This window comes from Scaptodrosophila lebanonensis, unplaced genomic scaffold, assembly GCF_003285725.1.
Source record: "Scaptodrosophila lebanonensis strain 11010-0011.00,11010-0021.00 unplaced genomic scaffold, SlebRS2 tig00001412-arrow-pilon, whole genome shotgun sequence".
Classification (NCBI taxonomy): Eukaryota; Metazoa; Arthropoda; class Insecta; order Diptera; family Drosophilidae; genus Scaptodrosophila; species Scaptodrosophila lebanonensis.
In genome coordinates, this window is record NW_022060739.1 from 2820405 (window position 1) to 2964583 (window position 144179).

At 37.3% G+C, this 144179-nt stretch overlaps 9 protein-coding genes and 1 pseudogene across 11 annotated transcripts; 6 read left to right on the forward strand and 4 right to left on the reverse strand.

Moving 5' to 3' along the window:
* Nucleotides 1-27517: 27517 nt before the first annotated feature.
* Nucleotides 27518-33858, reverse strand: LOC115631776. Of its 3 annotated transcripts, XR_003996234.1 has the most exons (7): nt 33567-33858; nt 33348-33446; nt 31005-32259; nt 30837-30928; nt 30588-30597; nt 30463-30525; nt 27518-27985 (listed from the first exon to the last, which is right to left on the reverse strand). XR_003996234.1 is itself a non-coding variant. In XM_030528611.1 (6 exons), the coding sequence occupies exons 1-5, from the start codon at nt 33792-33794 to the stop codon at nt 30498-30500; spliced, it is 1620 nt and encodes a 539-aa protein (XP_030384471.1). In that variant the 5' UTR covers nt 33795-33858; the 3' UTR covers nt 27518-27985; nt 30463-30497. The 3 variants fall into 3 exon arrangements, 1 of the variants encoding a protein (XP_030384471.1); XR_003996233.1 differs by having other exon boundaries at nt 30837-32259; XM_030528611.1 differs by lacking the exon at nt 30837-30928.
* Nucleotides 33859-45129: 11271 nt separating this feature from the next.
* LOC115631609 (lysosomal aspartic protease-like) lies at nt 45130-46357 on the forward strand. The gene is given in 2 exon segments (XM_030528413.1): nt 45130-45279; nt 45281-46357. Coding segments are annotated over 2 exon segments (1146 nt in total). The 3' UTR covers nt 46277-46357.
* Nucleotides 46358-47454: 1097 nt separating this feature from the next.
* LOC115631652 (lysosomal aspartic protease-like) lies at nt 47455-48713 on the forward strand. Its single transcript, XM_030528464.1, has one exon. It carries the CDS (start codon nt 47455-47457, stop codon nt 48658-48660), a length of 1206 nt encoding a protein of 401 aa, XP_030384324.1. The 3' UTR covers nt 48661-48713.
* A 1985-nt stretch (nt 48714-50698) lies between these two features.
* LOC115631118 (lysosomal aspartic protease-like) lies at nt 50699-51928 on the forward strand. Its single transcript, XM_030527779.1, has one exon. It carries the CDS (start codon nt 50701-50703, stop codon nt 51838-51840), a length of 1140 nt encoding a protein of 379 aa, XP_030383639.1. The 5' UTR covers nt 50699-50700; the 3' UTR covers nt 51841-51928.
* Nucleotides 51929-53385: 1457 nt separating this feature from the next.
* On the reverse strand, nt 53386-56415 carry LOC115631223 (protein grainyhead). Its single transcript, XM_030527932.1, has 5 exons — nt 56360-56415; nt 56107-56203; nt 55471-56036; nt 53860-54221; nt 53386-53398 (listed from the first exon to the last, which is right to left on the reverse strand). Exons 2-5 carry the CDS (start codon nt 56177-56179, stop codon nt 53386-53388), a joined length of 1014 nt encoding a protein of 337 aa, XP_030383792.1. The 5' UTR covers nt 56180-56203; nt 56360-56415.
* Nucleotides 56416-57496: 1081 nt separating this feature from the next.
* Nucleotides 57497-59422, reverse strand: LOC115631631 (secretion-regulating guanine nucleotide exchange factor). The gene is made up of 4 exons (XM_030528440.1): nt 58906-59422; nt 58582-58833; nt 57761-58524; nt 57497-57697 (listed from the first exon to the last, which is right to left on the reverse strand). The coding sequence occupies exons 1-4, from the start codon at nt 58921-58923 to the stop codon at nt 57604-57606; spliced, it is 1128 nt and encodes a 375-aa protein (XP_030384300.1). The 5' UTR covers nt 58924-59422; the 3' UTR covers nt 57497-57603.
* A 6562-nt stretch (nt 59423-65984) lies between these two features.
* On the reverse strand, nt 65985-68710 carry LOC115631799 (rutC family protein UK114). Its single transcript, XM_030528637.1, has 4 exons — nt 68581-68710; nt 66690-66944; nt 66380-66609; nt 65985-66168 (listed from the first exon to the last, which is right to left on the reverse strand). Exons 2-4 carry the CDS (start codon nt 66752-66754, stop codon nt 66047-66049), a joined length of 417 nt encoding a protein of 138 aa, XP_030384497.1. The 5' UTR covers nt 66755-66944; nt 68581-68710; the 3' UTR covers nt 65985-66046.
* An 8404-nt stretch (nt 68711-77114) lies between these two features.
* LOC115631225 lies at nt 77115-78188 on the forward strand (annotated as a pseudogene).
* A 15877-nt stretch (nt 78189-94065) lies between these two features.
* On the forward strand, nt 94066-94955 carry LOC115631853. The gene has a single exon (XM_030528699.1). It carries the CDS (start codon nt 94067-94069, stop codon nt 94853-94855), a length of 789 nt encoding a protein of 262 aa, XP_030384559.1. The 5' UTR covers nt 94066; the 3' UTR covers nt 94856-94955.
* Nucleotides 94956-120060: 25105 nt separating this feature from the next.
* Nucleotides 120061-122141, forward strand: LOC115631785. Its single transcript, XM_030528619.1, has 2 exons — nt 120061-121638; nt 121873-122141. Exons 1-2 carry the CDS (start codon nt 120116-120118, stop codon nt 121877-121879), a joined length of 1530 nt encoding a protein of 509 aa, XP_030384479.1. The 5' UTR covers nt 120061-120115; the 3' UTR covers nt 121880-122141.
* The last annotated feature ends 22038 nt before the right edge of the window (nt 122142-144179 follow it).

Here is a 144179-nt window from a genome sequence, read left to right on the forward strand (position 1 = left end):
TTAATTTTAAGGATTCGTAAAAACTAGTATTTAGCTTGTTATAAGCCTGCTCTGTTTATTTGGTGCCTTTCATTTCATCTAAAAATATTAGCTGTGAGAATTTAATTTCCATTCAGTTGCTATATCCACTAAGTGAATACTGCAATGGAATAGGTTATTCGATTAATTGGAGTCATTCATAAACTACAATTCATTAACTTAGGCTTTTTTAAAAGTTGTCAGGAGTGGCGCATTTGTACACCTGGCTCTTAAGAACCAATGCACAAATGCAATTTCCAGGCAACTGATGCGCCAGCTAAAGACTTTGTGAGATAGTGAGTCTACGCAAAATAGATCAAGTCACAATCTTAATAGTGTTGAGTTCATTAAATTGCCATAAATTGTGGCAACATAATTGCCATTGTGGAGATTTTTGCATTGAGTGTTAATATGCAAATGCTTTGAGATAACTTGAAGATGCCTCAAATGCGATGACACTCTCGGCTAGGTGTGCAGAAGTGGCCCTCGAGGAGCTGTTAATATTTGTGCAGCATTTTGCTGAATGCCTCAAGTGTGCCTCAACTTAAGCGCTTGTGTGTATGGAAATGCAAATGAAAATAAAATAAAATGCGAGAAAAGCAACTCGCCTGCCTAGTCGTGCAATGCTCCAGAGATAAATGTTTGTATGTATGTAAGTACATTCTCCTACACACACACACACACACACACATACATCCATACAAACATACTTACAAGTATACATATGTATTGAGAAATTTGTATGCATTTATACCATAGGTGAGCGTAAAAGTCTTTGTCTTACGAGTACGAGCAGCTTTAAACAGTCAGCGAGACAGCCATTTCATAAAAATATGATTCATTGTAAACACTCAGAAATATTTCCGCTACGCTGAACAGCGCATGAAATATTTATAAACGCATAAATGCAACCCATTGAATGATAAAGAGATGGTGTGGCAAGGCGAGGGGAGAGACGACAAGGCGGAGCGATGAACATGTGAAGGTATCACTTGGCTGTCCAACGTCGCTGAAAGAAGTGGCACTGGCAGTGGCAGCGACAGAAGCCAACGGCAACTCATCATCATCAACATCGACAACTTCAAACGAAAACGAAACGTGTTGCCACTTTAACTGCCATTTAAATACATTTGCAGTGTTGCTGCCACATTCACATCTCAGACAAAGTCAAAGGAAGAGATGAAAGGGCAGCAGGGCCGGCAAAGGAGAAACATAAACTGAACCTTTAACGTCGAAACGTTGCAACGACATTTATTGGCCGCATTATTTCAGCGCCAAGTTGCCGTGAAATGAGTGGCAGACGTCCGCACTTAAGCCGCTCATGTGACGTGCAACAACAATAATGAGAGAACGCGCGATGCATTTGTTTGCTGTTGCAGCAACATATTTCAACGATTTCTGCATAAAATATGATAGATGCGTCTTTAAATCTGCGCTGCACTTCAAATCGCCGGCAATTGCATGTCAATGCACCGGCAATTTATCAACGCCGGCAGCTATAGCAGCCAGAGATGGATGCGTGAGCTGAACGTGAGGGCCTGGCACGAAATTAAATAGCCACTATCCGGGCTATGAATAAATTGAAAACTTAAAAAGCCATAGGTGTGATTATACAGAATTACTCTAAAATGAATTCTGAGAATTACGGATAACTTAGGAAAAACAATTATGGAATGGGAATATCCTATACCCACCTGCACCCGCAATATACTTTAAATTCACACTAAACTAGTATGTATACCATTTGACCCTTTGGGTGTATGGATTAAAAATCTATTTTATCATACATATATGCAAAACGTTCATATACTTACATTGGACTTACATTGGTTACTATTCTCTCCGCTCAGAAGGTATAAAAAGCCCACCTTCACAGTGGAGAGGATCCCTTATAGAGTAAGGAATATCAAAAAAAAAAAAAAAAAACTATGTTCCCGATAACCATATCTTATATATTATGACTATTAACTCTTTCAGTGTTCTATATTTACACTAAACTAGTATACTTTTTTAACCTTTGGGTACATGGATTTAAAATTTATTTTTACATACCTATATGCAAAACGTTCATTCTGATTTTAAATGAAGACAATTGTGTACCTACGAATATCCAAAATAAAAAACATCTGGGTGTTTTCGATAATTGTATGTATTATGACTATTAAATCGTTTTCGGAATTTACGAGAACAGTTTTCAACTACTAACTACTCTCTTCTAAATTGCATCTATGTATATATAATTGTTCTTCATTTGTCTTCTTTATAAATGTTAAACAAAAATTGATTTTAACCCTATTTCTGCAAGTAAAAATACAAACTTTACACACAAATGTTGATCAACCATTACTAGCAGTCATTAATCAAAAGCGTAGAATCCTCAACTTTTTAAGCAAATTTATAATCTATGATATCGATATTGATTGAATATATTTATATGTTTCAATGATATCGGAATTGATTGAATATATAGTATAAGTAGAATGCAAAATGTCCAAGCTGTGTCGACCATTAACGCATGCTTTTCATTTATTTCATTCATAGAATGCAACCAATAAACTTGATTTCGGGAGCGATGACAGTATTGTTCGCTCGTCCATCTCTAAGTAGTCGCAAGCTTGTGCAGCGCTGACTGCTTGATCTAAAACTTTTGGCCTGGCCACGTAGTGGATAAAAGTTTTCGACTGCCGCCGGCAATCCACCTTTTGCCACGCAAATGTCAGGCTCGGGAACATGACGCGGCGCTAACGAGGACAAGCGTTTATGTCAAAATCCGATACGTGATGCATTTAGTGCTCGGTTGGCTCTGGGTTGCTAGCTTGCGGGCTTGCCTGGATTTTGGGTTAGCAGTAGCAATGGCAGTTGCCAAGATGCAGGAACACTTGCTCCACTCCACTCAGCCGGCATTGTGCCTGACAATGTGCTTTTCATGGGCCAGCTTAACTCGTTACTGCCGGCGCTATTTAAAATGCATTTCGGCGCTGCACTGGCACAGGATTTAGGCGATACGCCATTCCTAGCCTAATTGGATGGGCGCAAAATTTCAATGTCTTTGTACTTAAAGTGGAGAGAATGGCGTTGCCTTCAAGCAATGTCTTTAGTTAGTAAATAACTATTTTAATTTTAATAGGCAGAGTAATCTAAAATCTGATTACCATGCGAGACTAAAATTGATTCGAAAGCTATCAATTTTTCTAATCCTTTATGATTTAAAAGGTTGCCAAAGAATAGATTTATCTTTTGGCTAATTGAAGTCTTAGCTCAGAAATAAAGACAATCTGTTATTATAAATCTCTGAAGAATTTATTACTATAACTCATTACTGTTTCTCCTTTCAAATAAAATTCATTCTTTTCTTTTCCTGTCGTACTGATTCGGTAGATCGTCAATTCGGAATATCGGCTGAATATTTAACTGGCCATATGTGTCTTGAGAACGTTTTAGATGCCCTAAAGGCAAATTTAGTTATGCAAGTTTAACTTCATTTTCTTTGAACTTTTTACAATTTAAGAGAGAAGGAATTTCTCATAAATTATCCTTTCTTCATCATAGAATCGTATAATTTCCAGTTATATTCAGAGTTCGTCAATTTGTTTCCTCCCTTAGTTCCACATTTAATGTGGCTTTTAAGCATACTACTTGTATACTTGTATAGATTTTTACATCCCCCCAAGGACATAAACTTATTCACTTCTTCGATTCATACAGTTACATATTCCGTTATCTTCTTCCGCTCTGTATTATCCCATTCCCATAGCACTTGCCTAAGCTCTTATTTTCCCACCCTTCATCAGGGAACAGCCGCACCCGCCCCTCGTCCTCCCACACTCCACACAGTAGCCAATCACATGTTGTGCCACCATTTATCTTGATTTGCAGCAACCTAATGACGTTTAAATGCTTGTTTCAAGCATTTGCTTCATTCTGACCATCACGTTCTACGTTTGCCACTTTGCTCGTCACCGTGGTTGGGGCCAAGTTTATGCTTGAATAATGTTGACAAAATCGTTTGCAGCGGCGTGACTGTGCAATGGACGGACGAACAAAGCCAGAGGGGTGGGCAACAAAAAAAGGAAAAACATCACAGAACAGAAAGATGTGCAAAGATACAACCAGTTACATGCCATAGACATGCAACACTTCCAGCAGGAGAAGCAACAGGGCCCAGTTCAGTCATGAGGCCTCGTGGCCGTGCGAATTCGCAGACAAATTGTCGTTGCTGGTATTGCTGCTGTTGCTGCTTGGGTGTGAAAATGTTGGCAAAGTGGCAATGACAATGCCAGGCAATGTTGCTGTTGTTGCTGTTACCATTGCTGTTGCAGTTCCCTTTCTTTCTGCCACTTTTGCTGCCACTGTAAACGCTTTAGTAACGGTAACTCGCCGTTCGTTGTTATGACAAGTGGCTGCTGCGCCAACGTTGCGCCATGAAAACCATAAAGCAAATTGATGATGATAAAAAGTTGCCGCCACACGGCCAACCTTCGTGTCATAGCTGGTTAAATGTTGGCAATAAAAAGTGAAAATTTCTGTCATCTTCTGGCTTAGTGGGGCGCCGTTAGTGGCATGGGTGTGGGTGTGGCCGGCAAACTAAACGATTAGCGCTCACGGGCGTTGAGTTTTTAAAGCTCTTATCTAAATTCAGACTTCTCAAATATAGCTAATAGATTTCTAAGCCAGATAGCAAATAGATTCAAAAACTAACTAAAAATAACAGTCCTTTATTTAGATCAAATACAAGTAGATTAATAATGATAAATATAAACTAAAACATTTCAAAGTTGATTTTAATAAGAACCCAAGAAAATATGTGAAATAAACATTTAAAATTAATATAAATTGCAGAACTAATGAAGAGTATTTTAAACAAAATTAATAAAACTCAATGTAAAAACATGATACATTTTAAAACTTACATTTTTTAATAAATGTTCTTAATCATTTGTTAAAATTTCTCAAAATAATCAAAAATATTTGTAACAAAAAATGTACTCCTATTAATAAAACAAATACAAATAATTAGGAGTACAAATACTCGATATAAAACTATGATACATTTTTAAAACTTAAATTTGTTTATAAATGATTAATATAATGTCTCAAAATAACCAAAAATGTTTAAAACAAAAAATGTAGTCTTTTAAATAAAACACATGAAAAGTTTAAAATGTTTAGCAAATGATTATGAAAACGTCTCAAAAAATAGATGAGCCTATGTGAATTAATAAATAGTAAATTATATCTTTAGATGTTGGTACTAGGCTTTTTTTCTTCACTAATAAAAACTTACAACAACCAGATTTGCTTAATATAAATTATTATTATTATTTATTCTAATAAGAGTTATATTTTCATATGAACACTCATAGTTTGGAGTTATACCGATATATAAAAATCTTTTTTAATACGATAGCTCAAATAGATTCACGTAATCGTTGCATCCTTTTCATGTGCTATTTTCACATTTTCCTCACTTACAAATTCATTTCACATTACACGTTTTCAAATCATTCGCCATGAGCCTGTTTTACCCCAGTCCCAATCTTATCTCTTCAGTCTGAACGCAGAGACATTACGCAACATATGTCGCACCTGTGACATTGTCATAATCATAAGAAATGTTTCGATTTAGGCCGCCATGTACGTCGACGCACATAACGTCAATTTTTATTGTCTCAACTCATTGGCTATAAAATAAAATTAAACAAATGCACGCAAGTGCTAACCGCAGCGCCTCCTAATGATGAATTGCCAGTCCAAAGTTGCGTAATTGAAGGTTGGGGCCAAAACACACAAATAATAAAATCAACCGCGAAGCCACGCGTTTGTCACATTAAGCGAATTGCGCTGCTGATTGAAAAAAGCTGTAAATATTTTTTAACAGCAAATAAAAAAGAGAATAAGAACAACAGCTACGACAGGAGTGGCTCGCCAGGATCGCATTGGGATTGGGCTGTAAGGTTGAGAAATTGATAAATTTAATGGCGTTACGGATGTCAAACTCACAAAATCCTTAAAAATGTCAAATTGGCAGGGCGGCGAGTTCAGCGCCCAAGAAAATAAATAAATAAAAAACACAAACCAACAAAAACAACCAAGAAAAATGAGCAAAAGTTTCGCCAAAAAATGTAATGAAAACAACAAAAGTGCCGTGAACTAATGGAAAGATATGCAAAGCAAGGTGGGGGTGACATTCAGGTGACGAAAATAAATTGTGAGCACTAAGAGGACTATGATAGATGTCTGAAAAGGCATACAGTGGGCGCACTCAATGGAGGAACATACTTGTATATAGCAAGTTTATTTTTTAACAAGAGAATCGGGAATGGATAAAATTAAATGTTTTCGAAACTCTGATGTAAAACGAGAAAATGATAGAAAAAGCTTAAGTACAAATATTAAGTATGCAATTTGAACTGAGAAAAATATCTTATTTTGAGATAATACAATAATAAAGACAGTGCTCTACGCTTTCCTACTCTTCGTCCCAGATGTAAATTCTGCCTTCTAGGCAGTGGCCCCTACTTGTTTTCAATTTAAAGAACGTCGTAGTTCTATATGTGCCCTTCTTTGCCAGTTCATCTACATTCCAGCTTTCCTCAATGTTTTACAATTCGAAACAGTTCATTAAACATCTTAAAAGCTGAGTAAATACAATTAGGAATTAATAAATTTTTCAGTATTTGTAGTAAGTTCACATTATCGAGAGTATCCTATAAATTCACATTAAAATGTGTGCCTTACATTTGTGAATTCTGCGGATTCTGGCTCGAACATTTCTAGCCAATTTGAGAAAATAAACGAAACTTGCTCAAGAGCCCAAAATTCCCCAAAATCCGAAGCTAAGCGTATGAAACTTTTTACCAGCAATCATTAATTTTATCCTGGCCAGAAAAGGACGTTGACAAAATAAAATTAATTGATTCGGAACATTTGCTCATGCATTATAGAAATGTCAGGTGAAAAAATGGCATTAGCTTTAATGGATCCATCACTTTTTAAAGATACTTACATATATTCAATACGTTACTTCATCACGAGTCGCTTCTACTACTTGCAACTTGCGCAAACACACAGCGGAGAGATAGAGAGAGGGAGAGAGAGAGGGAGATAGAGGAACATCAACAAGTTTATAGCTAAACAATTTCCGCTCGTGCGTTTACATTAGCATATTGATGTGGGAGATGCGGGAGTTTTGTGGCTGCCGAACTGTCTAGTCATAAAAGTTTTTCTAAGCTTATTTTGCCGTCATACAGCGGCAAACATCGAGGCATGATTTTTGGGCAAACAGCAAACTTTCCGTCAAAACACATTATCAACGTCAGCGTCAAGGCAAAGGCAAGTTACGTTGAGTCCTCGACAGACATCAGATGTGCGTTGGGGGTCTACAAACACACAGACTCGCACACACCGACATACATACTCGTACACACAAGCACGCATTTGCAGCTCATCAGCTCTTACACATGAGGCTGCCATTTTGTTAAGCGCTGCAGCTCGACGCAGGAAACGTAAAATGAAATTAAGTCACAGCTGAATAAACACACTTTGCCATGCTTTAAAAAGCCACTTTTCTGCACGAGAGAGCCGCACACACACACACACTCCCGCACACTCACATACACACACACACACACAAACACACTTCAATAAGCCAAACATTATGCTCCGGCACTCGAGTCATTGCTGGCGCATCCTTTGGCACTTTAAGCGCTTCCGCTTTGTGCAGTTTCCTCTTGCTCAAAGGCAACTTTTTGCCCGCATTGATGTCATGCAGTCTATATACGGAATAGCTTTGCAATTGATACACGAAGAAAAAAACGAGATCAATATTAAATTGAAATTTTCTCTTAATCTCATACGAATAGGTTTTGGATCTAACTTAAAGAAATGTTTTTTTCTGATTTCCTGTTGATGTCATGCAGTCTATATACGGAATTGCTTTGCAATTGATACACGAAGAAAAAAACGAGATCAATATTAAATTGAAATTTTCTCTTAATATCATACGAGTTTTGGAACTAACTTAAGGAAATAGTTTGTACTGATTTCCTGATGATACAAATTTAATAAGCGAGCTTGAGTTAAAAATGTAGATGGATAAGAGCCTATGCAGCAGCTCTGACAATCCAGCTTCTTACTTCATCTCGGGAGCAGATTCGGTCCTAATCGAGGGATTGAATAAAGATGACGCACTCTTTTGGTCGTGACTCGAGATTAATTGCTGGTCACATTTGTGTTCGATGGAAAACTAACTTTATTGCCAGATAGAATTGTTTTTGTTGTTGTGCCTTCACAATTATCATTTTCTTTAAACTAAAACCATGCTACTTTGTGGTTGAATCTGGATTCCGTCGACAATTCTGTGCACCAACAAGTGGCACGTTTAGCAATTTGTAATCTTCATTGTTTGTCAAATTGTATTCATTTTAGAGCTGCATCAGTATTTAACCAAACCAAGTACGGGTTTAGTTTCTAAGACATCAATATCACATTCTTTAGTGGCTTTCTTCTCACAGAACCGGAGACTGTTCTATAGAAAGAGTCGTTCCATCGAAGAGTGTCCCACAATCACTTGAACGTCTCGAACGTCAGGAAAACCAAAGGGAACTGGCAAATATAAATCCAAATATGACACGCATAGCCATAGAACACAGAAACGCCTCAGACAGCATGCAGAGAGAGAGAGAGTTGCATATTAATCCCATGAAATCACCTGATTACGCCAAGCTCCCAATCAAGCCAATGTCTGAGCAATGCCAATTGATGTCAACATCGTACGATATACATACTAGATTCAGGCAAAATAAATGATGGGTAAAATATACCAACTAAATAAAAAAAGTTCACAGATTAAACAAAACAAATTTAAAATCCAAAAGGGTAGAAAAATCAAATACATTTCTCATGGTGTCCATGAGATTTTCATACCTCCTTGGCTATAGTGTTCAACAGCAAAAGTTTTGTTGGCATCATGTAAGCTTTAATGAAAGCCAACTTTACAAAAAAAAGGTTCAATATTTAAAAAACTAAAAACTAAACAGAAACTTTAAGTAACTTAAACCACAAGCTTTATCTTTAAATGCACCGAAAAGTCTTTTTTTATTTATGTGCAAAAAACGAGAATATATAAATAAACTGGAGAAATGTTCTCTTATTTGAAAAAGTAATTATGTCCTTTATGCAGCGCAGCAAAGCCAAATGAAATGTAAGACAACTTCCCAAAATTGCGGTAATTATGGCATAGAACGTCATCATTTATAGGAGCCATGCGCACCATTTAGCATAGCTCATATCAAAGGCAAAGCGCATGCCTCATTTGCAACATTAAACGCATAATTTGCAGTTGAAATAAATGTAAATGTTTGCATTGCCACAAGTCCACTTGAAGGCAAGACAAACAAGTCAACCCAACAACTTACTGACAGACTGCCGCTCTTCCATCATCGTCATCGCCAGCTTCATCATCATCATCCTCATGCACACGCACATGGCCAGCCAAACATGCTAAAAGCGTAATTAATATTTATATATGTATATCTGTATATCTGTATATATGCTTATATGAATCTAGCATCAAATGCGGAAAAGAAGGCGCCGCAAATGTAAACATAATCAGCCATAAAGCCGCCACTCGAGAGTTCAATGCAGACGATGGCCCCGGGCCGAATGCATTTCCACAACTGACTTTGGAGCGTATTTGACGAGCAGACAAACATATAGTAGACTCGAATACAAATGCAATTAAGGCAATGATTTGCAACGTTTGGCTCAATTAGATCAAATGGAAATTGCTTTAAGGCCGATGAGCGGCAAATTAGTGGAAAAACTTTAGTTTTGTAATTGTTTCTTATTTTCGTTGTTTATTTGCTGTAATTGGAAAGTTGCATTGTCAATGGCAAAGACTTTCCTTATAAATCTCAATAAGCAAGTCAGCCTACTACTTGTATATATGCATACGAGTATGTGTGTCTGAATATTGTGCATATGCCTTTATCTTGCAATGACCTATTTCTAAACAAAAACTTCAAGCGCATGCTGACCAAAGAATCCACACAATACAAGTCCACATACACATATCCATTCTGGGTCGATAGCCGAACAATATGCAAAAGACTTGACACAGCAAAATGCCATACAACATTTTCTATTCCATAGATATTCCTTTGCATTGTTCAACAAAAAAGCAGACTCAAGGCAAGGAACTCCTTTAGTGTCTCTGGAGTTTTTATTAAAGATGCAAGCCGGGTTAAGCCAAACCAAAGAACTCAAAGTGGAGCAAAGTGTCAAGCGATAAGATGCCATGAAATATACATATACGACTATGTATACAATGTTACGTATACGCTACGTGTGACAGCTTCAGAATATGTGATTAGGTAAACAAATATTTATATATATTTATATTTTTGGCACAATCTCAACTGTCAACAATTTAATGGTCGGGCGATAACGAACTCGTATTCTGATTGCCACAAACATAAATATGTAAAGTGCTTGTTCATACACCGAGATAACACGTCCAGCAATTTGTAATTAATTGCCATTTATTTCAATTTCTGTCTGCAGCAACAAATTGTTTCAACATCTACGTCACACATTTCAAATACTATGATTCATACTCGCTCATTCATTATCGCCAGTTTGCGAATGGGGAATACATACTACTATGTATATAGTTATAAAAATATAAAACAACCTGATAACAAGAAAACACATGTTTTGCAAGGCCATCATTCATCGGCACTAATGGACGACGACATTTAGTTATTTTATTTATAAACGTTTTGTTATTTATTTGAGATTTCGGGCAGGTCAGTGTGTAAGCAAAACGAGTGTGAATAAACAAATGATTTGCAAAAGAATTGTAACAAATTTGTCGGTAATACTAATACTAAATACTAATATTTAAGGTATATATAATAATATAATATATAATGTATTTCAAGGATGTGATATTATCCTATTAATTTATTGACAATAAAAACTAACGATTTGGCGTATATTGGTTCAAAAAAGGTGTGAAAATTTTGAATTAATCAAGCATTTCAAGATTATCCGATGAATGCGTCCCTACATCATCTCACAAATAAAACTTCATGTAGAGCCATATAAGAAACACGACTGGTAAAATTTGGTGCAATTGAATGGTAAAGTTGAATGAAGAAATTGGATGGTTGTGTTATGAAAAGGCTCTAATACTGGCTTATCCAAAATAACATAAGATTGTACTATATACTTTGATTTTGACTAATATAATTTTGATTAATATAGTTGCTTAAATTTTTCTTTCTCGATCTTACAAGCATTCTCGCTAAACGTATGCCCTTTATAAATACACAATTTAATTGTTTATCTACCATTATAATTATGTATATGATTTTATAGCTAAACTACTATTGTAACTATTTTGATGAATATAGTTGCTTCAATTTTCTTTTCACTATGTTACAAACATTCTCACTAAACTTATTCCCTTTATAAATATACATTTCAATGGTTTATCTTATGTTAGCTTTTACATACGCATTTATTAAATTATTGTGCAAAAATTATATATTACTTTTAATGACAAAAATTTTATTTTAATCATAAAAAAACAAGATCATATAAATTATGTATATTTCAGTACTTATTCTTATTGAAATATTACATTGATTTTCAAAAACCTCAGAAGTTATACTGGCAGCAAAGACTTTCCTTATAAACTTTTTAAAATTCCTGTAATTTGTCATCGAAATGAAAACAAGCTTTTCATTTCCATGATAAAGATAGAATTATGATTCATCCAAACTAAACATTGTTATTACTGTTAGATAGTCTTATTCACTTCAAAATTTAAATAATTTTTAAGACCAAGCTTCAAAACAAATAGAAAATCACCCCGCCCAACCTTTTAGCTGACTGGCTTTCAGACGTTCGCCAAACGGCAAGACTTATGGCATTATTACATTAACATTTGCACAAACTTGAATACAAACCCTGCCCATCAGTTCCACAACCGCCGTCACTGTATTATCCTCTTAGGCACGCTCAAATGAAGCCGAATAGCATACAACTAACAATAAGACGCTAATATTGCAATCGATAACAAATTAATTAATTGAAATGCATTCTGAAATGAGCGGCCGTAATACCACCGCGTCGCCTCGGCTTAGACTGCATTAATTTCACATTTTACGCTTGATAGCTAAACCGTTATGGGGGCCTAGCTATGTACTGCCCTGTTTTGCTTAAAGTGCAGCTGAAAGCCGCAGACAATTAAAATGAACTGTGAATTATGCCGCTTTTGTCAGTTTAAAATAATCCGTTTCAAACTCTTTGAATCGAATTACTCGTAGATGCACTCGTGTGTTGATTTAACTTAATGTACTTTGCAATGCCACATTATGATATTATGCCGCCCAGCATGCCAGACACGCATCGATAATATTTCCAACAGCAATCCAAAGCCCATTTGAAGCCAGTCGAAGCCCACGAGTTCACATGGCTTTTGCATAAAATAAACATTCCATCTTACTGGACCTGCACATAAATTACAATTTAACAAAGTCAACATGCACACTTACGATTTCCGTTCTGCTCAGCAAACAACAAAAGCAATGCCGCACAGACGCAAATCCCCCAAAACTGCCTCAGAGCCAGCACTTTCGGAAGGGCAGCATGTTGCAAGCCACTAAACAGCAATTGCGCCGCTTCTTAGGTGACGAAATGCGACTTGAAGCGCGGCTACGTGCGCTGCTTTACAAATCAACCATGGCAGCAGAGGAACTTGTGATAAAAAAAAACACATTTTCAAATACCTAGCGAAAGGCACTAGCAACGCCAACAACAACAACAAAAGCATCCGCAAAAGAGACTCAGATTAAGGCACACCCTCGCCAACTCTCATTCACTTTCTTTTATTTAGCTCTCGACACCCCTGGTGGGGAGACTGTGGAGCAGCAAACAAAAGCTAGAAAAAGCGACAGAAAAAAGTGCTTGTTCAAGGCTCAAAATAACTCTAATAATTTTATTTGTTCTATTTATTTCTCATATACATATATCTCGATTCCATTCATATTAATCGAATCGCCACTACTACTGTGTTTAAAATACGTCTAAAAAATTCGTCGTTTAGTTTTGTTTTAGTTTTTTAACAAAAGTAAATGTTCTGTAGTAGAAAAAAACCTGCAACTTTTTCATACAACAATACCTATATTAAAAAAAAATTTTTTAAAAATCAGTCGAACTAAGAACTTCCTCCTTATTTGAAGTAGTTTAAAAAGTGTTTTTCATTTACCTCATTTCTAATACTTTTTCGAGCTAAATACTATATTTGTCTAAATATGCAAACTCTTAAATAATCAAAGATTCCGGGGGAAACTAATTACACATCTGTGTTATTCGCATTGTGGAATATACTAGAATACTTCCTCTATTCAATACTTCTTTGTTACCATTTCGACTGTTTAACACCTTCGGATTCCCAAAAAAGCCAGATTTAGCGGAAAATAATCGCACCGGCAACACTATCCGTCCTATTGATGCCAACCAGAAAGTACATACTGGCAGCTACACATAAATGCAATCAATACGCATAGACGGCGTATAACACAGGTATTATGTATTATGTATGATGTGCCTTCGTCTCACATGGAAAAAAATCAACGCCAAACGTAATCTATTAAATTATCCTAATTTCATCACGAACCAAATCCCTTTGGCCGTGAGTCTGCACAGCTTTTGCCTCCGTTGTCTGTCTGGGGCAGACCTTCCCCTCTCGAAAACAATAAAAATTTGCATAATATCGGTATAATATTTTAGCATTATGTGCATGACAAAGCTGGTGCAGAGGTGTTGGCATTACAAGACATTGCTCGGCAGGTTTCCTTTCGCCTTTCATCCCGACAGCGCAGACAGGGAAGATTTTCGCTCGTTTTAAGTCATGATAATGGCATAAATGTGGCCACATATGTTGCCGACATTTGAAAAGGCATTTTTTTATGATATTCCTTGCAGTAACATGCGTGTGCGAACGTGTATGTGTGTAATGGCGCAGGACAAAGTTGGTCCTCAAGCTTCGTAAAGTAGTGGCAGTAAGGCGAAAAAGAATTTTTATGTACTCACATAAACAATAGTATTAAATTTTTAGTGCTAAACCCAAAACTAGAAATGGGTTTGAGGTAGATTTTGAAAGAGTGCCTAACATGGCTTACAATATTTAGGTCCAAATAATTTTTAAAACTAGCTTCACCGAGGAGTTCTGCTGACATTATGCTGAATATTATAGTTATAGTTTCTAATTCTATCGCTAAAATCGACTATGTAATTGTTTCCAAGACTAGTGAATTTGTATGGTGATTTAAAAGGTTGCACAGGAATAATCACAATTTTATCAAATATTTGATAACTATTCCGTAAATTAAAGACAAATTTAAATTTATTTAATAAAGCGTATTGCAACTTTTTACTCGAGGGTTGACCTGCAAACTATCCTTGAAAATCGTCTGTATATTTGTAACTGGAATAGAAAGCATTTCTTCTGGGCAGCTAAGTGCCAATAGATTTATATAAAGTATAAATAATTAAATAACACTAAACTCCTAGTTTAAGCTGTATTTGTATTTTTCTATAAGTTTAATTTATTGTAAGTAATAACAGTATAATAAAAGTTTTACATTTATAAGAAAAAAAGTGGCAGCTAAGTTCGCGCTCAAATATTTTAGCCGAATTCTCTTCTATCCCATAAACAGTAAACATAAATGTAGCAGAAAATTATGAATCCAACCATAAGAAGAGTACTTGAAAGGCAAATACTTGTAGTAGCAGTTATTTTGACAACTCAAACATACTATATTTATTAATTGGAAAATGGAGATAAGTCTGGTCTGCCAAACTGTTGCAAGACTTTGATGTAGCTTTAGATGAAGAGTTCAAGTTATATGTACTATATTATCATAATTAAATTATCTGTCAATTGTGTGGGCAGATTTTGGCTCTGAAATCCATTGCATACATCAAGATAAAACATTTTTCTTATTATTATATTGTGTTTGTCATCAAGTCGAATGCCAACATCGACTGCGTTCACATTTGGCGTGTCCGAGTGGCCAATCAAGCGTACAATGAACCCCCAGTGACAATGGCTGCCAAGAAAGGACGATGCGCAGTTTTTCTTTCTTTATTGCTTAACATACTCCAAGTTTTAGGCAAATTGAGAAAAACAATTGCATTTGGAGACGTAGAGGGGAAGTGAGGGAGCGTTTTTGGCTCATATGGTAGATGCTTGCGGTTAAGGTTGAGCTTTGATGATTGAAGTGGGGCATCCATGAGGATGCTGCAAAGCAAAGCCGCGGGACAGTGTGCGTAAGAGAGCGTAAAATGAAAGGAAATTGGCAAATTGAATTTGACAACGATGGGCTGCAAGGCATTTGCGGACTGCCTTATGCTTCGTTTAACTCACACACACACACACACACGCATACACACGCACATCAACTTTGGTAGCGCCCTGGAGCCCTGAAGTATGCAACAACTTTCACTGACTATACGATTGTACAATCAAATATTCAAAGCGGACTGCGCTCGTTGAAGGATTCAAAGAAGTCAAGCCGGCTGCTTCATGCCTTCGTTTGCCTTCCCATTCAATGCATAATTAAAATCCATTAAGTGAATATTTTCCAACTGTTTCGATACTTTTTGCATTGACGTTGCTTTCTTAGCTGCCGAGCTACATTAATGAAAATGAAAAAAGTTTCTGGCGCAAAAAGTTGCTTTCTTCTTGCCAACTTTGCCATCGACGGGCTGCGCTGAAATTTTGCGCCAATGTCAAACTCCTCTCCTACATATATTTTTATGATGACCAAATCAAGCTCTTTTCCCAGACAATTAATTGCGATTGAATGAACGCTTTGGACATTGGCATTGCCTTACACACACACACACAATCATTCATTCGTTCGCTGTCATGCTTCATAAATTTTGCAGCACGCAAATTTGTTGGCATCATGAATACCAAAGTGCAAAATTCAATCAATTTGAGCCATTTGTGGTCGATGAGTGCTGCCACACGTAACCCGGGCAACCAACCTGGTACAATGGCCATTCAGTGCAGAAATCCAGAGTACAGAGTGCAGCTGCCAACTCTGGTCAGCGTGTGTTAGTTGTGTGTGTGTGTGTGTGTGTGTGTGTGTGTACGCTCGTGTTTCTGACATACCCATATGACCATTGAAATATGCTGTGAAAAGTTCTTCAGTTTGTTGGGTTTTTCAATTAATGCGCTGCCTTTGATTTAGTAATTTGCATTGAACATCGGAAGCATTCAGCGCCACAATTCCAAGCCTGACAGCTTCAACAAGAAAAAGTGCACTCTGCCTCTGCTAAAAGGAAAAGCAATTTCCCATGTTGATTTTCATAATTTTAAATTAAAGCTAAATCAAATACTCCAACAAACTTCAGGAATAGTTATTTTAAAAGGTGTTGTGAAGAACAGAAGCTTGAAAAGAAGAACAGCATTTGAATTCCATAAATCCGTTGCAATGCTCAAGTCTTGCATGTTTTGTAAGTTCCATAGAACCTAAAACATGATTCCTCAATATTGATGAAATGCCTTTAACAATAACCGGACTTTAATATACAAGTATAGTACGTTACAAATTAATAAATTAGTTCAATGTTGAGTTCAGCACTTAGAAGGCAGTCTGCCAGCATTATTTATTCAATATTGTTCCTAAAGCTTGGTGAATATAATATTCTTATCCATCTAATTAATGTATTGTGCGATTTAAAATTTCGAAAAATTGTTTATTTTTCGCATTAAAATGTTTTTAATCCCAATAGGTATTTTGTTTGAGCTCTAATGTGCTTCCAAGCAAATACTCGTATAAGCGCAATTTAATTTTCCATTTGTTAATGACAACGGCGGCGACACATAAAAAATTGATGTGGCTAGGTCTAGCAGCAGCAGCAACAACAACAACAACAACTCTATAATGACAACAACAACTGCTTTTCACACAAACTAAATGCAAATAAATGAGCCAAGCCAGAGGCAACAGCAGCCGCACATCAAATTTTACATTCTTCCCACATGGCTGCAAGTTGAGTTGAGTTGTTGTTGTTTTTGTTGTTGCAAAATATACTATACACTATAGACTCGTAAATATGTATGAACATACATACTAACATATGTACGTGTAGTATGTGTGTCCGCTTGCAGTGTCACTTGAAGTGTTGCAGTTGCATTTGCCACTTCTTGCCACGCACTGACAACCAAAATAAAAATGTTCACCAGCCACGAACAAACAGCGAGACAATAAACACATGTTTAAGTTTGTAATGCTCGGCCGTAAAGTGTGCGAATCTGTGTGCGAGGCAGTGTGTGATTGTGTGTGTGTAAGTTTCTCTCGGCAAAAATACATTAAAAATTTCCAAATGCTGCAAAAAGTGCGCTCTGACAATGCCGGGGGTAGCCGAAAAGTGTCTTCACACATGCCCTACACAGCAAAGTCTGAGGCACTTAAGTTGTGCAACTTCAGCGGTCTTGGCAATAGAAAAGAGTTTACTTCGAGCAGTTTCTCCAAACGGAAAACAAAAAGTTTAAATGCTTAGAAATCGTCTTCTATAATAAGACGTCTTCAATTTGTATTACCGCCATAGGTGAAAGCAACGTAAGAATTCGAATAACACGTACACCTTAGAAAGTTAATTATAGGGAACAAAGCTAAACTTCAGATTTTCTTTAGAAGAATTAATGCTACAGACTCGCTAGTTTAATTAATATTAGCTATACATATATATAGCCTGGAACTGCTTTCCATGGTCTCTCATGGCTCTGTGAGTACAGATATAGTTAAGAGCCTAATTTTGTTTAAGAATTCAACACCTTTAATTCGGATTGTTTTCGTCCTGGTTCCACCACATAAACGACATCCCCTCAGGGGTACTTGTAAATACATCGTCTTCAATTGGATAAAGAGCTTTCAATATATTTTTAATAAATATATTTTAAGTAACACCAATTACCTCAGTTATTGGTTTTATAGAAAATGTTCCACTTATTGCAATGGACGCACTTATCTTAGATAATATGTAATACCAGATGTGGAGCCCTAATCTCTCTTTACGATAAAGTATAGGAAGTTAAAATACTTGAATATATCATTCTATATCTTTCACCTTAATTCGGATTGTTTTCGTCCTGGTTCCACCACATAAACGACATCCCCTCAGGGGTACTTGTAAATACATCGTCTTCAATTCGATAAAGAGCTTTCATTATCTTTATAATAAATATATTTTAAGTAACACCAATTACCTCAGTTATTGGTTTTATAGAAAATGTTCCACTAATTGCAATGAACGAACTTATCTTAGATAATATGTAATACCAGATGTGGAGCCCTATTCTCTCTTTACGATAAAGTATAGGAAGTTAAAAGACTTGAATATATCATTCTATATCTTTCACCTTAATTCGGATTGTTTTCATCCTGGTTGCACCACATAAACGACATCGCCTCAGGGGTACTTGTAAATACATCAAAAATTCGATAAAGAGCTTTCATTATCTTTATAATAAATATATTTTAAGTAACACCAATTACCTCAGTTATTGGTTTTATAGAAAATGTTCCACTTATTGCAATGAACGCACTTATCTTAGATAGTAAGTAATACCTGATGTGGAGCCCTATTCTCTCTTTACGATAAAGTATAGGAAGTTAAAAGACTTGAATAAATTATTCTATATCTTTAATTATCTTTCACCTTTAATTCGGATTGTTTTCATCCTGGTTCTACCACATAAACGACATCCCCTAACGCACTTATCTTATATAATAAGTAATACCAGATGTGGAGCCCTATTCTCTCTTTACGAAAAAGCTTAGCAAATCAAAGACTTCAAAATATCATTCTATATCTTTCATTATCTGATTGATATGCATACTGGAGCTTATTTAGCAAAGTGAATTGGCGAACAACCCTAACCTAGACAGCATCCACGGCTGGGGCCTCTGGAAGAGGCAAACAAAGTGCCAGTGAGTGGTGCTTGCTGTCTGCTGGCCATAAACTGTGCCGGCTAATTATTGCCACTAATGAGCTCGAAATGGCATTTACAAAACACACACAACACTTTGCCGTTGTGTGGCATAAAAATACAAAAGAAAAGTTTTGTTTACTACTCATATAGCACGAGTATACGAGTATACATATGTATATATGTACATATGTATGGGTACGGGCCTTGGTGTGGGTATGGCAGGAATTTATGAGCTACGGCAAGTGTGAAGTAAACGCGTGTTAGCAACTTAAGCATTGCACTTAAAAATTAAAGCATAAATCGTACGACAAAATTAGAACAAAATTTGCCGAGCACAATTACAAATAGTCTGGGCAATGTCAACGAAATTAGCGCACGATTTAATGGGCGCAATAAAAAGGCTAAATTAATGTGTGAGTGGCCAGGAGTGTGAATGCAGATGCAAGCCCTCCACCCTGGGCAAAATGCCAGGAAAATTCCACCATTTCCATACAATAGTACAATATTCTATTAAATATAGTAGAAGCGGATGTAAACTTAATTAAACAAATTTCTAAAATGTAAAACCAAACAAAGTAGTATATATATTAAAAAAAATTTTCATTTATTGTATCTTTTCTTTGACGTTCTTTTCTTTTCTCTTGAAATTTCCCAAAACAGTCTTAGGATTAGATAGTGGACGGGGAAATCATTTCTCCTGGTTTTTGAGTGCGTTGCTTGCAGAGTGAGTTTGGATTATCATTTAATTTATTGTTACTTTTTATCGCTTACGATTACCTAAAGCTTATGCTGAAGCTCCAGTTTTGGGTCTATATTTGGGCTAGGATTGTATTGGAATTATGAGGATATGGATATATCCTTTTTACAGCTAATTTAAACATAGATTTGTTTGAATTAATATAAAATTATTATGTTGGAGCATTAGTTATTTTAATGTGTCAACGTCAAATTTATTTTAAGGATTTCATTTATTCTTATTATTCTCTTATTCTTCTGTTTTACATATCAGGCTATTATCAATTAGATTGGACTTAAAGGCCAATTTTTTAATTGAAACTTGTTTATTAATTTGGCACTAAAACATTGTGTATCGCGTCATTTATCCCATGGGTGAACAAGCACGCTTTTCTCTAAATACATTTTGAATTATTTGCCTTTACCTAACTCGCGTCAACAATGATTTCTATTTTCGAAATTTATATAATGCGAATTCGATATTTTGTATTTCCGCTCATACACAAACTTTAAGTTTTTCACACAAAGTAAATTTTATAAATAATATTATAAATTATAAACTTATCGGATTTTGACTTTAGAATATGCTCAGTTCATTCAGGAATAACATTTAAATGTATCTTCAAAGAAAAGAGTGCGCGAAATGTGTCAGGTACACTATGGAAAAAAATAGGAATATGTATGAACTTTGATCTACCAGATCATGCAATAGCAAAAGCTAAATAAAGCGAAAATAATTATATAAGAAGTAAGTTATATAGTATAACATATGCCAGGAGGAGAAAAAATACACAGCTAGCTTCTATTTATTTATCTTAAATTAGAGTACATATACGAAGATACATACGTCTGCGATTTGGCTATTTCTGGATGACTTCTAAGAAGACAATTTTTTCTTACTTTGATGGTGATATCAATGCCATTGATTTGAATTAATCTTTATTTGAACATTCGATAACATTTTAAGAACCAATGTAGGTTATTTTAAATCATTTTGGAGTTTTAGCACTAAGCTTTATTTCTTCCATTGCTTGAGCAATTATTTCGAATGAGCCCCATGATTCACTCGGTTTGTTCAAAAAGTTTTCGAAGATAGTTATTGTACATTTATAGAACCCTAGGGGTGGCTCCGGCAAATACCTCTCATCCAAATATGCTCCTCTGGCCCGAATATGACCCTTTAAATAAATATGAATATTTAGCACTTATATATGACTTTATAGGCATATTTACATCGTACGGACAGCTGTGATTCACATTAGTGAAATGGGATAGCACACTCTTCATTATTACTCCATATGCTGAATAGTTGCGCTTGGAAAGAACATCACACATATTCACCAAAATATTTACTAAAAAGGGCTGAAACCTATTACTGTGATCCTTTTTGAATATCTGTAAGTTTGCCTGCAATATTCAATATTACCTTTTTTAACCAACACACTCAAACATTTAACATAAACATTCAACTCACAGAAAAATTACGCAATGGCTGAATAAAATCGCAGTCCATGTTAGCAACGCCTCTATTCCAATTTATAGCCTTAATGGAACAAGTTACATTTTCAACAAATTTCGGATTTGGAAAGCACGCAATACTTTTCAGTTTGTATATAACTCTAGAATGCTAAACTCGCATATCGAACATATTTATATCTGAATTGTTAAAGGAATTATTATATTTACCACTAGAACTATCCAAAAAAGGAAGACAAATAATTTCATCGTTTTCAAAACAAAACAGTTTTGCTTTTCCGCTTAAACGACTCTACTCAGTTGACTAAAAAAATTCCAATGATATGATTAAATAAAAATGAATAGCTCAAAATAAACTTTTAATTCATTTGTCATTAAAAATCGCTTTGCATAAAAATCTTTATTACATTAAATAGACAACAGACATTTATTTTCAGCTTCATTTATTTTTAAAAATTTATGTAATTATTCTGCAAATACTCGTATGCATTGTATTCAACTTTTCCACTTGTTTTAATCATTAGAAGTGTCCAAATAAACATCAAACCCATGGGCGTAGCCAGAATCTCAATTAGCGTATGGCATTTTTATCTTGAAATTATACCACAAATCATTATATTGAATGACTAGCATTTTCGGAGCAGGTTCGAGGCAAATGGAGAGCCGCAAACAATATTTGAACCAATGTTCTATTAACTTATTCAGAAATAGAAGGTACCAACAGGTTACGAGCGGAATGGTGTTGTAAAAATGTTATAAAATATTTAAAGTAATATTAGTTAGTTCGTAATAGCAGTTTTCAATTGTCCCTCAATATTATATCCAGAAATTATTTTAAACCTGAATGGGGTTCAATAAATTGTTAACTTTCCATAAAATAAGCTCCTCTGAAATTAATTGGGATCATGAAACAAGTTGTTTTCTAAATCTCATATAACTATACTGATCTCAGTTACTATTCCTTATTCTCGATATTATTGGACAGTTGCTGCTTCAATATACTCGTAATCCACATTCAACAACCGCCAACTTAAAAGGGATCACAGACAATGCCAATTGTCTGCTGTTGTTGTTGCTGTTGTTCTTGTTGCTGTTCTTGATGCCACCGCTGCCCTTTTTTTCCGGTTATTAAAACATTTTCACTGAAAATTAAAATAAGAGATCGAACCTGCTAGCAGTTGTGGCGCCGGACGAGTCGCCTGTAAATTTTAATTATTTGCTACAAATGATGATTAAATTGGCCGCAGGCGAGGCAGATATTAAATCAATAAATACTCAGACTCAATATTTGTATTGAAATAAATGCATGGGCGAGACTCTGTGCGTATGTATGTATGTATATGTAAGTATATAAATAAATGGCGATGAGCGCCCGGCTTAACGATTTACAGTTCATTATGGCATAAATTGACTTTGCAAAAAGTTGAAAGTTTTCTGTGCATAGCAGCAGTAATCAAAATGTAGCCAGGATTTATTATTTATTACTGGCGCTTGGCAAATAAACATAAAGAATTGCAAAAAGTCAACATATCCTGCAAATTCAATTATATCCGGACCTAGTATCAATTTTATTGATTATTAAGTACAAAAAGTAAGGAAAAGTTTCTTTATATTAATAACACTTCAGTATTAGCTCTTTTCTACCTTCAACGTTGAGCGGTGAGCGATAGCTACTGTTATTCAGAAATTATGCATATTGATATTTATTTATAAGATTAATATACTTTGCAAAAAAGGTATACTAGATTAGTGCGAATTTATGTAACACACAGAAGAAGACGTGGCAGATTTTATCTATTTCTTTCTCTAAATGTATTCTGTGGAAACTGTTTGTGTTTTGTATTTTTGATTTTATTAATTTAGTTAGTTGAATTTTAAAAAACATAATCAACTTCAACAAGAGAGAACGCTACAGTCGAGCAAGCCCGACAGTGTAATACCCTGTACCCAGGTAAACTTCCGTCACTGAGTTATATGCGCCCATAGCAGCAGCAAAAAGAGGAAGAAGAAGAGCGAACTTGTTGCTGCAGTTTGTACTGGCGAGAATTTGTTTCGCTAATAACTTTTCACAGAATTGACCGGATAAAATTTTAAACAACAGTAGACAATTATATATAAATTATGTGTGCAAAGTTTGGTTGAGGTAGCATTTGAAATGTGGACGCTATTGACGAAATTCTGTAGCGGGGGAAGGGGGGGAAAATTAAAAAAAAAAAATAAACTCGTCCTTACTCGGACCTAGGAGAATCTGGATGCCAACTTTGGTTATTCTAGCTTTTATAGTTTCTGAGATCCTCGCGTTCATCCAGACGGACAGACGGACGGACAGACGGACGGACAGACGGACGGACATGTCTAGATCGATTTGTCTCGTCATGCTGATTCAGAATATATATACATTATGGGGTCGGAGGTGCTTCCTTCTGCATGTTACATACTTTGCACAAACCTAATATACCCTTTTTACCCTACGGGTACAGGGTATAAAAATTAAGAAAATTTATATTTTTGTAAGAGTGGGTACAGAATATTTAAGGGCATTCCTTTCTTTATTTCTTTTTTATTGATATTTATTTTTCCTAGATATGAATTAGGCAGAAGAGTTGGCCCTAACACATATTTTATTAACAATAAGTAGTATATACGATGTCAGGGGGCTACATCCTTCTAATCGGTTACTAGAAAAGATGGGACTCCGGGTACCAGTATCAATCTCTTTGAATCAGATCTGTAAATTATTGCTTTTCATTGGATGGCCCCTTTTCGGGGTCATTTCGATCTGCTGGATAGCCTCAACTTAGTTCAATCTGGTTCTGGTTCTTAGTTCATCCTGTAAGTGCGATCTTATAGCCTCTTGTCCAGCTTTACGGCCAGATAAATATTTTAAATTATTTCATATTTTATTATTACACATATTAATTAATAATTTATATTTGCGGCTCTTTGTAGACTTCTTCCTAAAAATTTCAAAATTCTGCAATTTTAAACCTGAAAATCGATTAATAAAAACTTCCAATATGGAGAGCACAGACAATTAACTAAAATCATACTTGAAACCAAGCCAGGAGCAGGGCCGGAACACTTGTCGAAATCCTTTATAATAGGCATATTCTAAATAAATGTGATGCAGACATAAATCCGATTTTTATTTATCTTTCAATTCATTTATGAAAATAAAAACGATAGGGGTTTGTTCATTTAAATGGAACAAGATACTGGAATACTTAACGAATTTCATGTTGAAGATACATATTTTGCCGTCTTTGCTTAATGCGCAGTTCACAACTTTAGAGATGATCGCTCAAGTGCACTAGTGATGGACAATTAACAAGCTAATCGATATTTTCAAGACTTAACATATTCGTGACTTTAACATTTCAGCAAACCACTTTTAAAGCTAAAATTGACTTACCAATCCAATTCTGTGCTCAGACAATCATCCTCGACATCGGCTGTTGTGCAACAGTGTTGCATGCGTCGGGCAAAATTCGAAAAGTCACTGCCTGCTAATGCGCTTTTGCAATTTTCGGTTACTATACAATCCCTTCAATACACTGACAGAGCCCGGTGCTGTAAACAATAGCCAAGTTAGCTGGACTCTCTCATTTTCAGCTCCATTGCACGCCAATGCATTCAGCATTGAATGTTATCTGCTTGGTCTAGGTGTGGCAGCTGCTGCTACTCCCTCCTGAATTCAATTAAAAGCAACTTGAACTTTGTAAGCAGTTAATGTTTTAAGCTCGTTAATCCATGCAAATCAACTGTTGCCCCTCGACTGTGCCGGCATTTATCTATTGGCTTCGTTTGGCCATTGTTTTTGTCAACGTTTTGATTTGAGTTCAAGCCCCCTCCACACACTCCATCAATTTGGCCCTGTCTATGCGGCAGACACACCCTCATCAAAAATCTGACAAGCCAAAAACTTTGTGCTTAAAAATAAATCAAAACTTTTCATTCGTGCATTTCCCCAGATAAATACGCTGATAATTTGTATGCGTATGTATTTTATTTTATTTTTTGCATATGTCAACTTTTTGTGAATGGGACCCAAAGTTGAAAGCTGAACAAAGTTTTGGCAATTCGGTTTTTCTTGTCTTATCATTTGCAAGATGTTGGCTTTACTTTTAGCTTTGACTTGACTTTCTATTGGAAATGTGGTAAGTATGTGTGGAAAGCTGTGGCTCATCCATCAGCTTGTGGAGAGCGGAGTGCAAGAAGTAGTTATCTTAGCATCAGTCCAGCAGAACAGTCAGAACAGAAGTTGGCTTCATTTAAGCGAAAGAAAGGCAGCTGCTGGATATTTAGAATTAAATGGATATCAATTTACATTTGCCTATACAACTACATATAACAACTGACTTGTTTTAGCAAATTGCAAAGGATTTCCATTCAAAAATGACGACATAGACAAATTATTAAGTACTTTACATTTGAAAAGACGTACAAGTAAGCTTATTGGTATAAAAACAGAAGAAGGGTACAAATTATGTAATCAGAATAGAAATATAAATGTTAGCGCACATCACTTAATGTCAGGGAAACTATATACAATATGCTATACACCAGAATTACTCCGATATTTATATTTTTCAGAATAAAAAAAGTCCAATATCGTGATAAATTAAAAGAATTGCAATCCCCTGCTGAAGCTGCAGACTCAAAGTAGAATGGAGACTATTCGATATTTCTGTTGAGTGACACACTTACCTTATACTCATAACTAAGAATTATTCCGAAAATGTCTTTCGGAAAACAGTCAATAAAATTTGTTTCATTATATTTTTGAAAAATATCGGGTGATTGTGAAAAATGGCCAAGCTCGACATTTCTAAAAACTGTCAACTTTGAGGCCATTTCATTAATTTTAACTATTATTATTTCTTAGTGCGACAAGAAAGATGTTTATAAATTACTGCACTTGTCACAAAAACATACAATTTTCTTTGAACTAAATTAAAGCCGATTTTATTAACCTACTTAACCTTTTTTATGAAATGTAGGGCTTAACCTTAGTTACTTATTTTTTAAGAACCAATTTAATTTTTCCCTGAATTGCGATGCCAATATAGTTTCAAGTTTCTTTTTGTCGCTGGGTGTACATCGTGTCTAATACGGTGGGTTAAAAGAATTGGATACAGTCAAACTACTCTAAAAACTAAGCTAGTAATCTTCCATAGCAGAAGATAGCTTCAACAAATTGGTATCAGCACTGGTATCCACCAGTAATCGGAGCACTTGTTGCCATCATCAGAACTATAGGGTATCGGTACTTGTGTGTGTCAGCATGTTCAGGCATTGTGGTTGGATTTTGTGGCTGCTTCATGTGGATTTGCAGCGTTCCATCTTAAATGAGCCGATGCCTTAATTGTTCTGTACCGATGTGTGTGACTAGCAGTGTGTGCTAAGCAAATTAGAGCGACCAAGTTAATGCAATGCAATGCCAACAACAATCGCAACCAATTCCAACGTCAATGAGCCGCACTCATTCAACGATGACAGTTGTCTAAATATGGGCACCTCTGTGGCCTGCTTGCTGACTAAGTCCTGGAAATTAGTAAATAAATTATGCACAGCCGACATTTCTACTCCCCTGGCATAAGCACCTACAAGCTGCAGGATGTGAGGATGCAGATTGCAGAGCAAGCAATTATCCTTGAGTCCACAACAAATAAACTACAACATATGCATGTATGACTCAGGAGATTATACGAAGTGACGGAATAGATATTCTGCGTAAATTCCTTATACTACTTTATATATAACTTACAACAGACAAGGCATTTAAAAGTTGTAATAATAGTAAAAATATCAAGAACTGTTATGGTAAGAAGTTTAATTATTATTCCAAACTATTCGTCAATTAATAACATTATTATTATAATTCATTGAAAATGCAATAACTTACGTATAAAAGGGAAAGGTTTGTAATCATTCAGAGTTATGTGTGAATAAGCATTATGCTGATCTTACGATTTATTCGGAATATAAAAAAATATTAGGTGTCTGCTGTTGGTGTCTTCAAAACGTCAGACTTGCATCAAATTTGAATGAATTTGGGACTATAAAAATCCGCCTTTTTTATAAAACTCAGGTTTACAAAATATATGCTTTATTTTTTAAAAGCAGAAAATATTTTCATACTTTCGGAGTTATATGTAGAGTCGAATAAGCATTAATCTAGGCTGTTTTATTGTTTTGCTTTCTTTTTCGAAAACAAAAAACAGTAATTTTTTTTAAGCTTTTTAAAAGTTTTTAAAAACAAACTTGTAATTTTTTTTAAACATTGTAGTATTATTATTTGTTATATTTCAACGCAAATTAATATTTCAGTTCACAATGTTTCATTTAAGAATGGATCCTAATTTTTTTAGTATTTTTCATTGAATGTTTTCCATTCAGAATTATGCATGTATATTCGAATAAGCTTTAATGCTCACCCTACTTAATATTTAAGTAGAATGTTAAAAAAAAAAAAAACTGTTCCTGATTAATGAAAACATCACACCATCATAAGTGAATTGTTTCTGTTTTAAAGAATTTGGTTTTATGGCGCCAGCAGCATTCCATTCTCTCTCCATTTTCATAGAATGGGCGGCAATATATTTCTAGTAAATAAATCAATGTGTTGCAGGAAACGATCTCTCCTCCTTCAGTTCCAAGGATATAGATAATTATCCTGACTTGTTTGCTGAGTGTATGTGTATTCAAGCTGTAATGTGTGAAATGTTCCAGTGTTATCTGAAATTAAAATATATATTAAAAGACCTTCAGATTTTTATACCCTGTACCCGTAGGGTAAAAAGGGTATATTAGGTTTGTGCAAAGTATGTAACATGCAGAAGGAAGCATCTCCGACCCCATAAAGTATATATATTCTGAATCAGCATGACGAGAGAAATCGATCTAGACATGTCCGTCCGTCTGTCCGTCTGGATGAACGCGAGGATCTCAGAAACTATAAAAGCTAGAATAACCAAAGTTGGCATCCAGATTCTCCTAGGTCCGAGTAAGGACGAGTTTATTTTTTTTTTTTTAATTTTCCCCCCCTTCCCCCGCTACAGAATTTCGTCAATAGCGTCCACATTTCAAATGCTACCTCAACCAAACTTTGCTCACATAGTTTATATATAATTGTCTACTGTTGTTTAAAATTTTATCCAATTCGATCAATTCTGAGAAAAGTCATTAGCGAAACAAATTCTCTACAGTACAACCCCCACAAACTGCGGCAACAAGTTCGCTCTTCTTCTTCCTCTTTTTGCTGCTGCTATGGGCGCATATAACTCAGTGACGGAAGTTTACCTGGGTACAGGGTATTACACTGTCGGGCTTGCTCGACTGTAGCGTTCTCTCTTGTTTAATGTAAAGACAACATTTTCTCAAAGAAAAGCTGAAGTAAATCTCAAAAATTAGAAACAAGCAAATTAATTTCTGACGTTATGATTTATCAAGAATATGCTCGTATATACTCAAAATCGATCGATATCATTAAAACCACATGCTAACTGGACCCTCTGCTGCATAATAGCCGCCACCTTAGCTCTTAAAGCCACGTGCCACCAAAGATTCCTGCTCCCGTTGCGGTTCATGGGAAACATGGCCATATGCTTCTACCCCTGCTCCCATACTGTATGGTGCGATATGTTGGTTAGGCTTTTCCTGTGCTCTGCACTTTTGTGGCCTAAAAAGTTTTGCCGCTGCCGCTGCTGCCTAAACTCACCTTGTTAACCCAGTTACCTTGCATATATTAGGCAGCCTCGGTGCGGACCAGTTTTTGCAACTGCCTATTATATGCCAGCCATGCATTTGTGGGCTTGGGCTTTGTATGTGAACTCTTGGGCCGTTGCTGTCAGCTTTTGTGACAAATTACCTGCATTTTGTGTGCATGGGACTACTATATGGGCCCTATTCACATGCAACTTAATAGCCATATTGGCTACATTTAAGGCGTAACGCCCACGTAATCAAAGCAGAAAAGTTCACTTGTCCAATTGGAATTCTCTGGAGTGAAATAACTCTGGCATGAGAACGCCCTTCGATTTGAATTCAAGAGCTCGATGTTCAATTGTGTGCCGTGAAAAGTGCTTCAAGAAATCTCCGAACACATGTTCAGCATGCCAAGCCCCCACACCTCAGCTCAGCACAGCTCAGCTCCCCTTCGCCAACAATTTCCCCAGCAAACAAGCTCAACACCGTTGTTGATGATGTGGGAGCCATGAAGGTGAATGGCAACTGCTAAGAAGTAGAAAGAGGAATAGCGATGGGGAGAGGGGGGGACGCTGTTAGCTAACGTGAATCTATTAAGGTTTGACATTAGCATGAAAAACGCATTTTTCTTCAAGCACAAACCTAGGAACACAATAAAACAAGGATGGACGGGCAAAAGGGAGTTGGTAGCATAAAATGTTTTAAATAACTTTAGAACTTTTTGGCAGTGGCGTTGGCGTAGGTGACAACATTCAATAGCTGGGCGTACTAGAGGGGGCGTGGCAGGGTAGAGCAGGACTGGGACGAACCTTGCGCTTTGTTCGCTCGAACAAGAAAATCTCTACAACCCCACCAACCAACGACCAACGGCATTTGCGCATTTTGATTGAATAAAATTGTGAAATTATTTCTCGCACACATTACTGGCTATAAAATAAAGTGAATAAAAAGTTGGGGAAGTTGAAAAGTAAAATGACAAAAAAAAAAAGAGAACAAATACAAGAAAAAGTTTGCATGCCAGAGCAATTGAATTGTTTACACAAAAATACCGATTTTGAAGGGTTCAGCAGGTTGACAGTTTTAGGCATTTTTGAAGGCTGGCCTGGGTTGCCAAAAAGTTAGCTAACTTCTCTGCCTGCAAGGCTTGTGATGGAGAAGCGCGCAAAAGTGTCGTGTACTTCATCAGTTTGGTTGACAGTTGCCAAGGCAAATCGACTTTGATTGATTCGAGTTGATTGGGAAAGTGAGACAAATTGATGAGAACAATGAGAATCCGTTCAGAATTGACATATTCCGCTGATGCGAAGCGATCCTATCTGGCAATATTAATTATACTTTAAACAAACCGAAAAGCGCGCTGTGTAACCTCCTTTCGGCACCCGATTAGGAGGTGATTTAATTTTGAGATCGTGAATCGAGTAATCTGATAGGCAGCCCTCTGAGATTTATTAGGGAAATGGAACTGAGTCAGCAATCTCTCACTTTTAAACACTCTTTTATATACTTACAGCATTTGTCATCGATGGCTCAAACCAAGAAGCAGCTAAGGCAAGTCCAGTAATAGATAATAGCTGAAAGTGTGAAGTATAATAGTACGAAGACTTTTAGCACTTCCTATGCAAATAGACCTTACCATCCTGAATCTGCAAAATGAAACCGTAAATTATTTTAGACATATGCTTGTTTGATGTGGCAGTTGTATTAGGCGTTTTAAATAGGTCCCTATAGAAAGAAATATCGATTTGTAATACGATTTTTATTTCTGGATGTAAGCAATCCAGATAAATACAATAGAAGTAGGATACTATCAATAGGAACTAAGGTGCGTGACGTGTTTGTTTGTTAGTGTGAAGAAGAAATTAAATGAAAAGAACGCACTTACCACATCTTGCTACCAATGGTTTTCTTAAAATGGTGTTAGGTTTTCAGTAGTTATTGGTTAAAATCGAGAAATAATTTGCTTGGAAGAAATGGCTTATGAAGTTGTTGTTAGTAATGTGAAAAGAATCTGATTACGACATGCAACATAGATTGCCTTCGGACTTAGTACCTTCATCCTCTTGATCGGATTCTCCTTCGTCGGCAGCAGAAGCAATTTCTCCATTGAAATTCTCGAGTTCTGTGTCCTCGTGTAGAGTTATATTTTTAGCTGATTCCAATTCGTATTCAGTGTCTGAAGCGTTCTCGGATTCTTCTTCATAGGCAGCTGAAGCAAGATTGGAGTTAGTTTCTGTGTTCTCATAAGACGGAACAGTCATATTTTTGACTGAAACCAGTTTGTTTTCAGTGTCTGTAGCCTTAGATTTTATATATTTATCGACCGTTTTGGCTACTTTATTCACAACTGAAGATTTCAGAATGGATTGGTTTTCTGCGATCTCGTTAGCCGGAACAATGGTGTCTAAGTTCTTAGCAATGTCTTCGACAGAACTCATTTCATCCTTAGTTCCTATAGTCTTCGAAAAAGAATTAGAACCCTCATTGTTCAGCTTTGGTTCTCCATCTTCTTCTACAGAGATCTGGACCGAGTCGTATTCTGTAATCTCGTAAGAATGTTGACTGTTATCCAAATTCTTAACTAAATTCAGTTCCCATGCAGTAGAAGTAGTTGTTGAGTTTTCCACGTAAATTTTGTCTCTTTCAGTGTCATCTGCACCTGAGTCCTTTGTCGATTGCTCCTCAAATTGATTGTTGACAGCGTTATTGTCGGTGGGAGCCAACACATTTGGCATATTTTGCGATGCTTCGGTTACTGCATTATTGTTCGTACAACCATACATGTCAATAAAACCACGACTAGCCGAAGGACTATCAAAACCAGAGGATTGACCTGAATAGTCCGAAACTTGATAGCTAGGCGTACAAGCACTCACATCAGAGCTAGCCGAACTCATAGGCTTACATATCTTATTACTTTTAGCCAAAGCCATCTGCATAGAAGGCAATTCAATTCCCGAGTTTCCATCGAACTCACCCACAAAACTTAAAAAGGTATTTGTGCTCGCATGGGTTTTCCCAGCTTGTGGTGTTCCTTGGCCATCAGCATTCATAAAATCTGCTGCCTTTTGCTCGAACTGAGCGATAAGGTTGCTTATGGCTATTTTGAAGTCACGAGCCACTGGCAAGTTTTTCTCGGACCAAGCGCGTCCATTGGCTTCAATCAAATTGGCCACAGCATTCCATTCGTCCGATCTGGACTTCTTGTTAACTGGACTTTCAGACAAGTCCGAAATTGTTCTTTTACGGTTTGATAAAGATTTGATTTGTGAACTCAACTCAAACGTAGTAGTCGAAGACGAAACGTTCTTAGAAGCAGAGTAGAAAAATGTAGATAGTTATTGGAATAAGGGTAGTATCAGAACAAACAAATAAAAGTAAATTTTGAAATTTGGATTACAAATTTATTAATATAACTCCATAGTGTTGTTTTCTTTCTTGCCATATACTGTTTTCTTAAATCGCCAAAGTATTTCAAATCATCATCACCCAACGTCTTAACCCCTACATTTTTTCCATCCAAAGGCTGGAGGCAACAAATAATGCAAGAGAGAGAGGCACCAACTGAAACTCTGAGATACGCTTTCCTATTTTTATCCCCATTAAAAAAAACCCATATTATAATAAAATCTTTAAATATTATTGCAAAAATTTCGTTCTACCAGAAGCAATGTTAGCCACATTTATTCCTATGCATATGCGGTTTACAATCAACTTTATCTGCTTACGGATAAGATAAGGCATGTGGAGGTCATGCATCATTATAATATGATAGTAACGATAGAAACGCATTAAACTACGTATATATCTATTTGAGATCTGCCATATTCCACTCCGCACATTACCAATCTTGCTCATTTCTTGGTTAGTTCCATTTCAAGCTCATGGAACACTCTGTAATCTGGATACAAGGCATGTTTAACACCTCAGCACAATGGATACTTTTCTTATTTCCATTGTAATCTTTTTCTTTAAAAACCAATAGTGTTTTAATCTGATTCGATATTTGCCTTTAACATAAATTTCAGTTATGCAGAAAAACAAAATAATTTGTTGTGATGGGGGGACATCTTTAAACTTACTATTCTATACTTTGACGAATGTTTTTAGTTGTTTATATATGTATTTCAATAATCCGGCATTTCGAAATATTCAACAAATGTTTATATATATCTAACAGGTTTGCTATTACTGGGCCATCTATTACAATCATGTATGATAACATTTTTCTAATGAACGAAAAGCAAAAAACAAAAAGAAACAGAAGTCATACTTGCGTATGTATATATGTATGTATATCCGTAGCTACATATACATAAATATACATACATACATATGTACATCTGTCAAAAAAAAGATGGCCGACATTGCAGTTTTTCACACATCGAACACTCACCGAATTTGCCGCATCTTGTGCAGAAAATACGGGTGCCATGAAAGTCATCGAACCATAAATTGGATGCCCTTGCAAGTCCCCTCCATTTAGGAAAAAAACCTGCCAAATAAGCAAACATACATACATATGTACATATTTATAAAATATTAGATATGTAGGTAGTATATATGTACTTGAGAGGAAAGATTAAAATACATTTGCATGTAAAATTGCACTCACCCTGCAGCAGCTACGAATATTTCTCCATTTCTTCATTACGTTTTCTTTTGGAATCGACATTGCAGCGACGACGGCTTTCCAGGCAATTCGTCTTAATTGGACCTTTCTCTTTCGAAAAACAGGCGTCCAAATAACATCTCTTTTCTGAATTTCTCCAATGAGTTTAAGTATCAACTCTTGGGTCCACTGAATACAATCAGAACTATCAGCTCCAACCGCCTCCATCATCAAATAAATAAGCTTTTTAAAAAGTCTACCTCCTAAATAAGTTCACTAATGCGCAGAGAGCACATCTGAAAGTTCGCGTACAAAATCACAAACTAATGATGGAGCTATAGTTTTTATCGATATCGATATCATCTCCTCTTAGACCCGTTGATGCGCCGAAAAAGCTCTGAACAAATAATTCGTGGCATGCCTGATTATTGCCGATAACACACTTGAGCAATTCGTGAGGTACAGCGTTCCATAAAATTAAAGACTATTATGTTATATAATTTATAACATCCCAATTATTATTGCAAATTGATTTTTGCTGCTAAATATTTTTAATATTATTATTTATTATTAATTTACTGATTATTAAATAGTTTACAAATTAAATATTATAGCAAATATATAGAAGACTGCAAAGGTCTTTGGGAAAAACGCCTATTTTAATTGAAAAACATCAGCTCAGTCTTCGAATTTAAATTTTATGTTATGTTTAAGCTCTGTGACTGTATTTCTATACAGCAGCTGCTCACTACTAATCGGTACAATATACAATTATTATAGGTCAAAAAAATCAGTTGCAAGAATACCACTATTAAATAATTAGCCACTGAACTCTTACTTTCCAACATGGTAGCCCCAATTTCCCAGTTTTCGATTAATTTTTACGATTATTAAAAACATATATTATCTTTGCTAGGTCTTCCGTCAACCAACTAAATATTTTGCTAAGATTAAAAGAATAAATGTTGGTTGGATCTTTGTACCAACTTATTTTAAGCAAAATTGTTGTAGAAAATACCACAAATATACTCTATCCTATCAATGCCACTTGAAATACACTTTAAAGGCTATGCACTTAGATACGTGTTATCGACATCATTTTTGTTAAGTTAATCATCAAGATTGCAGTACATTTAACTTAAAATGGCTTCATCTTTTCATTTAATTTTGTCGCAAATCATATTAATTATAAATGAGACAAATAAATTGATCAGTGTGACCAACAATCAATACAATTAACTCTTTTGATACACACTTTTCATCAGTAATTTTGTTGATGTGCGTACCGGCCATTAAGCTCAAAGCAAAACCATATATACCTAATAGGTATCGATAAATGCTCGATGATTGTGGGATTGTAATAAATAAAAAGGCAAATATTTATATAATTATGGTTGAAGTAGTCATAAGACAACAGTATGTTTTATATTAGAGAGGCGATTTCTAGCTAAAATATTGGATCATTTATTTTAGTAATTTAATCACACTTTTGTGGAAAGTTTCTTGTTGTGTCCCTCAGTCTCAGCTGATTTTTATTGAGATTAACAGTGTTTTCTGGTGCTTAGCTTGTAAAACATTTTACGACCTAACTGCTGTTTGTCTAGTATCAAAGAGTAAACTTAATATTATTATTATAATTATTTGTAACTTAGATTTAATCCTAATCACAAAATTTGATACATACGTATTTGAAATACATATGTATGTATGTACATATATGTATAGCCAGAGCAACAAAGGCGTTCAGGCTGGTTTTTTTTTTAATCTATTATTTATATGTTTATTTGTAAAGGAAACTTAATATATTATAGAAAGTTTTAAATTTACATAAATTATTTAAGGAAGGCATGTATGCATATGTACAAGTATGTAGAAAGCGTTATTCACGACTAGGGCTAGTTCATGTTGAAAATATATCGATGTTTTCGTCGATGCATCCCATCCACATGTTTCATCGATGTATTGCGATTTATCAATTAGAAACATCTACATCGAAATATTCAATACATCGGATCTGCTCAGCGCAGGAACAAGCGTGAAATGTTTTTCATTCATTATGATCAGAAATTGTATATGGTGGGCCATCGGTTAATTCAGCTTTTTTTAAACCCGAATTTCTTTCATTAACTTTTTTGCCCGTTTGTCTAATATGTTCTATAACAGATACATGGCTCTAAAGTGTTCGTCCTCGTTGCCTTGTAAGATTTTTGAAGTACAAAGACATGGATCAAAATTGATGAGCTCCACGATAGTCATTTACTTAACGGATATCCAGAACCCGTTAAAGCAATGTTTTATAAATTAAAATGCAATTTTAGAAGCTGAAATGTTTTCAAAAACAAGCTAAAAAAATGCTGGTTTCATTTTGGACCCAAACTCTCTAGCGCTCCAATCCGGCGATAGGTTTTAGACCACATGCTTATGTATATTTATTAAGTCATCAATCTTTTACCCCACTAATCAAGCCACTGTCTTTGGGGCGTTCAGAAAAAGGAATCAAGTGAATGAGTGTTCAACCTTTACTCCTTCATGCCACACCCACTCACCCACTCACTCATTGACTATTGACTGTTGACCATGTCAGACATCGCCTAATCGAATCGAATAGCAATATTAAGCTACGATTTATCAACATGTCAACATATTTAATGAGCAGACACAGAGACAGAGAGACGGCGTAGGAGGGAGAGAGTGTGGGAGAGCCTTTTACTGGGCTCTTGCAAACGGAAGGCTGTCAACTCAATAATATGGCTATAATGCGTATACGCGCTGTTGAACGGGCTGACATTGTCATGGCCATTGTTAGAGCTTCGGTTGTTGTTGCTGATGCTTCGAATGTTTTGTTAGCTGGATTTGTTTGCAGTAAGCGGAAATAGTTGTAGGAATTTGTGTATGTTGTTGAAGTTTATATACGAGATGGCTAAACTGTCTGGCCAACTGACGTCTGCTTGTCGAGCAGGGACGGATAGACAGACAGACATAAAAGCAAATAACTGTCGATATAGTGTGTGTGTGTGTGTGTGTGTGTGTGTGTGTGTGTGTTTGTGTGTGTCTAGGCCAACAATTTGAATGGCTGTCGTACAGAGCAGGCCAAATAGTTGTCTCTATTATTCTATATATGGCTTCGATTTACTTTGTTTGTCAGTCAATTGTTGTACATTGAACTCAAAGTCCCACTCTTTCTCCCTCCCTCTCTCTCTCTCTCTCTCTCTCTCTCTCTCCTTATCACACCCATGAACCGCCAAGTGGAAAGTCCTCGGCAGACAACTTAATCCTTTTCTCCGGCATGTCACTACGCCTTTTCTTTGGCAGCATTGTTAGCTTTTATTAAGCCCATATTTATGAACTGCAGTTAATAAATGATTCAAAAATGTGTATTGCATTGAAAATTTCAATTTAATTGCGAAATATCCAACATGTTTTCGCATTGGATTTCCATTTCTGGTCACCACTTATTGTTGTTCTCTCCTCTCGTTGTTGTTATTGCTCTGCCAGATGTTGCACTTCACAAAATTTAATGAAGTGTACACACAAACCGACCAACAACCGACACTTCACACCCACACCCAATCCCAATCCCACTTCCCCCACTCTCAAGAAATCTACACAAATGTTGTTATTTTATTTGTGTTTTATGTTTATTTGCTTTGCGCCTATATGCAAAATTTCTGTTAACACAAGCAGTCTGTGCCTCAATTTTATTGTTGTTTTTATGGCCGTGGACGGACAGGAATGTGCAAAGCTGACTGGGCATTAAATATAGAGGAAGCAGGATGAGATTTCCAACATAAAGACACGCAGCACCCCTACAAATTAATTAGACAAGTTAAGTGAATACAACATTTCAGGGTGGCAGTCATCAGTGTAAAAATTATTAAGCAACTTTTCTTAATTGACAATTATTTTCATATTACAATTGAAGGTTCACTTTGTAGACTGACACTATTATAGGAATTATAACAGTCTCTGACTAAAAACTATAGAGCATTTGTAAGAAAGTGTATCACAATTACTTACAAACTATCAATTTAGAAGCAAATTATTTTATTCTAAAAGGTAAAGCTATGGAAGAAACGCGAATAGGTTGCTACTCCAAGGGCAGTCCTGCGATTAGCACAAAAAGAAGACATTTTGTGTAAGTCGACTCCAAACTTATTGGTATAGGAGGGTGGGAGTAAATTCTTGGCACTACTAGAAATAAAAACCCGAATTTTTCACTTAAGAAAGATTTCAAAAATATATTTACTAAGCATTTACAAAGAAACTAAAAAACGTCTAATTAAAAATGTTGTTGGGGAATTGCCAATAAAAATAAATAAATATCAACTGCAAAAGGAAATGGCAATATTTTAAAAATGCATTCCTTATTTAAAAATTATTTATTTAATATTATTATTTACGCACAAAAATGTATATTAATATTTCATTTAATATTTAATTAATAAAATGTAATAAATTGTTCGCAATTATGAAAGCTCGTAAGGCACTAAAAAATTTAACTGAAACTTTTTTAAAACTAAAATATTACCTATTGGCATTTCCACATGGACCGCATTGGACCTTGGTGTCGCCGGGTAATTGTAGATCAGTTTAAAGGTCGATTTAATAATCCACTAGCATCTAATTGTTGCGTTTCCAGTGTTGGGCAATCTCAGAGGACGTACTCCAGCGTTTCTTTTACTTCCAGTTAATTGCTTTTCCTGCACAGCTTCTTGGCGTAAGAAGCTAGCATTAGGCCTTTTATAAGTCTGCATCCCTTTCTCTAAAGTTCCAGAAGGAATTGGGTGAGTTTAAGGTCTCCTTTCTTCCACATTGTATGGGTGGAATAACTTAATAATATACATATATCAAATATTTTTGTATTTCTCTTACGGGCTGTTTAACCTTCGCCCTTTAACGAACAGAATTTATCGAAATTTTCTGTGGAAACATTAATAATGTTTACACTATAAATCGAATTATTAATGACATCTAGTTCTTCTAACCTTAAAAAGTATATTATCAAGGAATTTGTAGAACTACTTTCAAAGCACGAACAACTCAGAAACTCGGCGCCTATTTCGCTCGGTGCTCGATTCTGCAGCCTCGCAAACATGTAAAGCTTAAACCAGCGAATAAAACGCATAAAAAATGGCATAAAACATGCCAAATGCGGGCGGCATAGACAAAAAAAAAAAACACAAAAAATCATCACCATCTGTCGATTCCAATCTTAATATTTGATGTCACACGCCAGAACGCAGCGCCAGATGCGACCTGCTCCATTTTTTTTTCGCAGCTTCCGGCCGTCCTCTGACTCGGTTAGTAGTTCGGGGTTCGGGGTTCGGGCCCACTCTGACCTACATCTGTACATCGTGTAGTCATGTGTGTTTGCCAATTTGAAAACCAAATGAATTGTGTTATTAGTTTGCAGCTTTTGATGCATGAAAAATATTAACACACTACAGCCATTAACAATTTAATGCACAGCGATTTTTTTCCTGCATTTTGGTTCAATTTATTTTTGCATAATCATGGCACATCAATTCGAACTGCTAAAGGGTCATTGTGCACGGCCGAGTCTCGTTCTGCATACGAAATGAGCAACAAAAACAACAACAGCAATAGCCACTTGGCATTGTTGTTGTTGATGGGGCGGTGCGGCCAATTTGGAATTGTTGTCCAACTGCCTATGAATGAATATAAATGAGTGTCGTACTCGAGTTGTGCAACAACGCACGGCTGATCAACATGACTGTGATTTTTCTTGGACCTGTTCCCCTTCCCCAGACATTATAAATAGCAGAATTAGTCCAGGATATATGTAAAGCAGGAGACATGCAACACACAACATGTGGCAGCAAAGCCATACAACAACTAATTTATTTAACTGCTCAAGGATAACGAATTGCGGAAAGCTCGAGGCCTACACAAAACTTTTCCAGCACACAAGGCCGCAACCGAAAGAAAGTAAACGCCACTCGCGTTTCGAAACTGTTGGCTCAATCGCAGACAATCGTTCAAATCGTTGAATCGCGCCGCGCCAACTCGAACTCTAAAACGCCAAAACAATTTAATGCTTCATTGATAACCACATGTCGCTGGCAAATGACAAGCAATAAGGCGCTCAACAACAACAACAAGGCTGCCAATGACGACAAGAACAACAACAGCAGGAGGAATAAATGCCCTACCCGGCACAGTGGTTGAAATAGCAGTTTTGAAAAAAAAGTAATTAAATATTCCAAAACAGGAAAGCATTGACTTTTTGTGAATTATAATTGAATCACTTTTTATACAAGTACTTACCTGAAAGAACTGGGCTCACACACAGGAACACATACGCACACATAGCCACAATTCCGATGCAAATTTATAGTCAACACGTCCAACTCCCGAAGAAGGCAAAATCGATGAACCATTTTTTGTTTATTACCTATTTTTTTCAATTTTATTAATTTTTAAAAATTTTTATTCTACACATAGGTAAAGAGTATTTCAAAGTCGGGGCACCAGACTTAAGCTTGTCAACTTGTCTACTAATATACTAATCCGAATCATTCGAAAATAGCCGGAAATTATAAACAAAAGATAGGTCTCTCAATGGGTTGAATGTCTTTATAAATATCGCCTGTTAGTCGGTAATTCCCTTATATAGTATTACGTTAATAAACAAATTAACGAAAACTAGCGAAAAGGCAAAGTTGTATATCTTCGATAAATCAATTGTTTTTTTTTATTTTCTATTTTAATCCAAATAAATAGCTGTATTAGTACAATGAGGAACTATAATAATAATAATAATAATAATATTTGGGTAAAATTTTTCTGCTATGCTTTCTCTAAGTATAATTCACCAATATTGCGTTAAAGGCGAATTCTCTAGTGTGTATTCAAAGTGTCATCTTCTTCTCTTGATGCCTTTGAAAACGTATCCCGGTCTTAATAATTCTATCCACCATTTTCGTATAAATTCTGGTACCTACAATTTCATTTCTTTCCAACAAATGTAGTGTATTTTGTTCTCAAAACATACAAATAGAAAACATCGCAATTAGAGATTTCACTGTACTTTATTGTATTGGAATCAATAGATTCAAAATATTTAGACTTTTTAACAATTTATTTGTATTCCTAAGTCCAATTTGATGCTCCATTTGATTCTCAATAACTTTTAAATCAATATATAAATCATTTAAAACGATAAATCAATAACTGGTTGATATTAGATTTCCAATACTCGTATTCCTTAATTTTTTTATGAATTTTTATTTATTTACTTTTTATAATATTTTGAATACAATCTACACCACGAATTTAATTTTGTATAATTTGATACGATTTTGATAAAATTTTAAAAGGCAAATTTAGCAAGCAACGTCATATTTGCAAACAAAGAACGCATATTCGTTAACAACAAGAACAAATCTTTTTAATTATACATTTCATTTATAAAGCAATTCTTTTGAGAGGCGTTAGGATCACTTTTTGTTAGTTTGCTTCGATATCTAGAGAAATTTTCTCCTAAAGCTATTCATTTCCATCAAGTATAGTTAGAAGAGAAAACATTCTTTTGAAAATCCCCCCTTTTGACACTTTTCCAATTTGTTTTTTAAAATGATGGAAAGCCATTTGCTGGGACAGTGTGCAGGGGCTGGCCACAAGTTGGCCCTTCAGTTGGCGGCCACACAGTACTCGGCAGTCACTTTCATTGCAGACAGTCACAAACAGCCGCCGAGAGAACAAGGCAAACAAACATATTCGTACATACAGACTATATAGTCATACGATAAACATACATATATATTGAACTGCGATAAACATATGAAAAACTCACATGCAATGCGAGGGGTTTCAGCCCCAAACCACAAAGTTGACGCCACTTAATAGAACTTAGCGCCAATTCAATTACAATGTTGGCCCAAGAAGCAATGAGAAAAACTTGAAAAGAAATTTGCGGAAAAACGCTGGGAAACTGTGCGGCGGCGACGTCTTAAGGTAGAAACTTCTTCTGTGCATCGAACTCCGCCGGCTGTTGTATTTTTGTATTTTCGTTCTTTTTTTGCAATTTCTGCAAATGTTGTCACAGCCCTTGGCTCATTGCGACAGTCGTCTGAGGCTCGTCCTTTGTCCTTGTAGGTGTGTATGTGTCTCTGTGTGTGGCTGTGTGTGTGTGTGTGTGTGTGGTATGTGTACGACCACAAGTGAAAAATGGAAGTTTTGTCCTTGTGGCCTCACGCAATTTCGTTGCAATTAGCAAATAAAACTTGGAATATCTTTGGCGTAAATGAGGCGGCCGAAAAACTTTTGCAATCACTTTCATTTCGTTCGTTATTGGCTCGAAGGCGATGATGCCATAGGCCCGCATAGTTCAGCACAAAGAGCGTTTAGGTGGCTGAAAAGCCAAAAGGGTACGCTGTTATGCACGGCTGCGCAGGACGAGAAAGGAGTGAAAAGTTGGGCAAACGCGACAAACTTTTAAGCTGCGGTTCCAACGGAACTTGTAGTTTGTCGTTTTTTTATTTGGGTTAATGGGGTCCCCAAATAGCAGGGATCATATTTATACCCTGTACCCAAAGGGTACAAGGGTATATTAGTTTTGTGCGAGTGCACATGGAACACACAGAAGGAGGCTTGGTAGACCCCACAAAGTATATATATTCTTGATCAGCATGACAAGCCGAGTCGATATAGCCATGTCCGTCTGTCCGTCTGTCCGTCTGACCGTCTGTCCGTCTGTCTGTCCGTCTGTCTGTCCGTCTGTCTGTCTGTATGAACGCAAGGATCTCCGAAAGTATAAGAGCTAGAATAACCAAACTTGGTATACAGATTCTCCTGAGACCGAGAAAGGACGAGTTTGTTCATTTTTTCTGATCCACCCCCCCACTCCCCCCCTATTCAAGATTTTCTATAACTCCCGTAATTCTTGGAATTTTGAACTAAAATTTGGTAGTCACATTAGGTTAGTAATTATATATCCGTATACCAAGTTTCATTATGAAAGAATGATCAGAAAGAAAGTTATAGCCATATAACCAGGCCCAATGCACACATACATACATATGTACAAGTACTCAAACACGCATAAGGCACGATTCTGATGTAAATGTAAATGTATCTATGCATGCATGAAATATTTTATATTTAATTTAGTTAATTAATTAAATTAATTTAGTTAATTAATTAAATTAAATTAATTAATTAATTTAATTTAATTAATTTAATTACTTTTTTGTGGGGTGGTACAGGGTATTTAAGAGTTGAGCCTGCTCGACTTTAGCATTCCTTTCTTGTTTCTATTTAATTACAAACAGAACAGTAGCAGGACCCTATAACTCGTTTTTATACAATTAAAAAAATTATACTCCTCGGTCCTCTCGTTTAACTAAACAACAGTTGCAGGAAAAATGCGATAATTTTTAAAAACCATTAGGCACATTTGTCAAATTGTAATTAATTCGTTTTAAAATTTTGCCATCAAAAAATGATTATTAGAAGTTATAGACAGAATTGGTGTTCTTCCCCCTAGCGGCGAATAAACATTATTAATTCCACTGGTTCTTGTCCTGGCTGGAATGCTTCGAGCTTCACATACTAGCCGCTAGGTGGCATAGGATTGTATTTTAATTATGAGTTTCACAATAAACATTTAAAATTTCTTTTCTATATCTTAGCTATCTTTCGATTTGAATTAACGATACAGCCGAGATTTTAGAGTATTTCTAATTATATAAATAAAGCTCAGCTTTTGAAGTTAGTCGAACGGATATTGTGACTGTACGAGGAATTAAAAGAGAGGAATTAAAAGATAAAGCATACTGTCCTCTTTAGCTATCTCCGGGAAAATCTTAGACCACTTACTGCTGTGAGTTCAAAACTAGCAAAAAACTTTCCCCATCGATTTGGAGATTTTCCTTAATCTTTTTTTTTTCTTATTTATTTCAATGAGCTCGTAATTAGAATTTTGATTTCTCCTCCACTCACTGTTTTTTGTTATGTCTATAACGTCTCTGATTACAATTCGCTGTGAATCGGAGCAATAGTCATAATTGTACAGTTATTTTGTAAGCTTTCTTAGCTTTTTATATAAATATTGTAAATTGTATCAACAGCCTATTTTGTTAATTTAATAAAATAAGTATATCAAGAATATAACAAGAGATAGTTTATTTCCCAAAACGAAACTTAAAGTTGTGCATCCGTCAAATAAAAAATTAGGAACTATGTCTAATCGAAATTGGTGAAGTGTTTAAATCCGAAGAACTATTGAAAATATGTTTCTTGTTTTTTATCAATATTTATATAGTTATGTAACTCAGCTTAAGGCCACGGAGCTATAGCTTATTCATGCCGTTCGTATGTCGATTTCACATCGCATAGGAACATTTAAAAAATAAATAAATAAAAAAATGTTTCTTGAGGCTAATACTCTATACTCTGCTATATGTATTAGACACTTTTGAGTCAAATAACGCAATTTTTTGTTTGCTTATGTAATTATTTTTCAATTCAATTCCTCGATCGGTATTCCACTGACATTTCCTATGTCCCTAGAGTATGGAAAGATCTTAAGATCTTAGATTCTTAAAATTATAATTGTATTTTTAAAAATTAACCTGAAGTAAGCCTCATATTTATTATTTGTATTGATTATTACTTAAAGGAATACCCATTTATAATAATTGTATTAATCATATGCTTTTCTTCTTATACACAATTCTCTAATTTCCTAATAACTTACTATATATTATACCTTATGGTTGCTATTAAACTACTTATATGTACAAGTATGGCTAATATTATCAGTTAATTGTGTAATCTTGAATACATAATTTGCAGTCTTCTGACGACTCTCCTGGTACGCATATATTATGAATTTGTAGAAAGATTAGACACATTGAAAAATATGGAGCGTTGTATAAATTCCTCAAAAATGTCACCCAGTTTGTCGGGTCTTTAATATGCTCGATTGCCTTGACGTAATGCTGATAATATTTACATCTATATCAAGTGATTTAAAAACAGTTTGTGGCATTTTAATTGTGTTTTCCTTTCCAAGCAATTAAGCTTTAAGCTTTATATGTTTTGAATCTAACAAGCCCTATATTTTCTGAAAAGACTTTTAACAATTACTGACCCGCAGGCACTTCAAAGTTAGTCGCGCAACTGATTTGTTTTTGTCTACCGATAAGTTATCAATTCAATCAGAACCTGGCCATTCCGCGTAGCTTAAGATATGCGCTATCGATCGCTTAAGTATAAATTTAAATTTTGAATGTTTGCTTAAACAAACACTGCGTCTTCACGTCACTACGAGGCTAGGGAGATGGCCAATTGGCCCACTAATTGATAGCAAGTATTGGATAGGGGCGCATGCAATTCAAGATATGGCCAGGGCCAATCAAAATGCGCAGCACGATAGCGTCAATCAAAACAATCTCGTGCTTGTCGAGTATAAATATGTGGCTCACTTGGCTCCAGTTTATTATTGCCCTCTGTTTGGCAAACCCAACCCATTCTCAGGTAAGACGCAGCAGGGAACTCGGCTAGCCAAAGGGGTTACAAAAAGACTCTTCTATTCTGCAGCATGTTCAAGTTTCTCGTAGCTCTCACTGTGCTGGCACTGGCCAGTGCCGATCTGGCACGCATGCCTATTAAGGCGCGTGAAAACTTCCAGAAGAAGGTCTCGGACATTCGTGGTGAGAAGAATTTGCTGCGCGCCAAATACAATCTGCAATAAGACGCGTGCTGTGGGCGATGAGGAGTTGACAAACTCCATCAACATGGCCTACTATGGGGAGATCACCATTGGCACTCCCCCGCAATCCTTCGAGGTGTTGTTCGACTCCGGTTCATCGAACCTGTGGGTGCCCTCAAGCCACTGCTGGATCTTCGATGTTGCCTGCCAGAAGCACAACAAGTACGATCACGACAAGTCCAGCACCTATGTGAAGAACGGTGAGACCATCAACATCTCATATGGCTCTGGCAGCATGGGAGGCTTCCTGTCTCAGGACACAGTCAGTGTCGCTGGCCTGGATATTGTCGATCAGGTGTTCGCCGAGGCTCAGAGCGAGGCCAGCAGCTTCATTGACGCCAACTTTGATGGTCTGTTCGGTATGGCTTACCAGCAGTTGGCCGAAGATGATGTTGTGCCACCTTTCTACAACATCGTCTCGCAGAAGCTGGTGGATCAGTCGGTCTTCTCCTTCTACATGACCCGCGCTGGCTCCGCCACTGACGGCGGTGAGCTCATTCTGGGCGGTATCGACGACACCCTGTACACCGGTGAGATCACCTACACTCCCGTCACCACCCAAGGCTACTGGCAATTCGAAATGAACTATGCTGAGGTTAATGGCAACCAGGTGTCCACCAGCACCCAGGCTATTGCTGATACCGGCACCTCCCTCATTGTGGTCACCGCTGATGCTTACGAGACCCTCAACGCAGCCATTGGCGCCGTCGAGGAGGATGATGGCAACTACTATGTAGACTGCTCCAGCGTTGACTCGCTGCCCACAATCACCATTAACATTGCCGGCCGCGACTTCCCTCTGCTGCCCTCGGCTTACATTGTGGACGTCCAGAACGATGATGGCAGCACCCTGTGCATGTCCAGCTTCACCTACATGGGCACTGACTTCTGGATCTTGGGCGATGTCTTCATTGGCCAATACTACACCGTCTTCGACTATGGCAACAACCAGGTTGGCTTCGCCACCGTCGCCTAAGGCGTTCATGAAACCGTTAAACGAAATAAACTCAAATGCGAAAATAAATAATCTGCTGAAGTCCGAAATGACGATCCATCATTTTGTAGACAGTGCTTTATTTAGAAAATTTGTACTCGAGCCTGGAAAATGTATAAAGTTCAAAGAGAAAGAAGGGAGAGAGAATCAAATTTGTTTGAAGATTTAATTTCATTTAAAATTCTAGTTAAACGGATCTAGAATCAAACTCATATTTAAATGCGAATGCGAATAATGTTTAAAGTTCTAAGAAAAAGAAGGGGTCACCATAAGAAGCGAGTTCACAACGAATAGATAATGTAACAATCTTGTTCAAAATTGTAATATGAGTGAGGATCCAATTTGTTTGAAGATTGAACATCAATTCAAATTCTATTTACGATTTATTTAGATCTAGAATCGAACTCATATTTAAACTCAGAAGGTGAAAAATGTTTAAAGTTCTAAGAGAAAGAAGGGGTCACCATAAAAACCGAGTCCACCACTAATAGGTGAATGGGCAACCTTTTTTCAAATTGTATTATTCGCAGTGAGGATCCAATTTGTTTGAAGATCATTGAGAATTCTTTTTATATATAGATAGAAAGTGAAAAATGTTTCGAATTCTAAGAAATAGAAGGGGTAGCCGAATTAACAACCTTGTTCTAAATTGTATTATGCGCAGTGATAATCAAATTGGTTTGAAGATTGAATATCTTTTAAAATTCTATTTAAACACATCTAGCCCCGATGTCATATTGAAATGTACAATATTCAAGTTCTTAGTTGAATATCTGTTGTCCAAAAGCTCTTACCACAAATTATGTTGGTCATGCTTTAAACATTTGCTCTAAGCTTTATAAATCCTTTAATTTTTCGATAGAAAACTTTGCTGCAGACTGCAACACTAGATATGGTATCTTCAATAATGAATCCCTCCTTATCGTATGCATGCGCCAGCTGGGTGTCTTTTACATGAAAACACAACAATTATCCCAATCGATCAAGCAGTCCCTATCTATTTTACGATAAATGTTGCTATCTAATATGTGGTGATCAATCCCCGGGAGCTTTTTTTGCTTTGCCTTATCACAGTCATATAAATAGTGGTTCGCCAAGAAGCCACCGCTAGTGTGGCCCAAACTAAAGGCCCCAAACTGTTTAAAATGTGCGTCTCAAGAATGTTTAAAATTGTGGCTCTACTCGCCATTATCGCGCTGGTGGGTGCTGAGCTCAACTGCATAGCTCTCCACAAACGCGACCACAAACTCAGTCGTCACCATCTGAAGGCGAGGGCTAGTGCTCTGCGTCAGAAGTACGCGAAGTTTGTGGACATCACCTACGATTATGGCCAGGACTACAACAACTATGGCTCTAACCAGCCGGACTACGATAATGATTCCAATGTGGAGACTCTCTCGAACTCTGACAACATGGACTACTATGGCGTGATTAGCATTGGCAATCCACCCCAGAGCTTCGAAGTGGTCTTCGATACCGGCTCTGCCAATTTGTGGGTGCCCTCGGCACAATGCAAGGCCGGGGATGTTGCCTGCCAGCAGCACAATCAATATAACTCGGGAGCATCAAGCACCTATGTGCCAAACGGACAGAACTTCTCGATACAGTATGGCACCGGCAGTGTGTCCGGATTCCTCTCAACCGACACGGTCACCATTGCAGGTCTGTCCATAACGAATCAGACGTTTGGCGAGGCGATTTCGGAGCCAGGCACCAGTTTCACGAACGTCGACTTTGATGGCATTCTCGGCCTGGGTTATCAGCCCCTAGCTGTTGATGATGTAATGCCACCTTTCTACAATCTCTACATGCAGGGACTCATTGACTTGCCCCAATTCGGCTTCTTCCTGGACCGCAATGGCACCGCTCTCGATGGCGGCTTCATGACGCTGGGCAGCTTTGATGCCACCTCCTACAGTGGTGCCATGACCTACGTGCCTGTCTCACAGCCCGCCTACTGGCAGTTCGGCGTGAACAACGTCACCTTTAATGGCAATGTACTGTGCAATAATTGCCAGGCAGTTGCTGATACCGGCACCTCGCTTATCGCCTGTCCCCCTTATGTCTACCAGCTGCTGAACAGCCTGATTGGTGCCACGAACATCGACGGGGACTACTTTGTGGATTGCACCACAGTCTCCAGCCTGCCCGTGCTGAGCTTCTACATTGGTGGCACCCTGTTCGTGCTTCCTCCCTCGGTCTACATCACCCAGTTTTCGGACTCGGCCAACAACACGTACTGCATGTCCAGCTTCACCTACATAGGCACGAACTTCTGGATTCTTGGCGATGTCTTCCTCGGCCAGTTTTACACCGAATTCGATTTGGGCAACAACCGCCTGGGCTTTGCCCAAATCAGTAATTAATATGTGATATAAAAACATATTTACAAGTAATATAACATGTGCTCGATATTTAATCATCCGCCTTTTATTTTTAAACAGCTCTAAAATAATCCAAATCTATATATAAAAATAGCTCGAAAAAATAAACTAAAACAGCTACTAGTAGTTTTTTTGGACGGTACCCTATCTTAAGTACGTAATGAATACATTTATTAAATTATATTGAAAGTGGGGAAGATTAGCTATTTAAGGCACTACGGGTGAGCTCCACCGTAAAGGAAGAAACAAAAGAAGCACTACTATGAAAACATTAATTGGAAGAAAATAGCGCAAAAGATGGGGCGGATGCATCATGAAGAATCAGTTCAGTTTGCTTTTGAAATATCAAACCCAATAAAGACACATCTCGATTAGAGAAGCGATTATTATAGGGAAGGTGTGGAGCTCCTCAAATTTAATGATCGTGTAGTCTAAAACAAACCAGTACCTGTTTTTATATCGAATTTATTCAAAAATGAACCTAGAAACATTCCATTGCAACATCCGAAGTCTGTAAAATTAAATATAAACAGAATTTCAACTCGAATAAAGCTGCGACAAGAATCGTAACGGAATCGACTTCTTCGATGTTTAATACTTTTGTTAAAAATTAATATCTTCTGAAAATCGATTAATCGTTTAAGTTAAATGCGTATTGAATTAGCACATCATTACTTGAAAGTAGGGTTGTAATAAACTACAAAGAATCAATGTTTCACACAATCGATATTTCAAGTGCCATCGATTGTATTCCGATAAGTCGCGACAGATAATCAATGCATCGATTCATTTATTTGTGCTGAAAAAAAACTCTTTATGTTTGGTTTTAAATATTGAGTCTCCAACAATATTTCCTTTACCTTTGAATTCCTTTTAAAATAAGCTTTCGATGTTTTTGCCAAAGCATCGATTATAGTCGATGTATCGCGTACCAAAAAACAACGGAAAACATCGCGTACTCACAATATAAATTTAGTTGAATTCGTTATATTAAGTTTTATAATATAATCGACAGTATTATTGTTGATATTATGAATAAATAAAATAAAATAAACATCGACTATTTAAAAAACAATCGAAGTTTTTTTACAACCCCATCTTGAAAGTATAGCTGATAATGTATGGTCTCTTTGGAAATGACAATTATATGTAATTAATTAATTTGGAGAACATCGGAAAAGAACGATTTAGTCAACATCTGTTATTTAAAGCTCGGAGATCTGCAAAATAGTGTTCTCTGATGGAAGAGTAACTGCAGTGCTTTAAATATCTAGAAAAGAATTAAGTGCTTATATTAAACAGCCATTGAAAAATTTCCTTAGTGGTCTCTTCATTCCCTCCCCTATCTCTTCTAACCATGAGTGTTTTGCAGATACTTGTAGTAGTCCCTTTATTTATGCTACTTATGGTTGTCTTCAAACAAGCTTAGACCACTACTTAGTCCAGTTTAGAAATAGGTGTAAATATTGTTTTTACGTCGAACTATTCTTAAAGATTACAAATGTAAGAGCCTTCAGTTCCATGGAGATACGAGGTTCAAAGCCCCTAAGCAGTACACTTAATAGCAATAATAAAGGAATAATTAAATATCAATAGGGTGTGCAGAAGGCCATCAGGTGTCCCCGCTTATTTGCTACACAATGCGGCCTATCAATCCATCTGACAATCCCTTAAAAAGTAGCTTTCCACTTCGGTCGTTTGACAGACTCGTTTGCCGCCTCAAAGTATTGCAAATCTAATGATTATAATGCACACCTACAAACACTCAACAATGGCCAAGTAGCCGATATTAGGAACGTGCCGCGTTATCTGCTCTGGATTGATTGACTCGGGCACAAGTACCGTTAGTATCTTGGATGATAAGAGCGGGAGGGTTGTGTGCTATAAATGAAAGTGTCTGGCCTATTTACCATTTAGTTTATTTCCAATAAACAAATAGGTAAGTGGCTGCTTCTGGCACAATACATTCATTGTAGGTGCAACTCTAAGCGGTTCCCAACTGTCTTTCTGTTGCAGCAAAAAATGTTTAAGGTTTTGGGAGCTTTGGCAGTGATCGTCGCTTTGGCGAGCGCTGAGTTGCACCGCGTGCCCGTGCACAAGCGTGAGAACTTCGTGAAGACGCGTGAGAATGTGCTGGCCGAGAAGGCCTTCCTCCGCTCCAAATACCGCCTGCCCACCCCACGCGCTCTCAACGAGGAGGAGCTCTCCAACTCCCTGAACATGGCCTACTATGGTGAGATCACCATTGGCACACCCCCCCAGTCCTTCGAGGTGTTGTTCGATTCTGGCTCCTCTAACCTGTGGGTGCCTTCCAACACCTGCCCGAGCACCGGTTGTCTGAATCACAAGCAGTACGACTCGAGCGCCTCCAGCACCTATGTGGCCAATGGTGAGAGCTTCGCCATCCAGTATGGCTCTGGCAGTCTGTCCGGCTTCCTGTCCACCGATACTGTCGATGTCAATGGCCTGACCATCACCAGCCAGACCTTTGCCGAGGCCACCTCTGAGCCAGGCACCAACTTCAACGACGCCAACTTCGATGGTATTCTTGGCATGGCCTACGAATCCCTGGCTGTCGATAGCGTCGTCCCTCCCTTCTACAACATGGTGTCTCAGGGTCTGGTTGATAGCTCTGTGTTCTCCTTCTACTTGGCCCGTGCTGGCTCTGCCACAGATGGTGGTGAGCTGATCTTCGGTGGCTCCGACTCCAGCCTGTACACCGGCTCTCTGACCTATGTGCCCATCTCCGAGCAGGGATATTGGCAATTCACCATGGCCAGCGCCACCATCGATGGATACTCGGTGTGCAGCAGCTGCCAGGCCATCGCCGATACCGGCACTTCCCTCATTGTCGCCCCCGAAGATGCCTATGAGATCATCAGCGAGCTGATTGGTGCTGACACAAGCGATGGCAATCTGGTCGATTGCTCCTCGGTTAGCTCAATGCCGGTTCTCACCCTGAACATTGGCGGCACCGACTTCACTCTGGAACCCTCTGCCTACATCATTCAGTCGACAGACAGCGATGGCACCGTCTCCTGCATGTCCGCTTTCGAATATATGGGCACCGATTTCTGGATCTTGGGTGATGTCTTCATTGGTCAATACTATACTGAGTTCGATTTGGGCAACAACCGCATCGGTTTCGCTCCAGTCGCCTAAGCAGCCTATCCATACTTGTAGTATCTTGTAGTACCAAATAAACAAAGGCAAGTTGCGCCGATGGTTATACTATATCCTTACAAATGTACCTTTCCGCCTTTATATAAATGTAAACGTTTATTTACAAAGACAAAAGTTTTTTGAGTAAAGACTTTTTCAAAACTTAAGAAAACCTGCTAGCTGTCCGAGTTACATGAGAATAAAAGAACATATAGTATATCGAATATGTTTGCAATGGATTTTATTCCCAGAAATTTCAAAAAATTGTTCGTTTCTTCCAACGGCAGGTATTTGATATCAAAGAATCATCGTTTGATAATGAGCTAAATGCGAGTATTCAGTTAGAATCACAACTTCCAACCTTATATATCATAGTGAAGCATTGATCGAACATGATAATTCACAATCTACATTATAAATGATAGAAATGCTCGTTAGAGTTCGGGTTGCTCATGAGGCCCGAACGATGATCCACTCGATCAATACCGACAAACAAAATAGACGTGGACCAGGATAGTTTGTTATTCGTAAACTCGGTTTATAGAAATGGATTTGTTAATCAGAATAAAACATGAATTGTCTTCCTTAAAGATAAATATTTTATAACTTTTTGGGTTTTAGAAATTTTGATACGTTAGTCTCTTTTTTTTAAAACTATCGCTAAAGAAATAATATCTTTGGAAGTACAAGTATTGGTCCTAATTAAATATGGAAAATTGTTCCTTCAACCATCCATTAGGAAGAAAAGTAGACATGTGCGTCAGAATTCTTGCAAATAACGCAAAAGATGGGGCGGATGCTGCAAGAAGAATCTGGGTAAAATTTGTTTAGGGATAACAAATCCAATAGAAATAGAAAATAAATATAGAATATAGAAAATTGTTCCTTCAACCATCCATTAGGAAGAAAAGTCGAAATGGGGCGGATGCCGCAAGAAAAATCTGTTGAAATTCGCTTTAGGGATAACAAATCTAATAAGGCACGTCTCGATTAGTGAAAAGGTGGGATTTCCCGTCAAGGAACATCAAGTTTAATAATCGTGTAGTCTAAAATAAATCACTTCTGTTTTTGTATCGAATTTACTTAAAAATTGAACCTAGAAATGTTATCTTGTAACATCTATGATATATCAAATTAAATGTCAGCAGAATTTCAACTCGAATAGAGCTTTAAAAAGAATCGATTTGGTCGGAGTTTAACATTTTTGCTACAAATCGTTATTTTTTGTGAGAATCGTTTAATCGTTTAAGTTAAGTGCGTATTGAATTAGCAAATCATTACTTAAAAGTGACGCTGACAACATATGATCTTATTGGAAATGTGAATAAAATGTAATTAAATATATCTTTGGAAGTACAATTATTGGTCCTAATTGAATACAGAAAGTTGTTTTATTAATTTTTTGTTGGTATTTCATCATCAGTTCAATAATTCAGCATTAGAGACATTTCCTGTAAAAAAAAAAGCATTTCAACTCCAAATATTTCATTTTTTTAGTAAGATATCGCTGCCATTAACAATTAATATTCGAAAAGTTTATAGCGGCTACACAGAAATACTGAATAATTCAGACAGTTAATTTTTAAAGGAATACTTAATACGGTTTTGGAATACGCAAACATTTTGCGAATGGTGCTCTAAGATGTTGGACAGGCTCCATTCGAGTTGAACAAAGGACTTTCCCTTCCGTGGAGTTCTTTGGAACTTTGCTTAAAGCTGTTCGCGACTGATTTATCAGTTCGCTGGCCTGATTACATATAGCCAGCTGACGGCTCTCTGGCAGCTCCGTTTGGAGTAGATGTTGGCATGCTGGGCGTAATATTTGGACCAGAGCCGTTGCTGCCATGGCCGCTCCCATAGATGGCACGCGGACTCCGGCCAGTTGCATTCTGCTGCTGCTGCTGCATCTGAAGCTGATGCAGATGTTGCTGCTGCTGTTGTTGCTGATGCAGTTGATGGAGCTGACGCAGCTGCACGTGCTGGTGGAGCTCCAGCGTGCTCTGCAACTGGTGCTGGAACAGGAGCAGTTGCTGCTCCGTTTGTGGTGCCGAGACCGAGAACAGAGCGGCCGCTGAAACCGTACTAGGCACGGCACTGGCACGCAAACGGGGCGCGAACAGCTGATAGATCTGCGTTATATCGGCGGCCATCGGGGTGGCTGCCACTTGGGTGACTGTCGACAGATTGGAGCTTGACAAGGGCAAGGACTCTGTCCCGGCGACTTGACGTTGCTGCTGTTGTTGTTGTTGTTGTTGCTGCTGCTGTTGCTGCTGCTGCTGTTGTTGCTGCTGCTGTTGTTGCTGCTGATGGTACAGTTGACAGGCCAGATTGTGGTAGCTGCAGAACTGACTGAAGTTATTGAAGTTAGATGGAGCGACGACCTGAAAACAAAGTCGATTGTCAGAAAAATTGCAAAACTTTTAAAAACTTCAATATTCAAATTGTACATTTAGGTACAGTGAAAGCTCTCTTAATGGACACTCTCTTCGGCGGACACTTTCTAAAACATTCGATCGGTGTATAAAGTATTTATTTTATTTGGGTGTCTGGCCAAGAGCATTTTACCTGTATACCTCATTCCCTCATAACAAATCCTTGTATTTTGCTCTCACCAATATTCAAAAGAGTCTCGGACGAGGGCAGGGGCACAATTTCGCCGACTAGCTACTCTTGTGCGTTTATTATAATCCGATTTACTATGATTTTTTAAATGAATTTTTAAAATCGCATTGGGAAATACCATAAGCAATCCCAGAGGGTCGATTTCTTACAATAATATAATAATATATATGTTTAAACAGTATTTTAAGAAGCAATATTTGATTCTACGCTGATACTGCATTTTTATCATTGAAGAAGTTTCGGATGCAACATTCGAGCCAAGGTCCTAAATTTGTCCCTTGCATTGCCTTTTATTGTGTTTTGAATTATAGCTATTGAAGACCTAATATTTAAGATATTTCTATAAGAAATTTCTGAAAGAAATAGAAGAAATATTTCGCACCTACACATAAGAACTTGCTTTAATAATATCACAAAAAAGTGGAGCACACTCAAAGATCCTGAGAAGAATTACTGGAACTACATTGTATATACGCAATGAAAACTTTCCATCTTAAGAATTGATTAGTAAAAGTTAAAATAGATCAACAATAGTTTAAAGACTCATCTAAATTGTCATTCCAATCTAATCGTCTTCTGAAAGGCAACGTAATTCCGAAATTAAATTAACACCCAGTTCAGTTCTTAATACTTGTGACCGTTAATTGTAATTCAACTAAGTACCTAGATTATGATTTTAATACGTAGCGTCATGTTCTCTAAATAATGCGATATGCTTGATAAATAGTATTGATAGAAACTTATTATATAGTTTGTATTAGTTGCAACATTTATCCCAAACTTTCTTATGAAATCTATTAAAAAATTTTATGTGTATTTTGGGACATCTTATAACTCATGATTAGAGAGTTGGATATAGCCGCATTTTCATACTTGGCTTATCAATCAGATGAGAGTTTACGCTTTTGGGGAATGGATGAAGAATTAGGGAATAAGTGACGAAAAAGGAAACTCTTAATTCCAAATAAATATCTAGTTCTATGCAACACGTACTACCCATAAACTTACACTAGCGTAGTTGGAGTTTGTCACTGGAGGCACAGCACTGGTGGTCTGACGCTCGAATCCAGCATAGGGACCTCCGGCGGTCGATGGCTTGGCGGCAGCTGTTGGGCGCTCAAAGCCGGGCGGCTCGCGCGCAGCCGTTGAAACGGTTGAAGGCGCAGTATTCGTTGTATTAGTGTTGCCAAAACGCACACCGTACACGGGATTTGCGGCGTCGTTGGCATCTGCAGATACTTCATCGCTTTGGGGCACAACTGCTGGCTCCTCGAAGCATAGCGTCAAGTCCTCGGGAAAGTCCAAGAAGCTATCGCCGGCAAGGGCATAATTCTGAGCAGCCTTGTAGTAGCCATCACCATCGGGTTTCGGATGTCCGGTAGTGTCGCCGTAGAGAGCACGCTCTATTTCGGCTTGATACAGAGACTTGGAGCCGAGGCCGCCGGCGGCACCACTGCCAGCTCTGCGTCCACTGCTCGGTGGTGATAACACGATATCGCGCTCATGAACGCCCAGCACTGCGTCGCTGTGGGTGGGACGCCAGATTTTCAAAGCCAGCTGTTCGGCAATGTTGGCTGCAGAGGCAGAGTATACAATTGCCCGATATATTGTAGCTATTGGAGTAGGGATCAGGGTTGGGGTTACCTGTGCCGGTCGCCTTTGTCTGCTTCGCTGCTTGGGCGGCAACGGCCTCGAACATTTCCTTATGGTTTGGCATTTTTCGTTTGCCGTTTGCAAATATCTGAAATTGCAATTGGAAGTATAAACTTTTTATGACAACACTACATTTTCCTGCTACTCCATTCACAAATAATTCTAGCTTTGATCAGAGACGAGTTCAATCCAAACACCGCCCGAACACAAACTAAAAACACCCATGAGGGGGCGATGATCTTACACCAAGCTTTGTAATACGATCCTCACTTTGTTTATAGGCGGACAAGCAATGGAGACAAAGGCTGTTGTGATTGATTTAAACCGAAACTATGCCAGAAAATAGTATAAACAATAATTTACACTTGTATACACATTTTTACGAAGGCAGGAATAAGCGCGTACGTCGTTCCTAGAAGCTTGCGAAAGAAGAAGAATTGCGTACAGGCGCCGGCAAGCTACACATGAGATGGGTAGCACTGGCGCCAGAAATGTTCTTGTACATTTTCAAATTTCGTCATTTCCAAACACTACTTACTAGCAAGGCTGAATGGCTGATTAAAGAACTATTAACGAAAATCGAATATCGAAGCTAAAGGAAAAGAGTTTTAAGGAAAAAGTAATGCTTTTTTTCAGTGACTACGTAAAATATTATTATTACAATAACTTTCCTTAATGTGTTAAAAGTAATGGTAGCATTCGTAAAATTAAAAAAAAATACATACATACGTAGTTTTCTAGCACTATTTCAGGGCAGACAATAACAGCGGGAATGCTTTTAGCGTTCTTTTAAAATTTGAAAAAAAAAACATTGTTTTATACTAAAAAAATAATTCGTCTGAATTTCCTTGAGGTTTTTTTATGGAGATAGGGAGTGCTTTTCATTCTATTCTATACTCAGCGTTCGCGGAGTCCTTTCTCTGATTGAATGAGAAAGAAATCACTGGGGAATATTTAGGAAAAAAAGGGAGTTGATTCTCTCCACCTTCTTGGTTCGATTTTGCAACTTAAACTCTTCCTTGGTTCGCCTTTTGACTCCAATGAAGAGTTCAAATAGGTCGCTTTGTAGGTTGGGGCTGTAAGCCAACAATAGAGTTTGTTAAGGATAAAGGTTTATTTTTATACAAAAGTAATTATGTATAAGGAATTTTTACGTAATGCATAACAATATTTTAGAGTCTAATAAAAATTGGTTGAATAACCAAAACACCCATTCGTTAGTGGAAAACCTTTCATTTCTGAAAGCATTTCTATTTCAAAGTCATTTTCAAATACGTTTAATGATATTAAAAGCTTTAAAGATGCTGCGATACCCAGAGTCTTGAAATAAGTGAACATACAATAAAAAAGCGACCTGTATTTAATAAATTACATCCATCTGTTTCGGTGATAATTCAACCATATAATAGAAAACAACTTTAACAACCTTTGGTATTTTAATTACTTATTCAATTTCAACATTGAAGAATCGAAAATATAATTAACAATTTACTCGTTCTGCGGCTCGCAAACGGCATAACAAAAGCCGGCGCCTGTTCCCGCCAACTTGCAGTTGGGCAACTTAACGAGCGTGGGACTGCATCTGTAAAGGATATGCATCTGGCATAAGCAAATTTAAGGCCTAACTCAATCTCAATACACTCACAAATTCTCTGTAGAATCGTTGCCACAATTGCCATGTTCATTCCAGCCCCAGGTGTAGATCTCGCCAGTTGTCGTCCGCAGCAGTCCATGCTCAGCACCCAGGTGCACAGCCGCTGGCTTCTTATCCTCAGCAATTTTCAACTGCGTTGGCAAAGCCTGTTGTTCGCTAAACTGTCCAACGCCCAGTTGTCCATAGCAGTTGCGCCCCCAGAGCAATATCTCATTGGTCTTCAGCACTGCGGCATTGTGGGTCCAACCCACGGCCAACTTACGCACATCGTTCTCGAAAAGAAAGGCGTTGCATTGTCCAAATTTGTTGTCCCCGAGCGCCACGACACGTTTGGTGCCACCTCCGTACGCCAGATCCAGACACTTGAGCAGCAAGTGATGCTGTCCGCTGGACAGCGATATAATGCGTAGCTCCTTGGGATTATGCGCTTGTATCTTGAGCACCTCGGCGCGATTCAGCGAAGTCGATGTGATAGCCAGCTCAATGGGTGACGGATCCATGATTCGCAAACGACCGAATACGTAGATCTTGTTATCCTCGGTGAGCACGGCACAGTGTCGCAGACCGAAACTTATGCGCAGGGCGTGCTCATCACGCGGCAAGCGCACAGGCATCGGTCGACGCACAGCCATAAAACCGCGCTGGCAAATCCCAAGCTGCTGAAAGGCATTCGAGCCCCACACATAAAGACGTTTGTTTACCGTAATGGCGCCCGAGATGTCCCAGCCACAGCTGATGCTTTCAATGGGCACTTCCTGACAGTATATATCAATATAGTTAATACATGACGGATAACTATTGAAGCTGCTCACCTCGAAGAATTCCGTGGGCACCATTTGGAATTCACAGTGACAGAGTTCGGTCGAGTTCAAGCCCAATTGGCCGCGATTGTTCCAACCACAGGCATGCACACGCCCATTGCTGTCGAGCACCAGAACATGCCCGCCCCCACCCCGTATGGAGCGCACTAGCTGCGGCAGAAACGAGCCCTTGGGCAGGCGTTGTGGGGACGAGCAAAGCTCCGATTCGTAGCCAAGGCCAAGCTGACCGTGAGAATTGGCGCCCTATGTAGGAAGTCAGTCATTAATTTGCATTGCAAATGCCACAATCGTTGGCGTTACATGTTGTGGTCTTACCCAGGCATACACCTCCATATTGTTGTCCACCAGTTGCGCCTACGTCGGAGTTGGCGTCGGCGTCACAGTCACCGTCACCGTCGGCGCTGCACTTCCGGTTTACGTTTCACACTTTGATTTAATGCGCTGCAGTCACGCCAATTGCGCCTGCCTTGCTCTTCCTCTTCCGGGGCTTCCTTGTGGCTCACTTGGCGTTGGTGGCGACGTCGCGTCCTGCACTGTGCGCTGCTCATGTATAACTGAGACTGTGCTTTGGTTCTGAAATACCTTTTATACTTATTATTTCGTGTGCGATTTCGTTGTTGTTCCTGGCTTGGCATGTGAGTTGCGCATTTTCTGTTGGCTCGCTACCTTTACCCTCAATCGGCTTCTGTGCGTGTTTCGATTTCGTGGGTGCGGTTGCACTTTAATTACAACTTGCACTACAGTTGATGGTTTAATTTGCGTTGTGCATTAATAAATTCGTTGTTTTTTCCAATAAATCAGAAAAAGATTGTTTACTTCAATGGTAGTGCTGTCAACTTTTCTTAATCATGCACTTTGTTTACAATTTGCAGAGAATAGAGCCGCTAAGATAGCCGGTTCGATAGGTTGGCAGCATAGGCAGTGACTCATAAAATGAACGTGCACACAATCTGGTTCACAGCATCAATGAGCGGTTCCAGAAGCGCTTAAATCACACATTTAAGTTGGCTTTACAAAACAGTTGAACAACAAAAATAAAAATGGCTGGCATAACGGAAAGAAACTTAATATAGTTTAAAAACATATTGATTTAACTTAAATTACAGTAAAGAAAAACATCGCAGTAGTTTCTAAATGCACGCACCCAAAAGTATGCTACAACAAAATATCTACAGTGATGCGGTTTCATATCAGCCAGCTTTGCGTAGATAGCAGCAGCAAGGTAACGTTCTGTTGAAAATAAAAAATATTTAAAATTTCAAAAATTCAGATTTTTAGGAGCATACGTAGTTTTTTGTTAAACGATTTCCGTCTGTATTTATTTCAATTGTATTAAAAATTATAACTGGGAATTGTTATAATGAACAAATTATTTAGGCAGGTGGAAAAAGTATAAATAATTTAGAAAATGTATAATTTTTGATTAAAATAATGTTTAGTTTTCTCGGTGTTGAAGTGGATTTCCGAATCGGGTTTGATAAATGATATAAAATTGTAGGCAACTCGAAAATCGGTTATCTATAAAACTATTACATTATAAATAAGAAAAATATAGTCAAATGAAAAATAGAAATTGGCAACATAAAAAAAAAAACTAAAATATCCAATTACTAATTAGCTCGTTTTTTGCAAGCTACTACGGGTTATTGATTATTTCCCATTACAATTGTTCTAATTAACGCATAGTCATAATTTTTGCTATCAATTCAATTGTGGAAAATGATTATTTTGGCACACATTTGTTGGCGGGTCCTAAAGGATTTAAGGCGCCATTTATCAGTCTTTCCTTGCTGCTTCGGGTGAAAGCTCTTCCCGGATCCCTCACTGGCCTTGCTTGATTTTAATGCAATAACTAATTGCGGACTGTCGCCCTCGGGACGACCAACTTGACTTAAGCTCCATAATATTTTAATTATGACAACTTGCAAGTTGATAAAATTGTAAATTAATACGCGCATCAGCATCAGCATCGTCATTGGGCTTCGTGCTGCATGCTGCATGCTGCCTGCTGTCTACTTCATGCCTCGTACCACAGCTTCGTGCGGCTACTGGGCCGCATGTGGCTTGCTTAATTGGCGATGGTGAAGCGGAGATAAAAGTTAAGGCCGATCCATTGCAATGTTGATAAGCAAATTGCCAAAAATTTACAACAAAATTGTGAGTTTAATTTGTAAATAAATTCTGCATACCCTTTGCCCGACATCCCATACCCTATAGCCCCGAAGCCCAAAGCCCATAGCCTTTAGGCCGTATCCGATGTCCCCGTGCCCGCAATGTGCGTGTAAATTATGCGCACTTTCACCAACTTGCAAGTTGCTGTTGTTGTTGTTGCTGTTGCTGTTCTGCCTTTTGTGGCACGCCACGAGTTCGCAGTCTTGTCTGCAATCCCTTGCTTGATCTGTCCCCCAGTCTGTCTGTCTGTCTGTCCGTTCGTCCGTCTGTTCGTCTGATTGTGCGTCGAAATTAATTAGTCGTGCTTCATTGTGGTCTGCGTAGGTGGTTTCTTCCTTTCGCAGTTTCTTCGCCAGTTCCCCACTTGTTGTTGCCGCTCCTTGTCATCAATTTATGCATATTTATTACAATTTTTATATATAAATTGTGTGACATTATGAAGCGCTTTAAATGAATTGCACGCCATATGCAAATCAACGTGCATGTTGCGCGCCACGGGTGCGAATACCGCCAGCATTAACCCATTAGGCCCTAGAGACGATTGCTGCTACACTTTTTTTTTAACGCTACAAAGGCTCAAATATTGTAATTTTTGGTTCAAGAAAGCAGAACTATAGTTTCCAAAGACTAACAATTTCACAAAAATAATCACTACTCGCAGTACTCTTGTAATTGTAACAAATTGTTGCGCAGATGAAAGAAAACACTTTCTGGATGTTGCTATTCTAATTGAAATGTCTGCCGATTATCTCGAGCAGTAATTCGACATTTATTAGAGACTGCTTGACAAAAATAGATCGGGGCTAAACAAAACCAAGCGATGATATCTTATATAATCTTTAATTCAAAGTTTCATAATGAGCCATCTTGTCTTACATCGTATTTTATCTTCATATATGCATTAAGTCGTTGGCATATTTGTAGATCGATCAGGAGGTTATGTATTCTGGTATTTTCTCGGCAGTTTCCTCGATTTTTTCCTATCACTTCATAGGTGTCCTTAAATAGCAAAGATCCTAAGAAACCGCCAAATGTATAATGAGAAGAGGAAATTACTTAACCCACATGAATTCAAAGGCTATTCTGGTTAAGTTCTGCAGCTTAGATTCTCTTCAGAAAGAACATGGGAAGGACTAAATGTAAATCTCTCAATAGCTTTGTTTTAAATAAATGAGGTTTACACTCCTCCCATCTCGACACTGTCACTTGATAAAAGGATGATTAAGAATAGTAAGATAATTAGTTATATTATATATAAGTAAAGTGGAAATTTGTTGGTGGCACTAAAAAAAGTTATTCAGATGCTGGCATTCTTCAGTCGATGTGTCCCTATTCCCTCTTTAACTATACAAAAGATTTATTATATGCTTATGGTTTATCTTTCGGGACTGGCTTGCTAGGATTGTGAGTCGAATTGGAGCCATAGTTTTGTGAAATTTTGGAAGCATATTCAAGTCTTGTTAGAACTCGCTTATCTCGATTTTATCGGACAGCATATGAGTGATTAGTACTGAGCACATTTTGAAGCGAATATACTAAATATTTAGGCCTTTCTTGCGTTCTACGAGGCGAGACAAATTTAAGTGTAATTTATTTATTTAAAAAGCGTCGTTTTTAATAACCATTTCCAGTGGATCGTACTTCCACCAATACTTTTAAGAATTTAAATATGATTTTAAACCGCTTCTGCAACTGGCGACAAAGAATATTTAACAAATTTATTAAACTTGTACGATTTTGTGGTGCCGTTAACTAAATTACAGACATATAAATTTCCATACCATCGTTTACTTTGGAGATATTTATCTGTTGGAACCAGCTCAGAAACGATACTTAGTTTAAAACCAACTTTAAGTCTATAGTCTATTCCCAACTGAATAAGTTGCAACTGAACTTTATATTAAATTTGAACAAAATATATATATTTTTTAAATTCAAATAGCTAACAATTCAAGTGAGTCTTTGTCAAGGCTATACAAATAAAAGTAATAGATAAAAAAACAAAATAAGTAGGACAAATTAAAAAATCGCACTTCTTGATATTTATTTCTAAGAGAGCGCCTTTACATAATATGTAGAGTTTAAATTGATTCTCTTTTCTTTTATATAACGGCCAATATTCGTGCTGGCATATAATTTATTAACGATTGAAGGATGGAAATTTCCAATCTTCCCCATTCTTCAATAATGGATTCTTTTAAGTCTTTTAGACAAATTGTATTGCTTACTATTTATTTATTTCTATTTCGCTGAGATAAAGTGCCCCAACGAAAAAGTGTCGACTTCCTCACCATTATAATACCCACCCGTATAACTCAGCAGAAATCCTAAAGAACCCTGAAGTACTTATAATGTTCGATAAAAAAGAGGAAATTATAGTTTTAGGTAGTCAATGCAAAAGGCATCATTCAAGATTGGTTTCCCCACACATCCAGCGCTTTTGCTGCAGCGTTTTATGTTCATATACTCTCATTTCGAGGTGTCTTTACATTCCGCCTCTTAGTCCAACCCCCTGCCCTCCCCAGGGACACTTCTCATTGCCCAATTTTTACAATCAATTTGCGCACCAATGCACTAAACAAGCGATAATCGTGAGTTTGTTTATTTTATGCTCATAGTCGTCATTCAAACCATTCAAATTCACACCAACAAACAACAATAATGACAACAACAACAGTGGCTACAAAAACAAGGACAATAAATCATATGGCAGCTTAGTAAACGAAACTCGGCAGGAAAAAAGTGCAGACAAATTCACAAAATTTAAATAAAAAATCAAAACAAATGCAAGCAAAACGAACAAAAAAGTTGTACGAAGTCTGCACTAAAAAGGCATTGCCTAAAAGGCCTGCCGCATCAATATGGAGCATGCATATGGCAACAACAACAACAACAGCAGCAGCAACAACAATTGCTGCAACTACAAGTTGGCGGCATTATGAATAACTTTTGAATTTGAATGTGAAATAAACGCTTTGTCTAACGGCAGGCAGGCAGGCAGCAGGCAGGCAGCCTCTCCAGGTATTGGTATTGGGCCCGAGCTACCGTTAGCAACATGCTGCTGCAGTTAGCGAATGTTGCCAATGATTTATGCAGCAACATTTGATGAAATATAATACAAAAGGCGCACAGCAGCAGCAACTGCAGCAGCAGCAGCAGCAGCAACAACAACAGTGGCAACTGCAGCGCCAGCAACTTGCAACAAAGATAAATTGCCGCACGCCAAATTGTAAACTATATAAGGTTTAAATGCAAAGTTTTGCCAAGTCGCCTCCCCTGCCCGCAACTCGCTACCTGTGCCGTCACTAGCCGTGGCATAATTTTTTACATAACCTCACATTAACGCCACATGCGCCGCATGCAAGCGAAACCAATTTATAAATGTGCCAAAGCCAGCCACTCACTTGCCACCACCACCACCACCAACAACAACAACAACACTACCAACAACAACAACACCAATAATAATAATACGATAACAACAACAGCGGGCAGCAAACCATTGAACTTTCCATTGACACACGCCTGAGACGCAACCATTCCCTGCTAGGCTAATCCAACAGCAACCTGTTGTTTAGATCGGCATCGGCACTATTTAATGAGCAGCTCATGCTGACTTCCTCTCTCTCTCTCTCTTAGTCCCTCTCTCTTTCTCCCTCTCTATTCCTTGCGCTTATCAGCCAAGTTAAAATTGTAGTCATTATCGTCGTTCGTTGGGCAAATAAAACAAAACTTAGTAAAAATGTAGATTGCTCTCAATACCCTACATCCCCATGGGGGGCATGAAGGGTACTTCGCAAGGTACACGACTATAGCTGATAGAAGTATATATACATACTTGTATATATGCTTGAAGGACGAGTCTAATATTGTTATTATAAAGCATTTTTAGAGAGCTATGCTTTCAAAAATTAAGACTGAACACCTAGTTTAAAATGTATTTGTATTTAACTATAAGTTTAATTTAAGTTATAAATATATAACAGTATAATTAAAAATGTAAAAAAAAATGCTTTCAAATAATCAATGTCAACTCAAATAAGAAACTTTCCTTTAGGGATATTTAATATGAAGTGTCATTGCCTTGAAAATTAGTTTTTTACTGTTTTTATTTATTTAAAACAAATCAAAAAACGACAAGAGCCATATTTATAACTCGACGATTTACCTTAATTTAAATTTAAACATATATTAGCCTTTTTTAAAATGCTATTCTTGCTTTACCTGCCTAATCTGGAAGGAACTTTTAGCCTTTTTTGCCGAACAGACGCATGACTGTTTACATCCTGAAATACAAAAAGACCCCTTTCCAAAATTTGATATTTTAAATATGTACAAAAGATTTCCTTAAATCAAGGTTATACAAGGTTTACAAATATCGGAACAATGTGACCTCTAATTAGTCTTTTAAAATATTATTGTTAAATATTCAACTAATTATATAGACTAGTATTAATCAAGCTCGCAATTAGAAATTAGAAATGTACTAAAGCACAGTATTATAATTCCAATCAGAACTATTTATGTCCCCTTTAAACACTCCTAAAACATCTAGAAGAAGCGCCCCATCAGGCGTCTATAGAGAAGACAGCTGACGGATCTTACAGATTAAGCTATTAAGGTTGCTTCGAACTTTTGGGTTTGGTTTCTTTCTGTAATATAAAAATGTAGTATTATGGCATTTATTGTAGATCGTTTCCCTGCTTCATTAATATTGAAAACAGAATAAAACCTCCTGAAACTACTCCACTGTTATGGGGATACTTACTGTAGGACCGCCAGACTTGGCATCCCTTCAAACGATTTATCCAGATGCTACTGGGATGATGAAGAGGAGGGGAACGTGGATTAGCTTCTGCATTGTTGTCCATAAGGCTCAGGTTTATAACTGAAGATCGTGAAATTAGCTAAATCCACTAGCAATATCGCCCGGTTAAAAATCATGGGTTTTATACATACAAGTACAGCATGACAATGGACCCTTCTCCATCTAACCTAATTAATTTCCCCTTTTTGGTTGACTAAGCTGCTTTAAGACATAAATTCCTTAGTTATCAAGAAATAAACCGTCACACCTTAACTTCTTACTGGCGACTCGTCGACCCCCTATTAACTTGTAAGGTTAATAATGCTGTAGGACATATGCAAGCATACCTGATCGAATCTTAAGTGACCTTGGTCGTGAGCTTCGGGAAAATAATATAGAAAATGAAAAACACAAATTGCAGTTTATTCTACACAATCAACGACTTTATTGAGGCTCGACCGCTCACAACTTTGATTGCTATTGGACGGTCTGGGTGCGGACGGCTCCCGTTATGGCGATGCACTCGATCTCGACCAGGGCGTCCATGGGCAGCTTGGCCACTTGGAAACAGCTGCGCGCGGGGAAATCTTTGTTGAACACTGCAGATGGTGAGGGCGGGAGTGGGAGAGAGGGCGATAGGCGAGATTACAAATGTTTATGTGTAAACAATAAACAAATAAATTGATAAGCCGCAGCAACACTTGATCAACTTATAACCCAAACCGCTGCTTATCAGCGGCAAAGTCAAAAGCCGATATCGTTGCCGAGCCGCTGGCTACGAGGGGGCTACGATTCTGATTGGGAACCCACCTTTTTTGTACACCTCGTTGACCGCCCCAAAGTCGTTCAGATCTTTGAGAAAGACTGTGTTCTTGATGACCTTGTCAATGCCAGAGTCGGCTGCCTTCAGCACTGCCTCCAGATTCTGCAGGGCCGCAACAGTCTGTTCGGAGGCGCCTCCCGGCACCAGCTGCATGGTGTTCTTGTCCAGACCCAAGCAGCCGGACACATACACCGTACGATCGGCCACCACGGCTTGACTGTGGATATCAATCAGAATGTAATTGTTTTTTTTTTCTCAACTCATACATTTATGTGTTTTTGTTAGTGTTTTACTCACTTGTAGGGCGCTACCGGTTTGGCGGCATTGGCTGTGCTTATTAATTTTCTCACAATAGTTGCCATCACACTCGCTCACAATTGCTCGGCTGCACCTGTCAGAGGCTAAGCGTCGACTAAACACTTGTCCCCCACAGTCCACTCACAATCTCCACTCGCAGTCCAAAGTTTCATTCAGCGCGCTCACTCGCTCACACGATGTGGTGAATAAGTTCAAGCTCTGTTATCAGTGTTTGTGGTTGTTGTTGTGCTCCGTCTGTTAATGAAACAGAGATCGTGGGGAAATAGCAAACAGTCTTCACTTGTGCGTGAAAATCTTCCCATCAATTGTCAATAATCTTGTTCTCTTTTCTCAAATATACATACGAGTACATGGATTCTATTTTTAGAAACGGTCTATAGTTTTGTTTGTAAAATGTTTTAGAACTCTTATCTGTATTAAGCCACTCTTTAAACTAAATATGCTCCTTCTGTAACTCAAATATAGATCGTTGGGAAATAGCAAACAGTCTACACTAGTACGAGTAAGTCTTCTCATCAGTTCTCATTTCCTAAATATATGCAACTACAAAGATTATATTTTTAGAAACGGTATTTGTTTTTTGTTTGTTAATTATTTTAAAATTCTTATCTATATTAAACCACTATTTAAGCTAAATATGCTTCGTCTGTTAAGCAAACAGAGATCGTGGGGAAATAGTAAACAGTCTACACTTGTAAGTGCTACGTATTGTGTATGAGAAAGCCTTCCCATCTACTCCCAATAATCTTGTTATATTTTTAGAACCGGTCCTTAGTTTTGTTTGTTTAATGTTTCTTCTTCTTATCTATATTCTTATCTAGATTAAACCACTCTTTAAGCTAAAAAGTTACTAAAACAGAGATCGTGGGGAAATAGCAAACAATCTACACTTGTACCATCTTCTTAGAAACGGTCTTCTGTTTTTGTTTCTGAAATATTTGATAATTCTTATCTATATTAAACCACTCTGTAAGCTAATAGTATGTATTTGTATGGGTGGGTTTATATAGAACTTTTTATCAAATACCCACTGAGAGAAATAGTTTTGAAAACTTCAACTTTTAAATGTGGCGATTTAGAAGATGAATTTAAACGTTTAACTATGTTATATTCACATACTTGTATAAGCAAGCTTTTATATTTCTTGGTTCACAGGCCTTTTTATGCATGACAATTTCTAAAGTTGCAGAGACTTATTATATGCTGCCATAGAATCGTTAACCTCCCAAAAACCCAGGTCTGCCAGATCTGCTGTTTTTTTCAACCTCACTTATATGAGTATGTGCTAAGATTCTACATTTTCAGAAGCGGTCTTTACTTTTGAGATGACAAGCTTTCATTTATGCATCGTTATGTTGAGATTTTGTAGTATTTTGTCTCACAATTATCCTTTTCTTCCAAACGCCAATGATTGCCTATCAGTCAGTCAGGCAAGACAAACTAATTTATATAAGTATATACATATATTCATCTAGACTGAACAATTTCTCATTAAAATAGCATGTTTTGGTGAAAATTCCAAAAAATACGGGAGCTATGAAAAATCCCTAATAGCGGGGGAGTCGGGAGAAGGATAACATTTTTGAAATATATTATATACCAATAGAACGATGATGGATTAAGCAAGAATTCAAAAGCTATGGAAAACTGTCAATTCTTAACTTATTCTGGTGTCTTTTGATCTTTACCAAAATGCTTATACCCTGTCCCCAAAAGGCAAAAGGGTATACTAGTTTGTACCATATTGTTGCAACCCATCGGGAAATAAGTAGAAGCAGCAAAAACCTATAACTGTAGTTTCGCGAGGAAATACAAATTCAAGGACTACAACTTTAAATGTGTGTCGAAATAAAGCTATAATTAAACTTACCCTTTAAATACTTCTTACTTATAATTTGATTGTCCAAATTAGGCCTTCTTAGATGTTTTAGGTGCACTGAAAATGAATTGTGAAAAACTTTTGAGTCCCCATAACTGGACAATTCACTTGCTTATTCAGTAACCCGATCATGTCCGAAATGATTTTCTCGCTCAGCTTCATGCATTTTAATAACTTAATTTCAATGTATTTTTGTTGTTGTTATGTCTACAAAAAGTCAACGCCTGCCTAAAAAAATATCTGGGTCACTGACACTTTCTCTAGCACAAGTTGCGGAGAGCTCGAGAGCAAATATTTGATTTACAGCCAGAAAATACAAAATGCATGCCACGTCAACATCCATGGGCCACGCCCATCCGCCCAAGACAAATCTCCGCCGGGCTGCGTGCAGGGTGCTGAATGCTGCATGCTGCATGCTGCATACAAAGAATATGAAGAAGAAGAAGAAGGACCAGCCAGTGAAAAGCATAAACGCACTAATTATTTATTATTTGGCAATTGTGTCTGTCAGTCGCTGTCAATCCTTTGGCTGAGCCACGGCAGCGAAAAGAAAGCCAAGCCGGCAAGCCGGGCAAGAATTTTTACGCATGCCAAAGCCGAACGGAAAGAAAGGAAGAGAAAAAAGTCAAGCATTATAATTATATGGCTGAAATGTGGTTAGGGGTCTTAATCTCTGTATGCCAAGGTTTGGCTGACAGCCAACCGAAACAAAAAATCAATTTCGAGGAGCCAGCGCCGAGCAAATGTTGTTGCTATAACTTTGATTGTTGTTGCTGTTGTTGCTGATGCTGATGTTGTTGTTGTAGTTGTTGTGGGTAGGCGTAGGTGCAACGCATTGAAGTTGTCTGCAGTGCACACAGAACACGCCTCAATGCGTTGCCTGCCTCCAAAGATTGATAGCCCAGCATTTTGGCCAACCCACGACGCACTTGGTTAGCCCGTCTTGGCTCCAAAGTCTGCTGCAAGGAAACGGCCCTGCAGCACTTTTATGTCGCATTTTAGCGTATTAATTACTTTATGATCCACTTTATGCGCATAAAATATGCCACAAAAAGCAATTCTCTGGCGAGACAACAGCCCAACAAACCAAAAAAAAAAAAAAATGAAAATAAAAAACCAAAATCAAAAATATGAAGAAAGAAAATCAAGCCTCGACTCGAGACAGCAGCAACTGCATGAATGGGTCTCATCAGCAACTCGATCATTCGCATGATCATCGGGGAGCATCAGAAGTACGTTTAAGCATCGTGGGTGTTGGTCCATGCAGCTTAATGTGCAGAAGATGAAAAGCGCAGAAAAGTGGGCGTTCTCAGCAACAAAAAATGTATGTGTACATGTGAGTGTGTGTGTCTGTGAGTTTAACTTGCTGAGTGAAGAACTCATTTGTAAATTTGTTGAAGTCGTTTTCATTTCGTTTCTTTATTTTCATTGGCAAGTTATTTATCCTAATTTTTTAATAACAACAATTTTAACCCATTTGCAGGTCAAATTGTACAAAACCATTTTCTCATATTTAGAAACCGATTTGAATTGGCCAAAGTCTCATTGCAATCAAGTTCATTTCTAGACTTTCATGAAACGCCTAACCAAGTTTACTTTAGGTTTCAATTTCGGAAACTTCCATCGACCTAATCAAAGGCATTCACATATAACAAGCAAAAAATTTATGTGCATGTGTGCGTTTGTGAGTTTAACTTGCTGATTGCGAAATATCTTTTAAATCACTTATAGCCACTAAGTGAAGAACTCATTTGTAAATTTGCTGAAGTCGTCTTCATTTTGTTTCTTCATTTTTTTAATAACAACGATTTTACCCCATTTACAGGTCAAATGGTACAAAACCACTTTCTTATCTTTTGAAACCGATTTGAATAGGCCAAAGTTTTATTGCAATCGAGTTCATTTCTAAATATTTCTGAAACGCCTTACCAAGTTTACTTTAGATTTCAGTTTCGGAAACTACCATCGACCTAATCAAGGGCATTCACATATAACATATAACAAGCAAAAAATGTATGTGCATATGTGTGTGTGTGTGTGTGTGTTTGTGAGTTTAACTTGCTGGTTGCGAAATATCTTTTAAATCACTTATAGCCACTAAGTGAATAAATTTGCTGAAGTCGTCTTCATTTCGTTTCTTTATTTTCATTGGCATGTTATTTATCCTATTTTTTTAATAACAACGACTTTACCCCATTTTCAGGTCAAATTGTACAAAACCATTTTCTCATCTTTAGAAACCGATTTGAATTGGCCAAAGTTTCATTGGAATCGAGTTCATTTCTAGACCTTTCTTACCAAGTTTACTTTATTTTTAAAGTTCGCAAACTTTCATCGATCTAATGAAAAGCATTCAAATATAACAAGCTTAAATATATTTTTTGACTCACAGACAGTTTCTGAAGTTGCAGAGACTTATTATATGATATGCTTCGGTAGGATTTTTAAATGTAACGTCTTTCCATATTTCAAAATAATCAACAATTTATCACTATCAATCAGTATTCTGCAAGCGATTTCAATCGATCTAATGGTTATAATTTCGAACTATGAAAAAAGAAGATTTTTCTTCTGCAAATATACACATAGAGATCAGGCTCCATTTTACATTTGAATATTAAAACCAACATTTCTGATGAATAGAAGTCGTATGTTCTAGTGGCAACGAATTTAGTGGGTCATTTGAAGAGGTGTTTGTTATATTAAGATCTCATTGGAGGTGGTCCTCTCTGCATAAAAATATAATGAAATACTCTTGGAATGCTTGCACTCGAAGTTGCTCAAAAGAATCATTAATATTGTACGTTTTTCAAACGTTTATGAACATTTTATAAATTTTCACAATAGCTCAGGACCTGCTAGACTTGATGAAAGGATTCCAATCTCTTCACTAACTATGCCATCCCACCAGTCTTGAATCTTCTTCAATTCATGAACTACCGAAGAAATGCATCCTCATCTGCTGACATCAATAAGAAATTCAACTCTAAAATTACTTATAAGTGCATGTGCACGTTCGAAATGTATTTGTTTTCCCTCACATTCAATTGATTTATACGAGTATATAGTATATATGTATATATGTAGTATTCTACTTATACAAGTATGTATGCCTTTGCACACATGGAACGCCCCTTAATTATGGCCCTTGGCATTTACAAACAATTTACATTAAATGCGTTAATAAATAAAGCTTTAAATAAGCCACATTTTGCAAACGATATACGATACAAGTATACTATAATTACATGGCGCAATAAAAAATGAACCAACTGGAAGGTGTCCATTAAAAGGGAGAAGGACAAGGAGGAGGAGGAGGAGGAGGGCAGGCAGGCGGGCAGGTAGAATACAACAACACTGCAGAACAAGTTGCAGTGGCAGGCCCACTAAGTAAGGCCAAAATTTATGGCACTTGTTGAAGGAGGCAACAAAAGGAATAACGACAATAAAGCTGCTGATTACACAGCCCGAAATGGCAAAGACAGAGAACAATTTTAATAACCTTGCCAAATGCTTTATTGATGTTGCAGATACAGATACAGAGATACATCTACACAGACGGATTCTAAGCCAAGCGGTTTAACATGAAACTTTCCCTTTTTATTTCTACATCAACGGCACAACGGCTGCCTCAATAACTTCATTTGTTTAAAAACTTTATTGGCCGACAGCAATAACAAAAACAACAACCATTGCCATGATGGCAAATTGGAGCGTTGCCAACGTCATGATCATCATCATCATCATCATTATCGTCATCATCGTTATCGCCATCCTCATTGCCACTCGCTGGCGGCTTCGGTGCTGGGCGCAAATTGCAACAATTTCTCAGCAACTGAAATGCCTCACTTGCTACTACGTTGTTGTTGTTGTTGTTGTTGTTGCTGCTGCTGCTGCTGCTGGGAGTACTGGGGCTGTCTGGCTGGATCTGGCGGCTTCTGCCATGGCAATGGATACCTATAATTTGCATGTGATTTTTATGGCATGCGATTTTTGTGGTAAGTTATTTGATTTTAATTTGCTGCGTAATTGTTGGTTTCAACCACTCGTACAACAGAGAGCGGCGGCGAGTAACGAGTCGCGTGCAGCTGCGATTTGTCAGCTATTAATGGCCAGAAGCTGAAAGCTAAGCGCTTATCGCCCTAGCATTCCCATAGCTGTCCATTAGTATCGGGATCTATTGAGACATACAATTTTTAACAGTTGCCGGGTGACCAGCAACTAATGAGTAATACAAGTATGTACAATAAACTTTTGCTGGTTTGCGTGACGGAATAGTGATGGGTATTTCATACACTGATCTCGGCAGATTCTACAGATTATCGACTTATAGATTTTATTAGGATTAATGGGCTTATTGCAAGTGTGACTGTGTTGCTCTAAAGGCAAGCATTAAACTTCCTTAGCTCAGCTCTCCTCCCTTTATATTTTGATTATTAATTAACATATATTTATTAGAGTTTGACATTTGCATTACTATCGATGATCGATCTTATAAATGCATAAGTAATTATTATCGATCACACAGGTAAATGTGTTGACTTCTACAAGCTTTCTAAAGAACTTTGTTGTAAACAAAAGGACATAAAATGATTCAAGGGCAGGCTCACATTTGTGTCACAGGGGTGCTGAGAAACGCTACAACCACAGCCCTGGGCATGCTGCTTGGAGTCGTTCCCCTAGACATCCATCCTACGTAACAGGAAGTGTTGCCTTACAAGACTGCGGAAAGAGTTAGATCGGCAGGAAGCTAAGCAGTAGAACGGAGACTGCACCACAACGGACCTTTAAACGATCGTAGCATTTACAGTAGCATACTGACGGCAACATTACTTGGGTCTATGGGGGGCTACAAATGATGGTCCAGTGGAGTAATCTAACCTACTTGTATATCAGCAATATGATAAAGAGATTTTGGCTCTTATTGAATTAATTTTGCGATAAAAGAACACTTTTTATGCCATGTAGGTATCTTAAAGATACAAAGTGAAAAAGGCAGCATTTTCGAACTCATGAAAGAAATACAAGTATATATTCTTGATCAGCATTAGTCATGTCTCTCAATCTGTCCAAGACTATATATATATATATAAGAGTTAAAGACACCAAATTGATTTTCCTACTTTTTAATTAATTTAATGAGCACGCTCGATTTTCTTGTCTATCCTTTCTTGTCTATCCATTCTTGTATATCCTTTCTTGTATATCCTTTCTTATATATCCTTTCTTGTATATCCTTTCTTGTATATCCTTTCTTATATATCCTTACTTGTATATCGGTTCATGTATATCGTTTCTTTTATATTCCTTTCTCGTATATCGTTTCTTTTATATTCCTTTCTTGTATATCGTTTCTTTTATATTTATATCTTGTAGATTTCAATTCACTTCTATTTGTCATCATCCTGATTTTAGCTATTGATTTTGTGTTTACATAATTCATTTCATTCATTAATATAATTCATTTCATTCATTTATATAATTTATTTCTTTTTTAAATCTTAGGATCTTTTTTAATTGGATAATATACATAAGTATATTTTTATAGCCTGTACCCAAAGGGTGAAAGGCTATACTAGTTTTGTGCGCATGTATGTAACACACAGAAGGAGGCGTGACAGACCCCACAAAGTATATATATTCTTGATCAGGATGAGAAGCCGAGTCGATATAGCCTTGTCCGTCCGTCCGTCTGTCCGTCCGTCCGTCTGTCCGTCTGTCTGTCCGTATGAACGCAAGGATCTCAAAAAGTATAAGAGCTAGAATAACCAAACTTGGTTTCCATATTCTCCTAAGACCGAGAAAGTACGAGTTTGAGTTTTTTTTCGATGCACCCCCCCACTCCCCCGCAATTCGTGTTTTTTCTTATAACTTCCGTAATTCTCGGAATTTTGAAATAAATTTTGGTAGGTACATCCAGTTAGTACTAATGTGTCCGTGTGCCAAATTTCATCATGATAGGTCAATTCTGAAGAAAGTTATAGCCATAAGTAAAATCGCTGCTCATGCGCTGCCTACAGCTCTGTCGGCAGCGCTGCCCGCAGCTGTTGTTGTTGTTGCTGATTTGGTTCAACTTTGTGCTGCATATATACACGCATATAAACACGCATAGGTACGTGATGTAAATGTATGCTGTTTAAACTGAACATAAACATGTATTCTAATTTAATTTAATTAATTAATTCATTCATTTTTTTTAATAATTTAATTTATTTATTTTTTTTTTTTTTTATTTTTTTTTTTTTGTGGAGAGTACAGGCTATTTTACTGTCGGGCTTGCTCGACTGTAGCGTTCTATCTTGTTTTCTTTTAATTTTCAGCACGATAATTTTTGTTACTGTTTTCAGAAGTTTATCTACAACTAGATTAAGCTGCCAGATAGGTAGCAAAAATACTAGTTTAATAACAAATAAAATTTTGAATACATGTAAAATAAAAATATAAAAAAATGTATTTATTTATTTTGTTTTAACAAATTAAATCTAGTATCTAATACTAAACTTAATATTAAATTAACAAGAAATTATTTTTCAGAAGGTTAGTGGATCGTCTAAGTTTCAAAACAAGCAAAATACATGTGTATAGAACGAGTGTGCATACAATTTTGTAGCCGTTATCCGTAATTTTCTAAATTCTACATTAAAGTAGCTCTAACTGTTGACAATTTAAAGAGCTGGCTTATCAAAATGTAGCAAAGAAGTATGCAATATATTTTGAATATTGATAATAATAAACTGATGGTTTTGAATAATATTATACCTATATAAAAAGTATTCTCTTGTAAATAATATAAATTAACAATTAATTAGCAAATTGAGATGATTTTATTTAAACAAATATCAAAATATCCGGGACATATGGATATAAATTAAATATACCTTAAAAATAGCTCACTTGAGTTAAAAGAAAAAGGTAGAAGATATTGGTAATTGTTAAGAGCACTTGGAGAAACCTATAGATATATTTGTGCTTTAAATACCATTAAGTATTACGTCGTAAGGAAGATTTGCTGCATTTCCTCATTGTTACAACTGTCCATGCATTTAATCTGCCCAACTACTTACTTCCTTCTTTACTAAGAAAAGAATAAGTGCTAGGACCCCGACACACACTCGTATGTGGGGTCAGCAGCTCAACTGCCGCCAACTTTGTGGGTGGGTTTCCACATTAAAGCCTCATTTATTTGCCATGCACGCTGAAGTGGCAAAGCCAACTAGAGATTTTTATCGCGCACGCCGCTTCACCTGAGCCACCGCCTTTGAGCAAACAGCGATTAATAAACCTTTTAAAAGGCGGCTCCACCCTGTGCCACATACACACACTAAACATACATATGTATGAGTATGTGTGTGTGTGTGTGTGTGCCACAAATTTGCCGCTGCCAATAATTCAATTAAGAGAGCCTCGCAACACCCAAGCAGGCGAGCAGCGACTGTTGCCGCACGGCAGCGCAAATATCAACAACACATTAATTTCACAATTGGCGCCCATTAATCAATGGCTCGAGAGGAGCATATGGAGGTCCACTTGGAGCACCACTTGGTGCACAGTTGGCCACAACAAGTACCTTACAGGGGCTACAATTAAAAGCAGATTAATAAGCCGCCTAGTTGCAGTTGCAGACATACATACGAGTACATACAAGTATAGAATATATACTTATACATACTAAGTAATTCCTGTTGCCTGACAGAAGCTTCAGGTGCAGAGAAGGCCAAGTACGGTGGAGATGGCCTAAAAGCAGCTCATATGATTTATGGAAATGGTTTATTCTTTAATCTTGAACAGCAAAAAGTAGTTTTGATCTCCTTAACCAATTATCGGCAAAAATAGGATACATACACTGCCGCTCAGTTGAATAGGTTCAACGATTCTCAAAAGTTAAAATAGCTGATATAACTTCAACTAAGTCGTCGATTTTGGTCAAATAAAATGTTGCAGAAATAATAATTTACTGTTAATAAAACACTAAAGTTTGGGGCGTTATACTTACATTGAAAACTTTCAGCCCATGAAAGCCCTAAAAAGAGTGAAATTAGCTTATTCTGAGGTCTTATTAAAACCGGTAAACAGTAACATACAAGTACGTACTCGTAGATAGATGCCACAGAAACAATTGTTTGGAAGAAGTTGAGTACAGAGTATTCAAAGGGCGGGTTGGGTTGAGTTAAACGTTCTACACGTTATGATTGGAATACATGAATACGTAAATTTGATTGAGAAATGGACTAAAAATAACTTGAATTCGAATTTATAGCAATTACAATTACAATTATGCGGGTACAAACCTAAATTATGACTCACACTTCCGGTTGCGGTTGCTAACAACCCAAAAAAAAAATGCTTATCGTACTTATATATTTGTACAAGTATGTTGCATATCACAAATCGTATTCTTAGTAATTAATAATGTGACCTCTGCTCGCGCGTACAAGTATATAAGTGAAGCCGCTGCTCCAGAAAAGTGCAGAAGTGAATGCGAATTAGTTATCGCCAGTCGGTCGTTATTATAGAATTATTAAAAAATGATAGGTGTATTTACACTCTTGGTGCTAGTGGTATGTGGACAGGCCCTATCTCACGAGGATTACCTGGCAGCAGAATGGGAGTCCTTCAAACTGAAGTATGAGGAGAAACTCGCGATGAACTCGGAGGAGAGCCTGCTTCAGGGGGAGTGGAAGGAATTTAAATTGGATCACGGCAAAACATACTCGACCCAGGCAGAGGAGGAATCCCGCTTAGAAGTCTTTAAGAACAACAAAAGGATCATTGATGATCACAACAAACGATGGGCAGCAGGTGACGAGAGCTATGAAATGGGATTTAACGAATTTTCTGATTTATCACCCGAGGAGTTCAAGCGTAAAATACTTGGACTCGTCAATACCACCACTTGGGAAAGGGAGGCTGAAGAGGGAATCACCTACATACCAGCAGCACATGTCACCACACCCGAATCTGTTGATTGGAGGGATGCTGGCGCTGTTACCTCTGTAAAGTATCAAGGAGCATGCGGTTCTTGCTGGGCTTTCTCGGCAACGGGCGTACTGGAGGGCCAACATTTTCGCAAGACCCACCAGTTAATCTCATTATCCGAACAAAATTTGGTAGACTGCTCCAGAAATCGTTATTACAATTATGGCTGCAACGGAGGCATGGCCGATCGGGCACTTCAATATGTTCAAGATAACGGAGGCATTGAGACTGAAGCCTCCTATCCATACAGAGCAGCTAATGGTCGATGCCAATTTAATACAAACAATATTGGAGCCACTGTCAGATCTGTCGTCCATTTACGACGAGGTAATGAAGGAATTTTGGCAAATGCTGTCGCTACCGTAGGTCCCATATCGGTTGCCATTGACGCTTCCCATTTGCAATCATATAGAAGGGGCGTGTTCAACTATCCGCGGTGCAGCCGCCATATAAATCATTCCGTGCTTATTGTTGGCTATGGCCACAATCCCAGAGGAGGCGACTATTGGTTGGTTAAGAATTCATGGGGCGTTGGTTTTGGAGAGCAGGGCTACATTCGCATGTCACGCAATAGAAATAACCAATGCGGTATTGCTGACTGGGGAGTTTATCCATTGGTATAAGGATAGACATGTTTAGCTGAATTATTCATGCCCAAAGTATTCAGTTTCAGATATAATCATTGAATCCACTGTCTTTTCTTGTTCTTTGTAAGTTTTTTTATCCTTTTTTTTTGGTGTTCATACTCACTAAAAAGTTGTCATTCCAAACAAAATATTTTAAAATGTTTTAGTAAAATAGAAAGCGTTCTTCATAAGCCATACTGTTTCATTGAAGAAAATAAATAAATAAAATATTTATATATATATAATTTATTATTCACTTTTATGAAAGTTTATACAAAAGTATATCATTTTAAATAACATATAAATATATACAAATATAAATACAATTGTTTGAACGACTTTTCTAAATGTTCAGTAAATTAAGTTGAAGTTTTCAAAGATTTGCGGTTTTTCTGCATACGATTCGGTAGTCATCCAAATATTTGAAACGAGTACTATACTTTTTCAATTTCATAAGAAAGGGAGTATTTATTCGGTAAATTCATTAGCACATTCCATATGACCACTTCACTCCAATTAACCACCATAACACAAAAACAAGAAGAAAAACATTCTGCTCTGCTACTCATCACCAATTACTTAAATCAATTAAAATTAAGAGATTATGTTATATTCTGAGATCGGCATTAAATAAAAAAGTGACTGCTATACAAAACAATAAAATTTTGATTAAATAATGCACGATGCATTTAAAAAATAATTTATGAATAAGACAATGAAAAATATTCAACAAATCCAACTCAGTTCTCATTTAAGGCGAAATAGTGCGTCATAATAATGATCGTGTGGTCGACTTTATATGGAAAAATTTTTTTATCTATATATGTACTGTAATTTTCAAGTGAAAATATTTATAATAGTTATTTGGGAATATTTGATAATAATATAACTGTCAAATTGTTTAACATGGCTTGAATATTGTTGATATACTTTAAAAGCCTTTTAAGTACTTCTATTAGAAATCAGTTTATTGAATGCTTTAGTTGAGAGTACGGACTTGGAGCGAGCATTACTTTTGTTTGTTCCAAATAAATGCGAAAGGTTTTCTGAAATACTCTTTTATTGGAGGTGGAACACAATTTTATTTAAAAACAGTTTTTTCCAATTTCCATCATATGTGGACACGGAATATTCCTTTTACATTTTCCATTTCGTTTGCGCCAAATATTCGTATAACATTAATTGGAAAATAGAAAATGTCGAAAAATAATTTGTTTAATTTTTTATAATCATGCCTTTATATGTATTTATCATAAAAATAGAAAAGAAAACATCATTTTAATTTTTTTTCTTACATCGACAGTTATATTTTGTTGATAAATAAATAATAACATTTTTATCAACGTTTTTACACCAACATATTATATGTTACATTTAAAAAATATTAAATAATTGTCAGTTGATTAATTTAGAAATCGTAATCTGTAAATATCAGAGCATATTTTGTCTGATCTTAAGTGTGTTGTCAAATATTTATGCATACATATATATTATTTCGTTTAGTTCATTTTTAGAATATGGCTGCCTTTGTTATTTATTGCAGTATTTCCAACTTATCATTGCTCTAGTACTTACTTCTATACTTACTATAAGTTTCACCAGCTATGTCCATTTTAATTAGCTTTTTAATTGTTGTTCTCATCTGTTACTAACAATCTGTTTAATTTTTTCCACTGAGACACTCCCAACGCTAAAGGTAAGCTAATTTTGAAAATTGTATTATTGATTTCAAACATATTACAACTTCAGTAAACTTTGCTGCATTTGATTGTTTTTTTTTCCGGCACATTTAATAAATAAATAATGAATGATTTTTTAAACGTAAATATGATGTACAAATTTAAATTTTTATTCATGCATGATTCTCATTCTTTTCAATTGATCGAGAGATTATTTCAATTAAAAGAATAGTGAATTCGTTAGAACAGTTACATTTCAATTCATCGAGCGATTATTACAATCAAAAGAATAGTGAATTCGTTAGAGCAGTTACATTTCAATTCATCGAGAGATTATTACAACCAAAAGAATAGTGAATTCGTTAGAACAGTTACATTTCAATTCATCTAGGGATTATTCCAACCAAAAGAATAGTGAAATCGTTGGAATAGTTACATTTCAATTAATCGAGAGATTATTCCGACTAAAAGAATAGTGAATTCGTTAGAACAGTTACATTTCAATTCATCGAGGGATTATTCCAACCAAAAGAATAGTGAAATCGTTGGAATAGTTACATTTCAATTCATCGAGGGATTATTCCAATCAAAAGAATAGTGAATTTGTTAGAACAGTTACATTTCAATTAATCAAGAGATTATTCCGACAAAAAGAATAGTGAATTCGTTAGAACAGTTACATTTCAATTAATCGAGAAACTATTCTAAGCAAAAGAATAGTGAAATCGTTAGAACAGTTACATTTCAATTAATCGAGAGATTATTACAACCAAAAGAATAGTGAATTCGTTAGAACAGTTACATTGCAATTAATCGAGAGATTATTGCAATCAAAAGAATAGTGAATTCGTTAGAACAGTTACATTTCAATTCATCGAGAGATTATTCCAACCAAAAGAATAGTAAATTCGTTAGAACAGTTACATTTCAATTAATCGAGAGATTATTCCAACCAAAAGAATAGTAAATTCGTTAGAACAGTTACATTTCAATTAATCGAGAGGTTATTGCAATCAAAAGAATAGTGAATTCGTTAGAAGAAGTTGTCACTGTACTTGTTAGTCTCTGTGTTTGTTTTCAGTTTTCAGTGTTTGCTGTTTCTGTCGCGGCTGTTGTCATCCGCAGCGGTCTCTGCATCGGCAGTTGGAGAGACGGAGGCTCGAATTACCCGCTTTAATTGCACTTTTCATACTTGTTAATTTTTCAATTTTCCTGCCCAGCGACAGGCGCCCGCCAAATGTCGAACCGCCAAACGTTTTCGTTTCGTTACATTACTCGAACTCGTAAGCTGGGACGTTTGTTTCTGTTTCTGTTTTCTGGGACCACACACAGATAGACGTTTGGCGGCACACAGCCATTCATTTCAATCGATACAGGTGGACATGCGAGGTGCGCTCCGAACTGCTCCGGTCCAGCAGCGGTCTGATCTCAACTCCACTCCACTCCAGGCTTCCACTCCGGCTTTGCTCTGCTGACCCACCTCGAAGCTCAGCGGGTGAGCTTGACTGGCGATTTGGTTCGCCAGCTGCATTTGTGGGCGCACGCTTTGCTCGCTGCATTTTGGCCAAAATTAATTGTAAGCGATTAAATTTCAAATTTTCCATGCAACTGCAACAGCAACAACAACAACAAAGCCGTCCAGGCCTTTTGCTTCCGTGCTGCTGCCTCAGTTTTGCGTGCTGCACACGATTGTGCGACGACGCTTTTCCTCAAGCTTATAAAGTGAAAATCATTAGTTTTCATTTGTGGCGTTTAGGGCGTGTGCTGTCCCCACCCCCCGCTCTCAGGCCCCCTCGCTCGGACAGCCGTCTTCGTCGTCGCCGTCGTCGTGCAACTGTTTTGCATTGCAAATTAAACCCAAAGTGCAATTTTCACTTGCGCCATGGCGTCAACTTTTCTTGTATATATGTATATTTATTTTTTTGTCATCGTCGTCGTTGCCGTCGTTTTTCCTCAGCCACGTCAAGCTTTGCATGTTAGCCATGCATTTGATTCCATTTCATTTTTTGCCCATGCTGATGTCCTGCTGTTAGCATTGCGCTTTTGTTGTGATTTTGTGGTAATTAAAATCATTTGCACATGCCCTGCCAAATGTGGGGCATATCCAATGCTCCAGTGCAGTTGGCCCAGCCCCCCATGTTTTGGGAGTGGCTGCCAAGGCAGCGACAAGTGATGACTAATTTCCTTGCCTAGCATGTGTAATTCCCTCCCAGATTTTGTGGGTCATCATTTGAATACATCCATTGGGATGAATGTCTGTTCCAACGCCTTGCTTAGTTCACTTTGTTCAGACAGGCAAATAATTTGCACATGCTTTTATGTTAACCATTTTTTTGTACATGAAGAAAGTAATTTAAATATTCTATTAATATAATGATTTATTATTTAATGCTTATTTATTTCATTTGCTTACATATTTATTAACTCTTCAAGCTCCCGCCACTTTTCCAATGTTGCAGGAAAATGCTAGACTGAGCCCGCAGCTTCAACATCAGTTGTTTTCCAGCAATACTAAATCGTGTCCTTCCAATAATCAGTCGGCATGCCATATCGAAACTTACTTCTCTGTAATTCTTACGACATTCCATCGCTAGTAGTTTTATTTCGTATCTTATTTTGACTAGAGAGTTAGTAGTTTACTTTAATTTCTTATCCACTTTGATTTATGGACGTGAAATAACTATTTATTCCCTCAACATTTGAGTAAGCTTTTTGTTTGCCTAGAACTAGCCCAAGTCGACCTACATCGTAAATTTGTCGCCTATTGTGCTCGAGTTTCTTTCACCGCCACAATTAAAGTCTTAATTAAAAAAAGGAAGCATTTGCATGCACTTTCAACCTTCGCCCTGAACTTCAGCCGCTTCTTAATTGTATGCACTTTATGGTTGCGTGGCATTTCAACGAATCGATATTTGCATATTTATATGAAGGCTTACGAGTATTCAGCCATATGTCGAGCCTTATTGTGGGCGGCTAATCAGGAAAAGCATGCCATTTTCGTGATAATTATATATGCAAGATGGAAGCGATATTGTGAGCCATTTTTAACTAACTGCCTGGATAAACATTAGATTATGGGCCCTGAATGAGCTTGAGAATAAGTATGTGTGAATAGGCAATGTCAAATGAAAGTTTATTGAGAAAAAGGAGCTACGAGTATGTGCGGGTTTTATTTACATAATAAATTATTTATATTTTGCTTATATTTTGTTGCTAACCTTTGGGCACATAGGTAAAGGCAGAGAGTAAAGACATCGGGTAGATGAAAGGCGGGCCACTCAGTGGATGCAGCTCCAAATAATTAAAAAAGGATCGGGGAGGAGTAGTTAAGGGGAGTTTTACATAAAAACCGACACAGATAATCAATGCAGGCTACATTTTGAAATATAAATATCATTGAAAAGGATAAGATAAGATACATGTAAGGAAATAGAGTTAGAAAAATAAAATATTATATAAAAGCATATTATTACAGTATGCGAGAAAGGATCTATTACATAAGCAAAGAAGTGTATTAAATCAAAGGATCGGTACGAGATTGGAAATTCAAGCGAAGTATTGCTTCCTTTCTGGTTCGACAGTGATTCGAATGAACCCTCCAAGTCTCCCTTATTTCCCTTATATTATTATTACTTCTTAATATAAATTATTTTAATTTATTATTTTGTTTTAATTTTTTTGTGCTTCACTGTTAATATATTATAATTTATAAATTAGAGAATTAGGACACTTGCTTAAGTCTATGCATATCGACATAAATTCGATGAACTTCGATTTAAGAAGAATTTTGTACCAAAATTTAATTTACTTTTTACAAAATACTTGTAAAATAATTCATATTATTAAGACTTATTTTTAAATAACAATATATATTGTATTTAATTAGTTTCTAGTATTTAACAAATTTTTAACAGAATTTTTTTTTACTAACACCTTTTAAATTGTATTTTCATGACATCTCGTTGAAAAAAAATGCTTTTAAACGAAGAATGAACGATGCTTTCGCCAAGTACACATACATATGTAGATCTAGGGAATACTTAGACCGAACTAGGGAAGAGTTCTGTGAGATATTTAGTACAAGAAACCTGAAAATAAATATTTTGAGATTATGAAATAATATTTCTGGAATTATTATAAAGTTGCATGATAAAGTTTCTAATGAACTAATTAGCGTCGTTATTTAAGCTCAGTTATTCAAAAAACTACGGCAACTTTGTTTTGCTATAACTATTAAAAAACAATGCTATTTAGACAGACTCTAAAAGGGTAGAAGGGAAACCTATGCTGCGAATTCTAAAAATGCCAATACTAAGGGCAACCTTTTTTCTGCTAAAATGTGAAATAAATGAGTGAAATTGCTTTAAACTCTTTCATCAACCAAATAAGCAGATTAATTTTCCTTTTTGTTGTTATTTACTTTTCTAAAACTATCAAACTTTCTCACGCTTAGCAACGCAGCTCGCATAAGCCTCAAATGTAGCCACAATCTCAAGTTCAAGATTGCATCACAAGACCTCATTTCGGCCATTTACACACAAATATTGACTTATTTAACCACAATCCTCACCCCTCCCTCCCCACAATGCATTGGTGCAATGGTTTGAAGAACGAACAAAAGTGGCACACGTGGAATGGCAAGTATTTCGATTGTGGCTACAATTGCAGCAAATTGGCATGGCAAAGGAACAACAACAACAACAACAACAGCAACAACAACACGTGCACAGACAGACAAGCTAACGAGGTCAGGTTAGGGCGATGTACTTGTACAAGTTGCGCCTTAGCCATGTTCTAATGTCAACTCATAACTTGCGCATTTGGCGCAAAGAACAACAACTGCAAAAAAAAAAAAAAAAACAACAGTGAACTGGACAGGCACGGGCCGCTGGCCAAAAGGCTAGTAGTTTGGTTGGGTGGGGAGGGGGCGGAGGAGGAGGTGTTCTTTGGTGCGCCGCATGGCTCAAGAAAAAGGAGAACTTTGGCCTACAAAAAGTCAACAATGTCGACGGTGTCGTTGCATTTCGTGCCTGCCACGAACTTTGTTGTTTTTTCTCTCTCTCCCTCTGTTTTTTTTTTTTTTTTTTTTTTGTTCTTTGCGCCTTTTGCTGCTTTTTGCTCCTCAATTTGGGCGCATTGCCAAAGTAGTTGTGTGTGGGGCTCATTGTCTGAAGTTGAAGGTGGCCATAACAATTGAATGCTAATGCTAAGGTAAGGAACACACACTTACATATACAAGTATGTACGAGTATACGAGCGGTTTCTAGGCTGACACTTGATGTAAGCGAGTAAGGCGAATACCTCAATATTTTGCGGTTCCGTCTCCAATAAGTCAGCGTCAGGCGAGCATGTTGCACGTCCTGTAGCTGTCAATGGGCCCCGAAAAAAGCGAATAAAACCATTAAATTGAAAAAAGGCTACCAAGTGCAAAAGGTTACAGGTACAGTGCATAAAAAAAGAGCACAAACCCACAGACAGGCAGACAGCCAGACAGCCAGACAGACCAGCCAACAAGCTCCAGCAAATAAATCTGACAAAACTTTGGGCCGTGGCCAACAAGCACAAGCGCAAGCAGCAGAAACAGCAGCAGCCTTTGACTTTGCCTTTAGAATTTCACTGCCTGCACTGATGATGAAGTGATTTTTTCTTTTCCTTTATTTTTTTATTTGTATATTTTTTTTTTTTTTTGCAACAAAAGGTAAACTGGGCTATCGCTAAAGCTAGCGAAGCGCGCTTGCCAATGCGCACGCGCTCCCTGCCACTTAACGAGCGCTGCAAAGGAAAGCTTGAAAAGCCTTCGAGGGCGTTGCAAAAACAAAACAGAAAACCAAAAAAAAAAAGAACTAACACACCAAAGAGAGAAAAAAGAGGTGACAAAGTCACGAAATTCTTGTCAATTTTCAACTACAGACCAATTTGTTTGTCTACTTTTTGCAACAGCAACAACAAATAAAAGAAAAACCAATTGTACTATGATGAAAAAAAAAAAACTGTCGTGACAAATCAACCTAACAAAATTGGGCGAAAATCGAAGCGCAGTTGGCGCGTTTCCTTTTAGACGAAACAGCCAGAGCCACATCTATAGCCAGGCTATAGCCCCATGCCAAGTGGCTGTCGTCTAATAACCTTTCTCAGATGCGCGCCAACACCTTTTCTTGGCACAGTGCTTCATCATTTACTTTCTATCCGGGATAGGACAGTTAAGTCGAAATTGCAACAAGTTCTTTAATATTCCGATTTTTATCGCTACAAAAATTGATAAATTTTCTAATTAATTCCAATTTATAAAATGAAATATTTTCAATCAAAATTTCCTTTTTCTTTAATCAAGATAGTTTCAATGATTTTCATGCACTCTGTTTCCCCCTATCACCTGTTATATGGAAAACAATAAATCTGAATTAATCGACCTCTTTGATTACTTCCTGTAAATCAGCTATAAGATATGATTTGGGTTTCTGTTCGTTTTGCTTTTGAATTTCCAGCATTTAAGAAGCAAAGTGATTAACATTTTAAAGATGAATTGTTTTCAAGTTTCTAAAACTGTTCTAATGTATGTTTTTTGATTGAGTTCAGTACACTACACACTATAATATATAAATATATGAAGCGATGGCTAAAATTATGTTTGAATAATATTCTTTCGTTAAATTTAAAATAGCTCTGTACTCTAGGGAGAACATTTAAAATCTTCAGACTTTTCAGCACTATTAAACAAGTTCTTATGATTCTCATGAATAAAATCGCGTAAAATGTATCGCTTCCACTCGGTCTTCAACTACGTATTTGTGCCACACCACAATCCCTTAATCCCTTACCAAGCTGCCGAATTCTTCCGCCAAACCTTCAGCGTTCGTGCAACAATTAAAGACCATCTCCTGGATGCAGACCTAGGAGCGTTGCTTTTTTTAGTAAATCAACAATAGATCAGTCGATACATTATATTATAATTATTAAAATATATTTTAACATTTTATAAATGTATATTAAAATACAACAATTAAAATGAAGATATGATTTAATATAACATTATAATTTAAACTTAAATATTTGAAAAATGTTTTATATTATTGTTTTTATAAATCTAGTATAATTTTGGCGGTTGATTAGTTCGATATAATGTCCATATCTTGCCAATTATTGAAATATAACTGCGACTCTAGCATTTTAATAAAATTTTATATTTTCCACACCACGTTCTTTTTTTCATGAAATTTAAGCCATTCATTTTTTTAAGTCAGCTATTCTCAGCATTTCTTATTCGGTTAATTTTTTGAGTGTTTTGGGTTCACTGTCGTTTGTCGGGAAAAGAAAATATTCACACAGTTTTCCTCACATTCATTGTCTTGGCTAAGTGTTTGGCCATATATGGGCGATTGATTGCTCTACATGGATGCCGAAGCGCTTAAATGTTGCAGCAACATCTACAGCAATCGTCAGTGCAACATTTTTAGACAACAGCAGCAGCAACAACAACAACAAAAATATCAGAAACATAACACAATAAATTTCAATTACATTTTAGTGCACTTTTAACTGCCAAAAAGAATTTTTAGCGCTGCATATTGCGGCAGTTGTTTAGTGTTGCTTCAACTAAAAACATTGTTCAATCTTCGCATCAAGTGATTTATGTGTGTGTGTTACTTGACCTGCACCCGCAACATTTTTTTCTCATACACACACACTTTTTTCATACTTTTCTCACAGTGCACCAACATTGAGTGAAATATTTTAGAAAGTCATGAGCAACATGAAAAATCAATCATGTCAGCATCGAAATAAGATGTTGACATCAGCCGCTCAGATCAAAGAGCCACAAGATATAGACACACACACACACACACTCACGTATACGTATACGAACAACATTATGGCTCATTGTCTTGCCAGTTGGCTGGCTGGTTGGGTTAACTTGGAAAATGCGTAACGAATTTATGTGCCAGCCGCAAGATGACAAATCCATGCCGACCGAGCAACATGTTGCCAAGCGATCAAGACACACATATGTACATATATACATGCATTCATTCATACATGCATATGAACAGACACACAAACACACATACATATGTGTGTATGTACCTTGACGCCATATCAAATTCTGGACCGCACAACAAAGCTGGGCAACATCAACGCCCGCGACCACACCTAGAGCAATAGCAAAAACAACAACAACCTCGAGAGTCGTCGACGGTCATTCGGCCCACTTGATCCTGGCGCTAGGCACTGACAAAGCAGTCACACAGACAGACACACACACACACATGCATCGATGGTCGCACCACATGTTCCCAGTTCTCGTGCTTGTTGTTTTGATTTACTTGTGGCTGCACTTTATTTATAGACCACAGACAGAGGCTAAGCGATTGAGCGGCTCAGGCACCCTGTTGCGTCATCCTCGGCACCACCCACCCGGTGGCACTCGCCGCTTGCAGTTTTTCTATTGGCCACAATTCATGCCAAGCGCTGACTGCTGTCGCTTTTTAATTTGGCAAATTTATACACAACGTGTTGCAAGTTGTACAGTCAAGCTTCTTTATGATGAACAAATATAATTGAGCAATTAAAATGTTGCTGAAACAGTTTCGAAACGCAACTAGAACCAAAGTAGCTTGCCTACGTGATGGAAACAGAAATAAAAGTAAACTGAAATGAAAAAATAATAAAAAAGAAGACAAATAAGAATTTATTATTCAGTAGAAATGGAAGAACTGAAGCGCAGAGTCTTCACAATAAAGCAATATCCAACTGTAACAAAATAATTATGAAACATATATGTATATGTATCTACTCTAGAATTGAACAAGTAAAAAAGCTAAAGTCGGGTGTCCCGACTTTGAAATACTCTGTACATATGTTTACAATATTTATAGAAAATAAAAAAAATTAAGAAAATAAAAAAAAAATTTGATCGATTTTACCTCTCTCGGTATTCGAACTCACGTAAAGGGTGTATAATTGCACATTTACATAGCAATTGCGTCTGTGTGAGTGTATGTATGCCTATGCGCATCTATTCGTGTCTGTGTAAGCATTTTCGCAGTCAACCAAACAGCAACATCAACAACAGCCGCGGGCAGCGCTTGAGCAGCGCTGCAGCAGCGCTGCATCAGCAAATTTATTTATGGCTATAACTTCTTGTTAAATCGGTCTATCATAATGAAATTTGGCATACGGACACATAATAACTAACTGGGGGTATTTCCAAAATTTTAGTTCGAAATTCCAAGAATTACGGGAGTTACGATTTGCGGGGTAGAGGGGGGAGGGAGGGGAATTCCAAAATATACATTTTCTGCGTATTCACATAAGGCATCTGGGACTAAAATTTGGTGTTCCTAGGTCTTATAGTCTCCGAGATATAGGCGATTATACGAATGGAAAATCGGGAAAACCCCCATAGGGGGGAAGTGGGGGGGAAAATCAAAAAAATAAAACAAACTCGTATAGAATACACACATAACGCATCTTCGTGCAAAATTTGGTGTCTCTATCTCTTATAGTCTCTGAGATCCAGGTGTTCATACGGACGGACAGACGGACAGACGGACAGACGGACAGACGGACAGACAGACAGACAGGGCTAGATCGACTCGTCTCGTCATGCTGATCAAGAATATATATACTTTGTGGGGTCTGCCACGCCTCCTTCTGCCTGTTACATTTTTCAGCTCCCGCAAACCTAATATACTCTTGTACATTTCATGTACAGAGTATAAAAACAGAAAGACCTAGTTATTTCTGCAATGTATTGAAACACAATTGAAAAGCAAACCAAAAAGTCTAGAAACGAAACATAAACTGCCGATATTGAAGTCAAAACAGAACGAACATGCGAATGCAACAGAATTGAAGCAGAACAAAAGTTAATTCGATATGAGCTTTACAATTGATCGAAACGGAGCGAAAGCAATTGAAAAGAAGAGCAACAGCAAAATTGTAAAAAGCTGAATAAAATTTATAGCAAACTTATCAAAGCTAGGTTTTTACAATCTGTAAAGCACACCATTTGATTCATTAATATTATAATTAATTGTGAATTATTATTTTTAATTAATTATTATTAATATTATAAGAATTACATATTTACAAATTCATCTAAGCTTTGCCTGAAAACTCAAAAATCATAAAAGGATTATTATTTGACTGAAAAAGTGGAATGGAGGATCGCAAAGTGAGACTGAGTTCTTCAAAAAGAATCTCCACTTCATTCTCGCAAATTGTTGTTGCCTTCGTAGCAATGACTTATTCGCATTGTTGTTGTTAGTCTTCATATATAGTATAGTATAAAGTTGATTCACAAAATGGTTTCATTTAGTTGGCAGCTTGCCTTCAAACCACTGTGCACCGTGCTCACAAAGACAGCCGACAAGGCGATAGTCAAGGGACCACCCACTGTCTTAAATTTCAACAAACTTCCACACAAACAGCACACACAAGCCACAAAGTAAGCTCAACAAATTTGTAAAAAAGCGTTGTCATTTTTCAAATGCAAAATCCAAGTCAAAACCAGCCAAAAACTTACGAGCCACAGCAACAGTAGTAGGAACAACAACAACAGCAACAACAACAAACACGAGTATAACTACAGCATGTCGGCAGCGTCGTCTCAAGTCACCTTAATTAATAGATTTATCGTTATGCTTCATATTACAACAAATTGGTAGTGAATTAATCCTTTCAGGTGTGTAAATTGAGCGCAGATCATGCGCATTACTCATACGACCCGCTAGACGCAAGCGATTTGGCTAATGAGCCGACATGGCGACTGTGTGGGTCAATAAAAAATCGTAAGAACTGCATTACACTGCCATTACGTGACGGTGGAAGGGTTCCCGACTCTGTCCATTTGGTGGGCATTGCCCAAATATGGAGAATATTGCCACTGCCCCCGCTCTCTACGCGCTGGCCACACAGTTGCGATCTTTCAAATTTATGTGTGCCTGCCTTCTTCTGTCTACTCTGGAAACAAAATATGAAAACGTAGGGAGAAACTATCGCTCAAGCAAAAGCCGACGAGCTAAGTTTCTGACTTTCTTCAGAATAGCGGTACAGATGCATTCGATGATTTCTATTATTTATATTAATTGTATTTTTAGTTAAATATATTTAAGTTCCTACTTTCCCCACAAAACAAAGTCAGTCGTAACTTTTCTTATAAAATATTGTACAATTTAAGAGTCCGCTTCAGAAAATTAAAAATAAAGAAAACAGACTAGAACCAATTTATTATAATTATTTAGTTATACATATGTAATGTTTATGTATGTATATGTATATGTAATTAGAACACATCGCTTCAGTGTGACGAACAAATTAAGTTCTTCATACATAAAAGTATAGAGAAAAATAAATGAGCTATTAGAGTAGTTCAGAGCATATTTCAAATCCTCTGCTTAAGAAGTTTTAAAATCGAAGAAAGAATAAAAGCAGAACTTTGCAAGACAGCAATATTCGTCCGGATAAACAAATATGTAGGGCTTTCATAAATACTTAAATGATGGTTTATTGCAAGTGAAAGTGTAGAATGTCGAATAAAAAACCTTTGAAATACATCTAACACTGTTTTTACATGGTAGATTGGATTTAAAAAAAAAACCTGTAAAAAAAGACATTAATCATATGCAAAAATATATGATTGATTCCTTATCTCTAAAACCTATTAAAATTAGTGAAAAAACAAGGATTTATGTGTATTTTATAAAATCGCATATACTACTTTTAAAGTGAACAACAACCCATAAAAGAATGGTCTCTAGTAATTTGTCAGTTATGTGTTTTTTTATTTATTTATTTTGTGTTATTTTTATTATATTTAATCGTGCTAAATGAAATAAAGTCGTGTAACCATATACACCTAATTCTGTTTATACACGGTAGATTGGTTACAGAAAAAGTCGTGTAAAAAAACCGTGTAAAAACTAAATTAGGTGTAAACAATTTTTAATTTTCAAACCGTGCAAAAAATCGTGTAAAAACAGAATTAGGTAAATAAGTTTTTACTTTTATTTTTGGGGCCTAGAGTTTGTTCCTGAGTAGGCAGTCGGTTCGAATCGATTCAATTGAAATTTCTCAGTTATCACAAAATTTAATAATTTTCTAAACCTGGACGCATATTAAATAAAAATTAAAGATGTAAAAAAATATATTTATTACCATCAATTATATTTTGTTATTTCATATAATAGTTTTATTAAAAAGGATTTTAGCCAATGAACAAGATTCATAGAGTTTGAAAAGAAAATATATGTATGTTAAATATAATGTTGGTACTTTTCCATTCACATTCAATTTATTTATTATGGATACTAGCTGAAATAATTTAAATGCAGGATTCATTATTATTTCTTTGAACTCTTCAACTCTGAAGATGAAATGGAGTAAAATGAAGTTACTATTTCCTGTATGTTACAGAAATTATGTCGAAGCTATTGTACTCCTTGTCAAGGGCATACAAAGAGTGCCTGACTTGGTGAGGTTCGACAGCAACACATGTTGAAGTTGCACTCCCTGGCGATGCTGCTGATTCTTCAACCGATGCTGACGCTGATGCTGTTGTTGTTGTTGTTGTCGTTGCTGTTGCTTTGGCTGCCCGAGTGCTGCCAACCAGCATGTCTGACTGCTACTGTGATGCCTGGGCTACTGTGCGGCAACTGTCCAAGCTGCTGGCTCTGGCTCTGACTCTGACTCTGGCTCTGGCCCTGGCTTAGTGCTCATGTGGGCTTGATTTAGTGCAACGTTTTTGCAATGCCTGCGATGTTGATGGGGCCAGATGCTTGAGTTATGGCTTGAACTATGCTACTTGAACTTGAAGTGCGCTCAGGTATTCTTCTGCGAGAGGGCCAGTACATATGTACAATAAGTACATAGTACCAATACCCAAGATTATTGATGTTAGGTACAAATGTTATCATCAATCACATATACTTATACAACTTTCCAAAAGCAGTGCAGTGCATTTCATCTGAGCCACTTAAACATGTTGCTGGCACGTCCTACGAGTGAGAATATATTGATGATCTGCTTCTGCCCAGTCAGAAGTGGAAGTCAAATATCCTGCACCTGAAGATAGGGCACAACAGCAGAAGCTTATAATATGTGACGAGGATATGATGCAGGGCAGAGCTAGTCCAGTGCTGGGCAATGCGAAGGCACAGATAAGCTATCTTGTTAAATACTTTATTTGATTTCGATATGCCTTTCAATGAATGGCTGACTTGGAGGGTCAATAATTCACCGATCACACAATATTGCTTTCCAGAACTAAGACGAAAGCACTTCGAACAATGTGATCTTTTTTAGCATGTTCCGGCATGCTTGATCAGGTCAGCTCCAGTATGTTACTGCAACAAAATCTAATCCCCTTCGTTTACTATAATTAAAACTTTGTGGATCAACCGATCTGCTCACTAGCCAACGGATTGGTCTCCGTAAATATCGGAAGCCAGCTATATACTATAACTATAGTGAAATGAGAACACCAACCTACAAAATTGAACACAACTCAGCCAAATACATACATGGCTAGATTAAAGATAGCCCCACAAAATATCCTCTCTCTAAATAGTGAAAGAGAATACACCTGACTTCGCATTTTTTCAATTGAGGGATGGAAAAGATTAAATTAATTATCAAGAAGTTACTTTTAGAAATAGGGTTAACTATTAAGTTTTGTCTGAAGTAGAAGATTGGTCGGATGATGCCTCAGAAATCAAGCCCAAATGTGAAAAACTTGACTATTGACAGACGAAGTCTTCACTCTATTTTGTTAGTTCATAATGCATTCCATGAACTTCCTTCGGGGTAGAGGGTCGTAAGGCCTTACTTTTAGAGTTAGCTTCTTTAAATATCTGATTCTCGACTTGTCGCGGCCTGTTGTTGAAGGACGACCTGTATGTGCAAGAACATTAAAAAACCCCCTTTAATGAAGTGCTGCCCTATTAGGAACTTTAAATAGGGGGCACATTTGTGACAAGTATACGAGTATACATAGGAAATGCTAAAATATTTTCGAGAAAGCTAACCTCACACTTACAGTGAGCATTTATCGGGGCGTGCTTATATAAAACTTTATTATACGGACTGCATCGAATTGCCAATTTGCTGCACTTTGAAAATATGAAATATATCTGTAGAGGAACGGCAAGATTTCAAAATATATGGCAGCTGCAAATTATTCACACAGTTCACCTCGTCATGTTGATTGCAGGTCTGTTAAGTTCTACAAGGATCTGCCTGCTGGTTTGGCTGTCGCTCTTAAGCCTTGAGGTGCATGGCAATGTGCTGGGCTTTACCAATGTAGATGTCCTTTATCAAAGTGCCAACTATACTGGTGTTCGCGGCGTTTTTCAATTGATGCAAGGAAAAAGCAAAATCAACAATGGACTTTTCAATTTCCTGTATTTCGCAACCGATGAAACGAAGGGTGTTATCGGATTGATAAGCTATGCCAACAGCAGCAAATATCAGGTTCAGTTTTCTATTTGGAATGCAGTTGGTGCTGAGCCAAATCGTCAAGATAAATTTGTCTGCAATGCGTTTGGTGACGACGCCAACGACCAAGGGTATCAGTGTTATAAAGAAAATTTCCACTTGACCCAGAACGGCAAGTACCATCTGGATGTGGAATTGGAAAACTCAAATTTCGTCGGCTATCTATCGTATAGACATTATGAAAACAAGCGACGTTCCACTAATCGTACCAGAATTGGCACAATCAAGTGGTCGGGAGATCTGCATAATATAGTACCTCTTGCATACCGTACACAAAACTATGTTGACCGACAGTCCTGTTTGCTTGCCAACGAACTGGTGGCCGTCAACTGGGCTCCAATACAATATAAAGGAATTATGGCAGAAGATACGAGATTTGATGACAATCCTCAGCTAGTATATTCAAACTGTACGTCACAGAATATTGTTATTGCTGTCTCAGCTCGACGCGATATTGTCGTATATTTTTCACGCCCAACGAGACATCTTTAAATTGGTGTCGTATTAAGATGTCTAATTTAGTAAAACGAGCATTCAGTTTAGTGCAACTGAATAATAATACTAATAAAAAACACGTATCTAGAACTCCCAACTGCTGTACCACTTGTATTTTATGCCCCATTTAGATCGCCATTAAAGAGCTGTGCTTTATAGTGAGTATCCAAAAGTAAAAAGAATCTTTTAAAAATATCCCTTTCTGGTGGTGTCTTATAAGGATGGTTGACTGCCTCTACATATTTTCATCTCGACATAGCGTCAATAACAAACTACCGGATAGCACTCTGCTTGATCTGCTTTCAAATCAGTAAGACCTTTTCTAATACTTTTCAATTGAAGTAAGAAGTTATTAGTTATATTCGTCTATTTCGTAGAGAGGAATATATACCAGAGTATAAATGATTAAATTATGACTGGCATGATGATGAGCAAGGTGGTTACCGAAAATGCTGTCGAAAATATGCTTGAATTTTTTCAGAATATTTATAGAAATTTGAGAATATATCTCCAAACCAATGACTCATTGCATTTTAATAAAACAATTGGATCTGCAGAATGTTGCCTTATCTGCCGACACTTGTCATTAATTTGTTGACAAAAAGTCGCATTTTAACCACCGATCACTTCCTACATTTGCCTTACTTGACTACGTGTGACTAAGAGCTTTCCGGAAAATGGCATTTGGCCATAAAAGAAAGGCGCTATAAGGCCGCCAAAGCCATTCAAAAGGCTGGTACCACAATTCTGAAGGCGTAGAAATGCTTTTTGATCGTGCAAAATTTGTAAGGGAAGATAATTGTTTTGTTTAAAATGAGTTCATTTTGTAAAACTATCAATTTATTTTTCCTATAACGGAACTTCCTGTTTTATATAATAGTCTCAGACATAACAAATAGGTGTAATTGCGTTCCAACTACGCCCTTTAAAGCGTATCATTGCAACTAATTATATACTACTTATATAGAGGTTCCCTTACATAAGCGGCGTGTACTGTTGCTTTCAAATACCTCTGTACATCGGGCACATAGAACAGTTACACTTACTTGGAGCACCATGGTACTGGCAATTCTAAAGTTTTGGCTGTATATCTGCCTGGCGTTGTTAAGCACTGTTGAGTGGGGAGAAAGTTCCGTGCTTGGTAACTTCAGAGCACTGGTCAAGTATAAGAAGAACAAGTTCACGGGCGTGCGCTCCATTTTCCAATTAACAATCGGAATAGATGAAGTAAACGAAGGTATCTATAATTTCATCGATTTCCACACCGACCAGACAAGGGGCTACTTCGGTATTCTCAACTATGCTCGTAGCAAAAAATACCAAATTCACTTTTCGATTTGGAATGGAACGCGCGCCACTGCGGCCGAAGGTAGTGTCTGCCAGCATTTTGATTACAGTCCTACCGATATAGGTTACAAGTGTAAATACGAAAATTTTAGAATCCTAAGCAAAGCTATATATTATTTGGACATTGAAATAAGCGACAACAGCTTCACTGCTTACATATCGCTTGCTCAACAAGATGCGGAATCGCGCCATTCCACGAAAGTGGAGCGCAAAAAGATTGGCACAATCTTCCACCCGGACATACAAAGCGAACTGATACCTCACGGATATTACGTGCATAGCTCTGTGGATCAAGAAACATGCTTGCTTGCCAATGAACTAGTGGCTGTCAACTGGGCACCCGTACAATACAAAGGTTCCAAGCGGGAAGATACCTACCTCATGACAACCCAAAGCCAATCGGATTGCAGTGCAGAACATATAATGATGGCTATCACGGAAGATCGGAGATGTAGTATCTATTTTACGCGCCCAACACGCTTAGGAAATAGGCAACGAAAAATCAAAGGCAAAACTACTGACCTAAATATGGATTTCTTAGCATTGGAAAAAATGTAAAAATACTGAAATAATTGAAATAAAAAGTTACCATAAATGAGCATAATACAAGTATATAAATAATATATATATAATATTATCCAATAATAATTTCATAAGATAATATAATATATAAAAATAAACGATCCTCTAAATCGCAAGAGGAATTTAAACATAGATGGTTTTTTTTTTTGTGCCAGATAATTGGAAAGGCTGACTTGCTATTTAGTGATAATAAAATATTTATAGCTAGGAAATAGTTGCTCATCAAAGTCTTTTAGAGAATTCGATGATAAGCTTATTTTAGGCACCAGCTGGGGCAGGCTTACCTGTGTAAGCCAACTTGGAGGTCATATTTATTTTTTTAATTTTTATTAATAGCTAGGAAATAGTTGCTTTTCAAAGTCTTTTAGAGAATTCGATGATAAGCTTCTTTTTAGGCACCAGCTGGGGCAGGCTTACCTGTGTAAGCCAACTTGGACGCCATATTTTTTATTTTTATAGTATTTATAACTAGGAAATAGTTGCTCATCAAAGTCTTTTAGAGAATTCGATGATAAGCTTATTTTTAGGTACCAGCTGGGGAAGGTTTACCTGTGTAAGCCAACTTAGCTTGGAGGTCATGTTGCAAATCCAGCGAATTCGTTTTTAGGATGGCACCGCTTGGACTTCCCTTGGTTCCAGAATACATACAGAATACATATGTACTCGTACAGACATATGTATGTACACATGTCAACACCATGAACCTGAAACCTGAGCGTCTGCACGGCGAACTCTTAAAAGCGTTTTGTATTCTAATTAGATTGTCAACGGCACGACAACAACCTCATTTTGCTCAAAATGTGTTTTCACATTAGCGCCGAGCGAGGTTTTCAGACTAAAATCAGCATAAAGTTTTAAGCCACCAGCCACCAGTTGGCTAACATGCTGCGCCATTGCGGCAATAATAGTTGAGGCAGGCACAGGCCCAGGGAACTGCAGTTTGAAGTTCATTAACATGCACAGGTTAATTACCGTTTTTTTCTCCTTCCTACTTCTTCTTCATCTTCTCCTTCTCCTTCTGGTACATGTTGTTGGTTGTGGCTTACCTTTGCTACCAATGGAAGCAAGGAAATGAGCCATTAGAAGCGCACAGAGCACAAGCGCCGAGGCCATGTCTTCCAAGACGATAAAATGGCTAAAAGCACACATAAAAACACATGTAAGCCGCTCCATCATGTGTGTGTGCGCTGGTGTGTGTGGGACTGTGACAAATGCCCATGCGCAACGTTGATTTTTTTTGCAAGTGTGTTTCTGTTCGTTTTTTTTTTTGTTTTTGTTTTTGTGCCAGGTACATGCAAAATGTTGCACTGATAAGCCGGAACGGTGGCAACTCTAGCAACGGCCAGCGGTAAATGAGTAACGTCGCCTTCATTGTCGTCGTTGTCGTCTCTCTGTGCCGCGCACGATCATTAAAACAAAAGCGACAATAGCGGCGACCACTGACAAGGCATGACCAAAGAGCCAAACAGCTACCGTAATGCCAAAGCCTTCTTCAGGCTCCGCATAGCGCTGAGGCAGGAGTCGGTGGCAGTGCCTTCTGGTGTTGGATTGCCTTAAACGATCCGCGTGAATAACTAATTTCAATGGAGGCTGCTGCCTGCACACGCGCGCCAACCAACATTTATCACCCACCATCGCTCCATCGCTCTACCAGAGCCGAGGCAGAAAGGCAGTGAAGCAGGCAGCCGAGTTGGCCAAACTTGCGAGCCAAGACAATAGCCAGAGCATCAGTTTTATTTAGCTAAGACAAAGGTAGCGCGCCATCCTTTTTTGCTATATGTTTTTATTTTGTTTTTGTTTCAACGGTCATGACAATAAAAAGCTACTAACATTGCGTAGTTAACGCATAGGCGAGTACGTATTTAACGAACGTTCGGAGAGTGTGAGGCGTTTTAGAAATCTTTTATAGAAAATAATATTCGAGGGGAAGTAGTGAGTGCTTTTGGGAAATAAAATAATATAAGGGAAGTAGTGAGTGCTTTTATGTAGACATAAATAGGTGTAACCGGTTCCCCATATTGCTGAAAATTAAACCGCAGCATTAACTTTTTTCGGACTGGTTAAAATAACAATAATGCTGTTCAGCTTGACAGAAATGATTTTGCTCCGCTAATTAACTATTTTTTTTATACCCTGTACCCGTAGGGTAAAAAGGGTATATTAGGTTTGTGCAAAGTATGTAACATACAGAAGGAAGCGTCTCCGACCCCATAAAGTATATATATTCTTGATCAGCATGGCGAGAGAAATCGATCTAGACATGTCCGTCCGTCTGTCCGTCCGTCTGTCCGTCCGTCTGTCCGTCTGGATGAACGCGAGGATCTCAGAAACTATAAAAGCTAGAATAACCAAAGTTGGCATCCAGATTCTCCTAGGTCCGAGTAAGGACGAGTTTATTTATTTTTTTTTAATTTTCCCCCCCTTCCCCCGCTACAGAATTTCGTCAATAGCGTCCACATTTCAAATGCTACCTAAACCAAACTTTGCACACATAATTTATATATAATTGTCTACTGTTGTTCAAAATTTTATTCAATTCGGTCAATTCTAAGAAAAGTTATTAGCGAAACAAATTCTCGACAGTACAACACCCCCAAACTGCAGCAACAAGTTCGCTCTTCTTCTTCCTCTTTTTGCTGCTGCTATGGGCGCATATAACTCAGTGACGGAAGTTTACCTGGGTACAGGGTATTACACTATCGGGCTTGCTCGACTGTAGCGTTCTCTCTTGTTTTCATTTCATTTAATTTTGTCGAATACAACCAATTGTATTCAAAATGTATTTAAAATAATACATATATTTAAATAAGGTAAACACAAAATAATTGGCACTATTGCACTCATTTATTATACCCTCTACTTTAGTAGAGTACCATAAAAGAGGAAAGCAGCACTTAGCTTAGTTCCTAAATAGCATGGTTTGTGGTTGTTTTCTCCATTTATTTACTTACTTTATTTAATCAATTTTATTTATAATTCAATGTAGTCGAAGTTCTATACAGCTGGAATCGTGATACCAATTTACATATGGTTCTACAATTAATTTCGAATCGATTCATTTGATGATGGAGTTATAAAATCGCTCTATGTCCAGTTGCTACTTAAAACATATTGTTGGCTATGTTGAGGTTAAACTTTAAAAGACTCGCAGGTTGCAAGAAATTGTGTCGCTCAGTTTTTTCTGAAAAAAAAAAACTATCGAGACTTACGTAGGTCGATGTAGCTAGTTAACTGAATTATATTTACACACTTTTTGTACCCTTCCCAATGAACTCGACCTGCGGAGCACGAGTAAGTAGAAACATCAATATGCATGAGCGGGACTGAACACACACCCAGCACGTGCAGCGCACTTACGAGTATCAAGCTAATTAAGCAGCTCCAATAAACTTGCAGAGCCCCCGTAGGAGACTTGGGCGCAAGGCAGACAAATAAACGCACACACACGCAAACACACACACACGCACAAAGAAACGCACGCAGGCGTTTGAAGCGAGCACCCACAGAGAGCTCAGCTCGCATGGCACACGATAATCAATCAAAAGCCATTAAAGAAAACTTTTTCAAAGTGAATTTTCAAAACAAAGCCAAGACGACAATGAGGTGAAGTAAAAAGCATTTCACCAGAAACAGCAACAGCAACAACAACAAATACCGCGATGGCAAGCCAAGACAAATAGCCAGACCAAGAGCCATGTTGCCTGATGTTGTTGTTATTGCTGTTGTTGTTGTTGTTGCTCAGCTGCGTCTAGGAGTGGCAAAAATCATACGCACACGAGCGCCGTCAAGACAAGTTAAAGATCAAAATCAAGAAATTTATACAAAATCAAGATGAACAACGAAGGCACGAGCAACAGGCAGTAGCAGCAGACAAACAGACGACAGACAACAGACAGACATACAGGCAGTCAGTAAGGCAGTTAGACAGACAGTCAGACAGGCAGACAGAGAGTAACAACAACAACTGGCAACAGTTGCAGCATTTGCTCGACTTGATTGACGGAATTAGAATATGAAATCGTGCGGGTTTCTTATTATGATTACGATTATTATTAAATGACCCAGTTGTGCCTAAACGGCTCTATGTTTGGCTGGCCGATGTTGCCGAAGTTGTTTCCGTAAGTGAAAAGTGAAGGCGACAACATTGCAGCTCTCTTTGGCAAGAATGTCGCCTAGGCAGCCCAGTCGCTCTCGACACCGACAGTGCCCTGACATTGGCGACCGCCTTCCGTCTCCCATGTCGCTCCGTTTTGGTTTGCGAATGCAAATTAACCGCAACTTCAACTCACTTCAAATCAAAGCAGCAGCAACCACGAAACGGTCCACAGTGGAAGAGATATGTATTTCACACTTCTATTCATACAATATTTATTCAATATTCAAAAATGTTCCAATTACTTTTCATTTTCTGCAAAATTTAACATTTAAGAAGCAAATGAGATCAAATTTTCGAAATCTTAAACAATATCCGTTACAATATTTATTCAATATTTAAAAATGTTCCAAATACGTTTCAGTTGCTGTGCATTTTAACATTCATGAAGCAAATGAGACCAATTTTTCGGAATATTGCAATGTCTCTACAATATTTAATCAATATTTAAAAAAGTTTTCCAAATACTTTTCATTTTCTGCGAATTTTAACATTTAAGAAGCAAATGAAAAACTTGCAACGCCTTTACTTTATTTATTCAACATTTAAAAATGTTCCAAATACTTTTCAGTTTCTGTGCAAAAAGCAAATGAAACCAATTTTCTGAAATCTTGAAATATGTTTGAAAATATATTTGAAAATGTCCCAAATACTTTTCAGTTTCTGCTAATTTTCACATTCAAGGACCAATATTCCGAAATCTTGCAATGCCTCTACAATATTTATTTAATATTTGAAAATGTTCCAAATACATACTTTTCAGTTTCTGCGAATTTTAACAATCAAGAAGTAAATGAGACCAATATTCCGATATATTGCAATATTATCTGCTTTTTCTTTTAATTATTTGCACAGACCTTCTATGTATTTCCGATACAAACTTAATTTGGAACTAGACATTTGAATTGCAGAAATATATACATATTTTTGGAAGAAAATTTAAATTGAAAATCATCTCACGCCTTAAACTTAAATAGGTGGGGGAAAACCCAATCAAGTATGAAACTATTTGGCATAGAATGAAATCTTGTCTAATTCCTAGTCTTATTGAAACTATCAATGAATGAATATCAAAAACATATCAGTACGATTTTGCATATTCGCCCACTGTGCGGCCTCAACCAATTTTTTCAAATCTTGAATTCTTATCTGCCTTTTCTTTTAATTATTTGCACGAAGATATGCCCGGGCCTTCTTGGAATTTTGGATAGAAATTTAATTTGAAACTACAAATGTGAATCAAAGAAATATATTTTATGAAGCAAATTTAAATTCAAAATCATCTCACCCCATAGACTTATGGATGGAGGAAAAACCCAATCAAGTATGCAACTATTTTGCATAGTATGATATACTGTTCTTGTCCAATTCCTAGTGTTAATTTAAGTTTGGATATCAAAAGCATTTTATGGGGAAAATCAGTTTAATTTTGTGCATTCGCCCACTGTGCGGCCTCAGCCGCTCGATACCAACAACTTTCTAAATGAAATTCCAATCGTGTAGACTCTTTTCTTTTCTTGCATGCTCTGGCATTGCGATTGCCTACACATTGGCCATTTGCATGTGAGTGCATTTAACGCAAAAAATTAAGCAAATAATTTGAAGCAAAAATATACAAATTGATTGTCACTTGGCATGAGAGAGCCGAACGGCGACCGGCCTAGGGAGTCGAGGTTTCTCTCCGCCTGGTGATGGGAGTAGGAGTAGTAGTTGGAGCGAACAATGAATATGTTGCCTAAATCAAAGCGCTGACATAAAACACCTTTCTCTCTGACCGACCCTCTCAGTCACAGTTGCCATTAATGCTATAAATTTGTCATTCAAAATGTGAGTGCAACCAAGAGACCAAGTGCTGGCGGCTGAGGCTGAGGCTGCGACTCCGGCAGTTCGAGCTCAATTAGCCGCAGGCGGAAATTGCTGTGCACTTTTAGTGTCGCCAGTGGTCGTTGATTGTCCAGGCAGTCAGGCAGCCAGGCAGCCTATCCCCCCATCCCTCTCCCCTCCTCTTGGCCACTCTCGATGCTGATCTCCTTGGCATTTTGTCGCGACGCCTTCAATGTCTTGCTGCCACGGACATCACTCAAATGTTGGAGCGGATCGCGTAATTGTGTTTGACAAAGTTGCTGACAGCATCGGTTGGCTGTCAACGCAATTTCGATTATTGTTGTTGTTGTTTGCTTTGCTTTGTTTTTGTTTTTATTTTTATTTTCCAGCAATTCCTTGTGCCGGTCTTTAACATTTTTACCCAACAGCTGCTTGACATTGCTGCCTAATCGATTTGCAGTTAGCTACTCTTTCCATCATAGCCTTAGCTTGCTTTCGATATTTTGATTGAAAACTCTACAGGAATGTGAAACTATACACTAGTAATGTGAACAGTTATAATTTATATATAAGTTAATTTTATTTCCGTCAAATATATCGTATTTCTAACTCTCTTTAATAGAAAGCAGTCCATCCAACAACAATGTAACATAACAATTGTTAAAAGGTTTATCAATAAAATAAATATAGCGACTGTTTAGGGAAGATACACGAGTAGCCAGTAAAAATTGGTAATTCTACATTAAACAAATAAAAAATGTGGAAAATTCTTTTAATTCTTTTACATACCAAGTATTTGTTTACTTTTCAGTTGAAACAAAACTCTATATACTTGCACTTGCAATATTTTTTAAGAATTCGCTTACAAATTTTGAAAGAATATTTAGAGTAATGTGTGGACTATAAGCTTCTGGGTATGTTGGAATAGCTTAACTTAAAGAAATAGCAACATTAATTCTAATATCCTATAGATTCATAATAATGAAATATTATAATATAAACACAATTTATTAATTCGATGAAAATTTAACCAGTTTTTAAACGACTTTAAGGATGTTCTCAGCTCGTCTGTGTTTTATTTTATTTTACTATATTATTACTTTATTTTAATTTGTATAATTTCAATAACAAATTTGTCTTAAAAATATAATTTCGAATGCAAATTAAAAATTTTATCAAAAAAAGATAAGACAGCTTTTAAGAAACTCGTGTACCGTTCAAACCAAACAAATCTTTGACTAAATAGATAGCCTCATTTATATAGACTACAAGTTGATCGCGGATGGGTGATGGAGTCATTTCAATAAGTATTACTCTCTTTTTTTTCGACTACTACTTTGCCATTCGCATTTGCGAATGTGATGTGAAAAGTTCACAAATCATCTGAAAATGGAAATCCTTATTCAGTTGACAGGCCAGTCTTACATAATTCAAGTACCTGCTTTCACCTGCTAGCCAAAAGTACAGCCGAAAATGAAGTGACCAGCGTCTTGACCAAGTCAGCCAACCAATGGCCATCAAGCTCAGAGACCTACGAAACGCTCATGCAAAATCGAATTGTGTGCTAATATTTGGGCAAAATGCAAGCAAGGCTCGCATTACAGTCATGGCCACAACTGGAATGACAAAGTGACTGCCGCCTAGGCAGCATGCCAGTGATGATGGTACTTACATACTCGTGGTTTCCACTTCCCAGCAATAAAATAATTTAGCAAACTTAAATTGGAAAATACGGCCAAAACGAGCCATCATGGCTGCAATACGAATAATGCTGATGCTGATGGTCGCTTGCTCTTTGCCAATGTCAGCGCCTTTTGTCCACCTTGCAGCTCTAGCAGCTCCAGGCAGTTCCAGTCAGTTACTGCTGCTGCTGCTGCTGGTGGTGCTGTTGCTGTTACTGCCGTGATCGACATGCAACAGCAGAGAAATTGTTGTCAAATGCCAAAGACGATATAAAATGGGTAAAAGTTTGCAGGCATGTTTTTGTTTTCGGCCAAGCTCGCCACTCGGCTACTCTTTACTTATGATTATTGTTTTGTTGCTCGCTTGACTTCTGCATTGACTTGGGGTTTCGAGGCCTTATTTGACGTGCAAGCGAACATATTTGCAAGCTAATGACAATGTTTGCATGATTGGCTGACAGTACTCCTCGTATTCGCTTTTCGTAGCTTTTGGGCAAAGGAAATGTAGCATTCGGCATAATTTACATAATTATGCCAGAGACTCTGCTTAGTAAGTAGGTAAGTACTCGTATGCATGTGTATGTGGATATTCGACTATTTGTGTTCTCAAAATGGATTATAAATTTCTATTTATGATCACACAGCCAATTTTCCAGTGAAATGGGTTCTCAGGCACGAACTAAAAATAATGATTATTTTGTTATTTTTAAACGAAAAAATCATTCACTTATAGTAACTTTGAGAAAGCGGGGTCTTTACAGACATCGTTTTTTAAAGAATTTTCATCCTTTACCAAAGATTTATATTTCTTAATTTTTATTCATTCACTAAAAATTTAATAATCACTTTCCAGGGTTACTTAAAAAATTAATCAATAATTATTATTTTTGAGCAAAAAAATAAAACTAACAAATAATGATTATGCTTTGACTTTTACTTTTGATGAAACCTGTAATTTTAACTTTTTCTTAAGGATTAAGGACAAAATTTATATATACCCTTAATCAGGGAAACAAGGCGAACATTTTTCATCAATTAGTTTTTATACTCTGTACATGAAATGTACAAGAGTATATTAGGTTTGCGGGAGCTGAAAAATGTAACAGGCAGAAGGAGGCGTGGCAGACCCCACAAAGTATATATATTCTTGATCAGCATGACGAGACGAGTCGATCTAGCCCTGTCTGTCTGTCTGTCCGTCTGTCCGTCTGTCCGTCTGTCCGTCCGTATGAACACCTGGATCTCAGAGACTATAAGAGATAGAGACACCAAATTTTGCACGAAGATGCGTTATGTGTGTATTCTATACGAGTTTGTTTTATTTTTTTGATTTTCCCCCCCACTTCCCCCCTATGGGGGTTTTCCCGATTTTCCATTCGTATAATCGCCTATATCTCGGAGACTATAAGACCTAGGAACACCAAATTTTAGTCCCAGATGCCTTATGTGAATACGCAGAAAATGTATATTTTGGAATTCCCCTCCCTCCCCCCTCTACCCCGCAAATCGTAACTCCCGTAATTCTTGGAATTTCGAACTAAAATTTTGGAAATACCCCCAGTTAGTTATTATATGTCCGTATGCCAAATTTCATTATGATAGACCGATTTAACAAGAAGTTATAGCCATAAATATATTTGCTGATGCAGCGCTGCTGCAGCGCTGCTCAAGCGCTGCCCGCGGCTGTTGTTGATGTTGCTGTTTGGTTGACTGCGAAAATGCTTACACAGACACGAATTGATGCGCATAGGCATACATACACTCACACAGACGCAATTGCTATGTAAATGTGCAATTATACACCCTTTACGTGAGTTCGAATACCGAGAGAGGTAAAATCGATAAAATTTTTTTTTTTATTTTCTTAATTTTTTTTTATTTTCTATAATTATTGTAAACATATGTACAGAGTATTTAAAAGTCGGGACACCCGACTTTAGCTTTTTTACTTGTTAATTAATTAATTTTGACCCTTTATTTATACGACCTGTGATAAAAAAAATATGAACTTGTATGATCTAGGACTCTTGCCAATCAATATTTAAATTCAGTTAATGAACATTAAGTGGATTCCGCTTAATTAGGAAATTAAGTTCACAATTTTCACACAGTTGAGCAACTTCAATGAGCTATTGCTCGGTAATCATAATAATAATAATAATTAAATGAATTAAAAACAACAATTTCAGCCATAAGACAAAAAAGGGTTTGCCAAATGAGTGGAAAGTTGCAGTCAAAAAATGGCAACTACTCGTAATTTAACCAAGTTTATTTCTCTATAAATATAGCCAATGGAGAATTAATGAATTCCATTATTTATAAATACAAAAAAGAAGCGTCAACTCAGTCTAATCAATAACCAATAACTGCAAACACAAACTTAATTGGCAAAGAGAAGTTCCAAAGAGAAGCATTTTTTCCACCACCCTTTAAATTTCTGCCAACCCATAAGCTAGTACAACAACTACATAGTATAGTTTCAATCATTTTCCACGCCACTCATCAAACAAATATTCTTTAAAAAACAAACAAAACAAAAACAAATTAACGATCAAGCTTGGACAAATTTAAGCTTTGAACACAACTTTTGTTTTAGGCCCCTCTGACGATTTCTACCTAAAAGCATTTCCCTTCGCTTACATGACAGGCCATTTGTAGCCACAAACACACACACACACATCCAAGTCTCACACAGATAGGAAGATGGAGCGAGCAAGAGCGAGATATCACATACATTTTTTATATATTTTAGAAATTTCCATTTCAATCCACTACACAAACTTTCACTGATTCACACGCCTAGAGGTGCTCTTAAGGTATGAGGCTGCCTCCAATTCCCGCTTTTTGTCCTCTTCGGTGGGCTCGTAGAAGGCGTTGGTGCATTTGAAACCATCGTTATATTGTTTCTTTCGATTCAACGATAAAGAAGTGAGCGATCTGGGCATAGTTGTGATATTAACGTGACGCAATCGCATGCTAAAGTAATGTTCCAAGCCCTGGTTGCGAGACTCCTCCTTTCTACTCGTATCTCTCGTAAAAGTGAGTTGACAACATTCCGGAACTATTTCTTCCAAAGTGGCCGATTTTTTGGCAATCACTTGCAGGCTTTCATCCGCAATGTCGCACGGCTCCTGCTGGATCATCTCCTGTTTCCGACTTTCGTCATGCGCTTTTATCTCACACATCAGCTTCTCATTTTGCTCGATTATATAGTCGGCTTTTTCCGATATATTGGGAATCATGAACTGCAGGTTTTGTATACCAGCTTGGATATTGTTCAAACGTGTCTCGAGACGCATCAGCTGTGAGCAGGAAGATTTGGCTGGCAATTTCGGTTCCTTAAATTTCGTAACTTCCTGTTTGCCACCTGCCTTCGAACTGGATTTGTCAGCTTCATTTTTGAGACTTCGTATCACACCTTTTGCGCTGGCTTCTGCAAATAATTTATTCAAGTCTTCCACCATTCGCGTTGCTTCAGCTTTCAGTACTTCTGGGTCGTTTAGACAGGCATTCCTCTTTTCAAGAAGTAAGGGCTCCAATTCCTTGAGCTTGGCCCGTAAAGAGGCTGATAGTTCCCGCAGCATCGCGGCATCAGAGGCTGGAATCGTGTATGAACTTTTATTTCTGATTTTAACAGCTTCTTGACGAACGATTTTAATTAAGCCAGTTTTGGGATTTTCAGTAAAATTCACTGAAGTGGGCTTTCTTAGCTTTGACGGATTTTCCGATTTGCTTCGAATAATCTTTTTTGATTCGTCGGCAGATTTCGCTATGGCTTTTATGGATTCCATAGCTGTTTTTACATGCGAATTCTGGCAGTTTTGCACATTTCCTGTGCCTCTGTTCTGCATATCCTTAGACTGATTTCTTCTTCCTGAGAAATAAGAGCACATGGCTTTCGTAGTGCCCCTTGATGCATTATTTGAAACCCCTATAATAAATGGTTTTGAATTAACTTCATTTCCTGAAGGTTTTGGGGTGATTGGTGGCTTAACTTCAGCCTGATTTCCACCATCCTTTCTTGTAGATATTCCAGCCATGGGGCTGTCTGCATTGCTCATCAATTCATCAGTACCAAGATTCTCGGCATTGCCGCTTGCATTCTCTGTTGCCACCTCGGGTCGTCCATCGTCGATCCTCTGCAATTCGGCAGTGGGATAAGCCCTGACACTGAATGGAGCCGGCACAGGCACATCAGGGGGCACTCCATCGCCCACGGCTTCTTCATAACACGTGCTGTGATACTCGTTGGGATGCTCCAGCATATCCCGTATTAGTTCTTGTGTTAGGGATATGAGCCGTTGATTGTTGGCTCGAGGGCGTCCTTCGTTAGGCCGGTGGGGCAACATTTGTGGAAAGAAATTTCGAGAAATATCGGCCAAAAATTTTGAGCTAAAGTTGTTATTTTTAAGCTTTGATCTGAAATATTTATGTACACACATAGAGTTTAGACGTAAGATCCAAATCGAATGCGAAATTCAGCGTTGAATTCTCAGTCTACTTATTATTTCTTTTTATGAGTATTAATTCTAATCTGCTGACCTGCTTCTGATGACTGCTGTATGGTGATCCCAGTCTGATGAACACTGTATCGTAACAACTGTTGGTGACCCCTACCTGGTGGCTCTGTGTGGTGACTCTTTTTTAGAGGCCCGACAAGCTAAACCATTATCTGATGATGGGTTCGATTTACCAGTGATTGATGATCCCTGTCTGTTTACTCCTATAAACCCCTGACCTTTGTCTGAAGTCCAAGTAACTCCGTTTGTAGACCCTTTAGCTATAAGAATATTGAGGAAAGACTAGCAACATGATTTAGATTCCCTTTGTTCGGGTTAGTTAGCCCTGTACCCTTACTTAGTTTGCTTGGCCCACACTGTCATACTAATACACTTACTTGTACAAAATACGCTTTCTAGAATGAATATTTTAAAAAATTTTTGCTTTTGCATCTCATTGAAAACGGGCTGCTTTATTATAGGCTATTATTTTATAATTCAGGGCGCCATTTGCTTGGGCGCAAGCAAATTTCTTCTCCAAAATTATGAAGACTATTTGATGTCGCTGTGGAGTGTTTACTGCCTTTTAAATATGGTCTGCGGCTTGCTACTGTTGGTGATCGTGACTAGGGTAAAGTGAGAGTATTTCTTTAATCATGGTGTCATATAATGATGTCTCCTTCAGGACTACATTTCGTCTCTGCCCATTCTGATTGTATTCAAACTTATTACTTTAATTTTGGAACTTATATTTTATATGTTGAGGGCGAAAACCCATTCCAAGCCAGAGACAAAAATAATGTATTACTCGTTCGCTTCCATACTGGGTGAGTGTGTGAACTTATTAGGAATTGATGAGCTAGTCGTAGTAATTGAAAAATATACCGAACAGTGACTGTATACGCAATAGTTGTAATATTCTCGTTCTTTCAAGAGGAGGAGGATTACTTGTGAAGGCAGTGGGGCTGGAAAAGTGCATTAGTCGAGATGTGGAATTGAGATGCTTATGCAAATTTCGGCTTATCAGCTTGGCCAGCTACTACCGTTACGACGACTGCTCCATTACATGTGCCAGGGATAAACAGACAAACAACAACAAACACAACTACAACCGCAAAATGCCAAAATTAATCACAGCGTGGAGCATTTTGTGCGGCGGCAAATGTTGATTAAACGCAAATTTATTAGAGAAAAGTTGCGCAATAAAAGGCGCAGAAGGCGCCAAAAGCGCACGAGCATAAATTGTCGCTCTGTATCGCATGGATGTATATATACTTATGTATATATATATATATATATATCTGTACATGCATGTTCGTTCGTTCGTTTGTTTGTATGCAATTGTCACCGAAGCGAAGTCGCTTAATTATCTCAGCGCACTCGGTGCGCTACATGCGTGCTAATTGAGAGCACGGCGCGTGGACATGGACCGCTAACCGACTAACCGACTTGGACTCGACGCGACTCGAAGACTTCGAATGCCCCATAACCATAAGTCCACAACTCCGACCCTACCCCTCTCCCTCACCCAAGTCTGAAAATCGCACAAGTCCTGCTGCTGCTGCTGTGATAACAACAACGCGATGAAAACGCATGCTGCGCCGCTTAAAATTATGTTGCAATGCCTTCCAGTGGTTCAGTTCGTTCAGTGGAGCACCACAGATGTACGTACACACATATATATATACAGTCTTGTGCATATGTGTGCTTCTCTGGGCAATTGTAAGCCTTAATTAATTCCGTTGATTAATTGAAAGTGAGGTTTTCGGTAAGAAAAATCGTTTGTTGTTATGACCAAGAGATTCGGTAGTATATTTAGGGCGTTTTTGTGCCCATCCCTTTCCCATATTTCTTCACATATTGATATTCGGTTATTTCAAAAGTTATGTAACGAACTGGCCATACGCTCTATTTGAATATATATGTTCAAAGAAAAAATCAAGATTTCAGTAAGAAAATAAGTTACAGCTTTAAGCTCAGGCTTAAAGAATCTATTTCGTTGCACACTGACCATCGTTCTAATAATTCTACGTACTTATCATAATTTGAATACAACTCTTGAAATATTTAACAATAAAAACTTCTTGAAATTATTGGTAAATGAGTTATATTGTATTAGAAACTTAAATCATGTACAATATAAAAGTAATGCTCAAATGGGCTAAATGGCATAATTCCACTTCTATTCAAAATAATAATTACAAAATAAATGCAAAATCAAAATAAATAAAAATAAAGAATTTTTAGGCGAAAGTAAAGGCTTTACATAATTTTATTTTTCAAAAACGGATTTGTTTCAAAAATATGATCAAATCATAAGGAAACTAACACTAAGAACTGTCAAGTATTGAAAGCGGCATTACAGTTACCAATAAAATAACATACTTTTTCTAGAAATCATTTTCATATCTTTCTTCTGTTCTGTTCTTTGTAAACACATTGATAAATGAAATGTAATTATAAATATTAATGTTAACTTAGGCTATGGGTTAGAGTCCCAATAAATAAATACATCAATAATAAAAGCTGGAAAAATTTACTGAAGTTATAAAAAATCAATGAGCCCGTCCCTGCTCTACATAAGGTCTACAGATGACATCTACGAATTGCCAAAGAAATTTTGAATAAATTAGTCCACATAAGTTAATGTTTAAAATATTTATATACGAAAATATTTATTACTCTATTACTCTATTATATTATACAGAACAAATGCTCAATTATTTCAAAACACATAAGCAGTATTTCTTAACCTTAATAATTTGTTATTATTACTAGAATTTACTCTACATAAAGATATACTATATATAAGTACTCAAATAATTCGGCAGTACTGGCTACTATGTCTTGTGGGTATATATAAAACCTATTTTTATGATGCTTAATCGAAGACTCGATAATTAAGTTTATGGGATTGAAATAAGTTTTGAATTTCTCTAGTTCGTATGTATCTTTATTAACGAAATGTTATATTATCACATAGACAGCAGGAATCAAAAAATTTCATTACTAAAATGAAGTGAAAAGCCAGATCTTACTGCTTAATAAAAAATACCTTTTTTTCGCTATATGACCAAAATTTCGAAAATTCGGCTGGCCTATTAGTTACAAAATGATTTCAAGGAAAAGGCAGCCCCTCATTAGCGACTATAAAACGTATAAGCAGAGAAATTAAAAGTATTACTTGCATGACTATAAAAATGAATACAGTAATGCGACTACAAGAATATAGACCTCTGCATTGGCTGTATTGGAGATATGTATGGTACTGCAAATGTATAGTATATACTCCACATTTATAAAGCGTACATTGTTGCTGTGTTTGCAATTGCAGTTGTCATTGTTTCTTGGATTGTTGATTGCTGCCTGCTGGCCGTTGGCCGATGGCTGTTGGCCATGCCGAGCTCAGCGAGTATTCACTGATTTAATAAAATATTACGATAAATGCTGTTTTCAGCATTCATGCAGCAGATTCATTTATATTTTATTGCTTATAACTGCAAAACGACATTAAATACATACAAAATACCGAACATAATGCCAGCCCCAATGAACAGTTGCTTCTCAGCTCCATGCTCCGGCTACGGCTTCGGCTCAGGTTCAGGTCCAGGTCCAAGTACAGATTCAGATTAAGATTCAGATGGACGTAGCAGCAAACGAAAAATGAATTGTCTTCATTTTGTAATTTAATGGTATTTTATTGAATTTTTGATGCGCATGAACAACAAGTCGCATCCTTGGCAGCATATTGAGGAAGGAGGAAGGCAGAAGGAAGGGAAGGAGGAAGGGAAGGAGGAGGTGGAGGTGGTAGAGGCAGAGAAGTGCAGTTGCCCGCCCGTTGACATTTAAAATATGACCGCGTGTCAATGCGCTTGCCCTACGCCCATTTTTATGCACAGGTTTCGCACAGGAGTGCGAGTACTTTTCGATTTCGATTTTTGGGGGACAGACACGGGGACACGAGGACGTAAATTCAATTTGAAGGTCCAGCAGGCAACCGGAGGAGAGATACGTAATGTAAAAATGTGCTTTCACTTGACCCGCAACGCTGCGTATATAAATTTTATGGCTACGTTGACACGTGCGCGTAATATTTCATTAACTTGAAAATACGCAAAAATGTTTAAAAACAATTTTTGGCAACTTGTTGTTGCTGTTGTTGTTGCTGCTGTTGTTGCCGCTGGCGGCGGCATTAACAAATGTCAGGCAGCATCATAACTTCGTTTTCAATTTGGCAAGTTTGACACCAGCAGTTAACTGTCGCAGCAGCAGCCTTGGCCAGTAGTGGGTAACAGGAACGCGCCTATCCATATCTGATTACACTATGCAACAAAACTAACACATCGTTCCTTTGGCAGCTATAAGATACCAGCCTTGTACCAGCCAGTCCAGCAGAATGATTGAAAAATTGGATGAGCAACAAATGTTATGTTAAGCTGGTTTTTAGATAAGCTTTTTGAAATGGTCACAACTTTGCGATTTGTACAAATATTTTCAATTCAAATTTATTTTTAAAATCTTTATTTAAGATCTGTCCTAAGGAGAACAATTATTAAATTAGATGTTAGCATTGGATTTGTTTAATCATGCGTTCTTTCATGATGGCTGTGACGTGTTTAATATTTCAATTTATAGTAATTATAATTTAATAACATTTTGAAAAATATATATACATACTTGTATAAACAAAAAACTAGTACCTCGAATTTATAAACAATTGAAAACATTTCGTCTAGGTGTTAATATACGTTACATATACTACTATAAAGCGGATGTATCTTTGAATTGCAAGCTCAACCAATTATTGAGTTAATAAGGCATTTAAAACGTATATTAATGCTGAATAATTGACAACCCGATTAAGGTTCCTTTAAGGATTTTTTAGCATTTGTATTATACTTCAAAAAACATGTAGAAAATATTACTTAGTAATGTTGATTTCTTTAAACCCAATCGGCCCAATGGCCTCTCTTTAGTTGTCGAATAAATTTTTCGCCATTCACTAAAGATTTCTATGGAGAGGAACACTCCGCCACTTCGGTGCTAGAGAAATTACAAGTAAGAATCTTTAATATTCTGCAAGTACGCTGCATATATCTTGTATCTAAACACACAAATAAAGCTACTTGGCTTACATATCCTATTACAAATAAAGGTTTTCTGCCTACATTTTGAATGAGATTAACTATATTTTCCAATATTTGTGTATCCGATTAATTTAAAATCATCAAAATAAAACATTTATGGTTTAAATTTGATACTTTTTTAAATGAAATTGTAAAGCACACTAAATATTTAAGACAGTTTGTCCTAAGTGACTTAATCTGAGTGATAATCAACGCACAGCGCAAACGTTAGAGCAGTTTTGGATAATTCGAAAATCTGCATTTTTCATCCGATTACCTTTGAATTTGTTTTTTATACTTAAAGGATGCACTTGGTAGGAGTTAAAAAGCTGAAATGGCACAAGTTTCTGTTATGTGGTAAGAATTCCAGCGCCATCGAGGAGAAAAGGGGTTTAAAAAATTTTAAACTCAAAGATGAAATGGAAAAATTTTATTATATATACAAGTACATAGGTATTTATTATTTTTCCAAATTGATGATTTGGATTAAAAACATGATAGATTTTCCATTTTAAAACCCACTAAGATCCAAAATGTATAATGGAATGCCAGGATGGAAAGCCATGTTGCACAGTGCTTTGTGTGCCACCTACGTTGTGCATTTGCGCCTTGCTACCTGCTGCCGTTCACCGGCAGTGGCAGTGGTAATGCCAGTAACAGTAGCAGTAGCGAAGTAGCGACGACTGCTGTGCGTATGCGTGTTGGTCTGATTGCAATTGCAAAATATGTTAGGGAAGTGAATGCCGCTTAGATTTGCGGCGTGCCCACAAACAATTGCAAAACAAACATGGCCATAATCGTGGAGGCAAAGGCAAATCCACTACAACCATTAATAGCTTCAATATTTTAGCACATTAAAGCACCATAAATTTGTTAGTATGGGGTGTAACTTTTACGTATGTTAATTAGTCAAAACATAAAACAAACGCCTAGTCAGGCAAACAAAGCACTGCCGCCCGCAACAAGCTAGAGCTCCCTTCCGACTACACTGATCTATGTTGGAGTTTTTTAGTGTTGCCGAAAACATAAAAATATGGCAATTATCTAGCTCGGCTAATGGCCGGGCTAAGCGTCTAGAACAAGCCCCGACAGGCTCGTAAAACATGCGCATGTTGCAACTGGCAGAAACACCTTAATGGTTTAACCCTCGAACGGGGTTTTTCGTTCTAAGCACCGATGGATTAGATATAAACTTGTTATAAACTTGAAAATCGGAACAATTCAGCTCCTTTTAAAACTTATCATAAAAAAGTCAGCTATGAAGTTTTAAAGCATTTCTATTTAGATTTATATAAAACGTTAGCGTCCCGCCCTGCTTCGCACTAGTATGTTAACATTTTTTACAAATTATAAATTTTATTACACATACACATACATCCTTCTTTTTGCTATGAGTTACTTAAAAAGAGCAAAATTATATTATTATTTAAACGATTTCTTTGTTCTTTCTTAGATTTTTTTGGTTATTATTTATTGAGTCGGAGCTTACCTGTAAATCTCTCAATTCATCTGGCTGCAGTCCAGAACGGCTTAGTGAGTTTAAAAATTCGTGTGGGTAATATTATTCACTGTTTCGATCGATTGTAATTTTTTTTATTTGCCTGGGGACTTTTGATATTAATATTGCCTGAATATTTAATGCGACAAAATGATTCGAGGATGATTCTGATCGAACAGCATCCGTTTCGGGAATGTAATATTTTAGCTAATTTCTTTACACCTTGGGCTACTTTATTGGAGTTTTGGCTAGGATGCCTATTTTTTTTTATTTTTTTTTTTCAAATATAATATAGTTAATACGGAATAGTGAAGCTTCAGTGAAAGAATCCTTTAAATCGGTCCGGTAAATTTAAATAAACAAACAAACAATCAAATCTTTACTCTTTATAATATAAGCATAGAATTATATACCTAGTAATATGTATACTTAAAACATCTTACGAGACTGGATCAATAATCTTTTAAAATATTGGGGCATAATTATTCTTATCTTGTATCTTCGTTATTTGTTGAACTCCAAAAGTATATGAATTTTTAATTGAATTTAGCTTGTAATAATACAAAAGTTAACTAACCATTTTGGATCATATTGTTCCCCAGGGTCTAGAAAGGTTTAAGGGCTGTGTGTTACAAGTGCTTGAGTGCGGTCACACCCACTTTTGCGTCATTAGGCGGCTATCCATAAGGACTCTAAGCGCAGATGCAGTCGCACACGCAGTTGAATGATGTGCGTTGGGTCATTTGTGTCAGCGATGGGCGTCGCTTTTAGCAAATTTCCATAGAGCAATGCGTCAGTGCTTGGTTGACTTGAACTTGGCTAGAATACTCATTCATCGATGCCAAAAGACGCTGCACAAAACACACCTTCAGCCTGAATGCCTTGGCATTTGCCACAACCAACTGCTGCCAGGCTTCACTTGTTCTGCCGCATCCCAATTTAATGGCTCCGGAATTGGCTGACCCATCGCCATCGCCTGTCTACAAAGTGCTGTCTCTGGTGGCTGCTGCTCCTCGTTGTCGTTGAATTTGGCCCAGCGCAACATGAGTATGATTTATTATATTTTATGTAGCTGCAGCTTCTAGGCAGACCCCTGCTTTAGCTCCAACTCTAGCTCCAGCTCCTGACTGCATTGTGTCTGTCTGTATCGAGAGCCAAATGGAATTCGTGACGTTCTCGCGCAATGTTTGTCTCATATTTTTTGTTACCGCTTCGTTAGCTGCTTTTTCAATGCTTTATGTGTATCATTTTTCTTTGCTTGAGGCATCGGCATTGGCTTTTATTGTATAGCATTGCTTTTTATATTGGTGGGCCTAATTTGGTCTCCGGCGTGCACCTGATTTGTGAAAAAGTTCGTGCGCATGCTCAATTGGCGATAGAAAATGTTGAAGTTGAAGCTCTTTTGCATGGATAACAAGTTGAAGAGATTAGTAGGGGAAGTATATTTAAATGCCACAGCACTTACGATTTACTTCCAAATTTATTATTTGGTGGTACAGTTGACGCCACCTCCATCAACCGTTCATAGAAATAAATATACTTATAATACTTAACTTAATGTTACAATTACAGATTAGCAGAGGAAAGTTCTTAGCCTAAGGCAAAGCAGTGGCTTGTTATTGTATTTTTATTTTCATCTGGTTTCCAATAAAAACATATAATTTTTATGGTAATCAAGGCTTTAGAGATGTAGCATTAAAGTTTATTATTAATAACACAATATTATAAAAACGATTAATTTCGCGGACTGGAAATTGCTTCAAGAGTAAATAAGATTGGGAATAGAAATTGCTGCATAAAATAAGAAAATACATACATGTAAAGCACTCCCCAGGAGGAAGTTGAATCTAAGCTAAGCTAATATTTGTAATATATGGCCTACTTCAAAAGCATTCAGCTGTAGAATTCCCACAGGACCCCCTCATCACACGTTGTTAGCCGATTTCTCTCTTTTTCTCTCACACAGACACTTTTGCAGAGCCGCAGGCTCGTTTTGTTAATTTGAACAGGGAACACTTAAAATAACCAGTCAAGTCATTCTACCTACAAGATCATATTCGTGGCTTTGTCTGTCTGTCTGTCTGTCTGTCGAGCCGGTCTATTAGCGCACCACAGCAACGCCTGCAACGCCCACTCCACAGAAACTACACCCCACCACCACATTATAGCTCCAGTCGATGACGCTCCGCGCGGTGCTTCTTTTGTCAATCTCCAGACATTTGCCTCCAAGACCAATGGCAAGAAAGAGTGTATGGAACGAGATTTATGTGGCTTCAGTGTCATTTTGAGTTAATGGGTTATTCTCCGCAAATTCTTATGGCCATTTCCATGAACGTTTACCTTAATTTATAGTTGAGCAGTTTGCAGGTGAATTTGCTTGGCCAACGCATATACAACATCTGATTTATGGTGTTAATTTTCAAATTGGTTTTATGGCAATTGCCGCAGCACCCACACACACTTAAGCACACACTTAAGCAGTATTGTCGTCTGATTCCTCATCAGATTCTGACTCGGATTCGGACTTTGAGCTCTCTATTCCGTTGCAGAGATCGTGATGTATTGGATGTGTGTACGCTTCAATAGGTTTACCCTGAATGTATATAGTTGTTGTCCGGTCTTCACGGTCTCCGAGAGGTAATCAATGCGACTAGAAAAATCGTGAGTAACCCAATAGGCGATGCTCATAAGAACTGGCAAAAGCGAGCAGAAATACAAATTATAAATGTTATACAAAACACTGAGGACATGCAGGGACAAACGGAAGTAAGAGAATGGATTGGTTCCTCTCCTTCTCGGAAAAAGGTGGCATTGTTTTTCATGTATTATTCTAAATATTACCTCAACTTCGGAATTAACCCCAATGGTGACCAGATCTGGCTGTGTTTATGAAACATATCAAGGAGTGATCACAACTTGACAGATTGTGGTTGCGTATTTTTATATTTATTTTATATAAATGAAATAATCTCTAAGCGTTCTTCTTTATTTGCTTTTTAAATGCAATCAAAATTTTATAAAACAACATATATTTTCAATTTAAATTAATTAAATTGCTGCATTCGAATATCGGTTATTACTCAGCCTTCCATTATAGGTATTCGTATCGCTTCATTTCAGCAACTAACTATCCTGCTTATATGGTACTTTCCAAAGTAATAGTTTAGAAAAACATTCTTCGAAATTGCCACTAGTTTTATTTTAGGTATTAAATCAATCGTTCAATGGTCAAGATAGGTATAACCGATCGAGTTTGTATTATAGTTGTAGATATTTTCTAAGTTCCATTTGAGCTCCATTAAATTGACAACTTCTTGAAAATATTGTTTTTTCAGATAAACTTCTTCAACATATTAAAAAATATTTTTAATGAGATCATCTTTCCTAACCTCGACATATGTAGATCAAATAATTATTATATATTATTAGTTAGATGCAGATTCTAACTTTTTATGATTTTCGGGATAGATTTTTGTGCCCATCTGAATCAGGATGACCTATATATGGCTATAACTTCCTTTAAAATCGGCCTATCATTACAAAACTTGGCATAAGGTCTCATAATCACTAACTGGAAGTATTTGCCAAATTTCATTCCAAAATGATGAGAATCGCGGGAGTTATGGAAAATTATTAACTGTTTGGGAGAGGGGGGAGGGAGGGAAATCCCATAATACACATTTTCTGTGGATTCACATAAGGCATCTTGACCCTGGCAAACATAATATACTCTTGTGCATTTCATGTACAGAGTATAAATATCGCCCATGCGTATTTTTGTCACATTGGCGCAGTACGTCGTGACTCACGCCAGAGCACGATATTTATACAGATCGAATATGCTGTCAAATCTACTCACCCATACATTATCTTTCTGCTTTGTTAAATGTCGCTTAAAGTGAAAATAAAAAGATTTATTTTTATTTACATTGACTCTGACATTCACTTTATATAAATGAGTTATGATTTGTTGTTCCTATTGCTAACAATTAGATATAATCACTTCAAATATAAAGACTTTGGAGTACAAGATTATTATGTTCAAGTTTCCTAGAAAATAGTTTACATATGTACATATCTTCATCTACATAATACATTAACATTAAGTAGCCTCGCAGCTTAGTCATGTATTTAGGAAAAGTGTCTCATCTCCAACACAATGTCATCTCTACCTTATCTTTTTTTGAAGAGATCGACGGGGATGCCTTTTTTAAACCTGTCGGCTTATCAAGAACACTGGCTGCGATTTAGTTTGGCTTTTCCTCTATTCTATCTCTCCGTGCCCAAAGATAATACTATGCTAATAAAGATCCAGCAATAAAGTACTGCCTGAAGATGTTGCCTGCTTGACAGCACTTTTGTGATTATTTAAGTGTTGAAAAATACGGATGGTGCGGCCTGTGTCTACTTGTATTATTCTTGCCAATTGTTTAGTCAGCGAGTTTTTAATCACACAAAGTTTTTGTTCGCCTCAAGATCAAATCGGTAGTGACTTTTATATTATTAATTCACTCTCTGTCAAGTATTTTTTTTTTTTTTTTGCAAAATGAAGCGTCATAATGCCCGCAAAGCTCTTGTCAGCAATGCCTTGGCGGCCGCCGCTGCTGAAGCTGTCGCCACACCCAGCACTCTCGATGGGGCCGTCCTCTATGTGGATGTGGTCAAAAATATGCCCAAGCCAGATCCAGTGCCGCAGTCGCCGCCTCCACCTCCTGAGTTTAGCATATTTCATGAGGATTTTCCCGCTCTACCGGGCGCACGTGCTGGTCGCAACTCTCGCCCAAGTACCAGTCCTGTGGTTCCCGATGATTGGACGGCCATGCTCAGCGACAATGACGAAACTGGCGAGGAGGAGGAGGAGGAGGGCGTCGGGGGGCCAATGCAATCGCTGGCCAGCGATACATCGCCGGGTGCCAGTGGAGAAGATGAAGACGATCCTGAGTCGGGGCATTCGCCAGCTGCCACCCACAGCAGTGAGAGCTGTGCGAGTGGAAGCGGCTGTGTCAGTGACAGTAGCAGCAATCACGAGCTTTGCTCCTCCACCTGTGAGTGCCAGTCCGTGTGCGAGAACAAGTTAGCCAACGAAGAGGTGCCTGATCTGAATAACGACGACGACAACGGGAGCATTCAGAATGAAAGCAAGAGCGGCTCCAGCAACTCGGCTTCGAGCAACTCGGTGGTGAGCTACTATCGCAACATCGAGTTCCTACCACAACTGTACGAATATCTGACCATGCATGGACGCCTTGGCTCCAGCTATATCTTCGATCTGGAGTTTCTGAGTGCAGGCCAACGCGCCCGATCCGAAAGCAGATCCATAATGACGAAATTAGTGGGTCTGCAGGCGCCAACTACTACTGGAACAATACCGCCACCGGGCCTGGGGTTCTTTCCGCGCATGCGCTCCAATTCGACGGGCATGCCGCTCGGTGGCGTTAGCTTTAATACGGTAGAACCTGGTGATGGGGATGATTGGGTGAAGTTCGATACCAAAGTCATGCCAGGCAACGTCTTCGGATTGCGTGGCCTGGCCGAGAGCCTGGGAACGGCGCAACGAAGCCCGCTCTTCATGTCTGGTGTCTACGGATATGATGCCCTGCGGCTGAATGTGGACTTGTTATCTGATGGCGGTGAGATGCATCCAGCCTTCGGCGGCTCCTTACATGGTGGTCGCCGCAATCCGTATGAAGTGCCGTACGATGTGCCGGCTGATTATCATATTTCGGGCTTACTGGGACTACCGCAGCCCAAGATTGATCAAATGCAGGTGGAGCTTTTGTTTTACTTCTTCTATACATTCCCCTGTGACGTGATGCAACTGCTGGCTGCCGCCGAATTGGCGGAACGTGGCTGGCGATTCCACAAATACGAGCGCCTGTGGGTCAGACGGCAGTCCGACAATCCCAATTATTTTTTTCGCGGCGCCATAGAGGTGGGGGAATACAACTACTTCAACATGGTGCAATGGAAGATACTGCCACGCCATTTTGAACTAGATCCCGATCATATAGAGAAGACATACCTGAAGGAAGAGATACAGGAAAAGTATGGCTTCCACCCACAGATGAGGTGGGTACAAATATTGAAATCTACCCGTGGTACAAAGAACTAACTGGTATCACATGGCGCATGAATTCCCTCTCCCAGAAAACAGATAGAAGCGTCAGCCAGTGTTGAGTAAAAAAAGCACCATTTCGAATAGGGAAGAGTAGTGGCCCATAGATATAGATGCGGAATGATACCTCGTAACTCTTTGTACCATGTACTCGTTTCCCAACTATTACTTTTCATATCTCTTGGCAGCTATTAAATGGTGTGCAGAGCAGATCACGTGAGGCTTGGCGGCTGAGGCGATCTCTAAAGTACAACGAGAATACGGTCAGAACTTGTGATAATATCTCAGATACCCGTACGTGTAAAGCAGCAGAATAAAAATACCGGCATTACATATTTCTCAATAATATCTGTATTATGACGGAATTTCTTGATATGGGCAGAGTTTCTAACAAAGAAATCGATGAAACCGATTATTACCTGCTTACTACACAATACATACATATTTTAAATACAAATCCAACAAAATTGTCTTTCAGTGATGGCTTAAACGAACTCGTATCGTACTGGATCTTGTAAAGAAATGGGAGAAATTATTAAATGAAAAAGGGTCATAGCTTTTGGTAGACCTTTTTGTTGCTACTTGGTTCTGGAATCTTCGCAAGTTTGGGAATTTCTTCAATTTCATTTTGCAATTTCTGGTCTACTTTTGGATATTACTGAAGTTGAACATAAAATCGATTTAAATAGTATATGAGTCAAGCTGTCCAGGTGGCTTAATTGTACGCTAAATACTGACTAACTAGTCAGCCATCCTAAGATGCAGCGCAGAGAAATTAGTTTGAAATTTAAATGTAAGCCGAGGGGATAAAAACTTAACTCCATATTCTTCAAATATACTTCCAAGCAAAGAAGCAAGATAAATCTGATTGGAAATCAATTTTTGTCCTAGCTGGCGCTCACACAAACACTTAGTATACACTAACTCTGTTAAATAAAGTAAAGTTGTTTATTAAAACAATCAAGCAGCAAGGAAATATGAGTCGATAACGTCTTTGTGATTTTTATAAAAATAAGATCACGCTTACTTTAATCATACCTTAAAGCGAGCGGAAAGGGAAGGAAAATTACCGTAAAATTATTTTAATTCTAAGCGACTGTGAAACCATTTAATTTTGTCAATGTCGCGTTCGATTAAAGCTAAAGCTCACAAATCAAAATCTGGGTAGATTTCTAAATGAAATATCGGAAAGCGCTGAATTGGGCAACCATTTTAGCGTGGCATTGCAGCAACCGCTTCCGCTGCAGTAAGAAGAACATTTTGCAGTGCTTTGAACCTTTTGAGGCAATAAACTTTGTCATAACCATGCAAATTTCACCTGTGTTGGGCTGACGTCTGCATATTTTGTCATATCAGGCTATTAAATATGTGCATGCCCGCTCAAAAATGCAAAGTGTGCTGGCTGACTGGCTGGCTGGCTGGCTTGGTGGCTCGCTAGGCAAAAGCTTTGCAATGAATTGAAGACATTGTCAATACCCAGCACGAGGAGGGCCAAGATGAAATGAAGCCTGACACAAATAGAAAAAAATCAGCTGACAACTGGCTAAAGACGGAAGCCAGAATCGAGCAACATGTTATGTAGCAAGGCCAACATACAAAGCACTTTGGGCCATATACTTGTACTTGTATGTATGTATGTGGTGGCGAGGGTGGTGGCGAGGAGAGGGTAGCAGATGGGTGGGTGTAGTACAAGTAGGTAGGGTAACTAACATGCCGTTTCGAGCTCAATCGTTCATAACAACAGCAGCAAGAAATGCAGCTGCATTTTTTTGCATTGCATTGATTTTTGCATGAAAATCAATAAAAATCAAATAATACGCTCACAACAGTGGGATCAATCACATTTATGCTAATGCACTTACATAATAACATCGCTGTAACGTGACACGATGCTGTGGAGGGGGCCTGTGTGGGGTGCTGGATGGGTGGTTGGTTGTTGGTGGTTGGGCGAATAGCTGCAAGCAAATCATTTGGCATGACAAATTCAATTCAAATTTTGTTTTGACAAATTTGGCGGCAGTCGAGAAATTGAAACGCTTAGATAAGAGAATTGAATAAGTGCAATGAAAGAAAAGACGAAATGCATTCAGTGTAGTCAGTCAAAGACATGTAGAATTATTAAACAGTGCTCTTTTCCCGTCGTCATTGTTGTTGTTGTTGTTATTGCTGCTGTTGTTATAGTTGTGTTTTATTTTGTATTTTCGATTTTATTTGATTTATTTTGCTATTGACAAACGGGCACAATGAACGCCAATTGAGAGAGATGAAGCTGACTCTGGCGTCACATTTTGCAATTTTCCATTGTTGTTGTTATTGTTTATGCGTACACAAATTTCTTCATTTTCTTGATTGCTATTTTTGTTTTTGTTGTGTGGCGAGCGAGTTCTTCTTGCACTTTCACTGCTTTAAAATGCATACCACCTACATTTGTTGTTCGATTTGCTGTGCTGCCTGGGGGCGGCGAAATGTTGGAGCTAAACCGTTAAACATTCTGCATAAGTAAGGAAATTGTTACGGGCAGATGCCGTAGCATCTGAGCAGATCGCAGCTGAATTGAGGCTGTGCTAAGCTGGACCATTGTTCTTGGCGTTGGAATTGCAAATTGTGCTCTCATAGTTCAACGTGGTTGCAATTTGTTGGGGCAGGCATTTCCAGTTCAATCAACTCGGCCGGCCATTGACTTTGGGCCAGTGGCCACACGTGGGTGTCGTCGACTTAGTCGTCGTGGTCGTGGCTGTCTTCTTCATCTTTGTCGTCGTCGTTGTCGTCGTCGTCGTCGTCGCAATGGCCTTGTCGTCCCCCACAAGCAAGTTGAATGTACCGTTGTGTCTTTGAACTCACACCCATTGGCCGATGGCATAACGTCGCGATTCGCCAGACACTCAGACGTCGCCATGAATGAGACAACGAACTCTGTTGTCTTGGCCAGAGCAGGGTTTCTTGAGTCCAAAAACAGTCCCAAATATACCTGACGAAGAACGCATGCAAATTGCCTGCTGCTGCTCCCAATTAAAATTTCAAATTGCAGCAACAGCCGCAGCCAGCCACCAAAAGGAAGAAGCTCAGCAATTAGCATGGCCATGTAGGAAGATTGATATGCAAAGAGAAAGAGAGAAAGACAGGGAGAGAGAGAGAGAGAGAGAGAGATAGTAGTAGGAGAGACAGAGCGAGAGTACGTGCAGAAGACGACGATCTGATTGTTTTGTTTGTAGGCGACAAAATCCTTGATGTCAACGTTCATTGATCTGCACGTGTTGTCTTTGAATTCTTTCTCTCACAGCTTGGCAACAAGCAGCCCAATCAGAGATTCTGCTGCTCTTCTCTTCTTTCAAGTAAATCGTAAAAAATTGCGCTGCTGTTATTTTGTTATAGAATGCAACTTAAAAAGTAAAGCACCTATAGCTAAAATAGTTTGCAACCTCATGAGTTATTATAATAACTGTGATATAGTCTTAGATGGGAATATTCTTGCTTCATATGACCCAAAAGCCGATGAGCCGGTAAGGGGTTCGCATGCTAGTTCGAAATTAGATTATATTAGTTTCTCCTTTATAGTTCAAGGTTTCGCAGAGAAGAAATTGGACTTAACTGTTTTCTTCTTTCTGGTGGAAATACACTTAAAAAGTACTGTAGCCACAACCCTTTTCCTAATAGTTTTATCCAGTATTTTATAGGTTTCAAAATACACTGTAAAATGATGCAGTCTTTGCCATATTTGTCGGGAACATTGTATGAATTGCAAAAAATTGATACCTTCACTATATAGATAGATGGAGGCTTCTACATAATCCGTACTACCTTTTTATATTTATTTATTTATTTATTTAAATCAACAAGTGGTTCTGTCGATTTATTCAAAAACAATATATAAGTATTAACATATTATATATATATTAAGATTTAAAATTAAAAATACAAATATGATTAATATAACAAAGTCTCAACTTACAAGATAAGAAAACCCCCGAATGCCCCCGACACGTTGGGGGAATTTTATTTGCCAGTTGCCCCCCCCCCCCCCCCCACCCCAATTGGCTATGCCCCGATTCACAGCCATATGTGGTCAGAGACATTATAGACCTGACAATCTAAACAAATAGTATGTAGAAGAGGAAAATTAATTCTACTTAGGAGCTAATTAGAAAAAGTAAGGAGTAGAAAGAGACAGACCTTTAAGAATATGGTATTTGGATTATTGTATGAACTCGACCTTACATGTGGGCTAATCTATGTTTTTTACCTCTTGAAATATTAAATTATCCCCTGCTTTTGACTGCAACCAAATGTAGGTTTTATCAAAATATATAATTCAGAATGTAAAGAATTAAAGAACTTTAAAATGGCAGCATTTTTGTTAATAATTTATCTCCGTACAACTCTAGGCAACCATGTAAATACACCATAAGCTTTGAAATTGTTGCTGTGCACGTTCGAGTTCCCATAAGCTCGCATGTACTTGTACCTACTGCCCATCGTCTTAGTTGTTGTTGCGTTCATTGATGTTGTTGCTTTTTATACACGCCATGGTGATAAATAAATTCTGGTATTAACTTCCCATATATTTTCATTATGTGCGACACAGAAAGTCGTGTTTTATTTCAACACAAGTGGATTTTAATAATAAAATGTGTCTAATTTGAGCGCAGTACGGCTCTCTGGGTGTTGAGTGTGTTTGTGTGTGTGTGTGTGTGTGAGTGGGGGTCGTGGCACATCGAGACACAAACCTGATTGCAACAGGTTCGGCAACACCTTTACTTAGGCATTGCATTTCCTGGCTTTCCTGTCCAATGTCTGTTTTGTTCGCCCATGGTACGTGCGACGCGTCAATGCTTCATTTCCACTGTCATCTTAAGTTGATTGCAAGTTACGAGCGTGTTGACAACAACAACAGCACGATGTGCGCATGCGCAGCCATATTGTAACGGTAATTGCCAACAGCAGCGCAAATTTCCATGCGTGCGCCTTACGGGGTTATGGGGTTAATGCCGCTTGCAACGCTTTAAACTGCACACTCGACAACAATATGTGTACCGAAGACAGTCAAATGTGCTCAAGTGAGAAATGGAAAATGTATATTTATACTAATTAATATATAAGTAGTGATGGTTATAAGTAAAATTAAATATAGACGGTTTCTCTAGCAATAATTAATAAAAACGTTGAGAGAGAGAGACAGAGAGATCGTAAAATTATATAAAATATATTTACTATTTTTATCATTTCTGAACCATTTAAATTTCTGAAGTACAAACTATGCTTCAGTCTACAAATTTCATTTTACGCTAGTGACGAAAACTGTTGCCTAATTGCGAGGCGTTCAAAGGTATCGCTGTATCGAATAAAATTTTGTTTTAACATTTTATTGAACGTCGAAATTATTCCCTTAAATAAAAGATGCAAGGTGTCGAGATGAATGCCCCTATATCCAAAAAGAAAGGAGAATGCCTCAACATCGAATAAAGTAGCAAATTATTAAGACGCCTAATGTAAGGAAAGGGTTAAGATGGCTACAAAGGCATTCTACGCATCGCAAAAGAGGCTAGGAAGAACTTGAGGCTACTAGGTGATGCGTTGGTGGTGGAAAAATACACCTAATTCTGTTTTTACACGGTATTTTTTTAAACGATTTTGATATAACACGGTTTGAAAATTAAAAATTGCTTATATATTTCTTTAGATATAAGGTATATATGATCAATATCTTTTTTACACGGTTGTTTTTGGAACCAATCTACCGTGCAAAAACAGAATTAGGTGTAATACTATCTACAAGATTATCCGAACCACGGAGAAATATTAAAAACTCGGGCAATTCGAAATAAAGAAACGATGACTCACAGTATTATGTTTTTTCCCTTTGAGCTCACAAGCTCTCACAATATTGTATAATTTATTTGTCATAAAATAGCCTTTCGGACTGGCAATCAAATTGTCCATTCACTCGTTTTGCTCTTCAACCAATCTAATTGGTTACTAATTAGAAATATAGTTTCTCCTGTTCGTGCTATATTTTTGGTTTGCTAGACTTAATAACGTCTCTGTCCATATTTGACTGTGAATCCGGGCCTACTTAACTGGCCAAAGGACAACATGCCGAAGGCGGTAAATGACATTATTTTACGTTTATTTTTGAGGCTTTCTTATCTTTAAAGTTGAAATTATTATTTGATATCTATATCTATATTTGATATATAATATATAACGACAGTCCATATACATACATATGTCGATGAAACAAAATAAAAAAATTTTAAATATTCTATGAATTTTCATAAAATTGATCGTCAGCAGCTTTTGAAGAAACTTTGTGTTTCTCAGAACTTTGCAAAATTCATTCAATTATAACTTGATTAATTTTATTAAATTGAGGTTTTCTTTAGAATAAATCTTCGCCACAATCACATAAGTACATAATTCTTAATACTTTTATCAACAAGACACTTCGGCAGTCGCTTTTTGTCGATTTCCACTGTACCGACATATATCACTAGCGTTTTGTGCGGGCGGCTTATTAATCAGGCTGCTTGGCCACTTGGTCACCACTCGGTTGCGTAAGCAATTTTTGTGTGGCTCCGTGGCTCTGTGGAGGCATGATTCATGTTTAATTGGCCCAGAGCAGCAGCTCAAATCTCACCCAGTTGTCAATTTTAGAGACAACACATTTCAATCAAACTTTGCTGCACCATAAATAAAACAGTCCCCCAGCAGTTCCGAGCCCAGAAGCCTGTCGTCTAACTTTAAATCGTGTGCTTAAATTACATATTGTTGTTGTTGTTGTTGCTGCTGCTGCTGCTAACGTTCACATTTTTCCACATGAAATTATGAAGTTTTCATGGCAATTAATACGCATGCAGCCATAGCCACAGCCGCAGTCGAAGTCGAAGTCACAACTCGTTTTAGTTTGGCGGGTGTTGTCGTCGTCTCGCATTTCAACTTGATGGCAATTAACTTGGCCAACATTTTCTTAATAGCAAAATTTAATGAGCTGCCAAAAATGGTTGCAAATTTACGGGCAATTAGTGTGTAAGTGTGCACGACACTTGGCCGCTTATTGTCTTTGAAATGGATGTGGACCAGGCATTTGTTGTTGTTCTATTTTGCTAATGAGTGCGCTTGAGTGAGCTGTGCAGGCATTTTAAAAAAGTATTGGGCATGTGGCTTTAACGGAGGGTGTGTCACAGATTTTCCACCAGCCAGTTGGCAAAGAAAAATAATCGGCTTTGGACACGCACCTCATACCACAATACAAAGGGAGCAGAGGTCTTTGAATAATTTCGAGTTACTTTAACATTTAGGCTATTCATAGTTTAGCTTAAAATGTTTCCTGCCAGATACAGTATCAATCCCAGTTAATAACTTTCTACTCTTACTAAAAAGTAAAACTTGGGAGATTTATACTCCAACAAGTATCAAGATGTTAAAATTTGTTTACTATTCTAGCATATAATCATCTATTAGCAATGCAATTGATAAATCAATTTTAAATAAAACTTCTGTTAGTAGGGACTTTTCCTTATAGTTATTGATCTGCGGCCAATAATACAAGTAAGATAAAAATGTTTTCTTTTTAGCTTTGGCAGGTATTTGAAAGATTTGTTCTGAAGTGAAGTTTTAGAAGGTTTATTATGAAGAATATGGCTTATTATTTTATAATTCAAATCGAATTTTTCGATAAAGCAGCTTCAATTATAATTTAACAGATTATCAGCCTATTTCGAACATTTTTCACAGCTTTAAAATAATAAGAAGTTCCCTTAAAGTGTGTGAAAAGTCCACATTTATTACTTTGAAAGCCTTGCGATTTCTCTTTTTATAGTTATGCATAAAATTATGGGTATTTCTTAAATAATAATAGTTATCATAGTTAGGTAATTAAATGTAAGACGATTTATAGGTCTAATCATTATACTTTGAAGCCAACACAAAATGGCTGCGAATATTATTGATTTTAATTTCATGTTTGTTGACTCATATTTAAATTGTATTTTATTTTCCCAAAAAAAAAATGAAGCTTCACAGCGGCCGTCGTCTATAAGGGATTGTATGACGTACAACTCCTCCAGCCGCAAGTGCAGCCAATTAATTAGAAAGGTTGCCAGGAATTAATTGTCTATTAATTTGTTAAGCATTATAAAATAATTTGAAGCAGTTATAGACACTAACAACCATATTACTGTTTTTTTTTATTGCCATAATGTATATAGTAATACAATTTTTCCGCTTGTTCAGTTCACAAACCAATTTTAAATGACAGAAAAATATACCAGTTCTTTGAGAAATTGCAAATAAAAACAAAAAAGTTACAATAAATGTATTTTTTCAATTATGGGTGTTACAAATCGTATCTCTAAAATATTTAAGACAAATATTGGTATTTAAAACTTAAGTATTATTATTACATAGTAAAAGCCTTAGCAAATTATATCTGTCATTATTTCTGCCATATTCAAACCAAAATATTTTCATCTAAATACGTGTAATTAATTAATAAAATTATATGTATGTATTATATGTATTATATTATATGTATTTTTGAAATTTTCAAAACCTAAACTCCAAAAAAAATGTATAGTTTCAATGTATATTTTATATTTGGTATTACAAATCGTATCTCTAAAATATTTAAGACAAATATTGGTATTTAAAACTTAAGTATTATTATTACATAGTAAAAGCCTTAGCAAATTATATCTGTCATTATATCTGCCATATTCAAACCAAAATATTTTCATCTAAATACGTGTAATTAATTAATAAAATTATATGTATGTATTATATGTATTATATTATATGTATTTTTGAAATTTTCAAAACCTAAACTCCAAAAAAAATGTATAGTTTCAATGTATATTTTATATTTGGTATTACAAATCGTATCTCTAAAATATTTAAGACAAATATTGGTATTTAAAACTTAAGTATTATTATTACATAGTAAAAGCCTTAGCAAATTATATCTGTCATTATATCTGCCATATTCAAACCAAAATATTTTCATCTAAATACCTGTAATTAATTATTAATATTATATATATGTATTTTTGAAATTTTCAAAAACTAAACTCCAAAAAAATGTATATTTTCAATGTATATTTTATATTTGGTATTACAAATCGTATCTCTAAAATATTTAAGACAAATATTGGTATTTAAAACTTAAGTATTATTATTACATAGTAAAAGGCTTAGCAAATTTTATCTGTCATTATATCTGTCATATTCAAATCAATATGTTTTCATCTAAATACCTGTAAACATACAAGTATATGCATGTATGTATTTTTGAAATTTTCAAAACCTATAGATAACTCATTTTTCAATACGCTTTTGAAACTGCAGTCATTCGTCAGACTTAAGGCCTCAACCTGTTCGCTTGCTAATAAAAGACATGCTCAACAACTGCAACAGCAACAGCAACAACAATGGCACAAGCCTCCTCGGAGCAGCCACCCACACTGCGTATACTTAACATGCCTAACAATTGCTTTGTCAACTCTTTAACCCCAGCAAACAGCAAAGGCAACAACACCAACAACAACAACAACACCAACAACAACAACAGCAGCAATAACAGCAACAAGAGCAAGAGCCAGACGGAAAAGTATTTTACGCACGCGCGCCGCCAGCAAACAAAATACTTGTAAAGCTAGGTACACACGATGCAAACAATTTGCAGCAAGTTGATTGCTGCAATCAAATTTGCACGTATAAACACGAGTGCAACCATTTTGCTGCAAACAAAGAACTTGCAAAAATTGTTTGCAGCAATATTTTTTGCTTGTCGTCTGTATACATTATTTTACCGTTTCTTGGTTGCGTCAGTTGCTTGCTTGCTTGCATGTGCTGTTTGCTTTCAGTCGCAATATTGCAGCAAGCAAAGCAACATGTGGGATCGCGAGGAAACGATAAAATTAATTGAATTTTACGAGAATTATTCTGTTTTATGGGATGTCTCGGCAGCAGAATAGATAGAACGCTACAGTCGAGCAAGCCCGACAGTAAAATAGCCTGTACTCTCCACAAAAAAGAAAAATTAAAAAAAAAAAAATTTTAAAAAAATTAAATTATTAAAAAAAATGAATGATTTAATTAATTAAAATAATTAATTAAATTAAATTAGAATACATGTTTATGTTCAGTTTAAACAGCATACATTTACATCACGTACCTATGCGTGTTTATATGCGTGTATGTATGCAGCACAAAGTTGAACCAAAGCAGCAACAACAACAACAGTTGCGGGCAGCGCTGCCGACAGAGCTGCAGGCAGCGCATGAGCAGCGATTTTACTTATGGCTATAACTTTCTTCAGAATTGACCTATCATGATGAAAGTACTAACTGGATGTACCTACCAAAATTGATTTCAAAATTCCGAGAATCACGGAAGTTATAAGAAAAAACACAAATTGCGGTGGAGTGGGGTGGGGGGGGGGGGGGGGGGGGGCGCATCGAAAAAAAAACTCAAACTCGTACTTTCTCGGTCTTAGGAGAATATGGAAACCAAGTTTGGTTATTCTAGCTCTTATACTTTCTGAGATCCTTGCGTTCATATGGACAGACAGACGGACGGACGGACAATGCTATATCCACTCTGCATCTCATCCTGATCAAGAATATATATACTTTGTGGGGTCTGCCACGCCTCCTTCTGTGTGTTACATACATGCGCACAAAACTAGTATAGCCTTTCACCCTTTGGGTACAGGCTATAAAAAGAGCGGCCAGGGTACATCGGACAACTATACCAGCAGTTTTTCGATGCCCTTAAATTTATTAAAAATGACGACGGAAATAATTATAAAATTCAAAATTTGGTAAGTAGTACAATTTATTGCACATATCGTAGTAATTACTTGTTTTATATATGCTCCCGATTTAACATTTCGTGTCCACCGCTGATATAAACACGTCGTTATTCCTTGACTTTCACAAAACAACAGAACTTGCAAATGAGTGTCACTTGCAAGCACTGCAAACAAGAAATGAAAACACGTGTAGACATTGACGCAATATATTGCACGAAATAGCCATGCAAAAGTTTGCATGCAAAACAAAAATTGATTGCAGCAAGAAATTTTCTTGCAATATTTGCATAGGTGTAAACATTGGTGCAAACTTTTGCTGCAAATTATTTTTAACTTGCTGCAAATTGTTTGCATCGTGTGTACCTAGCTTAAATGTATAGTTACTTGTGTACTCTAAGCGCCAGTTGCTTCAACTTCTCGGCGTTGTATGTCGTTGTGCCCCTCTCCCCGCCCCTCTCCCAGCCCCCTCCCCAGCACATCACTAGCCACTCTACCTCTTTCCATGCCATTCTACATTCGTGTGCGCTGCTCATTGATCGAAATTGAATTGGACATAAATAAAACAAGATCAATCAATTGATTTATTTTGACATGTTGCAACAGCGCCGCAAACTTTGGCGTCCGCGTCAGCGTCGGCGTCGGCGTCGACTTCGCTATTGTTGTTGCTTGTGCTTTTGCCTTTGCTCTTGTTGTTTTTGTTGTTGCATTGCATGCTGCGTCTTTGGCCCGGCGCGGTGGCCGGTTTGGCGCAGTGGGTCTCATTTGCTTTGTCGCAAGGGAGATTTACTTTTTTCTCCATTTTTTTCTCTTTTATTTGCCTTTTTTACTCATTTTTTTTTTATCAATGCATTTGCAACTTGTGCCTATTGTTGGCGACCTGACTGCCACCACTTGGTGAGGCATTGTCGGTTTTTTTTTATTGCTTGTTCTGCTGCCGTTTTCGGACTTGCATGTTGGCTTGTTTGGGTTAATTTGTCGCTGTTGGTCGCTCGTTTCAGTGCCTGGGGCTTTGCCTGATTAATTTTATTTGCGCTTTGTTGTCAAACGCACCACAACGAACAAATTCTAATTTAGCCGAGAGGCAGTAATATAAATTCTAGTATGAAATAGAAGTGCAAAGCAGGTTGTTAACAGCTTCAAAAACCCATTTGAAACTACGCAAGAGAACGAGTAGAGATTGACATGATGGAAACAATCCATAAAGGCATTTATTTGTGAAAAATAAGAGAAATTTGGAAATAAAAATTACACCGCTTTGTCAGCTTCTTAAAAAAATAGTGATTGAAATTGATTAATAATTGGTAAGAATTTCAAAACTTAGTATTTTTTTATCCTACAATTATCTAACAGATACATATGTACGCGTAGGTAATAATATAAATACCTTGAATTCAACATAATGGAAGTTGAATTAAATCAGGCTGAGGAAATAAAGTATAGTTTAGTATAATATCCTCGATCTATTAAATTATTCTCAAGTTAACACGTGTGTAGCAAATTATCCTTTGAGCTGAAGGTACTATTTAACGAGTATCCTGGCGAAGTTGAATCTACAAAATCTACAAGTCTACAAAATCTACTGATACCCGTTTTTTTGCAGACTACTCCCATCAAACAGTTTTTCTACTACATGTACATTGCTTAGCCAAGCCTTCCCCAGCTTTGGATAGAAGTTTCAGACTTGACGTACTTTTCTATACAGGTCTGCTTTAGAGATAACTGATATTTGGCTGTAAATGCGTAGAATCGTTTGAATTGTACATTTTACAAAGAAAAGAATAATTGAGTTAGAATGTCGAATGGAAACATAGTAAAAAGATCAGTTCTGATGTATGAATAGTAACTATTTTGTTAATGAAAAAAAGCATTAAATATAATTAATGAATTAAATCAAAAGTAGACAAATTAACTTTCTAATTTATGGTTGCAAGTCCTTCAGCCACATCTAGATCTGTGCCTAATAACTTGTCAGCTGGCCTTCCTACACATGTTAGCCTAAATCTGTAGTTGGTATCGCTTACTAAGTAAGTCTAACGATTAGCAAACTAATTAGACTGGCTAAACTGACTGACGGTGCTACATTTATAAAAAAAAAGTGTTTGCCTTGCCTCACATGCCAGTCTGTGCGTCTACCCGGCATCAATCAAAAGCCCCTTCACCAGGCACCATACGAGTATATACGACTATTGCCGATAGATACAGTCAGTGGCATTATAGACATTTTCCAGCCAGAAAGTGTGAGTTGTGGGGCATGAGTTGCAGATTTTCTGGGGCAGCAAATTTGTTGAAATTGCCATTCATCAGACGTGAAATGAAAACATCAACTGTGAGAATGCCATTAAAAATAAATACGCATGCAGGCAAAAATCTCAGGTAAACTACACATGTATAAAAATATGAAAAAGTGCGTGTCGTGCAACTGACGTACAAAACCGCAAAAGGGGGAATATTTTTTGGACCCAGACGCATTGGCACTTCGAATGCTGCTGCTGCTGCTGCGTGACATTTCAATTAAAATGCTAATTTTGCAGGCAGACTTTGGCGAAAACGTCGGAGAGCTGAGCGGACAGACACGGAGTGTCTTGTTAAAGGTTTTGTGACGGCCTAAATGGAAACTATGCCGTTGGCAACTATGTATTTAGTAAACTAAATTACTTTATTAGAGTGCGCTCGTGGGCTTTTTAAGGCGTGTGCGCTCGTTCCATTGCAAGTGCATTAATCAAGCCCCCACATACACACACACACACACTCATACACACGCATCTAACCCACTCCATTTTACACTCACACACTCCAACTTTGACACTCGTGACTTTTCTAAGTTAATTTATCATTTTCAAACGGCAAATGCATGCATTGGAAAATGATGCACTTTCTCTCTTCACATATCGTACTTCTCGTACAAAACAAAAACAAAAACAAAAACCGTTCTGTAAATCGGCTGTGTCTTGGCGCAGCGGAAGTTTAAAAATAAAACTGCCGGCAGGATTACCAACATGCAGTCAACAGTTGGCAGCAACAGCAACAGCAGCCCTTTCCCCGGCTTTAATTGTGACACGTGATGCCAAGCGCTGGGTAACAGTTGTAATAGAAAGCTGACAATTAATCTCACAGATACACATGTGTGTGCTTGCCAGATACAGATACCCAGATAGGTGGGTAGGAAGGTAAGCTAAGCTAAGCAGATACCACATAGACAGCGCAGAGGCAGCAGACAGACTGACAGACATCCCTGCATTTCGAATTAGAGAAAAGCATTTTCGATTGGCTGCTGTTGCAGTTGAGCGTGTGTGTTCGACACATACTCTCTGTGTGGGTGGCACAAACATTTCAGGCAATTAAGGTCGTTACTTGATTATGCACAAGAGTTATAAATAAATTATAGAGTATCTGGATTAGCTGAGGACGATACTTCCAATAAGTCCATCTTAATTAGCTGCCAATTTCATTTTTAAATAAACTTAACATCTTATGTTGCACATTATTTGTCTACAAAATATGGAACCTCTTTAAAGCAATTGACGATAAATGAATTATAAAATTATAAAATACTCAAAAACACATATTTAGAATTTGGTTTTATTCTTATTGCTTAAATAGTATTAGAAAATATTTAACAAACCAATTTTTTACTTCTTTTTTGATATTTTTGTTTACAATTCATATTAAATTTTATTTTTGTCAACAAATTATTAAATTTTAAATTTGTTACTTAAATATTAATGAAGATCATAAATATAGTAATTGAGTAAAGGGGATAAGAACTTAGCTTCAAAATAATATACCTATGTACAAAAAAATCGAAGTATGTATATCCTTGCTTATTTGGAAAAACTAACAACTTAAACTTAAAATAGTTGCGATTGTTAACTGTCTGCGAAAAATTCGATGCGTTCACTTATATTCAAAAGGATAGTCCTGTCATGCACCAAACTATTCCCTCCCAGATTTTTCGTCAGCATTAGCTTCGATTATTCCTGTGAGTGCCTTAATTTCAATGCCAGCCATTTTTGATGGAACTGTTCCATTTATTTTTATTTCCGAAAAATCTAAAACAAGATAAGAATTGAAGAAGAAACTGCATTAAGAAATAGTTCTCGTTTAAATGGAGCACAAATATTATTTGAATTTATTAACATTAAATTAAACGAATAAATATTAATAATATAAAATTTTTTATTGAATAAGCTTTGTGAAACACAATTTTGATTTAAAGGTTTTTCTTTTGATAAAAATGTTGGAATATTCTTACTTAGATTGCCTTTCTTTAAAAGTTTCTTTAATTTGTGTTCAAAGTTCATAAATACACATAATAATTATATTTAATACAAATAACAATTATAAAACATTCATCCAGTTGATATTCCTAGGACTTTTCGACTTTACAGTGCAAAGGATTGCTTTGAAAAGATAAATCGTCAATCAACTTTTTCAAATCAATATCCCGTACTTCGTAGCTACATCCGTTTCTATATTGCAACACAACAACGCACAACCCTTTCAGTTCGGGGGAGTCCCTAAAGTGTTATCAAAACACATGTCGAACTATAAATAAAGTCATGTAAAGCCACATTTGTACAATATATGGATATAACTTGCGGCTACGGTGTAAGCCGATGCAACCTTTTGGTATCATTATAATTAATATGCAGTATAAATAATTTATGCATTAAATTCTTAAATTTATGAACCGCGCGCCTAAAACACCACTATATACACCATATACATGCGTAAAATCAAATTGCCGTTGAAACGAAAGATCGCCATAACTCACGGGGTTCCGTTCGCCACATTTCCATTTCATATGCCACAAAATTTACCCTCGACATGTGAGCGGCAAAGAGAGCGATACATTATATTATTTATAAATAATAATTATGGCAGGCATATGACTGCCGGGTCCGCCTGCCGGTGTCGGTCTGCCAGGCCGCCTGCCTGCTTGCCACCAATTGTTGCTGGGGGAAAGTGCATAAGTGGAAACATTTGTGGGTGCCGCATCGCGTGTGAGGTTGCCACCGAAAGTGATTAGAGTGCGCCGTCTGCCGTGTGCGCTTTTGAATTTGTTTCTCAGGATTGTCACCTTTCGCCTGCCGTATAATGATGCTACTTGCAGGCTGCGTCCCTCTTCTTTCTCATGCGAGAATTCTTATTTATGAAATGAGTCTGCCAATGCCGCCAATCAATCGGTATTAGGTTTAACCAACAGGCTGGGAAAATGCCAGCCATCTAATCAGAGCGCATTTGCCGCATTTCCATATATGTAGGTTTGTGCCTTTGCTAGACAGTTGTTCTAATTGGAGATATCCTCTCCGACATGCTCAGTAATCTGATCAGACAATATGTTGTTTAGGGCCTGCAGCCTGCTGCAACACTCATGAAAGTATGCACGGTTCGCGCGCTTTTCAATTTTCTTTCAAACTTGTTAGTTAGTTGTGATATTTTCATAATAAATATAAGTGTAAAAAAACTGATCAATGATTATTTCCCTTATACTCATGGTTGGCGCGCTTCTTTACAATTTTCATCAAAAATTGTCATCAGTTAGTTGTGATATTATCATAATTAATACAAGTATAAGTGTTTACTAGATTTGATCAATGATTATTTGCCTTACGGCCGATCTTGGTAATTCATGAAAAATATTGAAATAAATAAATTTGTTGAGCTTTAATATTCCACTAACTCCGATATTCTGCTCAAACGCAATTAACGCATTAAACGAGATTATTTAAGCTAGAAACTGTTTCCTCGTTTTCGGCAACTTCTTAAAAATTGATTTATCTCTCCCCAGCTCTGAATGCAACTGTTTCCTAATTTAGAGTACTAATCAATGCTTATAAATTATTGATTATTGATTTTCAATGTTGTTTTCCAGCTAAGACATATTCACGTTTTTTAATAAATCGAAATTTACATTTTATTCAACAGAGAATAACATCATGATATTTCCATAATTCCTTCTACATAGTAAACAGATACTTTGGCAGCTGATTGCCGCATTTATGTATATATTTTTGTACTTTGTATTATTTATATATTTTATTACCACCGCGCAGTTGCGCATAAATCTTGAATATAACTGCCAGGCATGTCTGATTTATTTATATTGTCTCAATTTTCATACAACAAAAATTTTCATTTAAAAATCGATTATCTTCGCTAAACGTTTCGTTGAAAATCAATAAAAATGACTTATGTTTTCTTGCCCGATTGGCTGATTGGCTCGTTGGCTGCCTAGCTTGTGGCTGGGCTGGGCATGTGTGCGTCTCTGTCTGTGTGTGTGTGTGTAGCCAGTTAGCCAAGTGACTGGCATGTTTCCGCCATTTACATGAAAATGGCATCAATTATTCACACACGCTCACACTTTTGGACACACTTTGATTAGCATTTGAATACGATCGCTGCTCTCTATGTGCCTTTCTGGCCATTATATAAATGGCTGGTCATATGCAGTCCAATTGTTATTACATCAACACTTGACCAAGATACACAGGTGGTCTGGCTTTCAGACCGAATACAATGCATTGTAGGGCTGGTATTGTGTGTGCTACCTAAAACTTTTATTTTCTCTGTTGATAAACTTTTGCCCATTGTGTCGAGTGTGTCGAGTGTGTGGGTGAAAGTCTAAGCAGCTTAGCTTTAATTCAAGCTCAACAGCTACCGTCTTTACCGGGCCATTAATATCGCATTGCCAGTGTTTGGACAAATGAAAAGTGAAATTTGAAACAAAATGCCAAATGTGTTAATTGTCGATGCAAGACAATTGCACAAATTACATCACTGAGCGTGATCCTAAGCCACAGCCGGAGTCAGAGCCAGAGCCTGAGCCAGAGCCAGAGCCTGAGCAGTTACAACTTTTCAAATACACCTATATACTATTATGTGAATGCAAAAAAGTGGCCAATGAACACAAAACCAAACAATAATCAAGAAATAATAAGAGGGGGAGTGATATGAAATTACTATTGGAATATCTGATACTCTAGTACCAACAAAAAAGAAATGCAATTCAAAATGATTATAGGCTTTAAAATAATTGAACTGTTGAACTTGTTTTAAATGTTAAAAGTATATGCTTTATTTATTAAAATTGGGTTCAGATATTGAATTAAGCCTATTGTTTTACAAGTAATCCTTTTCCACACTTTTTTTTTTTAGTAAATTTTAAAATCTTAAAACAAACTTATTCTGCTTAGTAGTTGGCGTAGCTCTTTGATGTTTGAACTTCATATAGTTTGACAGAGTATGGACAGAGCTCTTTCTCTGTTGCACATACTCTTACAAAATACACAAACTTTTACTCACTTCTTGGCTTTGTGTAGGGTATAGAAAAGCGACTGTAAACAACTTCCGCCACATGACCAAAAGCGCATTGTAATGCAAATTGTAACTCAATGTGTATAAGTGCGTTTAGTGCAACTTTATTTCGATTTCGAAATTCGTACAATTGCTACAACAAGCACTACAACAACAACAACAACAACAACAGCAATAGCAATAGCAACAGTAACAGCAACATCAACATTAACAACAACAACAACAGCGGCAACAAGAGGCAAACATTGCATGTGGCCATATTTGTGTTATGTGTAACGCATGGCCGCCAATTCCAATTCGGTATTTATAGCTGACATTTGCAGCTACAAATGGCAGCTAACCTGGCAACGGGCAACGGGCAACAGGCAATGGGCCATAGATGTAAAGAAGTAGAAGCAGACGAGGGTGGCAGGAGGCAATAGTCTCTAGTTAACATGTGTTGTCAGAGCTCCAACTACAGCATTTGGCTTTAACTGCACCTGCGGCCGGGCCAAAATTTACAATTGCGGCCATTTTTGGTGTTTGTTTTGCCGAATGAAGATGTTGTTATGTTCGTCGTTTGTTGTTGCTACTATAATGTTTCTGTTGTTGTTGTTGCACAACGCGCCTGAAAGTGAAACGCCGCCTGTCAATTGTCCAGCTTAGTCAAGTCAGCCAAGTCCAACTTTTTTATTCATACATACAAGTATAGAGGTCAACGCGTGTGTTTGCACTAAAACGCAATTCTTGGAAGGCAACGCTGCGCACAAAATTTAACACAAACGGGCCATAAAGCACCAAAGACGAGTTCAACCAGCAACAGCAACCACAACAACAACAACAACACCACCAACTGACAACAAAAGACCAAAAAAGCGACACGCACCATTTCAAAGTTCAAAAGGAAACAAGCTGCACGAATTCAACTCTTCGTCGTCGTCGGTGTAGTCGTAGTCGTAGTCGTCGACTCGATCTGGTCGGGAACGGCGAAAAAAGTTAATTTCATTTTACAAGCGTACAAATTAAAAATGCCCGACTGCGCTTTAATTAGTCAAACTCGCGCCAAAGACGAAGACATGGCGACGACGGCAACAACGCACGAAGCCAACAAAAACAAATGTGAACAAAAACGCTATTCGTTGATGAAGATTAGATGCTCTTGCAAAGTTTTACAGCTATTAAAGCTACAGTAGTAAAAAGCTATAATAAAATAGTTTATTATATGATGAACAGATTTACTTTTAAAGTAAATTACATGTTTATTGTGTTTTAGTAAAAAATTTATTCACATTTGTAAATGATTTGAATTGTTTTATAATTAACATTCAATCGTTTAAGTATTTCAATACAAAAGAAAATTAATTATAGAACGTAGCCTTAATTAAATGTGAACACAAGTTAAATAATTCACACAACAAATTTCAAATCAACTTGATTCTGATAATCTCTAATCCTATCTTACTCTACTACTATTGATTACTACTATTATTTTTTATATTTACATTGATCTTTTTCTTGCAAAGTTAGCAGTTCTTTGTTAACTATAATTAATAAATAGAAATAAATATCTGAGAAAAGGAATATTATCGCTATTATAGCTAAAAATAAATTCTTAGCTTATAAAGTTCCGTGTCTTCTATCTTAATTGGAATATTGACTATAGTGTTCTATTTAAGCTGCCACCAACATCTTTATCAGTGACCTTTGCTGGAATTCCTATGGCTCCGAAGCTCGCCTTGAACTCATAACTGTATTAAATCTAGGCCTGCCTACAAATCTTAATTAATTGTGATTTGTCACTACTTCAACACTAATTCAAGTCATTGAGATCTTAAATAAATAATAAAGATTTAAAAAAAGTTATTAAGAAATAAAATGAGAAATTCTTTCTACTTATTGAAATATGAATTCAAAGTAAAGCAAAATATGTTTATAATTCCTAAAATATCAAAGAAAAGCTGCGTATTATCAACTATCAAAAAAATACTTAAAAAACTTCAAATACGACTAGTATTCTTTTGTATCTAAATACATCATTATTAACCTTCCTTCAATGCCATACAAGTCATATTCTAAAATGGGAATGCCCTGGCAAAGGGCATCAAAAACCAAAGCAAGTCAAAGCCATGGCAACGTCAACTTTGTCTGATTGCCGGCTACTTCTTGGTATTCAATGAGCTCCACTTGAGCTTAAAGTTCGGCCAGTATCTATGTGTGTGTGTGTGTGTCTGTGTGTGGTGTTTGTGTGTCGACTTCCGCTGCAGTGCGGCACACGCAGCGCACGGCACTTGTCACCGTTTTTAGTCTAATTTTGTTGCTGTATTTGGAAATGTTGGCTGTAGCCGTTGAGATTTATGCGCCAACCTGAGACCGTTGGCACTTGCCCTGCCACACTTAGGGCCACTGCCACTGTCAGTGCCAGTGTTTCTGTGTCTGTGTCTCTACCACTTGCAAGCCACGTTTTACAACTACATTTTCTAGTTACGAGTATGTTTTTTTGGTTTTATGATTGCCACAAAACAACTCATTTCATCAGAGGGCCAACGGCGACCATGTGGCGATCTCAATCATAATTCTGTTGAATTTGTAAATGGAGTAACAAGTGGAAATATCTGAAATGAGAGCAAGTTATGCCACTGAGGCAGCTCTATGGCTGCTACTTAAAAACCTTTGATTTGATGCTTTCTATATACATATATATACATATATGTTCTCGTATGTATATGTAAGTGTAGATTGTGGACACATTTTGATTCTTTGAATCGAGTTTAGGCCGAAAAATGAGATATTATAGCGTGTGGTTTAATTAATTGCCAGTGATGCGTCTGCACAGATAGTTGTGAGAACGTGACTGAATGAGCTTGTAAGTTCTATCTCATACTCGTACTTATATGGCTATTCGATAGACAATTTCTATGAATTTCTTCCAAGCAGACAATAATTTTGAATCTACAAAATACACTTCAATACTTGGAACTCGTTTGACTCTATTTTTGAAAGAAATGCAATACAACAAACGCCTCCTTTGTGCCGCCCTCAACACTGTGCAGCGTGTTGTGTGGGCGTTTGCCAAATTCTACCAAATAGCATTCGCTACTGATGGCCAGAAAACTCTCACGCTGGCGGCAGGTCAAGCAAAAATATTGTCTTTCGTTGCCTATTGTTGCCCTTCATCGGCTATAGCGTATAATTGTTACGGCTTCATTGCCAAAAATCTGTCTTTTGTTTGCTCCGGGAAGGCGCAACAGGTAGCAGACAAAGCAGCAAGTGAAGAATTGTTGCTTATCGCAGCAATGCATCGCATTCTATAGACTTCTATTTGATTTAGAGCGAAGAGGAAAATGTGAAAATAAAAGAAAGAAAGCGATTATGCGTAAATATTTTTGTGGCCATGTGTGTGGGCACATTGCGATTCGACTTAATTTCTTTATTTAGCGGGAAAGCGGCAAAAATGTTGGGCATTGTCTGCTCTGCGCATTTTTTCAAGTGTGCGGCCCATCAAGTTTGTTGCTTAAGTCTTTCGTTTTGCACAGACACTGCTGTCAACAAATTTGTTAAGCAAACTGAAATGAAATTTCGAGCATGCTTTTAATTAGTAGAGGTACATAAAGAGGAGGAGGTGGTGGTGAAGGTGGAGACAACCTTTTGGGCCGTGACTGCTGCACAATTAAGCCGATAAGTTGCATTCAAGGAAAACATTTAAAGGCGGCGTCGCACTGATTAAATCAAAATGCGCGGACAGGCGCACGAAACACGAAACTGCAAACTCATATTAAACATTTCTTCTTGTCTGGTCATTCCTTCCTTTTTTTATGACACACACATGTCATTTAGCGGTTATTGTGTCTGCACGTCTGCCGTGGGTTTTATATATACTTGTAGTATATAAATATATGTATATTTCTTCATGTGTGTGTGTGTGTGTGTGTATGTTAGCCTGTCCAGCTCATGTCATCGTCGATGGTCGGCTCGTTTAACCTTTGAGTGGGCAGCAGAAAAATTCTGTCAGCGCGCCTGTCGGCTTTGCGCTGTAAATTAAACCATAAAAGAAAAATATCAAAAAGGGGCCAAGCGAAGCGTCAACAATTTCGTAAATATTAAAAACTAAAGTAAATACCATGGCTGACAGCAACACCAACAACAACAACACCAACAACAATCACAATCAGAGGAGCAACTGAAATGTGAAAATCACAATATTTTCTGTCATGTCATGCTCCAATGATATATTCACTTGGCTCTTTATCTTTATTATGCGATGCCTATATTTATTTTTATTTCTTTGTTTTCTTGTTTTCTTTCCAATGCTCGATGTCGAGTGTCGTGCGACAAGTGCCGCAATTGAGTCGCCGTACTTGTCAACTTGCATTTATATTGCTTGCCCCCCATAAC

Excerpts from the sequence above, each read along its gene's own strand:
- LOC115631799 (XM_030528637.1), bottom strand. The coding sequence starts at position 66,754 with ATGGCAACTATTGTGAGAAAATTAATAAGCACAGCCAATGCCGCCAAA. Across the intron at positions 66,610-66,689 it reads AAACCGGTAGCGCCCTACAA|TCAAGCCGTGGTGGCCGATC; the intron begins GTGAGTAAAACA and ends TGATATCCACAG. Across the intron at positions 66,169-66,379 it reads CAACGAGGTGTACAAAAAAG|TGTTCAACAAAGATTTCCCC; the intron begins GTGGGTTCCCAA and ends CACCATCTGCAG.
- LOC115631785 (XM_030528619.1), top strand. The coding sequence starts at position 120,116 with ATGAAGCGTCATAATGCCCGCAAAGCTCTTGTCAGCAATGCCTTGGCG.
- LOC115631223 (XM_030527932.1), bottom strand. The coding sequence starts at position 56,179 with ATGCCAAACCATAAGGAAATGTTCGAGGCCGTTGCCGCCCAAGCAGCG. Across the intron at positions 56,037-56,106 it reads GACAAAGGCGACCGGCACAG|CCAACATTGCCGAACAGCTG; the intron begins GTAACCCCAACC and ends CTGCCTCTGCAG. Across the intron at positions 54,222-55,470 it reads CAAACTCCAACTACGCTAGT|GTCGTCGCTCCATCTAACTT; the intron begins GTAAGTTTATGG and ends CTTTGTTTTCAG.
- LOC115631631 (XM_030528440.1), bottom strand. Across the intron at positions 58,525-58,581 it reads TGCCCACGGAATTCTTCGAG|GAAGTGCCCATTGAAAGCAT; the intron begins GTGAGCAGCTTC and ends ATATACTGTCAG. Across the intron at positions 57,698-57,760 it reads AACGATTCTACAGAGAATTT|ATGCAGTCCCACGCTCGTTA; the intron begins GTGAGTGTATTG and ends TATCCTTTACAG.
- LOC115631652 (XM_030528464.1), top strand. The coding sequence starts at position 47,455 with ATGTTTAAAATTGTGGCTCTACTCGCCATTATCGCGCTGGTGGGTGCT.
- LOC115631853 (XM_030528699.1), top strand. The coding sequence starts at position 94,067 with ATGTTGATTGCAGGTCTGTTAAGTTCTACAAGGATCTGCCTGCTGGTT.
- LOC115631776 (XM_030528611.1), bottom strand. The coding sequence starts at position 33,794 with ATGATGGAGGCGGTTGGAGCTGATAGTTCTGATTGTATTCAGTGGACC. Across the intron at positions 33,447-33,566 it reads ATATTCGTAGCTGCTGCAGG|GTTTTTTTCCTAAATGGAGG; the intron begins GTGAGTGCAATT and ends CTTATTTGGCAG. Across the intron at positions 32,260-33,347 it reads CACAAGATGCGGCAAATTCG|AACGTTTCGTCTTCGACTAC; the intron begins GTGAGTGTTCGA and ends TCTGCTTCTAAG.
- LOC115631118 (XM_030527779.1), top strand. The coding sequence starts at position 50,701 with ATGTTTAAGGTTTTGGGAGCTTTGGCAGTGATCGTCGCTTTGGCGAGC.